The sequence below is a fragment of the Esox lucius genome, chromosome 14 (genome assembly GCF_011004845.1).
Source record: "Esox lucius isolate fEsoLuc1 chromosome 14, fEsoLuc1.pri, whole genome shotgun sequence".
NCBI classification, from domain to species: Eukaryota; Metazoa; Chordata; class Actinopteri; order Esociformes; family Esocidae; genus Esox; species Esox lucius.
The window spans coordinates 31,455,504-31,580,366 of record NC_047582.1 but is presented as its reverse complement, the minus strand read 5'-3'; the positions used below and the strand labels follow the sequence as shown (position 1 = coordinate 31,580,366).

The following is a 124,863-nucleotide window of genomic DNA, read 5'->3' as shown; positions in this document are numbered from 1 at the left end:
GAGTAGTGGGTTTGGTTGGGGGAGTGGTGGGGAAAGCTGGGGGAGTAGTGGGATTGGTTGGGGGAGTAGTGGGGAAAGCTGGGGGAGTAGTGGGGTTGGTTGGGGAAGTAGTGGGGAAGGTTGGGGGAGTAGTGGGTTTCCTGTGGTCGCAGGGGAACAAGGTAAGCAACAGACAACACTGACTGGGCGTTAACTGAGCGGATTCTAGCAGTAGACTGGGGCAAACGTAACACGTACGACGTCAGGGCTCCTCAGAAATACAGCCGGTGATGAGCCGAGCGGGAACAGGTGAGTGATCAGCAACTGGGGACAGCTGGAGCCGTCTCTACTCCAAGGAGTGACGCCCCGCACCCTAAGTCGTTGCCCCGACAACCGAGAGAAGGCACCTCAAGGGAGGGAGGACGTGACACGAGTGCTATGTGAATCCCTGTAGGCCATGAGTATAGACAGTGTAATATCTTGTCACGCAAGTTGAAGAGTTACACATTAGTGAATTAATCCTCGATGGGTTGTTGAACCCGTCCTCCTTCACAGGCCAAGAGCCAACCTGGATGTGACCTCACATTGAACATTTTACTAAAGGTCTATTTTATATTTTTTATATGTATTGTTTTACATTTCACACTACTTCATGAATGGCAGCACGAAGGACAGCCAATCTGTGGTGTGTAAAGGTCCATTCACGATCCCTACAATCCACAACACAGTCCCACCTGAACCCACCCCCTCCTCCCACGAGCCAATCGGGGCAGTCGACCATTACCACCAAAGCCCCCCAGTTCCCCTCCAGGGTGCACAGTAAATCCCCATCCGTTCCGTTGTGACACTTCAATCACCGAAGGCAGTGAAATGGCATCGGCTGAGCATTGTTGTTGAGGGAGACGGGTGGGACGCAGCCCAGCTTTAAACCGACTCTCTAAAAGTGCAGTCGAAACCCAGAGCATATTGTCTTGGTTTCGGTATCAAGTTTGGGTCGAGAGGGCAGTGTGATTAGAATGGGAAGGGCTTGGCGACATGAGCTCAGAGGAAACCCGCTTCCATCTTTGGGTCTCCCCTACCGTGGGTGGTGTTGTCTGACGGGGTGAGCTACTCGGTACTGCCCGCTGTAAACCCGACCTGACTATGGTTAAGTGACAAGAAAGTTCTTCTGGTGAGCAAACGGGTCTTCATCTGGTTGCCGGGCCATTTGTTAGTCAACACTTTCCACTGTTAACTGTAAAATAAATTAAAATGCCTGTGCTTCAGACCGCGCAGAGCTCCGATTGGGTCCTTTTGGGTCCACTTGGGGCCGGCAACTGTAGCTGGAGACCCACTGACAAAGAAAGGACACAACCCAGACCTGTAAGGCAGGTTAGGATGTTGTTTCTCAGGTAAACCTGGTTCAAACGCACCTGGAAAGACCTCTACTCCAGAAATGTCCAGTAATTATTTAAAATAATTGCAGGTGGCTATGAGAATGAATGGAATGTTAAAACACTTTCATTCCGCTGTGGGTGGATGTGGCGAGGCAGCATTCCTATAATATTTCCCCTATTTTTTTTGTCATAAGGTAACCATGAGGTGGTAGAAACAGTCCGTGTCAGACAGAATCTGTTCAACCGGTTTGGTGTCTGACCCTTGTGATTTCAGATAGAGATAGAGATGTGTGCATCCTCTTATTGTTTAGCAGTTGAATAAATGCCATTTTGTTTTTGTATGTACAGTACAGACTTAAAACATCAAAAGGAAGATTTTACGCTGGCTAAAATATTTCATAAAACAATTCATCTTCAGCACACATTTCCTTTCTCTTCATCAATGTTATTTTACTGACTGTAAAACCCAGTACTAACACAGCTGACTAGTAAAACTGTGTACTAACACAACTGACTAGTAAAACCATGTATATATACAGCTGTCTAGTAAAACCATGTACTAACACAGCTGACTAGTAAAACCCTGTTCATATACAGCTGACCAGTGAAACTGTGTACTAACACAGCTAAATAGTAAATCTGTGTACTAACACAGCTAACTAGTAAATCTGTGTACTAACACAGATAACTAGTAAATCTGTGTACTAACACAGCTGACTAATAAAACCCCGTACTAACACTGTATGCTGGCATGATGGCCATTGTGATGATTAGCAAAGATGTTTGCAATGAATAGGCTCTTCTTTTACAGTGTTGCTCTGGGTGACGAAGCAAAATAGTTGGTCTGATGGCAAATTAAAAAATCTATTACCGTTGGTAACTAGAGAAATCATGACGGTTGTGTAACCAGCACAATGTCATTTGTTTCTGTACAACATCTAAACTCTCTGCTGATAATTCCTTTTATCATAAGATCATTAAGTTAGCGGGCTTGGCTGTGTGGCTAGCTAATTTTAGCAAATAGTTTTAACCCAGTTGCAGTCATTGAAAACATATGCTTCTTGTCAATTCATTTCTAATATCAAAGTGAGGGCGATGGCCACAAACCTAATTCCGTCCTGGTCGCGGAACAACCGACCAGCTCTTTACTCTTGCAAGGATCCTGGAGGGGGCCTGGGAATATGCCCATCCAGTCTACATGTGTTTTGTGGATCTGGAGAAGGCATATGACCGGGTCCCCCGGGAGATACTGTGGGAGGTGCTGCGGGAGTATGGGGTGAGGAGGTCCCTTCTGAGGGCTATCCAATCCCTGTACGTCCAAAGTGAGAGCTGTGTTTGGGTTCTCGGTAGTAAGTCGGACTCCGCCAGGGCTGTGCTTTGTCACCAATCCTGTTTGTAACTTTTATGGACAGGATATCGAGGCGTAGTCGGGGTGGGGAGGGGTTGCAGTTCGGTGGGCTGGGGATCTCATCGCTGCTTTTTGCGGATGATGTGGTCCTGATGGCATCATCGGTCTGTGACCTTCAGCACTCACTGGACCGGTTCACAGCCGAGTGCGAAGCGGTTGGGATGAGGATTAGCACCTCTAAATCTGAGGCCATGGTTCTCAGCAGGAAACCGATGGAGTGCCTCCTCCGTGTAGGGAACGTTACCCCAAGTAAAGGAGTTCAAGTATCTCGGGGTCTTGTTCACGAGTGAGGGGACAATGGAGCGGCAGATTGGCCGGAGAATCGGAGCAGCGGGGGCGGTATTGCATTCGCTTTACCTCACCGTTGTGACGAAAAGAGAGCTGAGCCGGAAGGCAAAGCTCTCGATATACCGGTCAATTTTCGTTCCTACCCTCACCTATGGTCATTACACTCCTATGGTTATGAAGAACAAGATCGTGAGTACAAGCGGCTGAAATGGGTTTTCTCAGAAGGGTGGATGGCTTCTCCCTTAGGGATAGGGTGAGAAGCTCAGCCATCTGTGAGGAACTCGGAGTAGAGCCGCTGCTCCTTTGCATTGAAAGGAGCCAGTTGAGGTGGTACGGGCATCTGGTAAGGATGCCCCCAGGACGTCTCCCTAGGGAGGTGTTCCAGGCACGTCCAGCTGGGAGGAGACCTCGGGGTAGACCCAGGACTAGGTGGAGAGATTATATTTCGACACTGGCCTGGGAATGCCTCAGGATCCCCCAGTCAGAGCTGGCAAATGTGGCTCTGGAAAGTTTGGGGTCCCCTGCTGGAGCTGCTGCCCCCGCGACCCGATACCGGATGAGCGGATGAAGATGAGATGAGATGCAGTAAAAATTTACTCCATCCATTAAATCATAAATTGACAGTATTATGTAAAAACTTTTATAATAACTCAGTTACTGACCCTGATTTAAAATTCTTGACTGAGGAAAATTGAACAGAAATTGAACAAAATTGAGACAATAACAGTATTGCAACACTTGCAGAGGGTTTGAGGGAAGAGAGAGAGCCGGTCAAAGAGGATTTAGGGCAGACACCCAGTCTAAAACACTACATTTACAATCCCTTGTAGGCTACATACTCTTAACTATGAAAAACGTCACGGCACAGCGACCTGGGCATGTTAAAGGGGAACTACTGGACATCAAAGTTAGACATTCAACCAAGGCAATGTCACCAAAATGATCGGTTCCAAAGGGCGACGCAAACGGCAACCTTTCATTCCATGTCATTTCAGGACTTTGGGTTTTTTCACGAGTACACATGTTGAGTCAGAACTCTGCCCATGCTTTAATCACCCAATACTATCCCTCAAAACATGCCCCCCAAGTGTCCACCCGGCGTCGTCCTCTTGTCCCCCTTCCAGCGCCGGTGCAGCAGGCCGGCCGTGGGCTGCGTTGGCAGGCCTTAGCCATGATAAAACGAGCCCGGTTACGAGGCGTGCCTAATCACCATCAAAGGGGAGCTGTCGTAGAAACCTGAGTGCTCGCCGTGCCATCCGTTCCCATTCAGGAGGGGATCTTTAAACTCCGGCTGTGAGCCGTCCCTGCTCCTGGTTAGGGTTGGTACAGAGAGGTAATGGACCTTTGAAGATTGATTGGACATTCTCCCCATTGGCCTACATTTCCCTGGAATTTAGTGGATTGATGTCGGGCAGGTTCATTTTATTTATTAAAATAACATGATATATTGTGCGCAGAAAATGACTGGTATCTGTATGGTATGTGAACATTTATGCAGAAAACACAATGTCAGACACACGTTAAATTACTTAATAATTTAACCGGGGAAATGGATAACCTGATAAATATGAACACAAAAAGGTCTTGTATTGTCTTGTCACCGTAGACTTCATAGTCTTCTTTACCTCAAAGAAACACATCCACAATCCAGAGTCAAACGCCTAGTTGTGCAGAGGACGTGTAACATCTTTCATTTCAATTTCATGTAGTAAAACATATTTAACGGCTGCGACGGTAATGGGTTGTGTGGTCGTCTCGTCCACTGTTTGTAAGATTAATGGAGAATTCGCTCTGAGGTAACATCGTCTGCTCAATGGCACAAATATAAATGAAAAATCTGTAATGCGTGCAACAACAAAAAACATCACTGCATCTGTATTTAATGGAGAATCCAAGAAAGACTAATAAATAATCCAAGCCGTAAAGCCCAATAATTCACCCGCAAACACGCCCCTCCCAACGGGGTACCTTTCCTATCTGCCAAAACAAACACCCGTCGTTTAGGGAATGTTGCACAGTCAACCCGGACACACGGCACACCGCCGCCTGAACACTATTCACATCCATTATGACCTCTGTGTCCCCGTAAAAGATCAGCCGCTTAATTTCCAGATGCCAGCTTTAATGCTACGAGTGACACCGGAGGCTTCCGCGCTGCTAAATTACCCAGAGCCCCTTGGGGCATGATATGCTGGTGCCTGGTGGCATATTGGGGTGGTAACGGATGTATCTCTTTAAAGTGATGTATGCATTGTCTCTCCCAAGGTAAATAATGTTTAGTTAGCGAGAAGGCGGTATGTTGGTATGTGTGGGTGAATGAGCTCTTTGGTTTTGTAAAGTGATTTGAATGTTTGAATTGTGGATTGTGTTTTGATTTTCATCTGCAGCTTTGCAGCTTGAACTGGTTATTCAGGAGTGTTGGCTTTTGCATGCTACAGACACACACACACACACACACACAGACAGAGAGATAATCACATCGTCCATTGAATCACGTTTTTGAAATGTTTTCTTTTCTTTTTAGGGTTGAGGACGTGACCAGATACTAAAAGGTTGTTAGGTCAAATCCCTGACCCGACAAATGAAATAAATCTATCCTTCTGTCCTAGTTCAAAGGGTTTATTTTAGGATGTCAATCCCAATTGCTAACCGGGTCATTGCTGCAAACAACAACGCTCAATTCATTTATAGAGAAAATGTAAACTAGACATATTTTCCCAGCATCCAAGAAACCAGTTTGAGGTGATGACATCTGGTGGCTCTACGTGAGTCTCTCTTTCAGTTTGTTCGTTTATTTGTTTGCGAATGTTTATCGCTACATTAATTCAAAACAATATGCCATCTACAGCCAACTAGTTACTTGGCAATAGTATGTAATAGCTCAGCAAACTGATTAAAATCGCTCTCTGCTCCAGCGCGTTCCTCCTCCTGTGCCGTCTATTTATCAGAGCACCTGTCGGTCGAAGGCCTCCTTGTCTACTGACCGGGAAAGGCTCCTTTCAAGCAGATGAACTCCTACTGCTCCCGGCGGTCTGCCCCCGCCTGCCCTGACCTGTTGCTACTGTTTCTGGTGCAAGTGCTCGCGTCACACTCCCTCTCCGGACCACTTCACTGACTGGCTGCACGCACATACAAACCAACATACAAACTTCTGAACGCGGGACAGACAATGTTTGTTTCAACAATCGAGACTCTGACTCTTTCCTGGTCACTCAGGCTCTCTCACAAGGGTTATGTTCATGCTACATAATGACATTTCTTTCTAACCTAATCGTAGTGCCGTGGGATCACCATTCAAATGTCATTTTAAAAACTCTGTAAATTGCTCCATGTGATTTCCCCTGCACTGATTGTTTTACTGCTGATGTTATCTGGCAATGTCCGTATGCATCCGGGCCCGTTTACTGAGAATACTTCAAACTCTGACCTGTGATTTAGTTGAAAAATAAACAAAACAAAATGTTCTGATGTTACGAGCTTTGCTGATTTCTGTTCCTGTAAAAATGTTGACCAACTGAAAGTGTGTGTCCACAGTTCCATTCCTGATGTGTTGGTTATTACAGAGACCCGGTTGAGAAAAAGTGTCCTGAGTGCTGATTTTTGTATTTCTGGCTATAATCTTCATGACAGATCCTCTAAAAGGGGTGGAGTGGCAACCTACACAAAGGAACACCTTCAATGTCAGTTGTCTCCTCCATGTCTGTTGTCTCCTCCAAGTCAGTTGTCTCCTCCATGTCTGTTGTCTCCTCCAAGTTTGTTGTCTCATCCATGTCTGTCTCCTCCAAGTCTGTTGTCTCATCCATGTCTGTCTCCTCCAAATCTGTTGTCTCCTCCGTGTATGTTGTCCCCTCCAAGTCTGTTGTCTCCTCCAAGTCTGTTGTCTCCTCTATGTCTGTTGTCTCCTCCAAGTCTGTTGTCTCGTCCATGTCTGTTGTCTCCTCCATGTCTGTTGTCTCCTCCATGTCTGTTGTCTCCTCCAAGTCTGTTGTCTCGTCCATGTCTGTTGTCTCTTCCAAGTCTGTCCCCAAACAATTTGATTTGCTGGTTTTAAACATGAACATCTCCAATAACTCTTTGCTGACTGTTGCTGGGTGTTATTGTCCTCCTTCAGCACCAGCCTGCACTCTACCTGCCAGAAGCTCTCTATTGGCCCCTTGCACTAAAGCAGAATTTGTGCTGTTCGATTATCTAAACTGAGACGTGCTTAAACCATCTGCCCAGGTTCCAACGGAATGGGACTCCCCTAATCACTCAGATCATAACCAATCCAACACGGTATGATTGTAAACACCCTGAAGATGCAAAAATCCTTGATATAATCCTCACAAATGACCCAGATAAGTATAAGATTGGTGTTTTCTGTAATGACCTTAGTGATCACTGTTTTATTGCTTGTGTGCATAATGGCTGCTCAGTCAAACGACCTGTCCTGATCTGCTTTACGCTTAATGAAAAACTTCAGTGAACTTCCTTTATGACCTGTTCTCTGTAAACTGGGTCAGAATCAGCTTGATCCTCTCTGTGGAAGATGCCTGGCTCTTCTTTCATGACCCGTTCAATAGTATTGTCAATAAGCACGCCCCCATTAAGGAAATTAGAATTAAAAACAGATTTAGCCCGTGGTTTGATCGTGATTTGGCAGAGTTGCACCACCTTAAGAAGAGCATTTGGCGCAAAGCTCGGCACACCAATTATCAGGCTGATTGGTCAATCACTCCGGCGGATGAGAAAGAATGCACTCAAGTTGTCCGTTGAGTTAAAATGAATTACTTTAAGAAACACGTTATATTTGTGGGTCTAACACCAATAGGTTTTAGGAAATATTGAAAGGCATGGAAAGTAAAACCTCCTGCTCACAGCTGCTGACATTCCTTAACATTGATGATGTGGTGGTTACAGACAAGGACCTTATGGCAGGGCTCTTCAATCACCAATTCATTAAATCTGAAACCCTATTTCCCTCAGTAACACCTAGTCCATCCAACATGTCCACTTCTCCCAGCTGCTCAAGTCCCAAAACCCCTCCCTCTTTTAATCAAGACCCATTACATAGAATCGTTTTATTCATATTTAGAAAGCCCTTTCTGCCCTTAACCTTGTATTAAACATGTCCAAAACAAAATGTATGTGGTTTGGTAGGAGGAACAGCCCATTTTCCCCTGGTGTGATAACTACAGGCTGAGGGTAAGGAGCTTGAGAAAGTCACCAAGTATTTGGGGGTTTGGCTCGACAACACATTCTCCTTGTCCAATCACATCACTAAGCTACAGGCCACGGTTAAGAGTCGACTTGGCTTTCTCTACCGTAACCGTTCATCTCTCACCCAACCAGCTAAACTCACCCTGCCTCAGAAGGCTCGGCCATCCTAGATTTTGGAGATGTAGTTTGCAGGTCCGTGGGTAAGGGAGGACGTTACCACTCAGCCATCAGATTTACCCCGGTTGACCCTCACCGGACTCATCACCGTACAGCACCATAACCTGGACATCACTGCATACCCAACGCAAAATCCAGCCGCTTACTCTAATTTACAAAGCCCTCTTAGGCCTCTCTCCCTCCTATCTGGATGTCTTCTACGTTATAGTAGATTAGATTAGATTCAACATCATTGTCACTGAACAAGTACAAGTACAGTACAAAGAAGTGCATTCACCATCCAACCAGAGGTACAAATAGAAGAGGGCAGAAAATGATTAAGTATGAAGTACATGTATATTACATCCCTCCACATCTACGCCACTCGTTCTGCTAAACACATCCAGTTAAACATCCCGAAAGCCAGCACATCCTCGGGTCGGTCCCCCTTCCATTGTAGCACCCACTAATTGGAATCGACAACAAAAAAACAACGGAACTATCAACGTTTGTGTCCCGTTGCTACATCCAAAAACTAAATCTCCAACACATTTACCGAAACCCGTGACTGCTTCCTGGGATGACGGTTCATTGTGCTCCTGCCCTGAGATCTTTCTACCGGTATATCGTTTTTAAATTGTCTGCTGTTAGGACTATGTTTATCATATATGTTTAGGTCTGTTGTTAGTGCTGTTGTCATGCTCTGCATTTTTTCCTTGTAGTTTAGTGTTCTTTCTAATGCGCTACGTTTAATGTTTTTTGGTAGTTGCTTCATAGTTTAGTGTTGGTTTAAATGTGATGGTTTTAATGTTTCTTCATGGTTGCTTCATAGTTTAGTGTGGGTTTAAATGTGATGGTTTTAAAGTTGCTTGTTAGTTGCTTCATAGTTTATTGGTGTAATTATGTGTGCTTGGTTTGTCTCTTATTAGTGCTTTGTTAATCTTTTAAGTTTCTGCCTGTGTTGTCTATCCTTTTGATTTAATCCCTAAATGGAAAAAGGCTTCAGTGAAAACTACTGTGCCAAGCGAAACCAAAGTCTTCAAAGAATGTAGTACGACTTTATGAATGTTTTTTAATAATTGTCCTGGTAGCTGTATACATTTCTGCCACATGATATGCTTCTATGTCTAAATGAAATGATGCCACTCAAAATCTTCTCAAATGTAACTTCGCCCACCTATTTGAGACAGCACATTTGGCTCCATAAGGCTCTTTGTTCAAATTGCCAAAGAATCGATAAACAAGCAGTGGGTCATTCGGAATCATGAGATAATTTTTTATAATATTTACCAGCATTTCGGATTGTGACATGCAGTCTGTAAAAAATAAATTAAATGTAATATAAAGAGTGCACTGAATTCAACCGATGTGTAAAGAAAGACATCAAAGAAATTATGCTTTAGTGAATTCCTTGCTTTAAATCAAATTAGCCTCACACTCTTAAAGCCTAAAGAAATGTATACTACAAAGCCCTTTTTACATCAGCAGTCGCCCTAAAGTGCTCATACACATATCCAGCCTGAAACCCCAAAGAGCAAGCAGCAAATAGAAACTAATGCACTGAATGCATAGCATTCAAAGAGGGGACAATAAGCTTCACACAGCTGATGCTTTGACGCAGTGAATGCATGACAGGCTTATGCACAAATAAAAATAGAAAATCTTCTAGTCCACCTCATGTCACCGACAAATCTGAGCATGATATTCTTGTATTCAGTCTTCATGTGTATTATTGTTGCATAGTAGACATGTTTTCCCCTATCTGTCGTTCTCACTGTGACTTCTACCAAAGATGTAAGTCCAGTATTACCTGACTGTGAAGGTAAATAACCCCAAACCTACCTGTCAATAACTCACACCTATAACAAAGGGAATGCTGCCAGTACACTTCCAAGTAAACCGATCATTTGAGAAACATAAATGGAGGTACTAATTGGATGGATGAGAACAGGAAGTGCCCTGTGATTGGCTTAATCACCGGTATTGTGGTCACCACATCATGCTAGTGTAATGAAGGAATGTCTGGTATGTGCCGTGACAGGAATGTCCAACATCAAGACGTCCAATTAATCAAATGTGAACAACTATTCAAATAAAATTCAAATAAAACCACTCAAATAAAATTCTATAAATCTATTCAAATAAAATGCAGAACTGCAGTCCAATTGCAGTTGCTGATTTAGTTGTAACCTTTTCGTTCTGTTTACTTCAGGAAATAATATATGACAAGGCCCAGAGTATTGCCAAGAGGTTTGGAGGAAATCAACAACACCATGACAGTGGTAGCCAACACTCATTGTAGCCGACCAAATACTGTCCATCAAGACTTCCTCTTGTACCCAGCTGCAGGTTCAACTGGCCTGACAGGCATCACAGAAACTGACAGCGGGGCTTAGTAGTTGATTGGAAACCATTGAACAAAAAACACAATTTCCTGACACTTAAGAAAAATATCGTACAACTGACAACTGTAATTGTCAATGCTCCATTCATATTATGAATGGATCAAGTTCGTCGTTGCCCCCCTATTTCTTTCATCTTTAATGCTAAAAAATAATGTGTCCACCCATTTACACAGTAGAATCTCACGAAGTGTGAGTGGAGAGAGGCCCTACCTATAATGAATACAAACACATACACTTCCTTCTTTGGCACTAATAACAAGTGCAAGGTGTCACGGACGTGAAACATATCTTGTCATATTCAAAGCATACATACTAAGATACGTCTGATGGCGGACAACAGTTTGGGGCAAAAAAATACAATGAAATGAAAGAGGACTAATCTGACTGTTGTCAACTGAGCTTACCTTATTGAATAATTCCCAACATGTCATTTTTGGGAGGGTCCTTCTGTGCACACCGTGTTGTTTCAACATTGAAATTGAATAATCCTGGATTTTTACACAAAGGTTTTTACACTGGATTTTTACACCGGATTTTTACACTGGATTTTTACACAAAGGTTTCATGTCACGATACACTGATTAAATGACGCTGGAACATCTTTGATTCACCCTGTTTGTGCTTAGTGGAATATGGATGGGCATATCCTGTAAGAACTTCTAATAATGTTCACAGTCACCCTTGACGAGTCAGCGACCAATATACCCTGATAGTGATTGATTTCACAAGACAATAACACTAAAGCTACACACCAATTTAACTGAAGGTGTGTCTTCTCTCACTGGACCAGTTGGACTGGTATAGACAAGCCTGTCTTTGAAAGCCCCTGCTTACGTGAATGGACCTTGGCTTGACTGGTCGAACCGCTCATAGATTCATTCCTTGCCAGATCATAACCTGTTTGAGCAGCCGACGACCAACGTCTGGGTGTATATATAATGCAGTTGGTTACAGAGGCACTGTCAAGACCTGCGTCCTGAGAAACTCACTGTCTCCGGATGAAGACGAGAATGCCAAACTCTTATACAGGAAGCCAGCTTCAAGACATTACGGATCTTCGAGATATCTCTTTTTCGTGCACACCTTCTTTTGGCTGAAGACTGAATGATTATGCCTGTTTAGTCTAGTGGTTCTTGACAGTTCAACAGTCTTTACCGAAATTGTGAAATGTTTAGGACCACTAGATTAGCACAAGGAAATGTTCTACCTCAGCCACTGGACTTTCATCGCTCCAGAAGAAGGACATGTGCAAAGACAAGTGGAACGATGGAGGTACCCTGCTATGAATTTACTGTTTTTACCAAGTATATTGATTGAATGTACAGTTGTAAAACAAACAGACATGACAGGATTAGAAGTACCTTCAACAAAATAAATGCTGAAGTTGATTCAACATGAATTTTTAAGGCAATCAACTGCATAAGTATTGAGTGATGTAACTGTGAACATTTTGTGTAGAACTTAATTAATTTTCAACTTGAATTGTGTATTAACTCAAATTCAGAATATAGGTACTTTGATTTGAGAATTGATTCTACTTTATTTGTATATTTCCTAGAGTGCCTCTTCTTTAGAATGTAGTTTACATCCTTGTTTGTATTGGTTAGTGAATGAGACAGTGTTTTATTCAGTGGTTTTAAATGTTGTGTGTGTCTAAGTTAATGTTATATTTAAAATAATAATTTTGACATTACATTATATATGTCTTTGAGGGCCTTGTTACAATGTCAAAACAGCAGTCTGTATGCATGTTTTACAGGCCTAATCAAGCCTACAAGTCATTATGCTGGCTTGCAAACTGATTTTTAATTTCTATTGGAATCAAAACAGAATCAAAATATCTATATTGGTACAATTTGTTTGGAAACATGAATAGTTTAAAAGTTTGTGTATCATGACAAATCAACCATATGAAATTCAAAAACACGTATTGATAAAAATATATTCTGAAAAACAAATTTAGGTAAGGATGATGGTGAATATGTTAATTTTGTCTTTAAGTCGCCTTAAGCAGACATCAGTTCATTAGTTCACTTAACAAGACTGTTCAAATTCAGCTGACTTCCAGCAAATATTGAGGACATTCCCATCATTCCTTGGTTCAAATTCTTCAGCTTTTGTCCAAAGCATAATGCTAACTAAACAATTAACAGTTTTTTTGTTTGTTAATGTAGGCCATCTGTGATGTTTATTGACACTGTTTGATTATGATTTCAGTGGTCAAGATGTGCTGCTGCCATTATATGCAAATGCAACATTATAAGTTAGGAGTGTCTTTTCATTGGTCTATACAGGTTAACCTAGTTTGCTTAGTTTTTTGACGATTTCCCCAAGGCCACTCCTGAAAAATAAACAATGCTTGAGAATGTTTCCAATTTTTCACTTAACTTAATTGTAACTATTGTAAAGTGAATGTCTAGGTATTTTCTAAATAAATGTAACAAATCTGTCAATACAAAAATGCTTTAGTGCTTTGTCATCATTGCATGGTTGAAGCCAATCAAGATATTGTGTGTTTCTTTCAGTCATTCCATCACATCCAGATCAATCTGTTTCCAAGGAATTAGGAAATGCGAGTGCAAAGATTATGTATCTATGCAGCCCGAGACGACTCAGTTGCCCCCAACAAACCTAGTGACAACATTAGCCTTTTAGACCAAACAAAACGTCTCGTTTTGTGAATTGCCGTTTATTTACAGTATGCTATATGCAGTGGTGTCAGACCGGGGAAAAGAAGTACAAAGTACAAAGGACCCTAAAGTCTAGACAGGCCCTCGAAAAAGTTTGAATCTTGAATAAAGGGGCTCAGAGACCTCCTGTGTGGAGGACCCAGATATTTGTGCACAACCCTTGGTATATTTTTACCCCTTCATGTCAGTGGGTTTAACAGGCCTTAATAAATCGGTGATGTGAAGCTGGTGAGTGCCCACAATCATTCGGCTTTAAACCTGAGCGGAGCTGTCTGACAAAAGCTTGCTGGGGGACGCTCTGTTTTGACCCCGGGCGCAGGCACGAACAGATCTAAAGAAGGACCTAACATATTTTTTCACCCGATGACTCTTGACCTTTGGGAAACCTTGGGGTTATTCTAAGGACAACTTGGAAGGTACAATATTGCAGAACACTAAGATCTTAGTCGGCCTCCAAAGGATTAGGCTACAATAGGGACCACATTCCTCAAACATGTCACTCTAGTTTTTTTTTAAAGCCAGATGTCAAGCACTTATTTCAGATAGATGAACAGCTTTAATGTCAAAGTGGTTTTGGCCAAGCGCGGCATTCAGTCAACCGAAACAACAGGCGGTCAACCTGATAAACTCCAATGGAATGCAGCCCAGAGAGAAAAGGACTTCCCTCATCATGCCTTTGCAAACAGGAATTTAAAAAGCTAAAATTCGAGGAGTTGCTCCCTTAACACGGAACAACAAGCAAATAATTGCGCCCAATTGTTTTTTTTCATTTGTACCCGTCCGTCAACTGTCTCCGGTATTATAATGCGCTCCAAATTGCTTTTCTTTGATCGTCAGACTGTGAACATCAATGATTTTGTGGTTATTGCAAGGCAGCTAGTGTGAATAATCAATTGACGGTTTTGTCCATTTTAATGTTCACCTCCAGTCACCCTAACGTTAAAACGTGCATAAAGATTAGCTTCGCCTTTGAATTGCCTGATTACTCGGGCAACAAATGCCTAAAACCCATATAGACCTAGGCTACATTAACATCCATTGTATTTGGTAGACGTTCTTGTCGAAAAATGAACTAAACAGCCAAAATCGATCGACAGGAATAAAATTGGCATATGACCTATGTTTTTTTAGCCCATTGTGACTACTGTTTTATTGTATTTATTTATTTATTTCCTGGGGGAAAACTAAAGGTTGTGAAGATGGACAAATAATTCATTTCCAGAGCTTCAGTTAGTGTTCATTAAAGAAAAATCCTTGCAAGATCATACGAGCTGGTTCGGTTAACATCTGCATGGTCCCGCGGGACGCGCTTTTCGGGATTTTCATCAGCTTTCAGCGCAGGCCCAGTCTGCTCCGGCCGACGGGTGGACATTTTAAATCATTTTTACCTGCCACTGGACCCCGCTAATCCCTTAAAATGTAAATTTTGTTAACCCTCTTGACAGGTGTCATGTGTGCATCCGGTGGTCTGAGTGAGAGGGCTGCTATCAACAGGCACACGAAGACCGGCTACTCAGGTTGAGGCATTGCCAAATAATGACGTAACCGAAATAAAAAATAATGCAAGGATTAGGAACGACTTGCGTGTTTCTCCTGATTGTCTCATTGATTGTGGGATGAGGGCGGGGGCACCTAATATCAATGAATGTTAATACTCATGCGTGTCTGCCAGTTCATTGGACCTTGCGGACTGCTATCTGGGTCCAGCATTTCCCAAGGGAGGCGTGAGACTCCGCATCCATTCAGAGTGCTGTGTTAAGATTATATTCAACATCTCTGTTTCTCTTAACTATTCTGCCGGTTGAATCAATGCTAGGGCACTATTGTGAGCCCTCGAAACACGTCGAAATCCCAGACGGAATGCATCGTCCTCGACGTGAAAATGTAATCAAACTTAAAGCGAAACGTTTACAGAAGGCATAGGTCTAAGTCACAGCACTAGCCCTGTGTACTGTTTACTTCACTATTTCCAGATGATCGTTTCACTTTATTAACAGCCATTTTGTCAAGGTCTCAAAGAGTATAATTGACCCCAGCAAACAAACCAATCCTAAATTGCTGGGAGACGAAGCAATAGAGGACGTTAGACAGAAAGGACTTTATTTTCGCCCGTAATGGACTCCTGCTTATCTGAAACGAGCTTTCTGTGTTAGGGCGATAAGATTTTTATTGGGAGTCCGGATGTAATGTCTTACAGTTCGTTCGCCTGTAAACCTCCAAAGAAAAATATACTTTATCTTCTCAATTAAGCATTGTGATCGAATGACACGTGGATGTTCCTCCATCTCTGGCAACACAAAAAACACCGAAAACCCTGACTGATTTAAAATCACTTAACGTTTTATCTGTGGGGCAGCTGGCTTGGGCCTGCATCAATCAACAAGGCCCAGAAACAAAGGCTGTTAAAAACCCAACACAAAGAAAATGCTATTGAGCAAAACCTACATGAACCTCTTGATTAATTCCAAAGAGGCAATCTCCCAAAGGCTAGGTAAAGGTTACACTCCAAACAGTTACAGAATTATGGTCAAATAAAGAGGATGTGGGGACTGTATAGGCCAAAAAAACGAGATGGATGCTATATATATATATATATATATATATATATATATATATATATATATATATATATATATATATATATATATATATACACACACAGACACACACTTATTTAATAATCAATTGTAGGAAGTGGCACTGCCAACAATCCAATTTAATGCTATTCAAATATACAGGTCCATTCAAATGTAATCAAACTTACCATTTACCTAATTTTACTGAATTACAAACAGCACATTACATTTTATTTTTGAGACCAACAATCACTTTGAGGGAGCATCTCTTTAAAATGTAAGGAAGAATGGATGGAACAAAATACAAGGAAATACTGCAATACAATCCGCTACAGTCACTGAAGCTTGGGAGGACATTCAAGCATTGAACTGGACAACAAACCCAAACACAAGGCCAAAGCAATACTGTAAAATGGCCAATGTCCTACAGTGGCCCAGTCAATTACCTAATCTCAATCCCAATGGGAATTTGGCTTCACTTGAAAATGTTTTGTTAAACAAACCAGTTCCATTGTATAATTTTTGCCTCCAATTGTTTATTCTATGCTTTAATTTCAGAGTACATTAAGCCATTGAGCTGTGTGATTTGCAATATATATATACACTGATCAGCCATAAAATGTTGACCACCTGCTTAATATTGTGTAGGTCCCCCTTTTGCTGCCAAAACAGCCCTGCCCCATCAAGGCATGGATTCCACTAGACCTCTGAAGGTGTGCTGTGGTATCTGGCACCAAGATTCTTTAAGTCTTGTAAGTTGTGAGATGGGGCCTCCATGGATCGGACCTGTTTGTCCAGCACATCCCACATATGCTCAATTGAATTGAGATCTGGGGAATTTGGAGGCCAAGTCAACATCTTGAACTAATTGTTATGTACCTCAGACCATTCCTGAACCATTTTTGCTTTTTGGCAGGGTGAATTATCCTACTGAAAGAGGCCAATGCCTTCAGGGAATTCAGGGAATGGTCTGCAACGATCCTTAGGTGGGTGGTACATGTCAAAGTAACATCCACATGAATGGCAGGACACAAGGTTTCACAGCAGAACATTGCCTAAAACATCACACTGCCTCTGCCAGCTTGCCCCCTTCCCATAGTGCATCCTGGTGCCATGTGTTCTCCAGGTAAGCGACACACACACACACGGCCACCCACGTGATGTAAAAGAAAACGTGAATCATTAGACCAGGCCGCCTTGTTCCATTGCTCTGTGGTCCAGTTCTGATGCTCATGTGCCCATTGTAGGTGCTTTCGGCAGTGGACAGGGGTCAGCATGGTCACCCTGACTAGTCTGCGGCTACACAGTCCCGTACACAACAAACTGCGATGCACTGTGCATTCTGATACCTTTCTATCAGTACCAGTGTTAACTTTTTCAGCAATTTGAGCAACAGTAGCATGTCTGTTGGATTGAACCACACCTTCCCTCCCCACGTGCATCAATGAGCCTTGGCCACCCTTTGACCCTGTCGCCGATTTACCGCTTTTCCTTCCTTGAACCGCTTTTGATAGGTACTGACCACTGCAGACCGGGAACACCCCACAAGGGCTGCAGTTTTGGAGATGCTCTGACCCAGTCGTCTAGCCATCACAATTTGGCCCTTGTCTAAGTCACACAGATCCTTACACTTGCCCATTTTTCCTGCTTCTAACACGTCAAATTTGAGGACAGAATGTTCACTTGCTGCCTAATATATCCCACCCACTGACAGGTGCCACGATAACGAGATTATCAGTGTTATTCACTTCACCTGTCAGTGGTCATAATGTTATGGCTGATTGGTGTTGAAATATATATGTATACAGTATGTATGTATATGTATATGTGTGTGTATATGTATATATATATATATATATATATATATATATATTTAATGTAATCTCATATATATGAGAGACAGAGGACACAAAAGGAATTGTCAATGCATGATAAGTGAGCGCCTGGCCAATGCATGCGCCTGGAGCAGGCATTTAACAACAGTTGTTTGAAGACACTGAGTGGTGAGTGAGTGGGTGACGAGCAGGGGGCGGATACGTTGAGGTGGTCTACGCGCTGTGCGCTCATATGCTTTCATCTGGGACAGAACGAGGGCGGCCGCATTGGGTCAGAAACAAGACCCACCTCAACGTCGATGATACCGACTCTGGAAATACAAATGGATTTATGTAGTTCTGTTGCTAGTGGAACTTTCGAACTCGGCCAAAAGAAACATGCGGTCAGGAATAATTCTGTCATGAAAGATGACTTTATCAGCAAAAATATAGGATTAGAAATATGAAATAATACTTGGTTTGTCAGTGTGACAGGGTTTTAAGGGGGGACTTTCCATGGCTTTACAGAATTCTGATGTGACCTCTGAGGTGGAAAAGAAGGTACCCATTTACGAAGATCTAGGTGCGTTCTATATGGATGCCGATGGCTTCCCACATGGCTATATATTTGGATGTACCAGTCACCTGACGCGAAGAAAAGCTCAGGTAAGCGCAATACTTAAATATTAGTTAAAATGCCATAAATGGAAATAGTGCATATGCAATTATGGAAACTATTACATTAGGAAAGTTTACTTGCGAACTCGCTGTACAAGATTCAGCACCCCGAACAGTGCCCACTCATCCGTTGATGAGCGTGTTGCTTGGCTGTGTTCTTGGATTCACGTCAAGCAGACTCTTCGCAAACTGAGAAGGCTGAACAGTGAAGACAGCGTTGGCTGTTTGCAAAATAATACATAAGCAAACCTTTTAGGGCAATATCCATTATGTTAATTGACACAATATGAGATATGAGAGTAGACTTGCCATATTTGCTAAACTTTTCCTGGTAAAATAAGCTATGGCTGGTTATGAATGGGTTTATTTCCTGTGTGGTTATAATAAATAGGTTAATTGCCCAATGCAGAAACACTTATACACTTTCGAGGCAGAAACACTTCAACACTTTCGAGGCCAGCCGCTGACAGTTGCTTAACGATTACCTATTCAAGAGACACATGTTGGCCTTGGAGACTAGTTATGACTAGTTATGGCCATCTTGATACATCAGATGTTAACGTGGATACCAGTAGCTGAATATATAACGATTAATTGTCTGATAATGGTCAGATGAGGGCGCCAGAGCAATACGAACAACCGTCTTTGTCTGGTTAGCCTATAACAGACGGGATAATACCAGAGTAGATACAGTAGCCTTTTGATGGGCGGGCAGGCAGGTGGGCATAAGGTCATGACTTGATGAATTAATAAATGTATACATAAAACAATATTAGACCTAATAATTGTAATGAAAAGTATAGAGCCTGTATCAGACCCAGTTGGAAAAGTAATACGAGGTCAATTCTGTGGTAGTAGATAATGTTTTGTAAACCAGTTAGTATTAGAATAACCCCAGTATTGTTTCATAATTTCATGGATTTAGTGGTTTGTGTTTTCCGTAATTTGTAATTTACATTTTGTATTACGTTCTACAGTGGTATTAACAAGATCCATTCATTATGTTTTTATTTGACTGCCAAACATAAGTCGCTCGTTTTAGCTACCTAGGCACGTTTGTCCATTTTCAACTTAATTTTATAATCCCAAGAGTGCATTTAGCACACGCAATTTGATTAATATAAAGATACATCTTTTAGAAGTAAGTAAGTAATCGTTTATGTGGTCAATCAAATCAGCTCTTGTTTATTATGTTCTAAATTAGGTTTTTATATATGCGGTATATTATTGTAGAGCTGAACATGTTTGACAGAGCGCATCATAACCGTTAGTAGTCAACCGTCCCATCCAAAGTTAAACCAAGAGCTCCACCCATCCATTTAATGCTTTATTTCAACCGAACACCCACCAAATTGAATTAATAACTCCACTGCTGTCAAACTTGCTGTGACATGAATGCAACCGCCAAGGGACTACTGCAAGGACTATCTCTTTGCAATACATGTTCCTGAGGGATTTACCGAGATTTTGAAGTGCCAAATCGCCTCAAATGAACGTGGGAACGGCAGGCAATAGCATAAGATAGGTTATTGGAGGTTGGATCGAAGTGTTTGGGAGTTGGTAGGAAAACAGACGAGATGTACTCGCATTACTGGAATACCGCTCGAGAACGAAAACCAGACTACAGGCGATATACGGTGAGATCCCTTGAGAAAATCGATGGATGACTTTTTAGATGTATAAGTTGAGTTCATTATATTACTTCGCTATGCAGTGTATAGAGTATAACGTCAGATATCCGCTATGGGCTATGACTTTGTTTTTGTTAATTAGGGGAACTTTGAAAACCACCTATTGGTGAATCTGCAATCGATACATTTGTTGGAAACATTACACCCCTTATTTCATTACACCCCTTATACCTTATCAATGTCTGATGAGATTAGTTCAACTACCATATCATGAGAACTCAGAAAATAACCCTGTTTTAATATTATTTTCTCACAAATAATTATATAAATCTAAAATGTAGATATCATGAACAGCCTGCCCTTGCAACTCCAGCTCTGTTTACTATTTTAGGAGTGATTAAATTGTGTACTTTTATGTACACCAGTGCATTGATACTATGGAACTATTGAAACTATTTTCTCCAGGATGCTGATTAGCTGAAAGCCGTAGTGCATGAGACCGAAAACATATTACTTTCAACAGTTCTAATTGTTTTTGTAACTATGTTATAAAAACAGCATGACACCTGAGGGGTTGTGGTACGTGGCCAATATACCAGGGCTATAAGCTGTTGTTATGTACAACAAGACTGGGAGTGCCTGTATACAGCCCTTAGTCCCAGTGTACTGTCCATATATTAACAACCTCTGAGGTGCCTAATTGCTATCATAAGCCAGATACCAATATCATTTGACAAGTGAAAAGTAATGTGATGTCATAACTGTTCTGTGTGGTCTCATATACCGCAGCTTTCAGACAACCAGCATTCTCTGTTCTGACCACTCAGTTAATGAGGACAATTACAAACAGTTGATTCAAAATCCTGGATGCTGATTGGGGCGATATCGCAGGTCGGTTGGGCAATATATTGCACGTATGGTGCGAGATGACTTGTTTACAGTTCTACTGTGCTTGGTAACCGGGTTATACTAACGATAGGACACCTCAGGGGTTTTTGGGCTCATGAACAACATACCACTGCTCAGAGCTGTATCCAGGCTCTCCTCGTTGTGTCGCAGGTCTTGGCCATACGCCTGACTGAAATGTCTTTACCCCCCCCCTCCTCGGACAACTGTGCAAATGCCTTCGCGTTGGAAACTGCACCCAGACGCATCCCTTTACACAAAGTAAAGTTGTATTTTTTCTTTTTTTGTAAGGTCATTGAGGGGGACACCCCTATATCTTTGGGCGCCAATGCAAGAAAGAGGCTCCACTCGGCGCCGACAGAGGATGTGGAACCCAGTGGCCGGCCAAACCCAGAGGGAGCTGGGTCAGTGTCTGTCACGGAGCTGAGGAACTATGGGGAGGAGGGAGCAGGCAAGTGGACCCTGTGCCAACGATGTCACATCATTGCAACAGAGCTGGACAGGCAAGCTCTCGCCCTGGCTGACCCTGCATCACTAAAGGTTTGTGACTTTGAGTACACTACTGTTCACCATTATGAGGGGGGGCAGGGGTGGGACCAGAATGGCAGGGGCCAGGGTTGGCACCAGAGGGGCAGTGGGCAGGGGTGGGACCAAAGGGGAGAGGGGAAGGGGTGGGACCAGAGGGGCAGGGGGCAGGGTTGGGACCAGATGGGAGAGGGGCAGGGGTGGGACCAGAGGGGCAGGGGGCAGGGGGCAGGGGGCAGGGGTGGGACCAGATGGGAGAGGGGCAGGGGTGGGACCAGATGGGAGAGGGGCTGGGGTGGGACCAGAGGGGCAGGGGTGGGACCAGAGGGGCAGGGGGCAGGGGTGGGACCAGATGGGAGAGGGGCAGGGGTGAGACCAGAGGGGCAGGGGTGGGACCAGAGGGGCAGGGGTGGGACCAGAGGGGCAGGGGTGGGACCAGAGGGGCAGTGGGCAGGGGTGGGACCAGAGGGGAGAGGGGCAGGGGTGGGACCAGAGGGGCAGGGGGCAGGGTTGGGACCAGATGGAAGAGGGGCAGGGGTGGGACCAGAGGGGCAGGGGTGGGACCAGAGAGGCAGGGGGCAGGGGTGGGACCAGAGGGGCAGGGGGCAGGGTTGGGACCAGAGGGGATAGGGGCAGGGGTGGGACCAGAGGGGATAGGGGCAGGGGTGGGACCAGAGGGGCAGGGAGCAGGGGTGGGACCAGAGTTTTAGTTTATTGGATTTCTGTCAATAATTAGGCCACCCCAACATAATTACTGGACCCGTTCAGGCACCCCATTTCAAATGTCCAGGAACACCACCAGAGACTATGATTTCCAATGTAAGTCCTTGGGACTTTTGCATAATGGTTGTTTTAAAGCTACAAGCCGCAGTCATTGAGAATGTAGAAATGTGGCGGCATTTGACACTGAGGTCCTTTGTCAGGTTTTTAAAGCTGAGTGTAATCCACAAAGAGCACTCACATCCAAACTGTGATCGGGGACATTGCTCATGGACCCGTTGCACACTCTTACACTGCTCTCTCCTCCCGTCTCCTCAGAGCGAAGGCAAAGCTTGTCCGATCCGTTAGATGTACCTAGCTACCCAGCTAGCGAGTTTGTGTGAGTTTCACAGATTAAGTCAGACAGCGTGTGTGAGAGCGTGGGATGAGGAGAGAGCAAGAATGTATTTGCTCAGATTTCAGAACTTTTCCAGACAGTTATCTGCTAGTCAACATCTTTACAAAACAACGGGCTTCCTTAATTCTGACCTTCTCTCATATCCTCCTTCACTTCCTCCTCCTTCTTCCTTATATCTGACCTTCCTCCTCCTCCTCATGTTCATTCCCCTCTTCCTCAACCTCCTCTTCATCATCTACCGACCGCAATGTAGCCCGTCTTGGTTTACATTCCGTATAGCGTGTGATTTCTGCTCCTCTCAGCAGTCAAGACAAGCATCCCAAATACCCCCCTTCCTGCCTTCACAGTGCCCTACCTCAGACCGGTGCTCACAGGACTCCGGTCAAAGCAGTACACTATGGGGAAGGTGCCGTTTATGACGCAACGGCGTTATTTGCCCAGCACGCAAAGGTGACCTAGTCAGCAAGTGCTTTATGGGCTCATCATCGTGAGCAATGGCATTCATCGGGTCCCCATCAGCCAGGAAAGAAAGTGCTGAACGTTGGAAACGGAGTCCGTCATGCCCATTACCATCACTAAGGGTATCAAGATAACGCTGATGAAATGCCAGTCTTATGCTTGTTGTCCGTGGCGGTTTTATATTCACCTTCTAATGGTGTTGGATATTTGAAGAGGATCTGACAGATTGTGATGGACTTCACAAGTTTCACATTATTGCAGCCACTTTTATAAATAGCAATGGGGATCCCACAAAGTGTGTGGAATTTGGACACCTTCAAGCATGAAGTGGGATCAAAACAGTCATCAGTGTGAATCCATTAGTATTTGCCACACACTTCTTCTCAGTAGTCAGCTATGAAACCTACATCTACGCTACTTAGATTCCAGAAACATGATCTCTCTCCAAGTCACAGAGTCAGATGGGACCATTAGAACTGCTCCTGGCTATAAGTGTTTCTCATCATGGATCCTCTTCTGTATGCAGCTCTGCCTTGAAAGCAGGACGTTATGTGGCTAAGTGCCCAGCAGAGGGCAGCGTAGATTAGCTCACCGTTGCATGGGGTGGACGGGTGGATGACCGACAGGGCTGCCATGTGTCATTGCACATGGCAGGGGATGCGCTCTCCTCCGTCGCTCGTGTACTGACGAACACTTCCCGGCCCAGTGAGCACGTGCGGGAAACACAACTAGGCTAAGCAAGATGTCCTACTGAGGAAATATGTTTGGACCTTCGACTCTGCAGCAGGTCAGCAGGTTGTTTCGGGAGAGGAGGGGCACTTTCTGTTTTATTGGGCTAGAATCAGTCACCCTTATTTTGTCTCGATAAACCCCTCGATTTAGTATGCATATATGTACACAGACATATATATTATTATTATACTTTATATAACATACAGTGCTTCTTGAAAGTATCTATACCCCTTGACATAACAGGTATATAGTTAACAATTCCATATGTCAGTTTAGAGGAAAAATATACATTCAGTAAAAAACTAGATTTAAAAGGTATTAGTGCAGGTGCAAAATAAGTGAACCCCTTCATTTAATTGGATTAAGGTCACAACATTGACTTGGCCAATCTAAAACACAAATCTTCTTTCTCCTGAGGCATTCTTTGGTAGATTTGCTTGAATGCTTTGATTTGTTTCCCACTGAGCTTTAGCTCCTGGACTGATGGTCTTACATTCTGTTCAAGAATCTACTGGTTTACCTCAGAATTCTTGGTTCCCCTAATGATGTGCAGTTAACCAGATCCAAAGGAGGAAAAGCAGCCCCAGATCTTGACACTCCCTCCATTAAGGTGGTAGGCATTGTTGGGTTTTTCTGATTAATTTCGGATTAATCTGTCCAGAGAATTGTCTTCCAGAATGGTTCAGGTTTATCCAGGTGGTCTCTGCCAAAGTTAAGGGCAGGTTGGTTCTTTGTTGACAGAAGAGGCTTCTTTCTAGTGACATCTGATTTATTAACCTGTCGTAATTTTGAACCTATTAGCGCTTCCAAAAATGTACTGAACATTATTGTCCTCCTACAGTTGCATGGCTTTTGACAGGTCCAGGATTTCCTTGTCCTCAGTTGGATCTGGACAGGGATCTATGTGGCAAATGAAAATAAATTGACCTAGAGTCGTCCAAAACATATTGTTTCCGCCAGATAGTATTCACATCCCCATCCAGGGTTCTGTATAGACACCTCTGAGGATTAAGGCATTGTAATGACTGGTGTTTCTTAAATCCAGGATGGAAAACAACACTATAATGGTCACCAATTGAACTTTTTTGCAATGAAAGATTGCAGGAATGTGACGCTAATGTCTGTATCACTCAGTCAGCCCACCATGCTTCCTTTGCAAAAAATATAGTATTTCTTATTAGCTTAGTCACTGAAAACCCTTTCTGGTGAAAATGTGATATATATGGTAAGGTGCTCACCTATGTTTTGTAAACAAAGCTGGTTGCAGATTGATACAGTCCATCTGTTTCCTAAACATTCCCAGTTCAACAGAGGTCAGTTCCTTTCTCTTATAATATCAGCCGAAGGATTTTAAATGAACTCATTACTGGTACATATTTTGACACATTGTCTAAGTTCCTTTGGTGAAGTGGTACTAACATTTTAAAGACGGCGTTGGGAATTTTGCATTATGGATGCTAAATTGACCTTTTTAAATTCCTCTCAAAGTATTTTGTATTTGTGTTACTGTAGTGCTGTAGTTGCCAACCAGTGAGATCTTTTGGTGGAGTAGACAGTCAAGGCAGGTACTCAGGAAAGTTATGGTCATGGGATAAAGTGACACTATTGCATGAACACACACACTTCATTCAGCGTGACATAACACTTCCTTAACACCGTATTTTAGTACCCAGTCACATCACACATGGATTGTGATTATAATGGCTCTAATCACATTAGTTAAAGGTGTTGTTTTCCATGATCCCGCTGGTCTCCATGCTCATGCATCTGCCTCCTCTGTTGAATAACAGAAAGATTCAACTACTAGGGATGTTTATACTTTTATTGATTCACCATGTTATACCTAGAAGTTCCCCCAAAAATGGAATAACGAAAATACATTATGGACTTTGTTAATGTTTTTTTCAGGTTGAAATTTGTGTTCGTTGGAATTAAGATTTTCTCTGGACTGTAATAATTTATATTTACATATCCTTATTTTGAATGACTAGTAACATATGCAAATCTATTGCTCCGAGGTTATGTGAACAGTTGTACTTGTCAAGTGGTGTGACTGCTTGGTGTCCGACTCAAACGGTTGTGAACTTCCCTAAATGCGCCGAGAATGTTCCAAAGTCAAGAAGTTATCCCATAACACTCCCAGAATATGATTACAATGTTTTGTGCAAGCTGGGTTTGCAGGTTTGTTAATATCTTTTAAAATTGTGTTATTTAGCGTGCAGCAAATGTACAGAGCGTTTTCTCACGTGTTTGTCATGTGTAGTATATCAACAGACTTTTTCTGGGGCTCAGTGATCAATACCCTTGCTGCTTCCTCTCTGTCTTACGGGCATCTCAGTGGCATCTGCAATGAGGATCCATTTACCCAAAATCTGTAAATGGTAAATAAAAGCATTAACCAGGGCAGACCGACAGACCGAACGATAGGCAGGCAGGCAGGTAGACAGAGAGAGAACCGGACAGACAGGCAGACAGAGTGACAAGCAGACAGACAGGCAGACAGAGAGACAAGCAGACAGACAATACTCACATGGTCTGTAGTTTTCATCTCCAGTGGTCTCAATAGGTTTTCACAGTAGAGAGGAGATGCCAGTTCCCCTGACAGCAGGCTGAGGACGGAGATGACAAAAAGGACCAACATGTCTCACTTTGTCTGACAACCTGATGATGCATCTCTCGTTGTCTACCGGAAGCCTATCCTTGTATGTGGGCTCTTCGCTACACTCTCTGCTATACTCAACCACAGGTCCAGGGCAGCGAGGGAGAGGCAGTGTTATATTCATAAAGTTTCCCTCCTCGTCTGTGTGCTCTGTTTATCGTCCTCTTATATCACATCTGTTTGCATTGGTCTTTCCGCCGAAGCTAAATCAATACAGGGCATTGTTTTAGAGAGCGTAGCTCGGAGAATCTGTGTTGTGTTTGTGTTTAGGCGATAACACTTTGACCACCCGCAAATTAGTTTTTTTCTTCACCCCAGTCAAGTTTACTCAAACATAAACATCGAAGCAGATCTGCCCTTAAGGCAAAGATGAATGTGATTGGTAGACTCAATGGATAGGGTGAGAAAGAAGGCAAAACCTTTCTGTTTTTGTACTTACATTCTCACGTGCATTGTACATGTTCATGGGAGTCTAATCTGTCAGACATGGGTTATTATAGCTCATAGCTTAAACTGGATGAAGCTTAAGTTTGAGTGGACAAGTTTCTATAACGTGTGCGATGTATGTCTGTGTGGATGCCAAGGTGGTTGGGAAAGATTGTTGCTATCCAGGAACACTTTATATTTGTAAGCAGTGTCCATAGAGATTATACATTTCCTTTGTTGGCTGGAAACTTGTTTTATATGAAGTTGGCTATAGCAAGTTATGTCCATAAACCTCTCATATCTCAGTGGTCATGGGCTGCCCGGATGTGTAATGGTGCTATTTGATGCACATTACAACCTGCTGGAATCCTCCTTTTAATATATTTGGTTTGTAGATGTGTCTGTGGATGTGTCTGTGCAGATGTGTCTTTATGGATGTGTCTGTGTTGATATGTCTGTGTTGATATGTCTGTGCAGATGTGTCTGGGCAGATATGTCTGGGCGGATGTGTCTGTGTGGTTCTGACTGTGTGGATATGTCTGGGCGGATATGTCTGTGTGGTTCTGACTGTGCGGATGTGTCTGGGCGGATGTGTCTGTGTGGTTCTGACTGTGCGGATGTGTTTGTGTGGTTCTGACTGTGCGGATATGTCTGGGCGGATGTGTTTGTGTTGTTCTGACTGTGCGGATATGTCTGGGCGGATGTGTCTGTGTGGTTCTGACTGTGCGGATATGTCTGGGCGGATGTGTCTGTGTGGTTCTGACTGTGCGGATATGTCTGGGCGGATGTGTCTGTGTGGTTCTGACTGTGCGGATGTGTCTGTGTGGTTCTGACTGTGCGGATATGTCTGGGCGGATGTGTCTGTGTGGGGAAACACAAAAACTAAGATTATTGTTCAAGGAAGATCAGCAAGCTTAATGTTTTTTATAATTGCTCTGACACCCTCTGTATTTGAGTTCTGTTTTTATATTTGTCCTGGAAGTATTGGTTAATTTGTTCCAAGGTGGCCCCATTGGATCCACACTGTGATAACTGGCTCCAGTGTTGTAGTCGAGACCATGTGAAGCGAGATCGATTCAAGACCAAGGTCGGACCAAATCGAGTTCCCGTCAATACCAAGACTGTCGGAGGTCAAGACTGAGAATAGACCAAGACCATGGGGGTGGAGTCTGAGTCAAGACCAAGACCGGGGGGGTGGAGTCTGAGTCAAGACCAAGACCATGGGGGTGGAGTCTGAGTCAAGACCAAGACCGTGGGGGGTGGAGTCTGAGTCAAGACCAAGACCGTGGGGTAGTGGAGTCTGAGTCAAGACCAAGACCATAGGGGGTGGAGACTGAGTCAAGACTAAGACCATGGGGGGTGGAGACTGAGTCAAGACTAAGACCATGGGGGGTGGAGTCTGAGTCAAGACCAAGACCATGGGGGGTGGAGTCTGAGTCAAGACCAAGACCGGGGGGGTGGAGTCTGAGTCAAGACCAAGACCATGGGGGTGGAGTCTGAGTCAAGACCAAGACCGTGGGGGGTGGAGTCTGAGTCAAGACCAAGACCGTGGGGTAGTGGAGTCTGAGTCAAGACCAAGACCATAGGGGGTGGAGTCTGAGTCAAGACCAAGACTAGGTTAATTCAGGTCAGATTCAGTCAGTTTCCCCACTATACTGACACTATACTGTTACTATTTCACAAGAACATAATGGGTTCATTCGATATATTATGAATCCAAACGCAAGTAAATGATTGTGTACTGTCAGATTTCAAATCCAAAAGGTTTGATAAAACTTATTTGAACCAAATGTTTGGATGCACTGTCATAATTACAGAGGTGCTGTAACCAGTATATTATGTAAAGCTTTTAGCTATTTAGCTTATGTCAACTTACTTTTCCTTGTGTTTTCTTTCCAGGTGACCATAGAAATTGGATGTTGTCCCTGCTGTATTTGTTATGTTTATTTTGCAGAACATGCAAATGCCAGTGGGCTTTTTTTTATTTAGTTTTTCACAAAACATTCTGTGTTGCTGGAAGGTGAAACGTACAATTGCAGACTTCGCTGACATGACTGGATTTCTCATGCCACTAGATTCACATTTGAATCTATTGGTCTTTTGACAATTATTTAGGAAGGATCAGTTGCTCCTTTGCCCTCAATCATCTCACAGCTAAAGGTGACCAGAAAAAAACATATATGAGGTGGCCTTTATTGTGGAACAAAAAATATTTTCTTAATTTACTTTTCATATAGATTCCAAAGATTTTGAGTCTTCAATGACCAAGAGTAAAAAATATTTGAGTTTGAGACAAAACCAAGATCCTTGAAATGTGTTCTCAAGACCGGTCTTGAGTACTACAACTCTGACCGGCTCTTGAAACAGATGAAGATGGACTGACAAAAAGATTCACCTTGTGCATAATGCAAACTAATTGACATATTATTTGTTTTAGATTTTGTGTGAGCTTTCAGTAATGCAACAGATCTTGCAGCTGTTCTAGATAATTTGTGTATCATGTGTCAAGGTCTGAACTAAGTGTTTTGACCCTCTAACTGGCTGAGCCTTCTCAGAATGGGTAAACATCTTCACAAACATCGCCTAAAGCCATTTCATCTTCACTTCCTCAGTGTCATGACAGAATATGTGCTAAGTAGATCTTTGTGGTCCTAGGAGCCTATAGCTAATATAACAAGCAATCTTTAGCGCTCTATTAACCTTTGACTTCAGGCTATAGGACATCAGTTTGTCCCTGGGCACATCCATTAAAGATCTGATGGCCCGTGAGATTTCCATACTGAGGGAATGGGGCTGGTGGGAGATGGGATCTTCACTGGGGAGTATGAAGTGGGGGAGATGGCATCTACTCTGGGAAGAGGGGGTGAGGGATGGGATCTAATCTGGGGGAGGGGTGGGGGATGGGATCTACTCTAGAGAGAGGGCAGGGGGTGAGATCTACTCCAGGGAGAGGGGTGGGATCTTCTCAGGGGAGTGGGAAATGGAGGAGATAGGATCTACTCTATGGAGAGATGGTGGGGTGATGGTATCTACTCTGAAACACTACTTAGCCTATACATTTACACTTACCTAAAGGATTATTAAGAACACCTGTTCAATTTCTCATTAATGCAATTATCCAATCCAACAATCACATGGCAGTTGCTTCAATGCATTTAGGGGTGTGGTCCTGGTCAAGACAATCTCCTGAACTCCAAACTGAATGTCAGAATTGGAAAGAAAGGTGATTTAAGCAATTTTGAGCGTGGCATGGTTGTTGCTGCCAGACGGGCCGGTCTGAGTATTTCACAATCTGCTCAGTTACTGGGATTTTCATGCACAACCATTTCTAGGGTTTACAAAGAATGGTGGAAAAAGGGAAAAACATCCAGTATGCGGCAGTCCTGTAGGCGAAAATGCCTTGTTGATGCTAGAGGTCAGAGGAGAATGGACCGACTGATTCAAGCTGATAGAAGAGCAATTTTGACTGAAATAACCACTTGTTACTACCGAGGTATGCAGCAAAGCATTTGTGAAACCACAACACACACAACCTTGAGGCGGATGGGCTACAACATCAGAAGACCCCACCGGGTACCACTCATCTCCACTACAAATAGGAAAAAGAGGCTACAATTTGCACGAGCTCACCAAAATTGGACAGTTGAAGACTGGAAGAATGTTGCCTGGTCTGATGAGTCTCGATTTTTGTTGAGACATTCAGATGGTAGAGTCAGAATTTGGCGTAAACAGAATGAGAACATGGATCCATCATGCCTTGTTACCACTATGCAGGCTAGTGGTGGTGGTGTAATGGTGTGGGGGATGTTTTCTTGGCACTCTTTAGGACCCTTGGTGCCAATTGGGCATTGTTTAAATGCCACGGCCCACCTGAGCATTGTTTCTGACCATGTCCATCCCTTTATGACCACCATGTACCCATCCTCTGATGGCTACTTCCAGCAGGATAATGCACCATGTCACAAAGCTCGAATCATTTCAAATTGGTTTCTTGAACATGACAATGAGTTCACTGTACTGAAATGGCCCCCACAGTCACCAGATCTCAACCCAATAGAGCATCTTTGGGATGTAGTGGAACGGGAGCTTCGTGCCCTAGATGTGCATCCCACAAATCTCCATCAACTGCAAGATGCTATCCTATCAATATGGGCCAACATTTCTAAAGAATGCTTTCAGCACCTTGTTGAATCAATGCCACGTAGAATTAAGGCAGTTCTGAAGGCGAAAGTTGGTCAAACACAGTATTAGTATGGTGTTCCTAATAATCCTTTAGGTGAGTGTACATCACCACTACGTAGCCTATACATTTACATCACCACTATGTAGCCTATACATTTACATCACCACTACATAGCCTATACATTTACATCAACACTACTTAGCCTATACATTTGTCCGTCAACATAATATATTTTTGTTGTTAGTGTTTCATGTAGTTATTTCAAAGTTTAGTTAGGAGAGAGAAATATGTTTTGTTCCTCGCACTCTAAACTGCTCTTCCTGGATGAGAGAGCAGTGTGTTTCTAAAGACAAAAGACAACACTTTATGTTGTTAGACATGTTGGTTGTATTTCAACTATCGCAACATAACCATAAACGGTTTTACTTTGGGCCTTACTATATGGAGTTACTGAAGCTTGTAGCCAGTGAAGTTCTAGTTTATCCTCAACTAATCCTAATTTGATTTGTCCCTGGTTGGATTTGATACCTGGTCCCCGGTGTGCCAGACTGCATCGCTAACCACTACACTATTTAACAGTGGGTATTCAATCACTCACTCACTCAGTCAGAGACATTTGCTCGTCTTGGCTGGCTCCACTTACGCGGTCCGATAAAAATAATACATACTGAATATCTGGAAGGCTCTGAAGTATGTATGTATTGAGGTTTTGTATCTGACATGAAAGAGCTGCCTACCTGGTATTTGCCCCAGATATTATCCAGTTGCTACCTTCAGTCAGTATCAAAATAATCATGATCAAAAGTTCTTATTCTACTAATATTCCACTAACCTGATCCTACATCTGTTCTAATTACCATAGATGTAGACAAAATACAATGTATTTGTAACCAAGCTTCTAATCCACTGACTTTAATGAACAGATACTGTCAGATTTTCCGTGTCGTATCTACCTTCAGTTTAACAGCCGGGCCAGCAACTTTGTTGAGGTGGTCACACATTTTATTTTGTTAGAGACGTAACCCCAGTCTGGAACGTGTATTGCCAGCATTTGAACACCATTTGGACTCTGCGTGTTGTGTACATGTACAGTAGGTGACGCAGGTCATGTTATCCCATGTTATTTGCAGCAGCAGGGTTTGTCGCAGCACTCTTCCAATATGCTTCTCTTGTTCGTATTTGGTGAGGGGAAGAACATAAAACTTCTCTCTCCACAAACCAAGTAGAGGGCGTTTTTGCATGTGTGTTTCTACACGCGTGTCTCTGCATGTGTGTTTCGCCATGTGTATGGAATCTATGCTCCCTGAAAGGCTACTGGTCTGGGGGTTGTGTGCGCGTGTGTTTGCTACACATTGCAGTGAGTGGTATATATTTATGAAGACCCTGAATAGGTTGGTACTGTAGGAGACAGACAGTGATGTGAGGCTCCAGTACGTGGAGCAAGGTTAAGTGAAATGAACCCCTTTGAATCCACAGGACATGTGCTTTGCGCTGTATCACAAAACCCTGTACCTTGTGCTGCATCAAAGCATCAGTAACAGCGACGTAAACGTTTCTCTTAAGACCGGGTGATGTTTGGAGGATCGGCAGGATTTTGTGTGTATAGTCAGAGCTGTTTGCAATGGTGGAAGAAAGAAACATTGTTATATCTATCTTTCTTGTTTTTTTTTGCCTTGTACTGAGTTCTGGGTATGAAGCCTTGGACTTTGGATGCTTAACCGTCAATCTAGTCTGGGAATCTCAGTTAAATAGCACATTTATGAATCTAGTCTGGGAATCTCAGTTAAATAGCACATTTATGAATGTAGTCTGGGAATCTCAGTTAAATAGCACATTTATGAATGTAGTCTGGGAATCTCAGTTAAATAGCACATTTATGAATCTAGTCTGGGATTCTCAGTTAAATAGCACATTTATGAATCTAGTCTGGGAATCTCAGTTAAATAGCACGTGTCCAACAGAGAGCCAGATATAATAAATCCAGACAAAAAACAGACAATAGTAAAACTAAAGAACTAATCTTGAATGATTAGATGTATCCAAACATTTGACCAGTACTGGAAGTATTCAGACCCCTTGGTTCTGGCAGTATTCAGACCCTTCGCTACAGCACTTGAAATTGATTTCAGGTGTTTCCTGTTTGCATCCATCATCGTTTCCAAGGCTACTGTTTGCATTCATCACTGAGGCTACATTTGGGCTGCGTCTGTTTTACAATTTACAAAAGCAAAGTCCTCTGATAGTTGACACCCAACTTCTGTCTGTTGCGCTGGCGTTGACCTGTGACACCTTGGCAAAGAACCTCCTCAGCTTTCACAGTTGTCTCTCTGCAGTCGGACCTTTCTGGGATCACTGGCCGGCTGAAATTTGTCTGTGGTCTTTCTGATATCACTGGCCGGCTGAAATCTGTCAGTGGTCTTTCTGGTATAACTGGCCATCTGATATCTGTCAGTGGTCTTTCTGTTATCACTGGCCAGCTAAAATCTGTTAGTGGTGTTTCTGTTATCACTGGCCGGCTGAAATCTGTCAGTGGTCTTTCTGGTGTCAATGGCCGGGTGTAATCTGTCAGTGGTCTTTATGTTATCACTGGCCAGCTGAAATCTGTTGGTGGTCTTTCTGTTGTCACTGGCCAGATTAAATCTCTCAGGGGTCTTTCTGGTATCACTGGTCGGTTGAAATCTGTCAGGGGTCTTTCTGTTATTACTGGCCAGCTGAAATCTCTCAGTAGTCTTTCTGTGTTCTGTCCTACACGCCACACCCCAGACACCACAGGAGACTGAACTGGAGAACTGGATGCGATTCCGGGTCGGACCACTGGTAGGTCAATTGCCCCGCGCCTCCTAATAGGACTGAAATGGAATGAATTTTAGCTGCGTCAATGCAACAAAAAATCTGCAATGAGGTTGATCATTATAGGTGAGTTTGTGTGTGAGTCAGTGTGACATTTCTCTTAATTTGCACGGGTATAAATCGAATCTGGCTGAAATGTAATTTAGAGAGGATGTCACTTGTGTAACCCTGAGTGCTTGGGGCAGGGCAGGGCATCTGAAGCGTTCATTTTCTGTCCAGCTGGGCGGTCAGCTTCATCATTTTGACTGTGATGCTTGAGCGACGACCCCGCAAACCGCCTAATTGGTTGACCCGCTGCGTGCGACCGGTGACTCTCAGATTAGGAGCCAATGAAATTCCATTGGCCTTGGACCCGGAGTGCTTTGATTGGTCCTGATCAGTGAGTCATGCACTGCTGCTGGTACGCCTGTCAACTAAACGGACCGTGACGTCTCCCTCAGCTATTACCGCCGCTCATCAGCGCTCTTCTGAAAACCATGATGGGCCTTTTGATTGGCACTTCTGTTGAGTATCGTTAGTTAACAAGGAAGTCATGTGCATTCCCGCGCGTCTGGTTAAAGTTTGACAGGCTGCTGTTTCCAGATAACTGGGGACACCAGACAAATGTGGTTTGACTTGTGCCGTATAATCGATCCACATATTTAAACCTGCTTAGGAGCAATTGTAGAGGGTTTATGTTTCTTTGGTGGCTATGGCTGTAGTGTTGATGTGAGTTTTTTTTAGGACATCCCTGACATAGTTTCCAGAACACCTCCGACTACGATGACTACCCCAGATGGGGCGGGGTTACATCTAGCCCAGATGGGGTGGGGTTACATCCTTCAGAGACCAATCATGGCGGCTATGATTGCTGGCGCTGTTGTCTCCATTGCTGCTGCTATGATGGACAGGCGCTTGAATCCCTGCTCTGTCGCTCTCTCAGGCTTTATTACCGGAATTTCCCCAGAACGTTTGTGTTTGTGAAGGGGGTGGGTTGGTTGGAGGCAGATGGATGGGCCCACCTTGGTGAGGTTGTTCGGTTACCTGTGATTATGGCAGATGATTGGCGGCGCGCCGGCTGGGGTGCTTTCAAGGGGTGTGTTTGTGCCAGTGTGTTAACAGGAGGGGGTACTCGCAATCCCTAACAAAAATAATAAGAGGGCTCTCAATTCCCTATTGTAACTGACAATTATTTGGGGGTGGGTGAGGAATACGCATGTTTTGTTTGTACAGTGAGGTTTTGGCTTGATGGTTTCGGGTGTCAGAAAAGAGAGACAAAGGAAATTGACAGTTGAAGCTGTTTTGGAGTTTATTTTTCCTCAGCTTTGCTTGGAGTTTGTGAAATGTGAGCCGAACAGTTAACACTGAACTACGTTACCGGTCAGGTGGATTGTTACATGAGTGGGCACTGCTATTCGTGAACGTCCAGACGTTCACCAGACGTCTCACCTCCACCTTGTTTGTTTGGGTGTGTGCTAGTGGCTTGCTGCGTGGGTTTTCTTTTAATTCCTACTCCAATATCAGTTTGTTAAGTATATGTTAGACTGAACCAAAACCTAAACACAACATGCAGCAATTTTAAAGATTATACAGTTAAAAAGAAATCTTTCAGCTGAAATAAATTATTCATGCAATAGCATAAGGATTTAAAATGAGTCTGAAGTAAGATAAATACTTTCTGTTTCCTGGGTAATAAAACTTACACACACATGTACAAATCATACACACACACACACACGCACACGTAGAAATCAGGGAGACATTGTGGTTTCTGGGTTTGTAAGGACAAGGTAGGGACTGACACCATGAAAAGGGTTGTGAGCTGCAGTGAACACTTCGAAACAAGGGAAGATGGAGAGATGTCACACTCAAGTAATGTCGGTGGGGGTGGGGGGGGGGTTAATGCAGAGGTTAGTACGGGAGAGTGTGATGGATGATGGTGTATGAGTTGGGGGGGTTATTGCCCTGACAGTGTTTTCACGGATGAGGCATGAATGCGATTACAAGAAAGAAAGGGCAACGGGAGAGTAGATGGAAGGTAGAGAATGAAAGTAATTCAGAAGAACAGGCTGAGAAAGTGAACCGGGGCGGATGATGGCAGAGAGGCAGCGAGTCATCCCGCGATGAGGCAGCCAGAGAAAGAGAGAGAGAGAGGCAGGGCAGGATAGATAGATAGAGAGGTCTGTAATTGCTACCATCAGAGCTTGTCATTAACCTGAGGCTGAGGGAGGAGGAGGGGGGGGGGGCAGTCTGGCTGCGTCTGCCAGGACCTAGGGGGGAGTGTGGGGGGGCGTTGGGGGGCGGTGTGCCTGAAGACTGGAGACAGTGAATGAGCAGATAAGCCTGTTGGAAGCAGGGCCCAAGAGCGCCCGCGTGAGATTGACAAGCTAAGCGAGCCGTGAGGCAGATCAATGCCGCTCCGTTTTCATGGTCTTAATTCTGGACTGTCACAAAGTCCCAAAACTCCATCATCACATCACAAGCCCCCCACCTTTATTTTTCATTCATGGGGGACGTTGAGCATAGGGACATATGTACCGTGGCGGACAGAGCTTAGACAGAGGTGTTGAGGATGGTTTTAGTTCTGTTGCATCTAAAGCAGGTATGTCGGTATGCATTTGCCTTCATTAAGATTTGAACTTTGAACTTTAACGTGCGTATGACAAAGTTTACGGTCGGGGCTTGTGAAGTCGCGTTTGGTCGGTCAACACTTTGTTTTCATGTCAGTCTAAATCAGTACAGCGTATTGGTGTTGATCCTGTCTGGTCAGGGATGTGTTGAGCTATCAGATACAGACGTTCAGTGTGGTTGCCCTCTGTCCTCATAGCATTTATGTGCATTGCCAAATTGGAGTCTCCTGATTACAGATTTTTCTCGTCATTCATGCGTTGTTTTCTTTTGGCACAGCTGGAGTCCGTAACGGCTGCCCTGTGCCAGTACAGTGAAGGACCCAGCGGCTTCATCGCAACAACGCTGAACTTTCACTACATGCAGTTTTGTCTGACCGGTCACCCCTCTCAGGGTTTAGAAGCCGGGGCCACTCCTTCCTTACAGGGGGTTAAAATACGCCGTACAGTTTTGCCAGGATTGTGGGGGACTTATTCCGTTCTGGTCCAAGATGATCATTGCCCTTTTTCAGGAAGAGTTCAATCACCAGTGAAGTGGTGCAGTGTACAATAGCATGCCAGTCATCCCTTATACTGTAGGTGACTGGTGGCGATTTCACCATACGTGAGTACTCGACACAAGTACTCAAGTTACTTTTACTTTTCCAAGCGCTTCTCTCAAGTTGCGTCACTATCCCGCGTTCACACCAGGAACATAGTCACACCTCCTTTCACAACCCCCATCCACCCTTTTGCCTTCCTCAGCACCTCCACCGCCAAGGGAAGATCAATTGACAGTCTTAGTTGAACATGCTTTCCCTATGTCCGAGACGCAACAGTGCGCCTTCAAAAGGAACCACCGAAAGCAAAAGCGTGTTGGATCCCAACTTTGGTGAGCCTCAGTCTATCTGGCGTGTCAATTCTCAACCAGCTTTGAACTCTGTCTCCAAGCTCGTCTGTCAGGCCAACACTATAGTCAGCTTCATTGTCACTTATTGGTGACACTTGTTAGTGTTTTCAATTACTTTCAAATGAGCGACACTTGTTAGTGTTTTCTCTTACTTTCAAATAACCGACACTTGTTAGTGTTTTCTCTTACTTTCAAATAACCGACACTTGTTAGTGTTTTCAATTACTTTCAAATAAGCGACACTTGTTAGTGTTTTCTCTTACTTTCAAATAAGCAACACTTGTTAGTGTTTTCTCTTACTTTCATTTAAGTGACACTTGTTAGTGTTTTACTCTTACTTTCAAATAAGCGACACTTGTTAGTGTTTTCTCTTACTTTCAAATAACCGACACTTGTTAGTGTTTTCAATTACTTTCAAATAAGCGACACTTGTTAGTGTTTTCTCTTACTTTCAAATAAGTGACACTTGTTAGTGTTTTACTCTTACTTTCAAATAAGTGACACTTGTTAGTGTTTTACTCTTACTTTCAAATAAGTGACATTTGTTAGTGTTTTCTTTCACTTTCTCCCTTCTATCATCCCACCCACAGTCACACGCCTTCTGGCTGTTTGTCCCTCAGAGAGGATGCCATCAGTGATGTCTCAGAGATCAGACCATTGGCATTTTTGGGGGGTGGAGTGGGGTGTGGCGGTGTGGGGGGCGAAGGGGAAGCACAGCTGTGGCTGTTTTTATGAGATAACAGTATTTTTTCACCTACTTTTGATCTGTGAAATAAATGCTTAGATGTTGCTGTTCGGGAAGCTGGCAGAACTTCAGTGGACGATGCTCAAATGTTTCTGATCGCTTTGATGACCCCAGTGTCTCTGAAGTCTCCAGGATGGTGGCTTAGCAGAAAAGTTATGCCGCGGTACCTTGTACATGAAATAGGCTCTAACCATTTTGACTAATGGGTCGAGGCGGTCAGGAGTTGCTCTCATGCCTTCTGAGAGTGAGTGGGGTATATATCAGCACAGACGGAAATGTCCAGGGAGACAGACTAGCCCTTATAGCATCAGTTGTTGAAAGGTTTGCTGGATTGCATCCCTGAGCAGGCATGATGAAAAAATCTGTTTTCCTATCCTTGAGTTAACCCTAATTGCCCCTGTAAGTTGCTCTGGACGTGTGTCTGCAATATTCCAGAAATGGGGTTCTAGTCAGTGAAGGTCTCTCTGGACCTCGTGAGAGTTGGAATCAATTCATGTTTCATGTTGCCCCTTTCTCAACTCTTCTAAAAGGAAGAAACAAGTAAACAAAAGATTTTGAACGGACTCAAAAGAACTGGTTACCTTTGCACTGTACTTCCCCAAAATGTATTGTCTGTTCATGGTTTGTGCTAATTGTTTAAGGATGTGTTTGGGGTAGCATGCTGTTGGGACAGAGTGGCGTGTGCTCCAGACAGGATGTGCCTGGTCTTCACAAGACGTGAGGAATGATTCCGCTTAGTCGCCATCACAAGATGCGAAGCAATGAAACAATCCTCTTTTCTGTTCAAGTTCAAGATCAAATTGTTTAATTGAGATGTCGCCACTTATACACCTAAAACTGCACTTTTGTGTAAAATAGGAAGCTAGTAGTTCAGTAGTAGTCCATTATCAATATTAGATAAACTGTAAGTTTGATATTGAGGTGAGGGCTACACTATAAGAATGTTGAAATGAATTACACTGGCAACAACTGTAGTTGATCCGTGCTGTAATGGACCAGCTTCTTGTCAAAACAGGAAATCCAAAAGGGGGCTGAAAGGGAGGGCAGAAAGTATAAGCCTATTTGAAGTGTAGTTTGCTGGAGTTCCTTGTTGTTCTGCTTTGACCTTCCTGGCTGTAAAAACAAAGTCTGCAGATGCCGGGGCCAGCTGTTAGAGGACACAGAATGGAGATATTTTCATCCCTTCACCGCAGCACATCGGAAAAACTTTGCCCCTGCTTATCAAAGTTGTTTTCTTTTAGGGAGAGATTCTACCTCGCAAGCCTAACAGTGAGACGGGTGACTTGAAGCGAAAAACATACCGTTGGATGTTGACTTCACTGATATCTCTCTCTCAATAACCTTGATTAATGTTCTTTTTTCCATCCTGTTTTTACACCCCACTCTCTTTATTAGCTTTTCGGCTCCACAAGGGACAACAATTGCTTCGCCCCTTTCAAGTGGGGCTGTCATGCTGGCACAGGAGCTGCCCAGTGGGCGATATCGCAGAGTGCAGTGAATCGTGAGGCCGGTTAAACAGGTCACGGCGCGTGGGCTGTAACTCCGGCAGACCATTGTTTGCGTTACCAGAGCAAATGTTTTCAATTTGAAAGACAGAGGGAGAGTAATGCACTACGAGTTCATTACAAACGCTGCTAATTATCGGGCAAAACACAATGCTTTTGCTGCCGCGGCTTTTCGCCTGCGGACGAACCATCCCGGAATATTAATGAGGCGTTCGGTTTAGCTGGTGTCTGTCCGCGTGTGTTTGATGCCTCCGGTATTTGATGTTGTTTGCTCGGGCTGTCTGCTTGGATGAGACGTGGGTAAGCAGATAGGGGTGCCCCCGCGGGCCCTGTTCTCCGGGCTTGTTGCTGTGATTGATGTCACTCACAAACCCATAATCCACTGGCTCATGTGTTCCTGGTTGATATACGCTTGTTATGTGGGTCCTCGTGCAACAGCAGCCCTGTTGAGGGTTAGGTACCGCCATGCCCAAAGACACTGCGGTGGTTGGTGCTTACCTTATACAGTAAATAATATTCCATATATCAGCTCTCCAGTACGTGAGATAATAATTTGTGGGTTAGTATGGTCTCTCATGGTTGTCTTTTGGAGTGATGCGAGAATAAGCTCTGACTGTGAACGCTCCGTGTCATTTATGGTGAGAGAAGCTGTCAGAGACGACCAGGACTCGTCAGGCAATGACCTTGAAGAGCTTGCCGAGGGCCAGTGTCTGAGCGGGGCTGTCTGTCTATCTAGAGGCTGCGGGTGGAGTGCTCTTTCCTGAAGAAGAAAAATGATATGTTTAGGCTGCATGCAGGCTTTGCTGTCATCAGAATTCCCATTTGTACCTGGTTCCACTTTCTGACTGTGCTGACATTTTATGACAGATGTAGACATTTTAAAGAGGAATTGTGATTGGTTTGGGACTAAATAATTTTTCCAGATTGGAGGACCTAAAGAGAGATTTTGTTTAAACCTTAGATGTAAGTGGCAGCGTGTTGTTAATAGACACAGCACACTGTAATTCATTAATCAAATCCTTTCTCAATTCCTGTCCTTGGTTTAAGAGATAAATCCCAATATGTAACCGTTAGATTTTTTTCCTTACTCAATACAACCTTCTTATTGACTCTTCTGATGCCTCACAATTTCTTGAATCCCTCAATTTGTAGCATTTCTACAGAGATTCACTTAAAATGAAATATCATATCAGCAAATATCATATTGGCGGATATAATCTGCTTGCAGCTTCCTTGAATCATTGTTATCAAAGGTCTTAAGTGAAACTGATATATTTTACGATTTATACTAGTAATTTTCAGTAGTCGAAGGCAAGGCAGTGGTGGGATGGAGGGTGCTTTACTGAGCAGCAGAAACATGCCTGTAGAGCAGTGTTTCTCAATTCAGGTCCTTCGGGACCCAAAGGGGTGCACGTTTTTGTTTTTGCTGTTTCAAATGTTACCCTACCACCCACACACCTGATTGGCGTAATCAACCTGTCATCAAGTCTTTCATTTGGATCAGGTGTGTGAGTGCTTGAGCTAAAACAAAAACATGCACCCCTTTGGGTCCCGTGGACCAGGATTGGGAAACAGTGCTGTAGAGGATATTCCAGTAATTAACTAAACATCTGCATTTCTCAAAGGACACATGGCAGGCGTTAATGTTATTAACAAATGTTGTTTTTATTCAAAGACAAAAAAGGTTGTGTATTTAAAAGGTAAATACATATGTTTAAGATTTCACATGGCACATTTGAGATGGCCGTTATACAAGTAATTTTAGGGTGTTTGTCAGGGAAATGATCCAGAAGCTCATCTTTAGTATAATTTGTCATCCTGACAAGACTGTTGTAGCCTTTGGGTTAGTGTGAAATGACACTAGATTTCTCTACTTGTGAACTGAGTGATCATTTCAAATATGTGCTCGGCTCTTAACGCTGGCACAGAAATGACCTAAATGTCCACATCTAAATGCGTGGTGACAGTGATTGTGAGTTTGTTTTTACCTCTCACATCTGCTCGGGCATGGATTTTCTGTCCGGGTTATGCCACATCTGTGACTAAGAGACAAGCAAATCCCTTTAAACTCTGGCAACAGCTTGTTGGGATTGGATTGCTTTTACCACTCGAAAGAACATCTGTGCGTGCTAGACACTGACAGTTACAGCCTCCGAGCAGCTCTACTGACCAATAGACTTTTAACTAACTACAGAGAATGTGTTGACATTGTACTGTATGGACCTGGATGTCAATGTACACATTTCTATAAAAAAAAATATCTGACTTGTATCAATAATATTGTGTTATTTTATTTTTTGTTGGATCCGGGTCACTGCTCTAATTATACTTCATTTTGCCGGGAGACTCCGCCAGACCATTCCGGTCCTTGAGGGCCAAAACACTTGTTTTCATCCTCTACCTGTTTTTGGTCAATTCCAAAATTGTCATTTATATCACGTGCCGTAATGTTTTATTAATGGTGTAATGGTAATGTTTACTTTCCTTTTCTCTTCAGTCAGAAAACTACATTTGTGAACCCTCAACCAATGTGTGTACGCCGTGTATCACAATAGATTGGAGGTACCCCAATTTCTTATTTTGCTGTGACGGAACCTTTAGCTTTTCTGCGTTATTACATGAACTTCTGTCAAGTGCTTCAGTATTGGGCGGAACCTTATAACCATGTGATGTAGCTCTCCAGTCAGCCCTGCCCCTTTCAAGATAGCTCCACCTATTTCTCCCCGAGTGACAGAGCATGCAAATGACTCCCACAATGACTTAAAGGAAGTAATGATTCCAGGCCCATTTTCCATGTTTGCCGTTATTCCAGTTTAAATGCAGCTTTAACCTACAGTACATTATAACTGAGCTCAGGAGCCTTGCAGAGATAAATCACAAAGGCAAGAAAGACACAGGACATCTGTTTAAAAAGGAGATTACTTTCACGCACCTTGGTACATTGCATTTTTCAGTTGACTAATTTTGTAAGGTGCTTCTATTGATCAATGTACTAATTTGCCTCGCTGATAACCAGGTTTTTAATGGTAATGAGCCTTTTAAGTATTCATATTTTAAGATGAAAATGGCTTTATAGCTTTCTGAAGCTTTTATTATAACATTTACCATGACTCTATTCCTTTGACCATTCAGACATTGAAAATCAGTCAAATCTACCTTTGACATCACTTTTTCATCCCTAAAAATTAATTCTGACTCAATTAGCGACACCATTTCTCTCAGGTCATTGTTGCGCGAGTCACCTTTTTTTCTATAGAAGATGACACTACAGTCCCCCCCCCCCCCCACCCGGTTTCTGCTGAAAGCTGTTCCTGCGCCCTCTTTCTCATTTGAATGTGAAGCCGACCAGGGAAAGTGGCTCCTCACTCTTCAAGGCTAAAGGGCTATTGTGACGCTCCTCCCGGCAGACAGATTGTGGCTGAATGGCCATTGTCCCTGTGTCTGATAGGTTTAGCACTTGGCAACAATAAGATCTGCAATCACACACAAGGTTCATCCCCTCCTGAGCTTTTGCAGTATGAAGACGTTATGCGGATCAGAAATCTGTGTGTTGATTTCACGGTTCGGTCAAACGTGGCTCGTGTGCGAATGTGTTCGTATGCAGGAACCACGGACGTGTTTGCTTAGATGCCTCAACATTCGCACGCTTCTTTGACATCTGCGTCAGGCAATCTGAAGGGTTAAGTTTGCAAATCCCGGTGATTCAGCCGCAGCTGATACCAATAAGGTGTGCTGTCTGCCTCGTTTGTGATGGTGGTGTCCACATCCTTGTTTGGCCGTCTCCCCGTCTACCTATGCTGAATAAGAACGGGCCTGCTGTCAATCACCGGGGTTTCCACGGAAATGAGAAACAGAGACAGGAACTGGTATGGCGTTACGGGGGGTTTCAGCAGCTGAGGTTTCATCTTTCCCCATTTGAACGACCCAAAGCTTTTAGAAGAATTGACCTGATCACGTCACAGGGACAAATGGACACATACAGATCCTATGAAATGAATCCAAAAACTGCACGCCTCTCTGGATATGAGAATCTTCTTAATGAGCAACTCGCAACTCGATTCTGTATGTGTCTTCCGAAGTACATGCAATGTGTTTTTGGTTCTTATCGCGTGGCTTCATCAACCGGGCGGTCTGGACCAAAATCCTCACGCGCCCGAGGGAACACACCCTGCAGGTGCTGATTGAGCTCACACATACGCTGAAGCAAGACACGCCGAGGCAATTGCATTTCCCTCCGTGGGACATCTGGACCAATCACAGAGCTGGAACCCTGGTCTCTCGATGAGGCAGCTAACTGCGATTATTTTCGAAAGACCCAGCAGTACACGGCAATCCACCTATGACAGTTGCGAAACATTGGCTTGAGTGAGGACAGCCATTCTACATAATCTCTCTCTATGGCACGCGTCGCCTCTAAACCAACATCTATCAGTGCCAGTGAAAAACCCCCCAATCAGACGCCAGTGTTGTTGGAGGTCCACGAGTCCATGTCGCTAGTGGTGAGGTGTAGATGTGTCAGGAGACCATTTATCACGCTCCTGGTTAAGGAAGACATTCACACAAATGGGGCTGCAGGATTGTTATCATATAATTGCCCCTGATTATCGTTACCATTTGTCACATGGTTTGTTCCTTTTGAAGGGGGGTGGGGGGGGTGATTTAGGACGGGACTTTGGTGCAGTGTAACTGCTCTATTAGAATGTGATGTAGGACGTGATGTTGGTGCAGTGTAACTGCTCTATTAGAATGTGATGTAGGACATGATGTTGGTGCAGTGTAACTGCTCTATTAGAATGTGATGTAGGACATGATGTTGGTGCAGTGTAATTGCTCTATTAGAATGTGATGTAGGACGTGATGTTGGTGCAGTGTAATTGCTCTATTAGAATGTGATGTAGGACGTGATGTTGGTGCAGTGTAACTGCTCTATTAGAATGTGATGTAGCATGTGATGTTGGTGCAGTGTAATTGCTCTATTAGAATGTGATGTAGCATGTGATGTTGGTGCAGTGTAATTGCTCTATTAGAATGTGATGTAGCATGTGATGTTGGTGCAGTGTAATTGCTCTATTAGAATGTGATGTAGGATGTGATGTTGGTGCAGTGTAATTGCTCTATTAGAATGTGATGTAGGATGTGATGTTCATGAAGTATAATTGCTCTATTGGAATGTGGTGTTGTATGTGTCATTGGTGCTGTGTAATTGCTCTATAGGATGTGATGTAGGACATGATGTTGGTGTCATTTAATTGCTCTATTAGGATGTGATGTAGGACATGATATTGGTGTCATGTAATTGCTCTATTAGGATGTGATGTAGGACGTGACGTTAGTGCAGGGTAATTGCTCTATTAGGATGTGATGTAGGACGTGACATTGGTGCATTGTAATTGCTCTATTAGGATGTGCCATTAGCGTTCTCCCTCCTCGTCTGCATCATAATCGCCATTGTGCTTCTGTCTCCTTGTTTTCTTCCATTACCACAGAGTTGTGGAAAAATGTGGAGCGATGAATCTCAGGCTCCCTATCTGTCTCCCTGCATGTGTGTGTGCGTGTGTGTGTATTCGTGTGTGTGTGTGTGTGTATGCATGCATATTCATTTGTCTGCATGTGTGTGTGTGTGTTTGTGTATATGCATGCGTAATTCTGTCTTCTCTTGTGTATATTTGTGTGTGTGTGTGTATATATATGCCTGCGTATTCATGTGTTTGCACGTGTGTGTGAGTGTGTGTGTGTGTGTACATCCTCCGGCCTGACCTTCCGAAGTGTTGCCCACCTTGGCAACGGCTTCAGATGGTTTTTAAATGCTCTCGCCCCTCAGACAGCGAGAAGGAGCTCAGAACTCCACGGGCTCCTCGGCGCGTACGCCCACACGCGGAGCGTCAACCACATCTTCCCGCTCCGAGGCGGGAACAAAGTCTAAGCAGAGCCGGGACTCTGCGCGTTCCATGACAGGATTCCTAGTAAACAAAGTTGAGAGGTCTTCCAGGACTGATGGCTTAAGTCAGACTGAGTCAAAGGCTGAATGGTTTGACCAGGTGAAAGGGTGCAAGGTGTACAGAAAACACTTGCTATTAACGTTTGACACAACATTTGTTTTGGAAGATATACTATTTTAAGGACAGTAGTCTTTATACTGTCCTGTGTTAAAAGTAATTTCATCTCTTTTCGCATCGAGTCATCAAACCTCTGAAAATATATGTTTGGTTTTTTCAGTCCCCACTGTTCTATAGGGGGAAGTGAAGAGAAAGGTGTTCTCCATTGTAACGGATATACACCAATCAGCCATAACATTATGCCCACCAGCCATATACTGTGTAGGTCCCTCTTTTGCCACCAAAACAGCCCTGACCCGTCGGGGCATGGATTCCACTAGACCTCTGAAGGTGTGCTGTGGTATCTGGCACCAAGACTTTAGCTGCAGATCCTTTAAGTCCTGTAAGTTGTGAGGTGGGGCCTCCATGGATCGGACCTGTTTGTCCAGCACATCCCACAGATACTCGACTGGATTGAGATCTGGGGAACTCCTTGTTGTGTTCCTCAAACCATTCCTGAACCATTTTTGCTCTGTGGCAGGACGCATTATCCTACTGAAAGAGGCCAATGCCATCAGGGAATACCGTTGCCATGAAAGGGTACACATGGTCTGCAACAATGCTTTGGTAGGTGGTACGTGTCAAAGTAACATCCATGTGAATGGAAGGACCCAAGGTTTCCCAAAAGAACATTGCCCAAAGCATTATATTGCCTCCATCGGCTTGCCTCCTTCCCATAATGCATCCTGGTGCCATGTGTTCTCCAGGTAAGTGCCGCACACACACCTGGCCATCCATGTGATGTAAAAGGAAACGTTATTCATCAGACCAGGCCACCTTCTTCCATTACTTTGTGGTCCAGTTCTGATGCTCATGTGCATATTGTAGGCGCTTTCAGCAGTGGACAGGGGTCAGCATGGGTACCCTGACTGGTCGCAGCTACGCAGCCCTGTACGCAACAAACTGTGATGCACTGTGTGTTCTGATAGCTTTCTGTCAGTACCAGCATTAACTTTGTCAGCAATTTGAGCTACTGTTGCTTGTCTGTTGATCGGACCACACGGGCCAACCTTCACTACCCACGTGCATCAATAAGCATTGGCTGCTTTGACACTGTCGCCAGATCACCGCTTTTCCTTCCTTGGACCACTTTTGATAGGTACCACTGTAGACCAGGGACATCACAATTTGGCCCTTGTCAAAGTCACTCAGATCCTTACACTTACCTTACACCCAATGTTTCCAGCTTCTAACACTTCAACTTTGAAGACAGAATGAGGACTTGCTGCCTAATATATCCCACCCACTGACAGGTGCCATGATAACGAGATTATCAGTGTTATTCACTTCACCTGTCAGTGGTCATAATGTTATGGCTGATCGGTGTACTTCATTTCTGTGAAACAGTAAATACATAGAAAAATATCCTGTGGTTATAATTCTCTCTAATAGGATCAAGTGAGTGGCTTAAGCACGCAGTCTTCAATGACCTGGTAACTGAATCAGTGGGATTGGCTTGTTTCCTGTTTCTTTCACATTTTCCTAAAAGGAAGCAAGACAGCGATTCAATTATCTCAGACTTCTGTAAGGAGCCCTTAGAATCAACAACTGAGTTAACAGCCTCGCATGTCATGAAAGTGTAAAATAAGTTGTTTTTGCAAATGCAGTTTGGGGAAATTGAACCGACGAACATCCTGGTTCTCTGTCTATTCCGACGTGTTTAGACGGCTGACCCGTTCCGTGCATCCTGGGCACCAGTTGGTCTGTGGAGAGTGTTCCTGTGGAGTGTTCCTGTGTCCCATGGGCTGTTCAAGGAGTTGGGCCTCCGCTCGGCACAACTGGTATCGTGTCCTCCTCTGGGGGATGTGAGACAGCTGTTCTGCACTCTGCCATGGCGCTCGCAAGTGTTTGTTAGCATGCAAACTGCACATGGGCGACTTGGCTGTCACACATGCCGGGAACCGAACTAGCCGAGTGGTCCATTTTCCTCTTTTGAGAAGAGGAGAGGAGGAGTACCTTTCAAGGATGGGTCTTTTTAACTTCTTTTTTAATAGTATCCCCCGTTATTTCCGTTGACACCCCAAAAAATGATTCTCTTTGTCTTGACATCCTGATGCTCTGGTCGACAGTGCTGGACAACACAGACAAACCAGATAAAATTCTGTAAGAAAATGACATTTGAGGGCCCCCACCACCTAGTGCAGAGGTGCCAGGAGACCCTCCGTCACACTCCAAGTAGAGTTTGAGTGACACGTTTGAGGAAGGATCCTCTGGAACCCCCTCCCCCCACACCGCCCCCAGTGTGATGTCCACTAGTGTGACGGCGAGCTGCTTGTTCCGTTCTTTAGGCTTTTCCACTGAACCTGCCTGTGGGGATGAGCTGTGTTGGAGCTGTGATGCCGTTGAAGCCAGGCTGGCTGAGACCCCCCCCCCCCCCCTCCATTTGGAAGGCTTCCAGAGAGTTCTACACAGGGCTTTAAATTCGGTGCTGGCCGGTCTGATCAATATGCACAACGCGGCCTCTCCACTGCACGTCTTCACTGGGGTGCAGGGGAGGGTGTCGTGGTGGGCGGTGGGAAGAGGGGTGTGTGGGCGTCTGCTCCTACTGGTCACCACTGTGCCTTGGCTAGTGAGAGGTTCCTTAGTACAGATGGCTGTGTGGCACTGCTTTGAATACCCAGCTAGCGCCCAGACTTCCTCATCTCTGTGACTGGTTCCTGATGCTACAACCCTCAGCGGATCAGAATTTAGAAGGACAGGGGTCTGTAGCATCATACAGGGGTCTGTAGCATCATCCAGGAGTCTATAGCATCATACAGGGGTCTGTAGCACCGCACAGGGGTCTGTAGCATCAATACAGGGGTCTGTAGCATTATTCAGGGGTCTTTAGCATTATTCAGGGGTCTGTAGCATTATTCAGGGGTCTTTAGCATTATTCAGGGGTCTGTAGCATTATTCAGGGGTCTGTAGCATTATACAGGGGTCTGTAGCATCAATACAGGGGTCTGTAGCATTATTCGGGGGTCTTTAGCATTATTCAGGGGTCTGTAGCATTATACAGGGGTCTGTTGCATCATGCAGGGGTCTGTAGCATTATTCAGGGGTCTGTAGCATCATGCAGGGGTCTATAGCATTATTCAGGGGTCTGTAGCATCATGCAGGGGTCTGTAGCATTATACAGGGGTCTGTAGTATCATACAGGGGCAGCCGCTGGCGGGGGGCTTCATGTGAAGAGCCTGCGAAGTTACGCGTACACTTCTGGTCATATTAATTGATGTAGAATTAAAAGCAATTGTTTTTCCCCCTGTTCCCTGTTGACGAACTGCAGACTAGAAGTTCTAACCTTGGCCAAGAACTTTCTTATAACCACATTTTATTATTTTATGTGCCGAGCTGTCTTGCTTCCTTTTTAAATTTTTTAAATTTAATTTAGTGTATACGTAGTCAGCTCCCTTATCTTACAGTTGCCATATATCACTCTTCACCTAGAGTAAGCTGTGGATTGTGAGGGAAGAAGAGTTAATCATTGGTCACTGAGATGTCGGCTGTCTCCACAACAGCTTCTGCAACGCCCAATTGTCATTTGTGAATGAGACCCAGATGATTTACATCGTGGGAGAGTGGAGAGACCTCCACGCCAGCCTCGACCGTCTCAGTGTTGAAAAGTCGTGTAAGTTAGATGGTACGGTTTGAAATACTCAGTCCCCATCTTGGAAAAGGTCCTTTCTCACACTTTGGGATGTGTCCACAAGCCAGTGGTTTTGGAGAGGAGTAGGCTACTAATCACATAAATATACAGCCCGCCAGGACACCATGTCAGGTAAAATATCTTTTTAAATCAGGTTTGCTTGAAAACTATTTGTTTTACTACACATTTAAAAATGTGATCTAAATGACTTGGTACTTGTTACAATGTTCAGTACAGATTATAATAATAATAATAATAACTATATTTGTGTAGCACTTTTCTAGTACAATTAAACAAAGTTCTTTGCACACAATAAAATAGAAATACATTAAAATAAGAACATTTATATATATAAAAACATATATATATATATATATATATATGTGTATATATATGTACAACTTGGGTGTTTACCTAGGGACTCACTGTTGAGGCATGTAAACAAAGCATTACAGTAGTCTAGGTGAGATGAAATGAAAGCATGTATCATTTTCTCAGTGTCCTCAAAAGATAAAACCGATCTTTTTTTGGCAATGTAAAGTTGATGAAACCATGACTGCAATAGTTTCTTTTTTATAATATTCAAAAGTCTGGATAAAAGAAAACTCCCAGATTTCTGGCCATAGGCACAATATTTTTTGCCAGGAATCCTAGAGCCAACCGAACTTCACCGAAATTGAGGGGGCGGGGCAATAATCAAAACTCTGTTTTTATCAGTGGTTAACAAAAAAAAATATTGGATGTCCAGTTTGTAATGTCTTCAAGGCAATTATGCAGAACACTCAACTTGCTCAAATCATTTGGCTTTACTGACAAATACAACTGCGCATCATCTGCGTAACAATGGAAAGAGATATCATGCTTCCGAATGATACTACCTAATGGAAGCATAAACAGGATTAGCCCCAGGATGGAAACCTAAGGAACACCACATATGAATGAACCAATCTAGTGCAATCCCAAAGATCCCAACCCAATTTCTAAGTCTGTCAATTGAAATGATGTGGTCTGTTGGTGTCAAAAGCTGCACTAAGATCCATTAACAACATGATTGAAAATTTTCCAGAGTCAGCATTCAACAAGTCATTAGTAACCTTAACAAGAGCAGTTTCAGTACTGTGTTTCTGATGAAAGCCTGACTGGAATTTCTCAAAAATAAGATTGTGTTCCACCACTTGTAAAAGATGTTTTGCTACAACTTTCTCTAACATTTTGGATAAGAAGGGCAGCTTGGAAATTGACCTGTAGTTATTAAAACAGAGCTGTCAAGATTAGGCTTTTTTAGAAGAGGCACAACACATGCTGACTTAAAATAGTCAGGGTCACAACCTGTGCTGAGAGAACTGTTTATAATGGAGAGTAGTTCAGGGCCTACTGTTCCAATTATTTCCTTAAGCAGTCTGGGTGGAATAATGTCTATAGGGCGAAGGGAGGATTTTAAATGAGATGTGATACCTAAAAGGTCTTCTAAAACAAATGGAGTACAAAGGGTAAGGAACTTCAATACAGGGCAGAGTTGGTTTATCATAGATCTAATATTAGCAATTTTCTCATTAAAAAGGTTAAGAACTTTTCCCAGTCTGCAGCAGTTGAAGCCATGGCCCTGACTGGTGCTGGATGAACAACATAGTCAATAGTTCTAAATAGGAACTTTGGGTAATGACAGTTTCCTGCTATCAGTTCAGAACAATACCTAGCCTTCACATACTTAATTGCCATATTATAAGATAATAGCAGTTCCTTCATATAGATGTAATGGACATGTAGTTTAGTCATTTTCCATTTTCGTTCTGCTTTTCTACGTCTTCTTGAGGTTTCGTATGTTCTCATCTAACCAAAGGTAAAGTTTAGTTTCAGGCCTTGACCTAGATCTAAAAGGAGCAATTTCATCAAGAGTATAACAGGTTTGATATAGTTTGTTGAATCAGTTTAGTGACATGTGGCATACAGATTTTCACTATGACTAGGAAAAATATCTGAACATTTTGAAGCCATCTGTGGATTAATGATGCAAGAGGAAATGTTATGATTTTCCCTTTTGGGGAAAACATTAAGCAGGACATTAAAAACAATACTAAGATGATCAGACACTAAAAATATCTTCCTTTGTCAGATTATTCAGGGTAAGACCAAGAGTACAAACAAAATCCAATGTGAGGCCATGATTGTGGGTCTGACCAGAGACATGTTGTGTCATGTTAAAGGATTCAGTTAGATGTATAATGTTGGTGGCTGCAAAATCAGATCGATAGGTTAGATGGTTCATGCCAATAGTGTCCAGCTTTGTTGGTTCCATGACGGTTGAGGAATTTAGATGATCACGTCCAAAGGTATTAAGGTATGGGGTTGATAAACTTGTTTATTTTTAGATTAATTTCTTATATGTATATATATATGCATATATATACATTACCTCAAGCTCTCTAAGTGCTGGTAAAGTAAGTGCAAGAACAGGGTCAGAGGTCAGGCAGAATCCAATTGGCCACTGTAGGACCTCTTCATCCTCATAGAGCGTATGTCGGTTGCCATGGTCAAATTGGAAATACCGCCATGTCTGTGTCAACCGGTTCTCAAGGAGTAGTAGGGCTTTTTGTTTTTTAAACACCCTGGACACCGACTGTTTACATGTAGGCGTTAGGAGTTAAAGAAAACATGACCGTGTCATGAGGTGAGTTACCGGGCTTCATTCCTCTGGCTGGGGCGAGGAAGTCCATAAATTCCCCAGCAGATAGACTTGCGAGAAAGTATAGATTCAATTTACTGTTGTAGCGATGATGCTAGTTTACTGGGTAGGCCAACCACTTCCCTCGGGTCAGTTTAAAGCGAGGAGGAAGTGGAGCACATAAATAACAGGATTGGATGTATGATGAAAACAGGGCGGCACTTTTCTTCCTTCCCGAACATCGTAAAACCTCCCTATGCAGTCGTCAGAATTTTAGTTTTAAACATCACTTTATGTCTAGTCATAAATCACTCCGTGTGTTTGGTTTATCCGTGCATTCTTTTTTTTCTTCAAATGATAACTGAAACACATGTTTTAGGACAGTTTATTTTCCCAGAGATGGCTTTTGCTCAGTCTGATCACGTGGGCATGAAAAACTAATTTGAAGATTTCTATGTACACATCACATTGACATCACAAGACGGTTTAGAGTCCACTCCCATACCCAGCTAAGAAGTGGTCTATTATAATCACATCAGCCCTGTGACATCACGCTGTACTATCTTACCCAAACAAGCTGACATTTCAGCTCTGACACAAAAAAATATATTTTCACAGCTGTAGTGTGGAAAGAATATTAGTTTTCCTTCTCAGAAAAATATTGGATTTGACTTCACTGGGATTTTAAAGGGACATTGCCTACATATGGGAATCGTTCACTTGCTTTACTGTTTTACTTTCTCTGTTCCCCGTAGAGCTGTCTCATAGAGCTGTTTCTTAGAGCTGTTTCATAGAAATGTCCCGGAGAGCTGTCTCATAGCGCTGACCCATAGAGCTGTCCCTTAGAGCTGTCCCATAGGTTTGTAGCATAGAGCTGTTTTATAGAACTGTCCCACAGAGCTATCTCATAGAACTGTTTCATAGAGCTGTTCCATAGAACTGTCCAATCCCATAGAGCTGTTTTATAGAACTGTCCCATAGAGCTGTTTCATAGAGCTGTACCATAGAGCTGTCTCATAGAGATGTTTCATAGAGCTGTCCCACAGAGCTGTCTCATAAGAGCTGTTTCATAGATCTCTCTCATATCTGTCTCTCTCTCTTTCCCTCGATCTCTCTCTCCCCTGCCTAACCTCCCACTCCTTCCTTTCACCCCCTCCCTTTCTTTCTCCCTCTCTCTCTCTCTTTCTCTCTGAATAGCTACCTAACAAGACAGAAAATTGCAATGCAGTCCATTTTCTCTTCAGCGGGGCATAAACCAAGGCCCTGAATGGATAGTGCCATACCCCTCCCCATTAGGCTGGGCATGTGTTTTGAGTGGCTGGCTATCCCTCATGTAGCAACACATTCTAACACCAGACCAGCTTTCAGAGCACAAACACATGATTAGCTCAGAGCGGTTACGAATCTTGCTGTCACTTACATTTCAGTGTGATTTTAGAACAATAATATTCAAGTGTCATGTCTTGGACGTCATTTGAAAGCTACTGATTTTGTTTTGCATCGTCCTCCGTTTAAAAAAAAAACCTTCGGGTCCGCTGCTTCCCTTCAGACAAACGTACACCGTGCCCCCTAACACACCCTAACCTCTTCTATATAAATCCCCCCACATTCCCTCATCACGCTTTCAATGGGCCGTGAGCCCAAGGCAATGGCTAGCCAGATTGGGGTCGTAAAAACCGCTGTGGTGTCCCCTCAAAGGTTGTGAGTGACACCAACGTGTGGCCGGCTACGGGCGCCTGTGTCTGGATGTGTGGGTTCACCGGGCCAGGCTGCTGGCACACGTGGAGGGGAGACAGACCGGGACATTCCCCCATTCAGGGGCACTGACTCGTTAACGAGGCTGGGGGGTGGGGGTTACAACCTCCTCGCAATCTCTTTCATTCCCTCTCTCTCTTTCTTCTGGCGGAGGACTCCGGCATCCATTTTGACAATGGATACCTCAAAACCAACAGCATGCTGTTAATCTCTCCGGACAAAAGGGAGGCGACCATCCCGCGTTGTTGCATGTGGGCCCTTTGGAAAGAGAAAGAGGGAGAGTCAAGGGGGGGGGGGTGTTGGAGGGTTGAAGGGGCTCTATGTCTACCTGGGGTCTTAAATCGGTTTTGGCGGACATTTTGAAGACGGTTTGGGAAGATAGCTGGGATCCCTCCTGCCGCGGGACACTCTCCACACGCCCTCCAGGTAGTGCTGTGCGTGCGTGGGCACCGGGGTCACCGTAGCCAGGCCGGCGGCCTTGGACCCAGCCGCGTAGCTGCTCTGGGCCCCGCCCCAGCGATGAGGTCCCCCCTGGAACCGTTCGCCATGTGAAACAGTTTTGTTTGGTTGTTCAGGAAAATTCTTGGAATGCATCATTTTTCTGACAGACCAGAACTTAGGTTTTAACATCCAGAGTCCAAAGGCAATAAGTCAGTTGGGCGGCTTTTGTATCTGTCACGGCTACATCAGAAAGACACTTCTTGCCTCTACATTGTTAAAGGCACCACAAAAGGCTTTCTTACCAAACTTTTTTTTCCCCTACCAAAAATTTTACAAACAGGTCCGGTAATGAATAGGTTGTCGGAATGCAGAGTTCCCTAGAGTCCAGAACAGATTGCAGCCTTCCCTTCCATACTCCCCCGTCTTCTCCACCAGACCCGAACCCCCGTCCCCCCCCCCGTCCCGCCCTGTCCCGTCCGACCACTCCCGTGTCCCCCCGCTGCCACAGACAAAAGCACTGCAAATCACTGAGTCCTGTTGCTGAGGAAGGCTGTTCCCGGCCCTGACCTCTGGCTCACTCCAACATGCAACATAAACCTCAGTGACAGACAGGGACGGCCACAACTGAGACAGAACAGCCGGCAGAGCTGAGCACAGAATATTAGCCCACCTAAATCAACCCGTGTACAATGTCCGGCGCGAGGTGAGGCCAGAGGAGTGTTGTGTTTTCAGGCCGCGGGCAGCTGCGTGGGTTCGCTGTGTGTTCAAGTTACTTCATTTGTGCGGAGGTCCGTTCAGAATGAGGACCTCTTTCTGGGCGGGTGTTTAAACAATGAGTGGAAAGATCAATTCTGTGACCGTGTCTCAATGTTGGAGACGTTGGTGACAGATGCTGCGTTCAGCAGCTCGTATTTCCTGTTGTCATCTAAAAGGTGTCTAGCGTTGAGATCAAGAAATAATTATTCATCCTCACAATTGATATTACTCGCGCTCCAATAGCATATCTTGTTAATATTGTTTTTCTTTTTAACTAAATCTCTAAATAAATATTACTTATGAGGAATTGAATTGTGGTTTAAAGAGTAAACTACCGTCCTACCATGTCTACCATCCATCTACATTGTCTTAACTGTGGCAGTGGATAAGAGGTATTCCACAGTATCTGTTGCTTGGCACAAATTCATATTTAGCAGATAACAGATACCTCACACCGCCCATCAAGGGATGACAACTTGGATGAAAACATCTTCGTTGTGTTTATCCTTCCCTTTTTGCCTCATCCTAACCCTATCGTCTTCGGAGGGTAGTTCTTTCCAATCGGAACCCCTTGGGCAGTCTCTTTGCTTTGTTTTCCACAGTTTTCTCTTTGAGTAATAAATAACCTTTTTTCCTGGAGCGGCGCTGGGCTCGTTGAGACTCTTGGATGCCCATCTCTCTCTGAGGCTGTTGAGTTGACTACTGGAGGTGATAGTCATGACCACCCTGAGGTGGTTGGTGATGGTGTCCGCCTGGAGCCTGTGTGGGTGCTTGTGTTTGTTCAAGCTACATGTGGCTACTACTGTGTATTTTGGGGGGTAATAATTAGCACAGTGGAATATCACGAATGAAACGGTTCAGTCTAGGCCAGGTTTTGGGGCTAGGGGTTAGGCTTAGAGGTTATGGGTTGGGTTATGGGTTGTGTTCAAACGCTGACCTGTAGGGTGCCTTTCTCCACAGGACCCGGGCTTTGTCGCGTTCCTGTTCAACAAGCTCCAGCGTCTCCAGTGGCGCCACTTGGGCAGGCGTGCTAAAGGGGACAGCCTGTGTCAGGTCTGTGGAACCGCACTCCACCAGCTGAGACGCCTGGCCCTGCAGAAAGCCCTGGCCCTCACCGGAGACATGCCCGACCCACAGTCCGGACCCATCTCCTCGGCGCCGCCCCGGCGCTCTCCCACGTTCCAGGACTGGTCTGCGGATGACCCGCCGGCCAAGCAGCCGGCCCGGCTGTACGACGACCGGATTCCCGGGGAGAGGGGCGAACGGTCCCAGGGGGGACCTCCTCGCTGGGGCGGGGCCCAGAGCAGCTACGCGGCCGGGTCCAAGGCCGCCGGCCTGGCTACGGTGACCCCGGTGCCCACGCACGCACAGCACTACCTGGAGGGCGTGTGGAGAGTGTCCCGCGGCAGGAGGGATCACCGACCACATTCTACAACGGTGAGTTCCCGTGGTCTTGTTTTGTGAGATTTCATTCATATATCGTTGATTACAAATGCATTGTAATGTTCCTTAAATCTTCCTGAACGGCACTCTCAAGCCGCAGCGCTTGTGTTTTTTTATTTATTTAAAAGGCGTCTTGAATGCGTTCCCCCCCTTTGTCATTCAGGAATGAATGTTGTTTGTATTCACTTTAGTTAGGAAGGGAAGGCTGGGAAACGCAGTGACTAAACCATGCAGATCTAAAAAGAAGAAGTACCTTAACCTGAGTGCTACCGTGGCAACGCAGAACCGTTCCGGTGAATCTGGGCAGAGGTGAGAGTTGTGACCGGGGTCAGTGGGCCTGCGTTAGGTATTTGGTAGGCTGAGTGTGACATTGATGGTGTGTGTTTGACTGAAACGCCTGGTTTACAGTTTCGCCGTAACTCACGACAGATATTTATTGGGTTTCATTAAAAGGACTCGGTGTGTCAGTTTTATGGCTGGCCCTGTAATCATTTCATCATGACACTCACTCCTAGTTCAAGGCTGCCGTGTCTTGAATGCGACTCCATGTAAGCGGCCCGCCGGGGGCCGTCATCCCCAGGGACCTTCATCTGCCTGAATGAGATGTCATCCTCTGTCATCCCCGGGGACCTTCATCTGCCTGAATGAGATGTCATCCTCTGATTATGTCATTTGGGGTGTTAATCAGGACTCTGGCTGTCGTGATCGCTGTGGGTCAAGGCAAGTGTCTGCTGATCGCTCAGTAAACACACAGTGAGGGAGGAGGTCAAAGGCTCTGTCCAATCTGTTCTTTAGTTGGACTTTTCCACTACTCTGTCATCCTCATGCACGCTAATCAGATCACTTTTATTCGTTCACCTGTCCAGCCAGCCCCTAGTTGTTTTGCGGAATAAATTAATGCGCCTGTGTTAAACAAAATGGCGTCCATCCAACCTGTGATTCGGAGGCCACTCTGAGGATGACAGATGGTAAACAAAGCCGTGGCTCATTGCCGCTTCCAGGGAGAGACAAGCTAGCTGCACATTCATCTTTGTGTTTACACTCGCATTCTCCCGTGAAGGCTTTCGAAACGGATCCTGTAGCACCTCGGTCGCTAGTGCCAATTCAAGTGACGGACATCGTTAGGGCAAAGGTCACTCCTGAGTAAATACAGGTGAGTGGATGGATGACGGCCCTGACGATAATGTACACCCCGACAAGACGTGCGCACCGCAGAGCTCGTTAAACAAGCACAACACACCCTGAGCCGGGAACCGCAGCCGCCCTAACCATCGCGTGGCCTTCCCGGCCCGGGATTGAAGGCCCCTGAATGCGGGAGGATGGCTGCGAGGGGATAATTGTCCTCACGGCTGGCCACTGTTGACCTCAGCGCCACACGCGTGTGTACTCTCCATCGAAGTCAGCGGTGCTAACCGTCTCCCAACCCCCCCGCTGATGGGACGATTGACTTTTCGGGACGCCGCCATGACCTCCTGTACGCCCTGATGGCCCCCAAGCCCCCTCGCCTCCGCGACAAGTGGGTCCAGATTAAGGCTTTAATCCTTCCAGGCCCATCGCATGTGTAGTGTAAACCATGTTTAAACCCTTGATAGAGGCACTCCAGGAGATTAGGCATTCCAGTCCTGCGTGTAACAGGGTTGTAATGAGGGCTGGAAATCAATGGTTAGATGATTGGATATGTAAATGTTGGCTGAGGTCATTTTCCAAACCCGCAGAGGGGAATGGTCACTATTGATCGCCGGGCCAGATTTGTGAAGTGCTCGGCGGCGGTTTTAACGGTGTGTCGCGGCGACGCTGCGGGTCAAAATGGGATTAATACCAGTTTGCCTCGAATGAAGAGGAGGCACTAATGAGAAAAGCACGAACATCTCTGATGGGGACAGGTTTGATTGGATGGGAGGGACCACAGAGCCGGTCTCATTGGGTTATCTTCTGTTTTGGCATCGATTGACAGCTATAGTCGGTGAGGGCAGTTCCCGGAGGAGCTAACCCAAGGACCTCTTGCAGGCCTCAGGCCAGGGCTGGTATTACCGCGGACACACCAGTGATATGGCTCAACTAGTTTATTCTCTAATTGAACAGGAAATATGTTTCTAATGCTACGACGCGAGCCGAGGGAACGTTTCGACTTCCATGTCTTGTGTCACACCGGTTCTCGCCGTACGTTCTAATCCCTGAGCAAACATTTGACAGTTTCATTTGACAATGCAGTGAAGTATATTCAGACTGTAGTACATTATAATGATCCTCTGTATCTTGTGTGCAGATTTGCTATGCTGTCGGGACTTGCCAGCAATCTGCTCCCGATGTTTATTTTCTGTGTCCTTTGGCATTCTCTGCCTCCAACAGCAAGTGGCTCTGTGATGCAGAGCGTTGGGAGGCCAATGCTTTTGGCTGAGTGTGTGCTTCTCAGGGCGGTCAATCGGCCTTGAATCAAACAGAAAAGACAAACAAGTGTTTGAGTGTGTGTGTGTGTGTGTGTGTTCCTGTGTGTTTCTGTTTGGTTGTATGTGTGTGCCCCTGTGTACATAAGCAGCCGCAGGTGTGTCGGTTTCCATGTGTGTGGGTTTGGGCTTTTAAACTCTCAATACCCCTCCTCCTCCCATTTTAAACAAAACAACTCGGAACAAGGCACAAGCCGTAGGATTTTGGAGGCCAGGAATGACCTTGCCTGGGAATGTGAGCTGGGCCCTTGATTTCTTCAGGGAGGTGGTGGGCGAGGAGAGAAAGGAGATGTGTGGAGTGTTTGTCGGTAACGCTCTGAGGAGTCACCGCCTTATTCGCCAAGCCAGAGGCTTTGACGTCGTCAGGAGCATTCTAATGTCACTCACAAAGGAAAAACGTGACTCACAAAACTATGAGAGGAGAGGGAAAGGAATCATGCGAGGTTCACGTTTAGAATGTAAGAAACAAAGGGGAAATAAGGAGGCCAGCAGCATTCCTCCCTCCTCTCAGTGCTGACAGATGGGATCTTGGCCTGACCTGAGGGGAGTAGATGCAACCAACGTCCATCATGCTTCACTGCTGCGCCTCGTTTGGGACCAGTCCCTGATTATCAAAGACACTTAAATATCACGGAAGGATCTGATGTCTTTCCACCATGCTTAAATACACCGTTGTCCTGTTATACTAGGGTTATTAGATGAATGTAGCCGTCTTCAATCAAATATATGTTCCACTAAACATTGGAGGGGGAAATTGTTTGGTAAAAAAAAGCCAGAAGTTTTTCTAAGACCTGCAAGGGTCTTCTCTCTCAGTTAGCCTTATAGGCATCTCATTCTATGAATAAAAAAATGTGTTTGTTGTTGCCCAGAGTGTCCTTCCCACTGTCATCAAGCGCCCATCTGTGCCTTGTTTTACTGGGGAGCAGCTGTGTCACCACTGCAAAACTCCACCAGGAGGGAATTTATTTCTTTCTCGTTGCTCCGACTATTTGCTCCTCCCGGACCAACACCGGTGTTGTCAGAATTGGTAAAGATTGATTTCGCACTAAACACGGCGCTGCATTTAGAACACTGAAAGGTCCACCGTAGCGGCCCGGTCATAGTATCAACACACACCATCACACTATACTACCCCCTACTTCCACCAGGCACGACCCAGTTCCATTATTCATCAAGTCGAGAGCGACTTCACTTCTAAGTTCCTGGTGGCACAGAGGGGCAGTGCTGCATTAAGTTGTAACACCTCTGCCTATTAGCATTAATACCACCGGCTCCCTACTCTTCCTGACATTAAAATTAGGCCTCCAGTTGAGAGCCAGAGAGACTACGGGGTTGACCTGCATCTCCTGCTGGACATTGGCCGCTTGCCACTCTACCGGCCGGCCTCTAGACGTGTGGCATGGTCATTAGTTTGTAACGGGTTGTGTGAGATGAGTTGGGGACGAAATGTGCGGCCCTTTTCAACCGGATGAGGGTTTGAGTGATTCCGAATCTCTGTAACCAAGTTGTGCTGCGCTGGGTGTGGGGGGGGGGGGGGTTTGGGGGTTCGACTCGTTATGTGCCCATCAGGAACTTAGGTCTGGCTTAAAAAAATTTAAAAGCCAACGTTCCTCCTCCTGGATCGCGCATGAGTGGCACCCTGGAGATGATTAAAAAGTGTGTGAGTGTGTTGCGAGGGGCACCTTTTGAAGCCATACTGGAGGTGTCATTTCTCATGGTCCCGTTTGTCTGTCAGACTAGTGCTTTCCTTTCAGGGGTTACATGAAACAGCACTGCTGTCTTGTGTAGCCTGCAGAGGGTTCACCCTGAGGCAGATAAACTTGTGACAACACAACACAGACACAGGTACGTTTGCAATCTCTGTAGAGGTCTGATGATTATGTAACACCGCCAAGGTTGGCCGAGCTTTACGTCTTTCAAAAGGGGACGTGTGACGATAACGCCTTCATTTCACTGAGAGGTTTTTGTCAGGAAGATAGTTTCCGAGACGTTTCCATGGGTTTAGGGTTGTAACCTGGATGTCCGGTGGGGGCAGTCCTTGGCCAGGCGATGGGGTCCTTACCCACTGGCTCACATTTCACTCAGTTTCTCTGTTATCGCCACAAGCAATGCGGCAGATGGACTACTGACCATGGAGGGTTCTGCCGGAATTTCCTGCGATCTACCGGTTCTACAACCAGGTGCAGGCCGCCCGCCTGTGTACTCAGAGATGTGGAGTCACTTCAGCATGGCGCAGGGGCTTTTTGGCTCCATTTCTACCTTCCTGTCTCTGTGTGTCAGCAGTGCGGTGGTGGGGCGGATGTCGTGTGTTTCGCCGTAATCCTGTTAGCTGGCTCGCCAACGCCGCCGCCGCCACACAACTGAACAATGGACTCCCCGCCATCCGCCGGCACTCCGCCGCCGTTGCCGCGGTAATCCACCGTGAAGAGAGCCAAGTGGAGACTCGGTGCCTTTGTTTCCTCACGGACCAGAAGGATGAACAAGAGAGAGGGAGGCAAATGAAAAGAGAAAGAAAAACCGGAACAGAAAGAGAAGAAATGTCACTTCCCCGGCAACAGTCGCCAGTGGAAAACAGACTGTAGATCAAAGATCAAAGACCCCCCCCCCCCCCCCCAAAAAAAAAAAAGATATGTGCAAAGGTGTCAGATACTTCATTGTGTGAAGAGAATGTCAGATGATTGGTACAAATTCTGTCTTTTTTAATTTAAACAAGAAAAGACAAGGCATTGCATACCAGGCATTGCAGTGTGCTTATTGACCGACATTTTAGATTCCCAATTCGTTCCTGGACTGAGCTGAGTTGAAGCGATTCCTAAACTCGTCTCATCCTGGTGCCGTAGATAATTACAAGTGATGAGGGAGGAACACGTTTTTAGACACCATATCAAAGCCGCTAATCAGGCCCAAACTAATGACCAAAGCCGAAAAAGCTTCCGACTCGCCAGTCCGTAGAGGTCATCCAGCTGTGTGCGTGTATTTCCACGGTTACCAACCAGCAGCTGCCTCAACCAACAGCAGCCATATTGGTCAGGTCATTTCCTGCCGGGGACAGGCCTGTATGATGCCGCCCCCCACCCCGGGGCTTTTGCTGGTCAACACCGGGTGTCTTCTGGGATTGCCGACCGCCTCACAGCCGCTGGAGTCTTAGGAGCTAAGGTCGGAAGGTCTCTTCATTCAGTCAACTCATGAGTTTCCAAGGTGCTTTCTCTCAGTGTGACAGGGTTTTGCGCAGTACATTTAGTCTTTGTAGACATGGAATCAAAAAAAACTGCTGTATATCGATTGACCGAATGTATGCAAATGCCGTAGTAGTGGAATGCTTTTTTTCCAGTTTGTTCATCCATCTTGCCAATGTTGACATCTGTCTCTCTTTCGTTCGTCTCACTTTCGTCTGTCTCTCTTTCGTCTGTCTCTCTCGCTCTTTCTCTATCCTCTGTCCAGACTCCAGGCTTGGGCCCTGATGTGGATAGAGAATACATGTCCCCCGAGAGTACCATCTACGACTACGCTGCCATCCCTCCAACCGTCCCACAGCCCCAGCCCACCTCCACCCAGTCCAGCCACACACCCTCCACCGCGGCCGCCTTCTTCATCAGGTCAGTCAGAGGCGTACTTTACCCAAGAGCCTTAGTCAATTCTATGCATCCGTTGGCTACAGAGACTCAATGTCTCCCATGTTGCCGAGTTGGTAAAGCAAGACACTTGGTGGGTCAGTGTCAAGGTGGACCAGTTACAACGTGAACCAGTACCAAGTTGGGCCAGTACCAAGGTGAACCAGTTCCAAGATGGGCCAGTACCAAAGGTGAACCAGTACCAAGGTTATCCAGTACCAGGATGGGCCAGTGTAAAATGTATGCAGTTGCTTTCGAGTGTCATCTATACAATTACAATGTAAAAATAATGTTATGTGTCGCCCGATTCACGATCCAATCCGAGTTTACAAACGTGACTAAATCCACAATGGTTGTGTCCTGCTTTTGTTAATAGTTGTTAAAAATCAAATAATAGTTGTGCTGAGAACCTCTGATAGGCAACGTCACGCAACCAAGGAACTGAACAAATTCTCTCCCCCTTAACTGGTTGCTCTGGTTCATGCAGCTAATGTCAAAGCCATGTCAAACTCCCGTGAGAGTTTGGCCACATCCAGAAAATAGCACTTCAGCATTTCCCTGGACACGTTGTGGGACGGTACACGTGGCTCGTGGCAGAGGAATGGAAGGACGTCCTGTCCGGGTGTTGTCTGTTTCAACCTCTCCCTACTGAGTCGAGTCTTTTACAGTACCATCCAAATGGTTCCTTTACTACTAATTTGCTTTACTACTTGACATGAGAAAAGCGTTGGGAGAAACGCTGGGTAGGTTTGTCCAATTTCTGTGTTAAAATCCAGAATGTGATGTCCTCTTGACCTTTGCTACCGTACATCACTTCTAAAGGTCAGAATTGCACTGATATTTCTCTCCATTGTGCCCCTTTCAGGTTAACACAAACAGGAAAGCTGATGCTCTATACCCGGTAGACGCTGCATATGTTTCATGTTAATTGCGTTATCATTTGTTTCTTCCTTCCTGGCCATGGGTTCCTTGTCTACTTAGAAGGGGAAGTCAGGATGCAGTCACTGAGCCTTTTTCCAGGAAGCAGACGTGCTCTGTTGCTGTTGGCAATCCGTTCACGTATAGCTTGTACGTCAAAGATGTCACTGATTGGCGTCTGGGAAATTACTATCCCCATGTTCCCTAGCTAGTGATCACAGCAACAGAAACCAGGCGCAACATTCGAAAAAACAAAAGCCTCAGAGGGAATGATTCTGTGAAGAATGAAGTTAGAGAAACAGTTTGGTAACATAACGTAATAACTGACAAGGTACACATTCTAGTATTTTGGGGTTGTTTAGAGTGCTTCCACAAAAAGGGAAATGTGAATACAGAGAGTATAAGAACACTTTAAAGTCCCAGAGCGAACCAAGGAACTGTGCAGAGAAAGCTTTCACACCCTGACACTAAGAGGATATCTCTCCCATCACTGTAAAAAGAAAACCCCAGAATCTAGGTGGAAGAACATGCCTTGAATGTCAAGCATCTCATTCACTCAAATGCTAGAGTCTTTAATTGGGGGTGTCCTATTTTTGTCCCGGTAAAATAGATAGACTTTGTGATGTATCTTTGTCTCAGGGATTCATTTGGAGAGTTGCTGCAGTAGTGGGACAATGACATATCCCTAATGGCACCCTATTTTCCCACATTAGGTGCACTGTGTAAGAAATAGGGTGACTTGGGACGCAGCAGTATCTCTCCAGTGTCAGTGAGTGGAGCTGTGTGTGTCCTGTGTTGTAGGACCAACACCGTTTAGTCGACAGGTGAATTGTTTTGGTCGTTAGCCTCTTGGCCGACCAAGATTTATTTTTTACTACACATATCTTGGTCTGAATACTAATAGGCTTAGATGAATCCTAGATTCTTTTTTGTACTCGTTTTATCTATGGACAATAGCGATTCCTTAAATGTTAAGAGACAGAGATGAATGTCAGCATTCTGGGATGGATCTCACAACATTTGTGAAAAAGAAGGAACACCTGTCCATTTGGAGATGAGCACTTCCCTCAAATGGAATAGAGTGTGCAGAAATGCAATTTTTTTTCCACCTGATCCTAAGACATCAGCTGTACACAGAAGGTTGTGTGATTCTGCCAGTTGTCAGTGAAAAATGCCCTTCTGAAATATCTTTTGTTATGAAAACGCATTGCCTTACATAAATGCCTGAAAAAGATGCTCTGCCTGACTACTTCAGGAGCATAATGGAGGACGTGTGAAGGGTTGTGTCCTGCTATCTGGATTTCTGGCCAATATGATAACATGACTCCTCTATAATAGCGACTCCTCTGTGATATTTCATAATTTAGTATGCTATTATGTCAGCAGAGAATCTCGGTGCAGGTTGTTGACTAATATAACATGGAAAAATATTTAAAAGTGTCAACCAATTGATTGGTCAAAGGAACTGACTAAAATCTATCAACAAAAATAATAGAAACATAATATATTTCTAGGTCAACATCTTTTATTGTCATAGGCAAAATAAAAATAATGTGAAGCCTTAAAAAAACTCAAATACAAGGTGCAAAACTGAGTCAGGTGTACAAAGGGCTTAAAATAAAACACTGCAATATACATGTGCAAGTACCAGTGTGTAAGAGAGTGTATTGACTCTTTGTTTTACGGTGTACATTTATTTGGCTCTTCTCAGTCAAGTTCTCATAAAAGCTATACATATCCGTACAGCCGAATCTCTAACTCAGAGCAGCCACTTTGAAAAAGCACGAGCTGCCCACGCACAGACCAAATCAATCCACTTCAACGCCATTACAGTGGTTGGCTGGGTTATCGGACAGGATTCATTTCAACAAACAGGCTAGACATTCTCCACCGAAAGGTCAACAACAGCAACCATGGAATATTGGACCAAAAGAGAAGGCCAGCAGTGAGCTGACAGCCTTCACAATACTTCTACTCTGGACTGAGTGTGTGCGCGCTTGTGTGCGTGTGTGCCAAGAGTGTTTGAGAGGTGAGCCATCAAGCCAGTATCTTTGTGTGTGTGTGTGTGTGTGTGTGTGTGTGTGTTTCACACATGCTTACACTGCTTCTGAAAATACTCACAATATGAGGAGATGAAAAAGGAACTGCTGATGTGGTTTAACCAGGGTGAACTTAGCTGTACTATTGGCAGAGTAATACAATGAGGTGGACTACTGGTAGGGTAATAGTATGAGTTAGGCTATTGGTAGGGTAAAAGTATAAGGTGGACTATTGGTAAGGTAATACCAATAGTCCAGTGTGAGGTGGTTGAAACACAATGCATGATATCGTGATATGAACAGAGAAAATGCAACAGTGATGTGTTGAGTAATGGTATTTTCACAAGACTCTCAAAATGCTACAAAGAATACAGTTGAAAATTGTAAGGATAAAATAGTTTAGATCAATGACTGGTTGATGAAAAAGCGATACATATATATGAGTGAAGTAAACAACACTGAGAAACAATGCCACAAAGCCTACAAAAGCCCCTATGTAGAACATTTTTAGAAAGCGTGTTGCGTCGGTGGTGCTCTCTCAAAGCCCCTCCGCTCGCACAACGTTACAGCACATACCAAAGGAAAAGCCCTTCAGAAATCACCAGGCGAGAGACAGAGAGAGAGAGCCTTAAGTATAAGGCCTGCAATCACATCAAAGTCAATCCCATGCAACCCTATCTAAACACACAGAAAGAGAGATATAGAGAACCACTCTCCTTTTATCTGTGAATCTTTGAAGGCTAGATTACCATTACTCTGTCCTGAAAGAAAAAAAAAAACTTGCTCCCAGCGGATTGGCTTTTTGCACCGACAAGCAGATTGTGAGAGCTATGCCAGGGCAAAACCCCTGTGAGTGAACCCCTCAGTGAGAGACACACCTTTCAAAACAGATCACACACCTATCCGACACACCAGCTATCATGGATACAGCGGTTTAGATTGTGCATTCATAGACTGGGAGCATGGCACGCTTTGGATGGCTGAGGAAGAGTGGGAATTTGCACGGCAGGTTTAGGGAGTTGTTACATGGATATATGCTGACGTACAGACCTAAAAATATATTGGTACTGTGGATGTATGAAAGGTTAGGCTTGTTATGATTCATCTGACTGCAACCCATCGTGTGTTCATTTCTTCTCTGTGCAGTGATTCATGACAAGTGTCATTTGTTGTAGGCAACCGTAGCCAGGGAGCTAAAGACAATTGGCCGCTCAGCCCTGAAAACGCCAAGTCCCCCTTGTCCCAACACGGCATGTTTGAGCCCCGGGCATGTGGGAGAACGACTGTGGCCATGCGACGAGTCCTTTTCAGAGGGCGGCTGCTCCGGTTCCGGGGTTTGGATTCCGCCACGCGACGAGTCCGTTTCAGAGGGCGGCTGCTCCGGTTCCGGGGTTTGGATTCCGCCATGTGACTACTCCGTTTCAGAGGAAAGCCAGCGAGGTCAGGGGAGAATTAGTCTGAAATATTTTATGGAGCACTTGCCCTGAACAAGCTGGATAAGAAGTATACAGGAATGAAGCTGAAAGTGTGTTAAACTATTCCCACTGTAAAAGCACCTTGAAGCAGAGCTGAGAATATATTGTAAGGCGTTTTGAATAACATCAAACTAGCAACTGGCCACAGAATGAGAAAGTGAAGAGCCCCCCCCCCCCCACCCCGTTTCAACAACCTACCCCATAACCATCCACGCTTTCCCTTCTCCCTAATCCATCCTTCCACAGCCCTGTTGCCTGCTGCCATGGTAACTTGCTCCGCTGGTCCATTCCAAGGTGCAGAGGTCAGTTGCCGTCCAAGGCTACAGGGGTGACTTTGAGAGAGGTCCTGGCTGTTTCCATGTTGTGTTCACGCTGCATTGCCTTGAACGAGACGGACGATGCAGTAGTTTTGAATCCAGCGTAATTAGCCCAGTTGTAGCCAGGCGAACCAAATGAATAGCAGGGCCAACCTCCGGTTTATTTGTGTAATGAGGATTATGGTCTGAATGTTGGTGTTTCACCACAGCACCACGGTGTCAGCATTTAGTTTGACACAAACAGGAAATTCGAAATTAGACTTCAAGCTGTTATACTCTACTGGAAGCGAATTGTGAATCTTAATGTTCAGACACCTTGTCTATCTCCATTCCAGTGGTCGGGCGGAGTATGCCGCTGTTAGCTCATCATCGCTGATTCTGGGTAAACGATTGTAAGCCCTCTGTTTGCTCTCTGTGATGCCGTTGTATTAAAAGGACCAACCAGCACATTATGAAGACACATTATAAAAATCGGCCAATTTCCTCATGCAAGTTCCGGTGGAACTTACGGCTGAAAAGAAACTACTGCACATCGGTGAAAAAGCAGCCGGTGGTAGGTGTTTTCGGTGTTCAAATGGTTGCTACGGCGACTGCGTCCATTTTGCTGAGCGTCCAAAGTGCCACGACCGTCACTGCTCTGTGGGTGTGCCTGCCGCGAGATAACTAGATGATCCGTCTGAAATGGCCGTGTCAAAAGAACATCCCTGATTAGGTCTCGGTCCCGTGCCCCGTGGAGTGGGGACGTGTCTGATGGCAGGTCACCAGTGGGGTTCGCGTGGAGGGGGGAGGGGCACGGCTGACCGTCAATTGCACCGGCGCAGGCTGACAGCATCTGTTTGTTGATTCCATCACGGTCAGCCTGCTGCTCAGTATTTCCAATGTATGCAGAGACACGGAGTAATCAGAGACAGTGTAGATAACCGCCGCGACACGTCGCTCTGGTGTGTGGTTCACACGCTGACATACGGAAACACACACACACACTTGACCAAACGCGCACACACATCACCAAACAAACGTGCACACACAAACAGCCTAATCATATTTTTGTGTGCACACAGGGCACCTCCCAAAATCTTGGTCTTATTCAGGTCTTTCCTGTTCATTTGGTTGGAGCCCGTGGCGTGTTTGCTGGATCCAAGCCGAGTCGTCTCCTCCTTCACACATCAGCAGTCGTCCACTTGTTATGTCAGTCCCTGACAGTCACTCAATTAGCGTTCTGTTCAGCGATCTGCTCTAGATGGCCGTATGCTCCTACGCTTGTGTCTTCGAACGGTCAGGCAGAATCAGGAGAAGCCCATAGATCCACAATTTATTTGGAAGACACTCATGTAGAACATTTACCTTCTGGTCAGTTTTGAGGGAGAGATTGCTCCTGGCTTGTGGTAATGTGACTGTAGCAACGCGCGACTTGCTGGGTCCGGCCATTCACCGAGGACCTCGAATGGTCCAGCAACACAGGCCCTGTGCTGAAGAGGTGAACAATGGCCCCTCCAGGGAACGCCTGCCTCACTGGGCCTCTGGGATGCCTGGAAGTCCACCAGGGAGGTCAACCGCCGCTGGGCAGTCTGAGCCACTACCCTCAATTCAGGAGCCAGAGACCGTTCGGGAGCACGATCACCCGGACAGAGACTAAAGAGGACCCTCTAACTGCGGGGCCGTCAGACTGTTAAACGCGATGCCCATCTGCCCCGCCTTCGATACCACAGAGAACCCTAGAACCCACGTACACGCGGGCACTCACCTGGCATTCACACCCTCTCCCCTCAGTCAGAACACACACACCGATGAAATCTTTCTCAGGGCACTGACAAAAAAGCCAGAGGTCACACCAGATCTACTTCATGCAACAGTAGAGTTTCTGTAGGACAAGGTCATAGCTCGACGATTCACTTTTGAGTTCACACAATCTCTGAATTTGGGGTGAACTTTGAATTCAGTCCCCCCCCCCTCCCCGCACGCTTATAATAGTCAGGGGATTTAAATACAACTGCGTCTACGCACCGTTTGGTTTTACACGTTCGGGCGGCGTGGGGATGACAACTGAACCACTCTTGCTCTCTTTCTTTGTATTCCTCTCTCTCCAGTCCTGCGCACTCGCTGATTAATCAGTCACACTTTTCTTACCCAGCAGCCCTCAGGCTGCTTGTGTTGATAGCCCGGCGCTGAGACTACGGTAAATAAATAATTGCACGCCACCACGTCAACCCATCCCTGCTGAAGGAAAGATTAATGAGAGACTTGAAGATTTCTCCATCTCGCTTCTTCATTCTCTAACCTCTACCTTACTGATTGTATTTCTTCTCTGGAGTTCTCTCGTTCTTTCAGTTTTCCCAATAACCTCTTGTCTTCTCTGTCTATCAGAATCCAGCCTGCTGATTAGAATTGTAGCCCAATGTCAGTATATAGCATAGAGATTAGAGGGTTGGGCCACTGTCAGTATATAGCATAGAGATTAGAGGGTTGGGCCACTGTCAGTATATAGCATAGAGATTAGAGGGTTGGGCCACTGTCAGTATATAGCATAGAGATTAGAGGGTTGGGCCACTGTCAGTATATAGCATAGAGATTAGAGGGTTGGGCCACTGTCAGTATATAGCATAGAGATTAGAGGGTTGGGCCACTGTCAGTATATAGCATAGAGATTAGAGGGTTGGGCCACTGTCAGTATATAGCAGTATATAGTATATAGCAGTATATATTTCTGCTGTAAACAAGACTGGAAAAGACTGTTAGCTAAATGACTGTAATGTCAATGTAATGTAGCTGTTTGGCGTTTTGATGTGAGTATGTGACAGATGTTAACTTAAAGGGGCTTTGTAAAAACAAATGTGATTTATATGCATTTACATATTGGTACTTTAGCCAACACTCTTCTCCACAATGACTTACAGTAGTGAGAAGCACACATTCATACTTTCCTGTGACACATGATGGAACATTTGGAGAACATTGAGGGTTGTTTGTTCAGTAAATCTACTATTTGTCAATTTTTTTACATGTGGCATGTTTCAAATGTCTCACACACAGTCGACATGCATTTCTTTTCCATATGGGCCACAACAGTAATTATCCCATGTGAGAGACTTCATGTTTGCCCCCCCCCCCACCCCCCCACACTCATAAGACTTCAGGTGTCTCAACTGTTGAGTGAGTGCCCTTGAACAGATTGCCATACTCTCTCCACCTGCTTCCTGCCCTCTCTCTGTCTGTCCCTCTCTCTGTCTGTCCCTCTGTCTGTCTGTCCCTCTCACTGTCTGTCCCTCTGTCTGTCCCTCTCTCTGTCTGTCCCTCTCTCTGTCTGTCCCTCTCTCTGTCTGTCCCTCTGTCTGTCCCTCTCTCTGTCTGTCCCTCTGTCTGTCCCTCTATCTGTCTGTCCCTCTGTATGTCCCTCTGTCTGTCCCTCTCTTTGTCTGTCCCTCTGTCTGTCCCTCTCTCTGTCTGTCCCTCTCTCTGTCTGTCCCTCTGACTGTCTGTCCCTCTCTCTGTTTGTCCCTCTCTCTATTTCTCCCTCTTTTTCCCTTTCTATTCCTTTCTCTACCTGTCAGCATCTCTCTTCCCTTGTCTCTGTCTTCCTCTCTCTCAGTCCCTTTATCTCTCTCTCTCCCCCTTTATCTCTCTCTCCCTATTTCTCTCTCTCCCTGTTAGTCTCCCCCTCCCCTTGTCTCTCCCTCTCTCTCTCTCTCTCTCCCTTTATCTCTCTCTCCCAATTTCTCTCTCTCCCTGTCAGTCTCCTTCTCACCTTGTCTCTCACTCTCTCTCTCTCCCTCTGTCTCTTCTCTCCACACACCCACGTTGCCCCCTGCCTCCACTGGCATGGCTTGCTTTGATTCATGCCGGTCTTTGGCTGCTGCCGCGGCCGTGCTGAGCACCTGTCAGTAACGGCTTCATAATCCACGGTGAAGTGTGACGAGGCACGGGCGCCCGGCCCAGACCCACAGGGGATTTATGAGCGGGAGGCGCCTCAGTGTCGATTGAAAGGGAGAGGGCGTCGGTGCTTGTCTTGTGTTCTTTCCGTGTGCATGAGACAAGGAGTGTGTGTGTTGGAGGACGGGTGATGGGGGTGGCTGACGCGTGTGGTAGAAGAACCTTAATTGCACTACCAACTGTAAATGTGACGAAGACTTGATGACACTCATCTGGAGCACCCGAGTCGTCGGTGAGGCGCAGAGAAAGTGGGCACAAGCAGTTTGTCTTAGTCAGCGGGGGGGGGGGGGGGGGGGGGTGATGGTAGGGGAGAGAAGTGGCGAGAGGGAGTGAAAAGGCTAGTTGCAAGTAGCTGGAAGAAAGCAATGTCTTCATCTCTGTCTGGCTTGATGGGAAGAGATGCAATTACTTCTGACTGTTTCCACCCTCACCGGCAGTGAGTTGCACCAAAAGCTGCAGGATTCATCTAGTCTAGTGGACCAGAGTATTAATTGGGAGTGTAGGTTTTATGTCTTTGACGGGACGGACGATTGGATTGTTGTCTTACTGCCTAATTTTCTCCCAGAAAATCTGACAATATTTCAAACATGAATGTTCAATCAGCGAAAGACATTGGTTTCACTGGAGATTCCACTCTGAATGTCACATCGTCCTTAACTCAGCGGTGATTGAGTCGGCGGGGTCAAAGAGCGTCGGCCTGACTGCCCAGACTAAGGATGCAGACCAGAGTCCCCTTGACGCCGGCGGATGGTTCAGTGTGAACGTCCTAGCTGAAGGTCCTTCCTGGTCGTGTAGTGGATACTCTGGGCCATCGTGACTTAATTCATTGAATTAACAGACAGCAGACTCAAATATGTCAGCAATTTCCGCTTGGTGCCACCGTCATACTCTCACTGTCCCTAGTTCTGTGAGGCCGGACCCAGATCCAGTGCTCAGGGGAAATAAAGTGTTGATTTAATCAAAATATCTTTTCCACATGCATCGTTATAACAACAGGTGTGAAATTCATACCTACAAGCTCAAAGTGGGTGGGTGGTTTGTCAAGAAGTCTACGATCCAGTTGCACGGGGAGGTGTGCCTTTCCCGGGGTCCTGAGCTTAGTGATGAGCCTGGAGGGTATAATGGTGTTGATCGGTAGTTAATAAAAAAACATTCTCACAGGTAGTTATTCCTTGTCCAGGTGGGCGAGGGCAGTGTGATGTGCAATTAAGTCTTATCAAATGACCTGAGTGTGCTTTAAACTGGTCCCATATCGGTTTTACATCTGTGCATCTCAGATCTGTGCACCAGCCTCTAATCAAATTACCAGGATGACTTTAATCTGGTCCCAGATCAGTTCTGTAACCTAGACATCCACTGGCATGCATTAAAACATTTTTCATCAGAGCTTCATGGCAGAATTTAGATTGAGCTGGAAATAATTGGAAACATTCCCCATTGCTTGCTGGCATATTGTAATAACTGTATTCCTATGTTCGTTTTTATACTATTCAAATTAAAATGTCCCCCGTTTAGGCTCCAACTGCTTCATTTATTCTATACCGGCAAAGAGCTTTCACCCTGGGAGTTTAAAGCATTGAGCCAGCGAGGCCAGCGGTTTTGGCAATCATGTTAGTTTGAAAATAATTTGCCTTAATTCAGTGAGCTTTCGGTTGGCTGCAAGCCAGAAATTGTCTCCCTCCTGCCTCTATTCTTTCAATCTGGCCATTTTCTCCCTCTGTCTACCTGTTTTTCCCTGCTATCCCTTTCTTTCGCATACATTCAGATTTCCTTCTTCCCCTCTCTCAGCCTTTCTGTTGTCTCATTTTTTTTCTGGATTTTCAATTCCGTTTTTACCCTCTGTGTCTTTCTCTCACCCTTCCTCACTCTTTCACTCTCTTGCTCTTCCTCACTCTTGCTCTCTTTCTTTGTCTTCCTCTTCTTCACTCTATCTCCCTCTCATTTATGTGACATTCTTGGATGAGAGTTGAACTCTACCTTCAGGATACCATAGAGTACCCGTTCTGCTCTTCGTCCTCTTTCTCTTTATTCCACTCTCTATCACACACTCACACACGCACTCACACAAACACACACACACACAAACACGCCTACCCTCCCTCTCCTTAATTTCCCCCCCCCCATTTCTCCATGTTCCTCGCGTGATATCCAACTAATCCTTGCCTTTTCTCATTTCACACTTCACACTGTCACAGATGAATGCTAATAAGATCACCAGAGATTACCTGCTTTTCATTTTTAAAATGCCTCAGCATTTTAACCTCTATTCAAGGGGCGAGCAGCATAAAAAAAACAAACAAGGCTACAGTGACACTGATGCTCATGTCAGTGTCGTGGGAAGACGAGCAACAATGCAATGTCAAAGAAGGCTGACAGGCAGAAGACAGACACGCCCGTCACGTCAGATGGCTCCAAAGTGTCAGGATTATCACCCCCCCCCCCCCCCCCCCAATGAGTCTCGCAGCTAATGTAACCCGCACGCTGGTCGCACGGTATCTCGCTGCATTTTGAATGGATCACTTTACTGTGCAAGTCGTAGCAGTGAAAGGAGGGTTAGTCAATTGCTGGTTTGATCCCACCGCCTGCGCCGTTTTCCTGGCTCACACCGCAGCCACGGGAACGGCGGGGTGGTCTCGCTGATGAATAGGAGGCTGACGCCCAACATACGACAAGGATCACATTTCCTGACGCCGGACAGAGCGGAGGACAACGGGGCCCGCTTCATCACAGTCGTTGTCACGGCAGCCCTGGGAACGGTCCAACTGTTGACATCACGCTTCGCTCTCGGAGAATCACGTAATGTTGTCAACCCCCGCCAGCACCAACCCCCCCTAACCCCCCCCCCCCCCCTCACCCCGGCAAGCCCAGACATGAAACCACGCCGCGGGGGTGAGAGCTTTGACACAAGGCCGTTAATGGATGCATTGACCGGCGCAACCAAAGAACCCCCCACCCCTCCTGCTGTCCCCCTCCTGTCCCCCGGGCCCCGGGAACATTAGCTTTAATTTAAAATCCTGAGGAGGCCGAACGACACGCGACACGTGAAAGCAGCTGTCGCCAGGAATCAGGACAAAGGCCTGAGCAGGGGGCCAAGCAGCGGCGGCGTTTTGGGCTTGTCAGGTGCGCCGGACGCCCGGCGGGAGGCCCTAAGTGATATCACGGTGTTTTTTCGGTTAAGCCGCCGGGTCTTCTCTCGCAATTATCAGTGACGTGCCCCCTGGCGGCAAAGTCACAAGTCAACCAACCCCCATCTCCCCCCCCCCCCCCCCCGCCCCCGGCATCTGATATCGTATGCATTAGTTGCAGTGTGCCGTTCACGCTACACGGAACATAGAGGACGAAGGACAGAATGGAAGTGATCTTGAAGAGACGGAAAGAGGAGGCCGCGCCATTTTATTTCCTAGCCCACGTCTTTCGCATTAATTAATTCCCCTGATAAAGGAAATAGGGGAAGTACATATAATCCCAGATAAAGGAAATATTAATTTTCCATGGCTTTCTCCGTGAAAAGGGAATAGCTTGTGGAATGAGTTAATTTCATATTCAGTTTAAGTTGGAATCAAAAGTGGGGACATGAAGGAGCGATTCCATCAGACCCTGCATAATTCAGCTAAACCACTGCATCTGTCTCTTGTTGGAGACTTGCTATCTCAATGACTTTCTATCCTGTCAGCTGGGGGGAGACATGTGGAATCTGTCATTCAGACCACACACCTCTCACTGCTTTCAGACAGGTTTAGGCCAGCCGTCTGGATGTGTTTGACGGATCTCAGGAAACGGTGGGGGGGGGGGGGGGGTTCATTAAAGGCCAGAATGATTTTAGGGGGGGGAATGCGATGGGTGGAGGCAACCTGAGTGTCACAGTCACCAACCAAGTCCACACCAACGGTTCACCCCTGATTTATGACCTACTTCCTGTGGATGATGGCGTTACGGCTCAGAGGTCAATCTGCTAGTTCCACAGGAAGCACTGTTTTATAGGACCTACATCCTCATGGGGAGGGGGACGTTCTGGGATTTTATTTTTCGTATCGCGGAACCCTAATGCAGAAGACCAACCTCGACCTCATCAGAGGTGCGTGTTGATTTTTGGTAAGGTTTTAAAACCACCTGTATTCTTCAAATTCGCTTTAAAATGGCGTGCTGCTGGGGCCCAAAGGGGCCGAGAGCAGTGGGACAGGAAAATAAAATGTAGCTGGTTCTAATCCTCGACAAAGGTGAAAATCCCTGCATTTGTGTCCCTGAGCAAGAAGGTTTGGTTACTGTATGTTTTTCTCGCTATTTTCCTACAATGTGGAAAAATTATTTTACCACTGATATTCCTTCACGCAATATACTGACAAATTAGCATATTGGCGTATACATATGTGTCGATTTTGTTGTCGCCTGCCCCCGTGGTGTAGTCTGTTCCCTGTTCCCTACCACAAGCGGTGCCAGCACACCAAATATTTAGTGAATGACGGTGATTCTGACTAGATCATTCAGGCAGCTTCTATAGCACATCTGCCAGAAACCTAAGACTTGAGAAACCCGTGCCTTCAGAGTGTCATCTGGGTTATTTCAAGTCGCCCTCCCAGTCTCTGGCTAGCTGTTGGACATCTATCACAGTCTGTGTGTCACGCAACATACATCAGCCAGTCAGTCGGCGTGGGCTTGTGTGAGTCTGGAACGCAAGACACACTATATGAGTTTCAGGCAGGAAAAGTGAGCTGGCTGATCTGGATTTTGCAGATCCGAAACCCTCTCCTTGGGGAACTGCTCCCCTGCCAGTGAAAAGGAGAGCAAAGCTAGAGGTCAAAGATCTGCATAGCTTTTTTTCTAATATTAGCTATAAACTTTCAGCAATGGAAGAAATTGAAATTAATGAAGACATTGCTCCATATATTTAGAAGATGTAATTTAGTTGATGTAATTTGTGGATTTGCACATTTCTCATGCGATTCCATACAATGGTAAGACCAGAATGGTCTCCACTGATTTGACTGATGTCATAAGTGCTCTTTTCTCTCATCAGACTCACATCAGACTCACATCAGACTCGGTCATCAAAACATCCTCTCCGTTTCTTTTGGAAATGTATTTCAAATGATGCCATAGTGCATTATCTCTGACTTGAAACACCATTTCTCTTGAGGACATAAGCCACCCAAAATTACCACAAGGTAATCCTTCAGTGCTGTTTAGTCTTAGGGAATTTTCGATGGAGGCTGTATTTTCTGGAAATTCTATATAGGCCGCAGCTCCGAGCCAGAAAACCACTTCAGGGCAAACACCCCTTTATTTAAATATTGCATTTGGCTTTCAGGTGAAGTCAAGCGCTCTGTTCACATTGAATTTATATAGATAACTATAGTTCAGTTACATTGCAAGTACACATTGCCACCAAATCCTTAACGAGCAGCGTATCTGTTTAGATCGTCGTCTGTCATTGGAGGAGCTGTTAGAGGTGTGTGGTCTGAAACGGAAACAGTCAGTCTGAAGTTGACTAATCCAACTGGTGCTTGGTTGAGGTGACAACATGTGAGAGGGAGTGTCAGTAAAGCAGTGTCATTTGTTGTTTGCAAGAAGAATGTGGAAAGGTAATTAGCAACGTCTGATGGGGGATTGTGAAATCTGGTGATGAATTCCACAGCAATGGTTGTTTCAGCTTATTGCTGTGGTCAGGGCTGTTGCTCGGGATAAGAAGACCTGCTATACATCTTAAATGTAAACTACTTAAACTATGAAATACTAGTTGAAAATAAAGCGAAGGCTTGCTTTGGGAACTTCTGTAATTTTTTTCCAAGTAAAAATAGCATAAACAGTAATTCTATATTTTTGGCATTGTTTTTCTCAGTTTTGTGGCATCTCATCACAGCAGCTCCACAAGCCATGCTGTTTCACACCCCACCGCTCACTCACCCCAGAAGTTCCCGCCGGCACGCGCACTGAAGGGGAACGCAATTCCTGGCCAACAACCGAGACTGAGCTCACAGGCACTTGACCCGCCACAAGGAGTTAGTAGAGCACGACCAGGAAACAAAGCCCTTGCCCTTCTTGGGACAGTGTTGAGCCATTCTGTCCTGGGCCACTGAATGTTATTTAATTGGTCTTCTTTTTCCACGCATTTTTATGTGTTGTGGGACACGAAAGGGGTGATACACAGAGGGGAGAGCTTTTGCTGAAAGTGCAGAGGGTGGGATTTGAACCTGCACAGCAGCTGTACCTGTGCCCTGGCTTAGTCCACTGTGCTACCCTGGGCAACCACTTTGAGTTTCTGTTCCCTTTTTGGTGGGCGTATAACTGAATATATGACGTCCCTGTTTGTCTTGCACAGTGCCCTCTTCCTAGTTTGAGATACAGTTCAGGTCTTCCACTTCTCCTAAAGAACCAGGCTAAGGATCTAGAGACACATTGATTTATCAGCCTGTGTGGATATTAGTGTCCCGAAACACCCTGAAACACCCAGACTGTCTGTCTGGTGCTATTGTTAGGTCTTTCTAAGACCATTGATTTATCTTTATAAGCCGTCATCCAAACCAATTTATCCATCCCGTCTGGATTTAACCTCTGCCTCCGCTTATCGCCGTCTTTCCATCTCATTCGAAACCCTTGATTAACTGTTTCTGGCCTCTCGGCACCTAAGTTCATTTCTTAGCGTCCTCTTGTTGATCTGCTGTTTTATTTCAGTGAATGGTCTTTCCGCCTCTGGAAACGGTACAGTGTACAGTGAAAGATATAATGCACTCAGTCACTCGCCCATCAGCAAAAGTGTAATTCAAGTGAGCACTCATATTCAAATACGTATATGAACAATACACACACACACACGCGCGCGCGCGCGCGCTGGCGCACACACACACACACTTCACACAGTCAATAGCATACACGCACGCACAACCAAAACGCGCACTAACCAAATCTCTTTGAAGTCCGGCACTATCGGAAGAGGGGGCTCCTCTCATCTTATAAAGTATTCATGATTCAGTGTGTCTGTGGGTCTGTCGGTTTCCATGTGTCTGTCCCTCTGTCTCTGTGTGTCTGTGTGTGTGTGTGTGTGTGTGTGTGAGGAGCACGTAGCCGATCACCAGCAGTTTGCACAGCAGCTGTGTAGTGACACTACGAAGGGGAGGGGTGTAAAGGGGATGGACTGAAGAGGGGAAGCGAGGGAGAGAAAGAGGGTGGGAATAGGTGAGAGAGAGAGAGTCAGACTGAGGGAGGGAAAGACTGCTAAGAGAGACAGACAGAGGGAGGGACGCTTGGACTCCTGCCAGTGTTTCCCAGCAACAGGGAGAACAGGAATTTACTCTTTCCCCACCTCCTAGTGGTTTTTCTCTGGGTTTTTTTTTTCCCTCTCTTTTCCCTTCATCCCAGTCCTGGAGTTGCGCCGCCGTCTCCCAGTGCCTGGCTGTGGGGAGAGAGTGGAGAGAGGGGAGCGGAACGGCGCGGCGCGGCGGGAGAGCACTGCGGAGGTGAAGAGAGACTGAAGGTTCGCCAGAGAAAGGTAGAGAGAGGTGGCAGGAGAGAGAGTTTGGGGAGACGGGAGGATACGAGGAGGAGGGTGTCGGCAGTTAGTGTATGAGGGGTTGAAAGAAGGCAGGCAGGAGTGCCTGGATGGAACCAGAGGGGGAGGACAGTCGTGATTGTGAGATCGGGCTCTTAGAAGGCACATGCTGGGAGTTTACACGTGGCCGAAGGGATCAAAGTGAGGAGGAGAAAAAGAAGAGAGGAGAGGTGTTGGCACAGAAGGACAGAGGATTGAAGAGGAGATGAGGCAGATTGGAAACGGGAGAGGCAAGATGTTTGACCGCGGAGCTGTGGTGACAGAAACACAAACCCATACAGTTTGTAAGACAGGAGAGAACTAAAAGGAGGCACGTTTACTTCCTGGGCTGCGTTTCAGTGCCTGGGGGGGGTTCTGCCGGCCTGAGCTCTGCGTGTCAGTGCCTGGGGGGGGTTCTGCCGGCCTGAGCTCTGCGTGTCAGTGCCTGGGGGGGGTTCTGCCGGCCTGAGCTCTGCGTGTCGGTGCCTGGGGGGGGTTCTGCGTCCTTCGACTGCGGCGGCAAAGGAAAGTGGTGACAAAAAATGGTCCACCTGAACGTTGCACCGGTCCCCACTCCACACTCTCCCGTATCAGCGGAAACTTTGGCAAACTCCCTGTTCCCCTTCGCCGTTTACCGGGACCGCCGTACTCCCCGCCACCTTGGCCGCTGTTGACACATGTTGCGGTGCGCCTCCCCCCGTTCCAGCTCCCTCAACGTTCAGAGCGTAGTCGAGTGGAACCCTGAGCGTTAGTGTGTCTGGCCAATCGGACCAGCCCCTTCTTTGACCTCTGAGAGCGCAGAGGATCACGGACACCCTGACCGACCCCACCTCCCCCCTCGTTAAAAACTATCTCCACCTCTACGCGCTTTCCTGCCGGGACTATGGAATACGCCGGCTCAATACCGGTATGAGTATGGGCGAGCGCAGGTCTCATCACGTCTGCGATTTGTGGCTAGGAACTCAGAACAGATAATGGATTGGAGAGAGCTGTGAGTACAGTGTGTTTATTGTCTATGCTATTTCCGTCCTCATATTGCTGGCTTCATGACGGCGCGTTGTAGCGTTGTGGGAAATTCGAAATGTATTACTCAATTAATTGCACGTTTTTGCGTTCCATTACGTGTGATGTTGCCTCAGCCTACACAAAAAAAAAAAAAGAAAAACTCTGAGACGCGCTCCCTGGCCGATGCCTGTCCTGTCGTGCTTATCGCTGACGGGGTCACTTTTCTGACACCCTGACCCTCTATGGGTGATGGTAAAGGGGGGTCATACTCTTAACCTTTACCCCCTTCAAAGCATTCCATCCGCCTGTACTCCGCTGACTGCGCTGTTTACCACCAGCACGTGCTGATTTAGGTCAGCAGGAAAACGGGTAGAACAGGTGGGCGTGTCCTGCTGTAACCAGACCTGTGCTGCCCCTCCCTCGTGCCATACGCTGTGCCAATGCAGCTGGGGTGTAGATAATGCCTGTAACGGAGATGGGCACAAGTGGTTTTCATCCTCTAGCCAGTTTTGCATTTAAAATTGTGCAACGCGCCATTGTGACAGCAGACCTCCTCTCTGGACCCAAGCCCACATAGACAGAACCGGTAGCTGAGACTGATTAGCCCACATAGACAGAACCTGGAGCTGAGACTGATTAGCCCATGAGAACACCTCAGTTACCTCTGGTCGTTGGTCTTGGGTCAGCTTGGCATTTTCTCCACAGATGGTTTAGGTTTGGACTAGGGGTATGATTTCACACGAGTGGCGGCAGGTGGTGATTGCAGTGCCTGGAGGATGGTGTGATCTCGTGGGTGGGGGCAGGTGGTGATTGTAGTGGCTAGAGGATGGGGTGATTTCACAGGGGTGGGGGCAAGTGGTGGTCATAGCGGCTGGAGGATGGTGTGATCTCACAGGGGTGGGGGCAGGTGGTGATCGTAGCGGCTGGAGGATGGTGTGATCTCACAGGGGTGGGGGCAGGTGGTGATCGTAGCGGCTGGAGGATGGTGTGATCTCACAGGGGTGGGGGCAGGTGGTGATCGTAGCGGCTGGAGGATGGTGTGATCTCACAGGGGTGGGGGCAGGTGGTGGTCATAGCGGCTGGAGGATGGTGTGATCTCACAGGTGTGGGGGCAGGTGGTGATCGTAATGGCTGAGTCATTGTCCTCTAAGGAACTGGTTGGGCCTCTGATACAACCCACAGTCTGGCTCAAGCTCCGTAACAAGCAAAGCAGACATGATTCTCTATTCCACACAACAGAGAAACCGGCATATTCTGCATCGTGTGTATTTATCATTGAGGTGGTAACACTCAGCGAGGCATATAAAAAATAACTATGTGTAACACTTTTTTAATATCATGTCTAACACCTTACTGGGTACCATGGTAACAATCACAGCACCTCCAAAACAAATTGTAATGAAGATAATTACATTTTTTTTTCAAATAAAGTATGAACAAAGTGAGACAATTCTGGAAAACACAGTGTAATTCAATCTGAATGTAACGCTCTGTGGCCCACTCCTAAACAGATAGGCCTCCCATGTGGCACCGCAATCTAAGCCACTCTTGCACCAAGCAGACCGCCGTGGTCTAGGTTTGAGCCTCGATTGCGCCACTAGTTGAGAATTAACTGGCAAGTCCCTGGGGTGAGGCGTTGGCTAACATCGCCCAGGAAGCGATGAGGAATCGTCAGCAGGGACCTCGGGTTGTGTCTAAGGTTTGCCCGGCGAGTGAGCGTGCCCTCACTCGTGTTGATTTTCTGGTGTGAGGAGCAGTGTGGGGGAAGTCAGTAGAACAGCTTGGCACAGGTGCCTAGTAGGCAAGCTAGCCACGGTCTTCAACTCGGGTTCCGTTGGGAATTGTTTTGGATGAGAGAGGGCTGTGATACAGTTGCAAGTGGCGAAACTATGGAATGGAGAAAATGTGCTAAGAAGTATGTTTGAAATGTAAATGAAGTAAAAACAGGTAGTCTAGTGTGGGCGTGTCTTGTCTTCTGGAGTGTCATTGGCTGGAGGTGGGGGGCTTTGTTGTAGCGGGCTCCAGGGTGTGGGAGGGGGAGGGCACCTTTCATAGGCAGTCAAGGTGACTGAGACAGGGGCTTTGTCTTCAAAGGTGGATGTTGTGTGTGGATTTTCCTCCACCCCCCCCCCACACTATTCTGGCTCTTTCTACTGCCCCCCCCCCCCATATATCCCTGATTGCTCTCTCTCTCTCCCTCACTTGGTCTCATACCACCCTCTTCATATATCTGTATCCCTGCTTGCTCTCCCTCTCCATCTCCCTCCCTCCCCCTCCCTCCCTCCCTCCCTCCATCTTCCTCCCTCCCTCCCACCCCCTCCCTCCCTCCCTCCATCTTCCTCCCTCCCTCTCCCTCCCCCTCCCTCCCTCCCCTCTATGTCTGCCCTAAACAAACACTGCAAATATAATGAACTGCAAATGTAAATGTCACACTCTCGCTCCCCAAATACGACGACGCATCCAATTCAAAATCCTCGGCAGGCTTCAGAAAAGACCTGCTGTACAAAGAGACTGTCTTTATTTCCAGTGATATTGTGTCCGAAACGGAACCCTGATGTTCTCAACAGGCCCAAGTGTATAGTGCTCCACTGTGTAGGGTTAGGGTGCCCTTTGTGACACGTCCTGTGTCACCTGCAGCCAGGTCCCTCAGGATGTGTTTGGCGCCGGTGAGTTATGTCTCCACAACTGTACTGTCTCCATGGTCTCCGAGGGGGCGGAGCTTTCTGTCTGGAGCACACACGCGCGCGCGCACGCTCACCCACGCGGACGCGACCTCCCCTCCCTCAGTGGGTCCTGATCGTTCTGTTTCTCCCTCACACACACCAAAAATGCACCCATCAGCCCCAGTTGCGGGCACACACTCACACGCTCACACGCTCACACGCTCACGCACGCCCTCTTCCTGTCTCCACCGTCCGCGTCTGTAGGCTTTCAAGCACACCCTGACACACCTACACACCGCGCACAAACATGCATGTGCGCTGCACCTGAAAGCCACACACACACACCACACACCGCACAGAGAGGCAATTCCCGGAGGCCCCTCTGCCTGTGTCCTTCATGGAGGCTGTAATTACATTGTGTGTCCCTGACTGTGCTCTGGTGATGTGGTTGAAGCAGACAGACAGAATGGAAGAGAGGGAAGTGATTGGACAGAAAGTGATGGAGACGGGGATATGTGAGGGAAATGAGGAGGAAGAGTTGAGAAGCGCTGGGAGCACAGTGTCTTAATGAGCCCGGGCCTGTTTCACATCCACCCCCTGCCAGGACAGACCCAGACAGAACCATCTCTCTCTCTCTCTCTCTCTCTCTATTCCATTCACGGCGAATAACATTTTGTTAAAATTGCGCTGTTCCACAAAACATGTTTTACTGACGTCTCCCTCGCTTTCTGCATCTTTCCATCTTTTTCGTGTTCTCACTTCCTCTCTATGTATAATCCTCTCACACACTCTGTCCTACTCCTCTTTCAGGCAGATTCCTTACACCTTTGTGTTTTCACCCTAAGACTTTCTCACAGGATATTCTTTCCGTAACTACCTGGTATTTACTGGCATTTGCTTGCAATCATCAGTTGCAACAATTAAAGTAATGTCTGAAGTGACGGAGGTGTGTGGGCCGTAACCTGGGAACTTGTATATTTCATTCCTGACTCAGCGGTCAAGGGTGGAGCCTGGCAATTTGTCTTCTTGCACCTCTGCTATTTTCACGCACTAAACACACTGGTCAAGATGTGCTGCGATCTGTGAAGGCTTTTGATCTGGATCAAGGTTTACAACAATACAATTGCACAATAAACTCTGCATAGGTTAACTCACGTGATCTCAAGACTTTGACTTTTCTTTCTGGGAACTCTCCCTTAATCACTTACTCCTTTAATCACTTGCTCCCTTACTCCCTTAATCACTTGCTCCCTTACTCCCTTAATCCCTTAATCACTTACTCCCTTAATCACTTACTCCCTTAATCACTTGCTCCCTTACTCCCTTAATCCCTTAATCACTTACTCCCTTAATCACTTACTCCCTTAACCACTTTCTCCCTTACTCCCTTAATCACTTGCTCCCTAAATCACTTACTCCCTTAATCACTTACTCCCCTAATCCCTTAATCCCTTACTCCCTTAATCCCTAAATCCCTTACTCCCTTACCACCTCACTCCTTTACTACCTTAATAAATTATTACCTATATACTTTACCACCTTAATACTGTACCTTACAATCATTACTCCCTTACTATTTTAACACCCTAAAACCTTAATACCTTACTACCCAAATACCTTACTACTCTGCTACCTTAATACATGAATACCTTACTACTCTGCTACCTTAATACATTACTACTCTGCTACCTTAATACAAGAATACCTTACTACTCTGCTACCTTAATACATGAATACCTTACTAGTCTGCTACCTTAATACATGAATACCTTACTAGTCTGCTACCTTAATACATGAATACCTTACTAGTCTGCTACCTTAATACATGAATACCTTACTACTCTGCTACCTTAATACATGAATACCTTACTACTCTACTACCTTAATACATGAATACCTTACTACTCTGCTACCTTAATACATGAATACCTTACTACTCTGCTACCTTAATACATGAATACCTTACTAGCCTGCTTTACTACCGTAGCTTAATACCTCAATACATGAATACCATACAACTTTGCTACCTTAAAATATTTATACATTAATACCTTACTACTTTACTACTTTACTACCTTAATACCTTACTACTCTATTAAATGTATACCTTAATATCTTATTACTTTACTACCTTAATACATTAATATCTTATTACGTTACTACCTTAACACTTTGGTACTTTACTACCTTAATAGTACATTAATACCTTACTATTTTACTCCCTTAATATATTACTCCCTTAATACATTACTCCCTTCATTCCTTACTCCCTTGATACCTTACACCTTTACTAGGGTAATACTTTACTACTTTACTAGCTTAATTCCTTAATGCATTAATATTTTACTACCTTACTACTCAAGGAAGTGTAGTACCACTGATCCCTTCGCTCTCTGAATGCAGAGCAGTGGGTCACGTGTTCTCGTTGGTACCACTTAAGGGTTTTTGCTGTGCGGTGGGAATGAAACGTTTAGCCTTAGCGAGTTGAGATCCGCCTATTCATACAGACCCGAGGCAGGAGGGCACCTCAGCCCAGGGAGACCTGGGGGAGACATTTCAGCGGAGGAGATGGAGTAAAGGTGGAGGAGGCTTGAAGGTAGATTAGAGCTGGTTGAGAAAGAAAGACAGAATGAAACAAAAAGAGGAAAGGAGAGAGAAAAAAAACGAGAGAGACCAAGACAGGGGTGAGCTGGAGGAGACTCACAATGTAGATTTGTGCATGGTGGGAGAGAACAAAAACATGAGTGGGGGAGAGGGGGAGAGGGAGAGAGAGAGAGAGAGTGGTGACATGAGGCAGATGTCTTGCTGACGGCGGAAAAGTAGCCTGGCTGTTTGAAGGCAGGCCAGGGCAAAGTGTTCAGTGACAGCTGAAGGGAGGTTAGGACATTCCCCTATGACCCCTTTGGCATGTGTGTGTGTGTGTGTGTGTGTGTGTGTGTGTGTGTGTGTGAATGTTACTCACACCATCATTATGCGTGTATACGTGTGTACCCGTCCCTGTCTGCCAATAAGAGTGACTCTAATGGATTGTCTTTTCAGGTGCTTGAGCCATTACTTATGTGGACCAAGTTGTACTTAATTACAGATGAGATGACAAAATAACACCCTTGGATTCCAGACAGCCGGTCGATACCAGTCTGTTTGCTGGACCAAGCCTCAGAACTATTATGTCCCTGTCCAATAGAGCTCTAAAGCCTTCTGGTATCAAGGGTTAGCTTTTTCATGCGTTAAAGTAATTGCCTGGAGAAAATATACTTTTAGAAGTTAATATCTGTTAATTCTTACCCAAATAATGTTTTGCTGGGCAAAGCATTTTCCATGTTGCCTAAGCTTTAAACTTTTTTTATTTTTTTTAAATGCATGACTGAGAGTAAACTACACTGTGCAGTACTGTTTTTGAGGTAAGCCCACAGCCTAAAAAGCTAAACCTGCTCAACCTACCTGAAATTGCATAAATCCAGTCATCCTCATATAAAATGAGTCAGGGAGATTTCTGGTTACAGAGAACAACTGGACCCTCCTAACTCCCCTACAACTTGGTTAGTTAGTAGTTAGAGGTTAGTGGTTAGTAATTAGTGGTTAGTAGTTAGTGGTGCACAGCTCTGTTATCTCCATTATTCCAGGGGGCCAGGCAGAAATAAAAGCCAGCACAGCAGATGGGAGTAATATTTATAATCCAACAGACCCATAAAAACACAATAATGAAACACATACTGCATAATGTCGATAATGTATACACTGTATAACAACGTGTGACTGGCGGTTATCATGGTAATGTTCAGAAATGTGGATTTCATCTCCACAGGGCCGCCCAGAAGCTCAGCCTGTCGTCCAAGAGGAAGAAACCCCAGCAGCCCCCGTCCCCGCCGGAGCCCGCGGAGCCTCTGGTTTACACGGGCGGCTTCAGCGGCGCCCTGCAGCTGTCACCTCCGGCCGTGCCACCATGCCTCCTTCGGGCCAGGTCAAAGGTCAAGGACAGCCCGGGGATGGGAAAGGCGAGTGATTCTTTTGGCCGTGGGCTCTGCGTCCAGGGTCATGACATATTCACAGAGCATCGAGGGGAACTGGCACTTTCAGTACCCCTGGAAACTGGCCAATCAGCATGTGTGTGTGTGTGTGGTTACGTGGTTTTCATCCAGCAATCGAATCCGTTTTGTTTCATATGAAAACAGCCTTTTAAAAAAGCTGAGTATTTTGCGTCCATCCTCTCAACACTTGACTCCCTGTCTGCTATGGGTGAGAGCCCTTATGACACTGTTTCAAGGGACAAACAACAAACAAAAGAGAATGTGAAGAGATCATATGTGGGGCTTTTAGAACATGATTGAACACAGAATGAAAGCACAGGATTTATGATGAGAACGGTAGGGGGTATATTTAGCTTGTTAATCGTGGTTTATGCTAATACTACATATTCTAAAGCTTACACGACATATTCATGGTTAATGTAGTATGTACAGCTAATTTGATCATTTGGAGTAAATGTCACTGAATTCTCAGGGGGGCCATTTTAGGATGTTACATTATAGGGTGGGCGCGGTCAGACTAATGATTCTTAGCTGAAGCCTACATTCTCATATGTTATGCTGATGTCACACTGGTCTGTCCTAAAATGCTAATGATAACGTCTCAGCTGTGGGCTCATGTGCGGGAGTGGTCTCGCCGATTCCCAGGCCTTTGGCATTCCATGAATCTCACTTCCCTTTCTGCCATGGTGCATTCCTCTCACGCATCGATTGACAGACTGTTGGAGTGGGAGGCCATTTCAGTATGAAAGGGAGAAGGGTTAGAGTTGTGGAGTTCAGAACATTTGGAGGGATCATCTTGGTGGAGAACATTCCACTCACAGAATGAGGGTCTATGTATGAGAAGGAAAGTATTTTTGTTTCAATCTGCACAAATCAATGCCATGAGAGGCCCTGGGCCGAGGAGGGAACAATAAACATTTTGTTTGGGAGAGATTCTTTTGGGAAATGTGATCATCGTCAGTAGATTAATTAATTCCAATTTTCGTGAAGATATATTCACTTTTTGTCATTTGCCAAAAATGACATTGCTAAAAACAACGGTTTCTGAATCCAAGCAGCTAAATCCACAAATTAATCCATTAACACAAAATAAGTCTCAGAACACATGCACTGTTTTATAACGGCCAAACTTATGCACGGACGCATCTTCGTGTATGATTTTGATTTAACTAAATTCACTTCTGGATGACAACCAGTCCGGACGAGTCTGCAAACAACGACATCTTCATATGGCTTCCAGTGTCAAGTCTTTCTCACTGGAAGCCATAAATTTTCATCTCTGCTGACAGCGCAAGCTGCTGTTTTTCCACTCCCCATCTGTTGGTGTCTCACCTTCAAGTCGTTGACACACTACCACAGCGTCAGGAACACGATGGAGAGGCCTGTTGTCCCATCCTATGCATTTTCCTGTCTGCATCGTCTTAGTCAGCCCCTCCGCGTCAGGTCCTGCCAGCAGGAGGGTCGCCTGTCGATTCATTGCATATCGATTCTTCACCTCAAAGTACCGCTACTTGTGCTTTTCTGTTAAAAAAACTTCACAGGGATGTTTCGGAGACTAGCCACACGTTACGTAATGCCCCCCATCCCCATCGCCCACACACACACACACACACACATCTCGTCCTTCACAAATACTGGGTTCGGTCTTCGACTTGGCAGCGGATCAAATGAGTGTCCGTCAGAGATCATTGTCAGATTCAGCAGTGGGTCCGTGCTGCTCAGTGGAGATTACACAGCGTGAAGTGATTATCCTGAAGTGGATTAGACACTGGTCCTGATATACACCCTCCCTCCCTGGCCAGACAGTGGAGGACCACGTGGACAAAAGCATGTAGACTGACAACAGTTCCAGACTATATGGACAGTTTTCTAGGACAACAATATGGTTGTCTAGGAAAATACAGTCTTCTAGGACAGTACAGTCTTCTAGGACAACTTTAATTGTGCTGTATATTCCCATACTCTATCTGTAACATTTTACCTAAGTCAGTAGCTGGAATGAACAAAAGCACAACTTGGAGTGAAATACGGATCTGTGTATTTTTGTTCCGTCTATTCACAAGAATTCACAATTAAAACGTACATATCTAACAGGTTAATATCGATGTCTCTTTACTTAAAAGGCCTACATTTTATGTTCTCATTGTGAATGCTGTACATTTTGCTGAAAGGCTCGGTGGGTTTCTGTCCGTGGGCCCACTGGGCCAGTGGGCTGCTTGAGGTTCTGCTCCTGAAGGCCTGGTCACTCCCTGGGAGTCCATGGATGTACTCCCAAAAGCTGCTTGGGACTGGAATGGGTGACTGACTCGCACACACACACACACACACACGCACTCACACTCACCCACAGTGCCTCATTCCAGTCTCCTGTCCGTTCAGATTTGATTCAGCCACGCTGGTTAACCATTTCACTAATGTTTTGGAAGTATTAAATTAGCTGCCAATGATTGGATGCTTTTCTAAATCAGACTAGTGTCCGAGGACCTGACCACTTTCCGTAGCCCAGTGAAACTCTCACACGGTGAAACTGTAGTGGGTTACTGTACAGACTATCACCAGGTAATTGCCCTTTGGATTTACGTCTTCAAGTCTTGAAAGTAACTGGCAGACCCTGATTGGGACTGTAATAGTGATGGAGGAAAAATCTATACAGGTACACATTGGGATATTATTTCTACTCTATATGCAACACTTCGCACCATTATTTCAGAGAGATACTCTAGTTGGCTTTACTGGTAACAAGACTCATGAGCCAATTTGGTTTCAGTGCTTTTGTTTCTGTCACAGATAAAAACCAAAGCACTGCAAAGGATTCAAGGATTGTCTTCTTTCCCGAGTTCACCAGCATTTATCAGCTGTGGATTTTTATATGAATGTTCCCTTACATCACAATGGTTTTGTGCCACATCCGCCTGGCAAATCAAGACAAGTTCATGCGAGTGCACAGGCAGTTGAAGACAAAGAGGCCACATCAGCCGTCACTCCTCACTGCAATGGATGAAATTATGTCTCTTTAGTATCTCCTCATTTCTGCTCTGCTGTATGTCTGCATGAGGGCTAACTTGAGAATAGCTGAGCGTCTTGTACCATTGTGATCATCTCTGTGTTATCACATACCAACGTGTGTTTGGCGTCTTTTCTTTGAGAATGCTGTTGTCAGGAGTTCCACTTAAACTTTTGGAATTCGCTAATCGTACGTCTGGGGTGCTCGGCTGCAGAACTGTTAATGAGCTCTGCAACAGCGAAGCAGAGGAAATAAAACCGCTTTTTAATGAGGCCCAATGAGCTTGGAAAGTGTCGAGGCCATGGCGCTAACTTTAATACAGATGAAGTTTTGCTGCTTTGCAGTTTTTGGCCCATCGGCGAAAGATTGTTATTCCTTCCCGGGAAAGTGTGTCACAGACCATTGTCATTTTTATTGGTTTACATGGTTATTTCCCGGGCAGGTGTAAATAGTTAGGGCTTTGAGAATTTGTTTTGGACAGGGAGATGTTTAATTTAGGTGTTTAGTGATGGAGCGAGGTGTGTACGTAAGACAATCCAGCCATTTCATATCATATATACTATATTCCATAGTTAGTACCTCTGACTCAACTTGTCAATTTATCATCATCATCATCAAAGTCATAGAGGGCAAACAGATGAGCTAGTTCAGAGCTGCGAACATTATTGTGAACCAACTGGGAGTCCAATGAACGGTTTGAAAACAAACCACTGAGCCATGAGATGAGCGCATGTAAAGAAAGACAGGAATGAGTGAGGGTTGAGCAAGGGATGAGTAAGGGTTGAGCAAGGGATGAGTAAGGTTTGAGTAAGAGAAACAGGAAAAAGGAATAGATTGTGGTGCCCAGCAGATTCCAAATCAATGCTATGTGTTTCAGCTGATAACCAAAACAGCATCTATTGGGACGCTTTCAAATAATCTAATCTAAAGCTGCCATGCTATTGGATAAAACAATTGGTTCCCTATTCCAAGGCCAATGGATTAACAAAGACAGCATGCTCTTGGACTGCAGAGGTCGTCTCACGTAAACGTGGCTTTGCGGAGTACCAACCAGACTCGTTGCAGTGCACACACGAACATCCCCAGCGCAGGGGCCCGTTTGGCGAGCCGCCTAACCCTGACACCCGTGGGAAATAGGAAGCCACGACTTTGTGTTTAGATGCACTGGTAAGATTTCAGTGGGGAAATGCGGGCTACCTGCCCGCTCGATTCTGCATTATGTGTGAAAGAAGGCCATTGTAATTCAGTCCCCGACACAGGGACCCTGCGTTGTTTATTGGGGATTGAGTTGTTTATCTGCATGCTGTGGTTGTAAACGTTCAGGCTGTTTGTAGTTACACTGAAACAAGTGGACCCCAGTGGTTCTAAAAATGAATTAACTCTGTCTCTCTCTTTTTCTGTCTCTTTCTCACTTTCTCTATCATATCTTTCACTCTCTCTCTCTCTCTGTCTTTCTTTTTCATTGTGCAACGGCATTGTTGGGCGAACCTCATGTTGGGGTGACGTTGGACCGTATGGTGGAGACGTGGCATGCTCTCTTCATCTCTCTCTCTCTCTTTCTCTCCTCTTTCCCTCAAATTTTCCAAATCAAATAAACTCGGATACGGAACCTATCGGCGCTTTTTGAAATGCGTGGGGAAAACCACTAGTGTCTCCATGGTGGTTTTATGTTCAAATCAAATTTAGCTCCTCAATCTTTTCCCCCGTCTGCCTGCTGTCTGGAGCTTGCAGGGTATATGGGTGATGTGTTTGAAAGAGTAGCCATCTGACTGTGGACGGTAATGGGTCCACTTCATGGACAAAGGCAGAATGGAAAACTACCTACTTGAGTCAGCCAACCACAATGAACCTGCGCCCACACACGCCAAGCCAAAAATAATCTAAGAGGCTTAGTGTCATGGTGAAAGGCACTGATTTGAAAGTATTGACCTGTGTTAGCGTTTTCAAATGAATTGGGGTTTGTTAAAATAATGGTGCATAATTGAGTGACGGATAGCATTGTGTTGGTTGTTGTTGAGTGACATGTTAATTGATTAATTTGATTTCTTAATTGGGGAGATGGAAAATGCAGACAAACTACAGAGGGGCTTTAATGCAAACACTGTAAATGTGTGGTTAGCATTTGCTGCAATCCAAATAAATCAATGGGTTCATTAAGACACACTGGTTTTAGTGAGTTTAATGCTATTGCCCTAATGAAACAACTGCTGTTAAAGTATTAATGCAGTACAATCCACTGGCTGAGTTGGAAATCCTGGGCAGGATGTAAAAAAAGGAGAAATGCGAGTGGAGCGTGTGAAGTTCCACAGGATTGCCTTGTTTTACACTCTAGCGCCTACTTGTGGTGGGTCAGGCGACTACAGTGGCTAATTGGAAGTTGCTCTGGAGACGAGCCTCTACGTTGTGAGTGCATTTGTGGTTCTCCACTTCTGGGTGTGCTAATTCTGGCAAATACATTCTGGTTGAGTGAGCAGTGTGACAACAGAAAACAAATTTTCAGTGTTTTCGTGCCTGCTGAGAGTTTCTGCGATAAAACAAGTACCTGATGGTGAATTGATATTGTGAAAATGTGAGGGGAGCAAAATTTGAAACATTATATAAGGCGATGAAGTCCTCGACTACATGATAGCACTCTACCGCACACCTGCAGTCATGGCCCTGATGTATTGCCCTTTCTTCAAAAACTCACAATTGTCTCTAAAAGCTAATTGATACTGACCAAAAAAACTGTTAATATGACATGACTTTAGTTTTTGATTCAGAATCTTATAGACCTGCATAATTGCCTGCCTTTCCCAGATTTGAAAGGGTACCAACTACTGTTTTTAGATGTCTCTACAGGTTTTCACGACAGTTTAGATCTGTATTGATAGTAGTCATTCCAGAACAGTCCAGCATTTTCTCTTGAATCATTCCTGGTTCCGTTTTGAAGTGTATTTCTGGTCATCTTCCTGCAGGAAGACCCACAACTTTTTACGGAGACCCAGCTTTTGAAGACTTGGTTTGACATTGCTCTCCAAAATGGCTTGGTATTCTCCTGATGACATGATGCCATGCACACGTTCAATGTACCCAGCGCCAGAGGCATCAAAGCAACCACTGAACATCACTGAACCTCCATGTTTGACTGTGGAGAAGGTGTTCTTTATTGAACCTCCTTCGTGTTTGACTGTGGGCAAGATGTTTGTTACTGAACCTCCTCCATGTTTGACTGTGGGGATGATGTTTTAACTGAAGCTCTTCCATGTTTGACTGAAGGGGATGATGTTTTAACTAGAGCTCTTCCATGTTTGACTGAGGGGATGATGTTTTAACTGAAGCTCTTCCATGTCTGACTGAAGGGGATGATGTTTTAACTAGAGCTCTTCCATGTTTGACTGTGGGGATGATGTTTTAACTGAACCTCTTCCATGTTTGACTGAAGGGGATGATGTTTTAACTAGAGCTCTTCCATGTTTGACTGAGGGCGAGGTGTTTGTTACTGAACCTCCTCCATGTTTGAGTGTAAGGAAGGTGTTCTTCACTGAACCTTCATGTTTGACTATAGCCAAAGTGTTCTTTGATTTGAAGGTTTTATTTTGTTTTCTGTAAATATAGGTATGGTGTTCTTTACCAAAAGGCTCGGATAACTCTGTCCACAGGAGTTTGGTGGCATGTTCATGTGTGTTTTAGGAAATTGCAATCAGGCTTTCTTAGGTTTTTCTCTCTGAGCAGTGGGCTTATTTCTGTGTGAAATAAGCTAAGGATGTAATTCGTTCAACTGCAAACCAAAGAAATACATATGCAAATACCAAACGGTTTGTCATTTCACCAGTTTTCTATAAGAAATGGGGCATGGATACTGATATTTTTGGCCACTTCTTTTAACTGCCACCGGATGCAGAGAAATATGGGGTTGACTTTGTAGCATGTTAGCATGTGTGATGTACTTCACACACACAACTACTCAGGGAATCCCCCTTTATGGAGACGTTGCCCGTGTCCAAGTCACTAGACTGATTTGCTGATGAGCATTCGATAACCGTGGCAGAATGTCAACAAACTCAAAAGCTAGTGGAGCGCTGCCAAAATCAGCAACAGCTTAACGGCTGCCGACGGCATTTTTTTCCCCCTCATCACTTAATTTACATTGAATCGTTGCCATAGATTCTGTCAGGTATTGAATATCACCAGACCGTACAGCAAATTACATGATAGTGTATGCTAATGAAGGCTTGTTTTTCACACTATTATCATTGAACTGTCAGTTTTACTCGCATTTGGTAGCACAGGTAACGTTATGTTGTTGCCTACAAAACCATACTAAATTCTACTTTTTTTTAACAGATAAAAAAAATGCTGTGGTCTTCTATCTATAACTACTAGTAGAGTGAGTTAGAGGTTATGATACGGATGACTTGGTCATGCTCTTTCAACGCCACCTTCCCCCAGATTGTTATTGGCTTTGAACTTAAGCTGCCCTTCAGAAGGAACTGCACATTCAGCTGCTATTTGATGGGGTGTATTAAAAACGCATAGAAAGATGGGACCTGTCAGGCACCGCCTCACGCCAGGCTACATCACGCTAGCCTGGCAGCCTGGTCAGTGTTTTGCCAGACGCTGTGGGTTTTGACAGACTACATGGAAAACTCAGCCAAATATTTGCCGTACCCATAACACACAAAAAAGAAATCTATTTCTGAGGAAGTGTTGTATTTCAGGTTTGACACAGTGCCCTAATTGATGGCATGCTGAGTTCAGTGATAGCTTCTGCAGATTTTGGGATGTATGCCGGTTGGATCCATGTTGTGCTTCACACGTCACTGGCAGGATATTCCCGAGGCTGAAGACGAAATGTGGGGTTTCAGGAATCTGAGTCTTCTTCTTCTGTGGGTTTGGGTTTCTGTTTCATGGCGGTTGGCCTCCAGTGATGTCGGTGCGTTACCATCACCTGCTGTGCTGGAGTGTGGGCCAGATTCCGGGAGGAGCTGAATCCCAACTGCCAACCCTGTCTCCCTAAGGAGTACAAACAGGTGTTTTAACATTGTGTCTGAAGATACACACCCTCAACGTTCTATTCAAACTCCAATCCTGTATCCCTTCTGCTGTCATACATACTCTGTCTTTTTCTCTCCCTCTCAAAGCACCCACACTGGTATCAGCAGGTCGTCTACTTCCTGTTGGATGCCTCACTGTCAGATGTAATGTCTTGTTCAGATGGCTGTGATCCACTCCAAGTGTATTGTGCAGAGGTCCCTCCATTGTGCTTCTAGATGCCCATCATGCCAGTCCATTAAACATTTAGCCTCCGCTCTGCTCACGGAGGCTGCAATATCCACTTCCACACAGGGCCTGTTTGGCAATCCAATCAGCAGCCTCATTCTCATCCACCCCAACACGGGCAGGGACCTACGTACATCCTATCTGCACCCCAAACCTCCTCGCGTGTGTTTGTGTCGTGTGTTTTGTATCATCTCATAAAGGATGTCCTGTCGACTATTAGATCTGAACAACTGCAGACTTGTTAGCACAGCACACGAGTCAGAGCCAATAACCAACACTTCTGGTTTAGAGTCCTCGACCCAGTCCGGTACCAACATTACAGCTGTAGGTTCTGTTGCATTAACAGCCAGGTTATTCGTGGTGTTTTTAATCGGCACGGTGTATCAGGTTGACTTTCTTTTTTTTTTATGTTCAATTTCTTGGATTGTATGTTTTGGTCTCATGCAGCTATACAAAGTGGTGCATTATCAGAAATAATTCAGGCCCCTGCCTCAATAATTTAAGCTCATTCTCGTCAACCGAGCAAATTCCCAACAAACTGTTGTCCCTGCTTTTACGGGCTTTGCCAGACAAAATGTGTACACTGCCAAACACTGATCCCGTCCTAGCTGTCTTCTGTTTTTTTTTTTAAACATCCGTTTAAATGGTCACATGGTCAGGATACTCAGCATTTAGGTGCCTTTTAAGCAACTCACATGAGAAAAGACCCTCCCAATCCTCCCATACTCTTTTTATTACCTCTAAGTCAACTTGGAATCGGAGTATCCCCGTGTTGCCAATTTGTCTCACATCTAAGCCTGAGCTTGTGCAAAGGCTAATCCTTGGCAGCTGAACAACATTAGCATAGCATGCCACGCTTGGTTTTTTCCCCAAGCCTTGTCAGGTTAAGCCATCTGAGCACAAACAGTATTGTCACTAAGCTAACGTTAACATGGGGATGCTAGTTAGCAGTAGCTCTGCGGTTTTGCATCAGCATGACTAGATGAAGTAACTTCACCATAATTCAGTAAGCAGTTGTCTTGTCTAGTTTATAAGTACTTGCATGATTTAGTCACAACAAACACCTGGATTGGGAAGGTGCAGGATGACATGAACCTTTCTGCTCCAATGGGAGTAATAATAGAAAAAACAATAACAAACTCATAAACAACAACATGTTTTTCCCTAAAACACAGATCAACTGAATTTTCTTTCTTTAGCATTTTCCTCTTCGTCTGATAGGAATGTCCTACTCTCGCTGCAGGTCAAAGTGATGGTGCGCATCTGCGCTGCCCAGGGCTCCAGTGACACTTCAGAGTCCCGGTCGTTCCTAAAAGTGGACGCACGCAAGAAGCAGCTCACGCTTTGCGAAACGCCTGCGAACAGCCACTCCAGTGCAGCCCAGAGGCGTGCCGCAGCCGCTGCCCCAAAGATGTTCGCCTTCGATGCAGTCTTTTCCCAGGACGCCTCACAAGTAAGCCTCAGACACGCCCCTCACCGACACACCTGTCCTCACTGCTGTTATTCAGATCTGATAATAAAGTTTTACAGGGTTTTGTTTTTGCCCAACACAATTTTCTCAAATCCAGGGGGTGAACCATGGTTCTATGGGGCTCATTGTGTGTGGTGATGATGGGTGGGTGTGGTAATGGCAGAGGTTGTGATGATGATGGTGGTGGGTGTGGTGATGGTGGAGGTAAGTGTGGTGATGTTATGGTGGGTGTGGTGATAGTGGTGGTGGGTGGGATGATGATTGGTGTGTGTGTGGTCATGGTGGTGGTGATGGTGGTGTTGGTGGTGGTGTTGGTGATGATGATGGTGATGGGTGTGGTGATGACGGTGTGTCTGGTGATGGTGGTTGGAGGTGATGGTGGTGGTGGGTTTGGTGATGGTGGAGGTAGGTGTGGTGATGTTATGGTGGGTGTGGTGATGGTGATGGTGGTGGTGGGTGGGATGATGATGGGTGTGTGTGGTGATGGTGTTGGTGGTGGTGGTGGTGGTGGTGTTGGCGGTGGTGATGATGATGGTGATGGGTCTGGTGATGGTGGTTGGAGGTGATGGTGGTGGTGGGTTTGGTGATGATGGTGATGATGGAGGTGATGGTGGTGGTGGGTGTGGTGATGTGTGTGGTGAACCCACAGGAGTCCTTGCCCCAGAGGTCAGGAGGTAGAAAGCCAAACCTTTCTCCTTTCACCAGTTTAGGCTGAGACGCTCTAGGCTACAGGAGGTTAAGGGTCATTCTATCAGATATGGTCTGACTGGTGCCTCTACCCAGTGCTGTTCAAAAAGGGAGCAGGCTTCGAAGGGGAAGGTATCAGAGCTTCTGTAGGACTCGTAGGACAACGATCCCAGTTAACCTGCACACATGCACAGTGAAAAAACACACAGTAAACACTTGCACACAGTGAAATTGCAAGCAGTGAACACGCGCACACACACACACACACACACACACACACACAAGAAGTAATGTCAGAGTTTGAACACTGCATCTCTGGCTGTCTGCAGGGCAGGAAAGGCTGCTACTGCGATGATCAGAGAGGGAGAGCTGTTTTCTCTTGCTGGAGGGGAAGGTAGATATATGACTTAATGTCACTAGGCTGCAGACCCTCTGTACATCTTCTACATTGCCAGACGAGGCAGCATATCCTAGACTGTAGCTGTTTGTGTGTGTGTGTGTGTGTGTGTGTGCGTGTTTGCCGGGTGTGTGTGTGTGAGTGAGTGGGTGGTTTTACTGGGTGTGTTTGTGTGTGGGTTTGCTGGGTGTATGTGTGTGAGTGGGTGGGTTTGCTGGGTGTGTTTGTGTGTGGGTTTGCTGGGTGTGTGTGTGTGAGTGGCTGGGTTTGCTGTGTGTGTTTGTATGTGGGTTTGCTGGGTGTGTGTGTGTGAGTGGGTGGGTTTGCTGGGTGTGTTTGTGTGTGAGTTTGCTGGGTGTGTGTGTGTGTGCGTGGGTGGGTGTAGCCATATACATGCAAACTGCAGTGTTCTGCCATAGTGAACAACCAAGGAGGGGAGTCAGGAAGTCTCAGTCCTTTGGGATTTAGGTCTACACCACGACCCATGAACTCTGAGTCCTTTGGGTTTTAGGTCTACACCACGACCCATGAACTCTGAGTCCTTTGGGTTTTAGGTCTACACCACGACTCATGAATTTTCAGTCCTTTGGGTTTTAGGTCTACGCCATGACCCATGAACTCTGAGTCCTTTGCATTTTAGCACTTTGCATCTGAAAAAATTACAGCTAAAATTACACATCATGTACCTATGTCTGACATGGTCTGTGCTTTACTGCTTACTTGTTTTTGTGTGTCGGATTCATTTCCTCTTGCTGAGGTTTGACACGCTGTGTTGTAATTGGCTTTAAGCGGGGCTCTCTCCCAATAGGCTGAGGTGTGCTCGGGTACAGTAGCGGAAGTCATTCAGTCGGTGGTGAACGGTGCGGATGGCTGCATCTTCTGCTTCGGCCATGCAAACCTGGGTATGACAACGTTCTCCACACCCACACACACACACACACACTGACACACACAGACACACACACACACACGCGTGCGCGCACACTCGTGCACTCAAACAAACAAACCTCCCCAAAAAACCTAGAGCAATGGCAAACAATGACATAGTTCAGTGTCCTTTTTAATTTGGCTGTTTGGTCGTGCTTCCTTCTTTGAGAAGGGAAAATAGAAAGAGGGTGAGAGGGGGAGGGAGAAAGGGAGAAAGAGGGGGAGGAAGATAGAAAAGGGGGAGGGAGAGAGGGAGGTATATATAATGCAATGTGAAATTGTTTTCAGTCTGATTGTTAGACAGTCTCTACCTCTTGTCATCTCGTTTGGTTTGCCGATTCACATCTCCTCTGTGCTGTGACTTTACCATAGCTTTGCTACAGATGCCGTATCTTGATTTGAGTCAGTTTTTACTCAACAGTATAAATTTCCCACGGAAATATGACTTTTTTCAGGCCTTTATGCCTCGTTAATAGTGACTGTAGAGAAAGACAGGAGAGAAGACAGTGGATCAAACCAGACCAATCGTGGATGATAATTAATGGACACATTTTCGTAAAGGTTGAGAAAATAATGTTGTTAGGAGAAATTAAGTCTAACATTTTATAGAGGAAGTTAAAATCTGAAGCATTTTCACATCGTGAAAATGTTAGAAATTCCTACAGTGCAGCAAAAACAGGATTATCAGGTTTAGATGCTGCCTCAGTTAAAATATTTATGTATCAACCACATCCATGTACAAAATGCCTTAATTCAAGGCAGTATTGTCAATGCTATCTTTTATCTGCTTCAGCACCACACGCAAGCTCTTGTTCTTGTGAGCCAATTCATTCTGGAGAAGGCTATCTTCAATTGTAAATGAATAGATGAATGGATCTATAAGCAATCCTGGTCTGACTTATAACGTGCCCGGACACCCACACAAGTCTAGTATCAGGCCTTTTCGGAGGACAGTGTCACTAGTATGGACGTACTCCGTGTCCGGAATCCCCTGTCAACATGCATTTACAAATATTCCAGTAACCTCTGACCCCTCCCCCCGACAGGTAAAACGTACACCATGATTGGTCGAGACTGCTCCACACAGAGCCTGGGCGTGGCCCCGTGTGCCATCTCCTGGCTCTTCAAGCTCATCGAGGAGCGCAAGGAGAAGGCCGGGGCACGCTTCTCAGTCCATGTGTCCGCCGTGGAGATCTCCGGCCGGGATGAGGCCCTGACCGACCTGCTGTCCGACGCCTCCTTGGGCAGCCTGCAGGACGGCCAGTCCCCAGGCGTGTTCCTGCGCGAGGACCCTGTCTGCGGATCGCAGGTACGGAGCATGTTGGCTAGTGGGTTAGGTGGGTTAGGTCAGGTACGGAACATGTTGGCTAGTGGGTTAGGTCAGGTACGGAGCATGTTGGCTAGTGGGTTAGGTGGGTTAGGTCAGGTACGGAACATGTTGGCTAGTGGGTTAGGTCAGGTACGGAGCATGTTGGCTAGTGGGTTAGGTGGGTTAGGTCAGGTATGGAACATGTTGGCTAGTGGGTTAGGTCAGGTATGGAGCATGTTGGCTAGTGGGTTAGGTCAGGTATGGAACATGTTGGCTAGTGGGTTAGGTCAGGTATGGAACATGTTGGCTAGTGGGTTAGGTGGGTTAGGTCAGGTATGGAACATGTTGGCTAGTGGGTTAGGTGGGTTAGGTCAGGTATGGAACATGTTGGCTAGTGGGTTAGGTGGGTTAGGTCAGGTATGGAACATGTTGGCTAGTGGGTTAGGTGGGTTAGGTCAGGTATGGAACATGTTGGCTAGTGGGTTAGGTCAGGTATGGAGCATGTTGGCTAGTGGGTTAGGTCAGGTATGGAACATGTTGGCTAGTGGGTTAGGTGGGTTAGGTCAGGTATGGAACATGTTGGCTAGTGGGTTAGGTCAGGTATGGAACATGTTGGCTAGTGGGTTAGGTGGGTTAGGTCAGGTATGGAACATGTTGGCTAGTGGGTTAGGTGGGTTAGGTCAGGTATGGAACATGTTGGCTAGTGGGTTAGGTGGGTTAGGTCAGGTATGGAACATGTTGGCTAGTGGGTTAGGTGGGTTAGGTCAGGTATGGAACATGTTGGCTAGTGGGTTAGGTCAGGTATGGAACATGTTGGCTAGTGGGTTAGGTCAGGTATGGAACATGTTGGCTAGTGGGTTAGGTCAGGTATGGAACATGTTGGCTAGTGGGTTAGGTCAGGTATGGAACATGTTGGCTAGTGGGTTAGGTGGGTTAGGTCAGGTATGGAACATGTTGGCTAGTGGGTTAGGTGGGTTAGGTCAGGTATGGAACATGTTGGCTAGTGGGTTAGGTCAGGTATGGAACATGTTGGCTAGTGGGTTAGGTGGGTTAGGTCAGGTACGGAGCATGTGGGCTAGTGGGTGTGTGTACGTAATTGTGTGTGTTGGTGTTTTGGCAGGGAGTTCATGAGAAAGTAATAGCAAATGCTGTGTTCATATGTATTCTGACTTAATTAGTTGCACAATTTGTTGCACAATTATTTTCATCCAAAAAAAAAATATATATATATTATGTTTTATTTCTGGTGGAGGAGAGACAGTGGAAAAGACAGAGGAGACACAGTGGAAAAGACAGAGGAGAGACAGTGGAAAAGACAGAGGAGACACAGTGGAAAAGACAGGAGAAACAGTGGAAAAGACAGAGGAGACACAGTGGAAAAGACAGAGGAGACACAGTGGAAAAGACAGAGGAGAGACAGTGGAAAAGACAGAGGAGAGACAGTGGAAAAGACAGAGGAGACATAGTGGAAAAGACAGACCGACCAGCTAAAAAAAAATTTGCTACCAGGACTCTTATGATGCTCCTACCTTTATCTGAAATCCTCTTACAACCAATCTCCCTCTCTGGGTCCTCTGTCTCTCACCTCCCCCAATCTCCCTCTCTCTCAGTGCACATATCCGACTCCATGATCATTCAGGACGCTTGCTTGGCCTGGAGTGTGTGCAGTTTGGCCAGTTAGCTAAACCCATCTAATCCAGTCTCATTTCACTGTCTCTGTCCCTCTCTATGGGTCCTTTATGTCTGGATGCATTTCTGAGGGATCTTTCTGTCATTTTGACTCACTTGTTTGTGTGTCCTTTCTCTCTCTTCCTCTTTTCTTCATCTCCAATGGCAGTCAGGCAATAATAATATAATTTTTTTTACTATTAATTAGCGTTTACAGCAACGATATTAATGAGAATAGTAGTAAAATGCATACAACTAAAATAGTAAAATAGTACAAAGTGTGCAATGACTGAAAAACCTCAAGGCGTGACCTGAAAAAAACGTTTCACTCCATCTCCCTCCATCTGTCCCTCAACACCTCTCGGCTTATTTCAGAGGACTTCACCAGCATGAAAAGCTCCCACAGTAGCGGCCTGATTAGCAGGACTCTCATGTCTTTTATTCAGTCTGCCACACTTTCCGTCTTTTGCTCCCTCAGCTCCAGAACCAGAGTGAGTTGCGCGCGGCCACTGCAGAGCGGGCGGCCTACTTCCTGGACGCGGCGCTGGCGGCCCGGAGCACCAGTCGCCCTCAATGCGACGAGGAGGGGAGGAGGAACTCCCACGTGCTCTTCACCCTCCATGTGTACCAGTACTGCATGGAGAAGAGTGCCAAAGGAGGAAGTGAGTGGTGGACGCTGGCAACGTTGGCAATGTGCCGGGGGAGTTTCTGGGGGACTCTCTGGGTGACTTTCTAGGGGGGGAGTTTCTTGGGTCGACTCTGGAGGAGATTCTGGGGTGCTTTGTGCTCCGAACAGACCTGGGTCCAATAGGAAACAATAGCAATAGCAAACAAACTTTGCCCGGGTTCACTTGCTTGGCGCTATTCAACGAGCGCTCAGAGAGCACAAACCCACCAGGGCATGAAAGCAAAAACATTTAGGTAGAGATTCCATGCACAGTGTACCTGTGTGTGCATTTTATCAATCTTCAGAGGTCACACATTGAAAGCGGATGACAGTTTTCCTACTAAATATGATGGGTCTTGTTCAGCCAAAGTCTCACATCAACCGCCAATGATGCAGATAAACCTTTGAAAGAGCACAATGTCTTTAATGTGCTCGCTTCTCAAAGGAACCACTCTGATCAGCACAATGAAAAAGCCCCTGCCCTTTTATCTGGAGAACATATTTCACATGCATCATTAGTATGTTAAGGAGACTTGTGGAAAGTCTAGGCAATCCTGCAAGTATATTATCCCCATCCCTCACCCCTCTCCCCTCACCCCTCTCCCCTCACCCCTCATCCCTCACCCCTCACCCCTCTCCCCTCTCTTTCTGTCTCTCCTCACCATCCATCTCTTCTCTCTCTTTCTGTCTCTCCACACCATCCATATCCCCTCTCTCTTTCTGTCTCCCTCTCTTTCTCCGGCCCAACTTGTATTAATTAGCTTCATTTGGAGTTGCTGATGAGGCCTTAACATGAATACTAACAAGGAAGGCCTGCACATTTTCATTAGCCACTGTCGCAGGTTGGTTGCCTGTCATCTCAGCGCCCCCCCCCCATCCCACCCCCACCCCCCACCCCATCATTAGTATTTTACTCCCGTCGCAGCGAATGCGGGGGCAGACACGGCGCATGCTGTCCAGGGCCGGAATACATTTCAATAGGTAATGAGGCTTGAGTCCTCTTTCTGGAAATGTTTATGGAGTGGCACATAAAACAGGAGGCTAGTTTGCATTCCCGGGTTGAAGCGAGGGCTGCCAGTCTTCATCGCGGGGGTTTCTAAATCTTGCTGACGCCAGGCTAATCTTCAGCCCCGCCACCGTGTTCAGTCGGCATCATTTCCACACACCCCCCTCCCCCCGTGGTAATATGAGTACACATTTTCATACTACTGACCTAGATGAGCTCAAATTTAACAGATTACAGTGGGGAGAACAAGTATTTGATACTGCCGATTTTACAGGTTTACATACTTACAAAGCATGTAGAGGTCTGTCATTTTTATCATAGGTACACTTCAACTGTGAGAGACGGAATCTAAAACAAAAATCCAGAAAATCACATTGTATGATTTTTTTATAATTAATTTGCATTTTATTGCATGACATAAGTATATGATCACCTACAAACCAGTAAGAATTCCGGCTCTCACAGATCTGTTAGTTTTTCTTTAAGAAGCCCTCCTGTTCTCCACTCATTGCCTGTATTAACTGCACCTGTTTGAACTTGTTACCTGTATAAAAGACAACTGTCCACACACTCAATCAAACAGACTCCAAGCTCTCCACAATGGCCAAGACCAGAGAGCTGTGTAAGGACATCAGGGATAAAATTGTAGACCTGCACAAGGCTGGGAAGGGATAAAATTGTAGACCTGCACAAGGCTGGGATGGGCTACAGGACAATAGGCAAGCAGCTTGGTGAGAAGGCAACAACTGTTGGCGCAATTATTAGAAAATGGAAGAAGTTCAAGATGACGGTCAATCTCCCTCTGTCTGGGGCTCCATGCAAGATCTCACCTCGAGGGGCATCAATGATCATGAGGAAAGTGAGGGATCAGCCCAGAACTACACGGCAGGACCTGGCCAATGACCTGAAGACAGCTGGGACTACAGTCTCAAAGAAAACTATTAGTAACACACTACACCGTCATGGATTAAAATCCTGCAGCGCACGCAAGGTCCCCCTGCTCAAGCCCCAAGAACATCATCCCAACCGTGAAGCATGGAGGTGGAAACATCATTCTTTGGGGATGCTTTTCTGCAAAGGGGACAGGACTGCACCATATTGAGGGGAGGATGGATGGAGCCATGTATCGCGAGATCTTGGCCAACAACCTCCTTCCCTCAGTAAGAGCATTGAAGATGGGTTGTGGCTGGGTCTTCCAGCATGACAATGACCCGAAACACACAGCCAGGGCAACTAAGGAGTGTCTCCGTAAGAAGCATCTCAAGGTCCTGGAGTGGCCTAGCCAGTCTCCAGACCTGAACCCAATAGAACATCTTTGGAGGTAGCTGAAAATCTGTATTGCCCAGCAACAGCCCCGAAACCTGAAGGATCTGGAGAAGTATGTATGGAGGAGTGGGCCAAAATCCCTGCTGCAGTGTGTGCAAACCTAGTCAAGAACTACAGGAAACGTATGATCTCTGTAATTGCAAACAAAGGTTTCTCTACCAAATATTAAGTTCTGCTTTTCTGATGGATCAAATACTTATGTCATGCAATAAAATGCTAATTAATTACTTAAAAATCATAGTGTGATTTTTCTGGATTTTTGTTTTAGATTCCGTCACTCACAGTTGAAGAGTACCTATGATAAAAATGACAGACTTCTACATGCTTTGTAAGTGGGGAAACCTGCAAAATTGGCTGTGTATCAAATACTTGTTCTCCCCACTGTATGTCTTCTCAAGCGTAACTCTGTCTTTTATCTGTGAGCCGTAAGCCCCCGAAAGTGGTAGTATTTTGGGTGGTCACCTCTAAGCCAAAGGTCCCTAACTCACAGGGCCCCTTGAAGTCATACTGCCCCCTCCCCCCTCTTTCTTTTTGGTTGCGTGTCACTGTAACTTCTCTCTGGACGTGTGATTCGCTGCATTGGTCATTTGGCACAGCTAAAATGGTCCCTGTGAACTCCTGATCTCTGCTGTTTCAGCTTCATGGTCAACACGGTGTCACCGGCTTTCATGAGACACAGATTGCTTATTGAAATTTCTTCATGTACCGGACACAATTATCTCAGAACATGATTTTTTTTGTACAGATGTTCAAAGAAATGTGTGTTAATGACAATATTTGGAAGTGATGCCCTGGTGAGGAAAATGTATGTAATAAATGTTGGGTTAGGTAAGGGCTAGGTAAGGGTTAAGGTGAAAGCTGTGGTAAGAGGAAGGGGTAATGTTAGGATGTAAGAACAAGTTCTTGCTAGCCTGTTCTCAATGCAAGCTCCACCCTCTTTCTCTTAGAAATTAGAGTCAACCAATTGCCTGCTTTTTTTCAAAAATCTGAAGAAAATTGTGCCCTGCTTGTCGCACATTACTAATAAGCAATTTGTGCCTATTTTACCAAAACCTCTAATACCCTACCATCTCCTTTCTTTTTCTTTCTTTCTTTCTTTCTTTCTCCCACTCTTTCCATTTCCTATTTCATACTCTCTCTCCCTGTCTTTTTTCTCTCATAGTGTCTGGTGGTCGTAGTCGTCTACACCTGCTGGATCTGGGCAGCTGTGAGACAGACCTGAGCAGGACCAGGGAAGGTGGTGGTGGCCAGTGTCTGTCTCTGTCTGCTCTGGGAAACGTCATCCTCGCCCTGGCCAACGGGGCAAAGCATGTCCCCTACAGGTACTGAATGGAAGGAAAGAACATGATGACTGTGGTTTGTCTTCTGGGTGTTTTTATGTTATGAGTTTCTATTTTGTCTGGCTGGGGGTCTTCATGTTATGACTTTGTGTTTTGTCTGGCTGGGTGTCTTTATGTTATGAGTTTGGGCTTTGTTTGGCTAGGGGTCTTCATGTTATGAGTTTGTGTTTTGACTGGCTGTGTGTCTTTATGTTATGAGTTTGTGTTTTGACTGGCTGTGTGTCTTTATGTTATGACGTTGTATTTTGACTGGCTGTGTGTCTTTATGTTATGAGTTTGTGTTTTGACTGGCTGTGTGTCTTTATGTTATGACGTTGTGTTTTGACTGGCTGTGTGTCTTTATGTTATGAGTTTGTGTTTTGACTGGCTGTGTGTCTTTATGACGTTGTGTTTTGACTGGCTGTGTGTCTTTATGTTATGACGTTGTGTTTTGACTGGCTGTGTGTCTTTATGTTATGACGTTGTGTTTTGAATGGCTGTGTGGCCTTTTTTGGCTCTCTCCATTGTGCATCCCACCTCACTGGGGGGGGTGGGGGGGGAGAGGGGAGAATCAATGAAGCCCTATTAGCCTATTTGGATGAGGGATGATATGGGAAAAAGGGAGGCAATAATGTGGGAAGTTATTGACTATGCTGTGGTTTAGGGAAAGGTGGTTCTCCAGCTTCAACGAGTGGGAGTTGTTTCGATTGTAGTAGAATATTAGGCCTCTGAAAAGCAAAGTATTTATTTTACTCAGAAAAGTCAAAATATTTGTTTATGATTTGTTTAAGTTTAGTTTTTATCTGCACACTGTAGGCAGTAGGAGTGAGATTAAAGTTGAAATCCGCAGTTCAATGTGCCACAATGCGAACCTTCCCGCCCATGTTTCTGTAAAAAGCTGAGCGTTGTGGCTGGAGGAATGAAATCACTCTAGAATTCATGGTCAGAACTAAGGACTGACCAATATTTCAGTGTCATGTTTTATTTACATTTACATTACATTCACATTAAACATGAAACAAGCTGATGCACTGGGTTTCTGCCTTGGTACAGCAGTTGAACTAAGCTCATGAGGCATTCAAAACATTCCTCAAGAATCAATGGATATCACGGAATACACAGTGTCATTCACTAGGTCAGAATATTTCTGTGGCAACTCAACGTTGCCCCTGTAATATTTACTTCTGTTTTATTTTGAACTGGATTTTCATGGACCTTTCACACACTGGCCTACTTACAGACACGGGTAAGTAGTTGAAAGCGGTACAGTAGTTGAGGTTCTATTAATGGTAAATGAGATTTCTCCTTCATGCCGTCTTTGATAACGACTAATCCCTCGGTACCGCAAGGAATGTTTGCTGTGATCGTGGATGGGGGGTTTGTGGTTATGGCAGTATATGGTGCTGGCCCTTTTTTTTGGAAGGCTAACAGGGATTTTTTTTTATGATCTATTATTCAGGGATAGCAAGCTCACCATGTTGCTGAGGGAATCTCTGGGCAACATCAACTGCCGAACCACCATGATAGCACACATCTCCGACTCACCAACCAAATACATGGAGACTCTCACCACCGTGCAGCTAGCCTCTCGCATTCACCGCATGCGGAAGAAGAAATCCAAGGTATTTAATTGACGTGCATTTCAACAAGGCATTCTAAGGTATCTATATGACCTCAGGTGTTTGTGAGAAGGCTGCGTCGGAGTCAAGAATGTGCATTTGATTATAAAACGCTGGCTTAAGTGAACGGTTTTTAATGGATGAACAGGTTTGTATTAACATTCGTTGATTGCCCTTCCTGAATTCGGGCTCTGTTCCTCAAACATCCTTTGGTGTTGCTGTGTTTATGTTGATTGAATGATTTCCCCGGGGGGCACCAGTGGGTCTGCCATAGAAAAAAGACTAATATATGTGGTTAATTTCTGGAAGGAGTGACTGTTACATCAATGATTTAGATTTATTTTTTTCTTAAGCCTCATGCTACGTAATCAATGTGTGCGCTCCTAAGGGAGTGTCCAAAATATTGCCCTGAGATTTGGACAGCATACCGTCAACATCATTAGGCAGATTGACAGCATGTATTTACATTGTATAGATCGCTATATACGATATAGATGCATAACTGACGAGCCAATACTTTGCATTGACGTTTATTTTCATGCAGCCTTTGGTTGAACTTTTAACCGTCAATGATAATGACACATGGCTTTCAATTAATAAATAAGTGTAGGAATTGGTCACTGTTAGAAATCTGCCTGTTAAATGCCTGTTAAATACATCAGAATACATTTTAATGTGTCTTTTCTCTCTTGTCTTCAGTATGCGTCCAGCTCCTCCGGAGGGGACAGTTCCTGCGAGGAGGGACGAATCCGCAAACCACATTTAAGACCCTTTCACACGCGAACCATGGCCCTTGACCCGGATATGCCCACCTTGCTGTCCAGCGACCCGGACTACTCGTCCAGCAGTGAGCACTCCTGTGACACGGTCATCTACATCGGGCCTGGCGGTGCCACCATTTCGGACAGAGAGCTCAGTGACAACGAGGGCCCGCCGTCCTTTGTTCCCATCATTCCCTCGCTGAACCGGAAACGCGGCAAAGACACTCAACGGTCGGAGGGGGAATACTTCAAGTGCAACACCTTTGCGGAGCTCCAAGAGAGACTTGAGTGCATTGATGGCAGTGAGGGCCCAGCTGCCTTCACTGCAGAGGGCAAAGAAACAGCCCTGAAAAATGAAGGTGGACCCTCCAGAAGCCCGGAGGAGTCTGCGTCCCTGAAAACTGTTAAACCTCCTACCCAAAAGTCCAACATTGTCACAACAACCTCTAACACAGCTCAAGGTAAGTCTGAGAGGGAACATTTCAAACTGTCCTCGGATGTGGGCGTCTTGGAGAATCACAAACGGACTAGTGCGGACGGGGAGAAGGTTGTGGCCAGTGTGATTAAGCCGGGCAGGGTTTTGTCAAATGACTCCGACCCAGTGGTGCGTGAGAAGGTCTACCTCAACAAAGGACCAACTTTGCCCAAACCCTTTGACTCTCCCTCTTTGCCAAGATCTTCCAGAGCACCCTCCGAGAGCCTAGACGCCCTCTGCCGGGCACCCCCTGTGGGCATGAGTCAGCAGGCCCTAGGGCAGGGGCCACCTGGGGGATCCCTGGTCCTGGAGAGGGGCCAACATGGCAGGGGTCCCATGCAGGTGAGCCATCTGCGGGCAGCCCTCAGAGGGAGGTGCTTGGAGAGAGACGTGTTAAGGACCACAATCACCCTGCAACAGCCTGTGGAGCTGAATGGGGAAGATGAGCTGGTGTTCACCGTGGTGGAGGACCTGCACATAGGCCTTGTCCCGGACAACGGGCGTCCATCCAGCATCATCGGTTTCAACAGTGACTGCTCCCGCCAGGCCCTGGGCTCGGGCTCCCGTCCCGTGAGCATCATCAGCAGCATCAATGACGAGTACGACGCCTACACGGCTCAAGAGGGTGCATCTGGGTTAAGCTCTGAGCTGACCACTGCCTTGCAGGAGGACCTATTTGTCCACCACGGTAGTGGACAATCTTCCATTGGTTCTTGGCCGCGCAAGGCGAGCGTGTGCTCCCTGGAGAGCGAAGGCGGCGAAGTCACAGGTAAATTCCTACAGAGGGCTAAGGGCATGGCACCCGAAAGTGCATCTGTTTTGTCCTCTCCTGGTATATTCCGTAGGGAACCGTTCTTGCAGCATGGTGCTAAGAGCTCCCTAAATGACAGTGGCGTCTGCTTCTCTGACTTGGAGAGTGACCCTGTCACACCAAGCAAGCTCTCCCTGACAAAGTGCCCACCGTCTCCTGACTCTACCAAAGCATCTCTCAGAGGGTCCAAAGTGAGAGCGAACACTCTGAACACCTCGGCATCTTCTCAGATCCCGCACCGCGACGTCCACTCCAGTCTTCCCAGGAAAACCAAGCCTACCTCATCGGTCGCACCAAGTTGTAGCAGGCAGGAGGGTAAGCCAGATGACCTCTGGTTGCGAGGGTGTGGTCATTCGGATCCCAGAAGTAGCACTAGTGGCATCCCTTCCAGAAAACCGGGAGGAAACAGCAACAGTGTGCCTCGACCACCAAAGGCACAGGCATCCTTTTCAACTCAGAGGTTAGTTGACGGCTGTGAGAAGTCCAACTATAAGAAAGCAGAGAGCATGAGCAGGATGCCACAGCTCAGGCGAGGTGCCACCACTCTTGGTGCAGTCTCAGTCCCCCATAGTTCCCCTGAATCAAAATGGGGACGCGACAGCAATTCTGGAACTGGCAGTCTGAGATTCTCCTCTTTGGGGAAGAAGGCAAATGGACAGAAAAGCAGCATGCTTCCAAAATCTGGCTCCGGGAGCATCTCTCCTCCTGCACCACCTGTTCGCAAATCAAGCCTTGATCAAAAGACAAAAATAGTCTTATCTCCTAGTGCCTTAAAGGCAGCCAGCGATGCTGCGAGGTTCCAATTGCCTAAAACATCAGTCTCTGTGGAGGAAATCGATGTCCAGTATGGAAGGGATTTGTTTAGTTACAAAACTGCGAGCTTGAAAGCTGACCGTGGCTCGGCCAAGACAGCGTCAAGCCTGAAGTCACGAGGAGCCAAAGGGGATTCTGCAAGGTACTATGGTAGCCTGATGTCCTTAGAGAGATGCGATAGCCTAACCTCAGTGGGGTCTAAACCTGGCCTGTCTAGAGAGAATAGTGGCACTAACTTAGGGGGCAATGGGAAATCAAATAGATCACTGTCAAGACTTGGGGTCCCCACCTCTACTACTTCCCTGCCCACGGCTTCCTCTCCGCCTTTCTCCACCTCTGGGATGACAAATAAGTTAGGACAGCTTAAAACGAATACAAACGCCAGGACCGTGATTGCGAGTGGCTCAAAGACTCGAACGTTGGCTGCCAGCAGCTCCAAGACTGTCGGCTCCTCTAGCAAATCCCTCGACTCTCCAACTGCACGCAATGCCAACTTACCACCAACTGGAAAGAATCCGGCTGGTCCTGTGATGGGGTCCAATGGCAAGCCCGGCAGGGGCACAATCATGGGCACGAAGCAGGCAATCCGAGCTGCCAACAGCCGTGTTAGCGAGCTTGTGGCCGGAAGCCCGAGGAAACACCCCAACCGTGGTCCAGAGGCCCCGGGGGATGACGGCGACGACAGCGGGACCAGCTCGAGTGGGTCCCCCGCCGGCACGCCGATACCCTCACCCTATAGCAAGATCACGGCCCCGCGGAGGCCCCAGCGTTACAGCAGCGGACACGGCAGCGACAACAGCAGCGTGCTCAGCGGGGAGCTGCCGCCTGCCATGGGGCGCACCGCGCTCTTCTACCACAGCGGGGGCAGCAGCGGGTACGAGAGCATGATTCGGGACAGCGAGACAACGGGCAGTGCATCTTCAGCCCATGACTCCATGAGCGAGAGCGGGGTGTCCGCGTCCAACAGGAGCAGAGTGTCTAAGTCACCCAAGAAGAGAGGGAACGGTGAGTGCTGGTCGGAGCATGAGAGTCCCATGGCGATAGTGATAATGCGTTGCACATGATGCAGATTTGAAAATGTGGCTTTTTTACATTTCCCACTCTCAGGTACCCTCAGTGAGGGGGCTCATAGCCAGGCAATCGGTCAATTTTAAGTGACCATGGAGCAGTTATAGTTTATGCTCTTTCTCAGTGACAGAATTTGGGACAGAACACTCGTAGATTGGACCTAGCAACTTTTCAGGTTCGAAATCTAAGACCGCTGGACAACCAGAAGGCCTGCACCTATTACACATATAAAGTATAAACTTATTACACCTATAAAATATACACCTATTACACCTAGAAAGTCTCCACCTATTACACATATAAATAACACACCTATTACACCTATAAACTATACACCTTTACACCTATAAAGAACACAGCTATTACACCTATAAGGTATACACCTATTCCACCTATTAAGAACACAGCTATTACACCTATAAAGCCTACAACTATTACACCTATAAGGTATACACCTATTAAACCTATATAGAACACAGCTGTTACACCTATAAGGTATACACCTATTAAACCTATATAGAACACAGCTGTTACACCTATAAGGTGTACACCTATTAAACCTATATAGAACACAGCTGTTACACCTATAAGGTGTACACCTATTAAACCTATATAGAACACAGCTGTTACACCTATAAGGTGTACACCTATTAAACCTATATAGAACACAGCTGTTACACCTATAAGGTGTACACCTATTAAACCTATATAGAACACAGCTGTTACACCTATAAGGTGTACACCTATTAAACCTATATAGAACACAGCTGTTACACCTATAAGGTATACACCTATTAAACCTATTAGAACACAGCTGTTACACCTATAAGGTGTACACCTATTAAACCTATATAGAACACAGCTGTTACACCTATAAGGTGTACACCTATTAAACCTATATAGAACACAGCTGTTACACCTATAAGGTATACACCTATTAAACCTATATAGAACACAGCTGTTACACCTATAAGGTATACACCTATTAAACCTATATAGAACACAGCTGTTACACCTATAAGGTATACACCTATTAAACCTATATAGAACACAGCTGTTACACCTATAAGGTGTACACCTGTTACACATATTAAGAAACACATCTATGTACAATATGTCCTCCACCTATGCGTTATAATGAATCTCTATTCAAGTGTGGGGTCTGAGGTGACTGTGTACTGAAGCAGATAGTGTCTAGTGCCATTTGCATGTGTCCTATCAGTCTGTGTATCTTGGCATGGTTTCACCTCATGCATATTTCAAGGCAGCGCCACACGAGCTAGGGCATTCCTGCTCTGCATATCCAACTCCAATTAACAGCTGTGGGCCTACAGACTCTCTTCCTTCACACACACACACGGACACGCATGTACAAACGCGCATGGACACACACATGCACTGTAAGCTCTAGAATATATTGGATCGCGGCGGGAATGTCTTTTATTCTCTCCTTCCGAGCTTAGTTTTTGTGCATGCTGTGTTTAGTTGATCAGCTGCCACACTGTTAGCTGTTTATGCCTCATCAAAGGGACATTTTAAAAGAACTTCCCTCCAGTTATGTTATACTCTGTAAGTACAATTTCAAGACTGTCACACCTGTACGTGTATAATTTGTTTTCAGTCAGATGAAAGCTCTTTGTGTATTTTTCTTTTACTGTCTTGGAGTCAACTATTTTGGGGTCATCTCCAGTTGTGAAACACTCACTCAGTGGCTTTTCTCATGCTCCAGGGCTCCAGCGCCGCCGCCTCATCCCCACTCCCCTGCCGGACACCTCCTCCCTGGGCAGAAAGGCTGGCATCCCCGGCCAGTGGGTGGATATGCCCCCGTTGGGCGGGACCCTGAAGGAGTCCTTTGAGATCAAGGTTTATGAGATTGACGACGTGGAGCGGCTTCAGAGGGGACGAGAGGGCGCCTCGGGGTCAGAGGTTAGACGCCATCCGTCTGCTTTCGTCTCAGCATGTTGAAGTGGCGTGTGCACAAGGCGCTTGTGTGTGTGTGACGGCGTTATTGTTTCAGTAATTGTGTCTGCGTGGGGGGGGGGCTTGAAGTTTGTAAGCATCTAGAGTATGAAAACTTGAAAGACTATAAGCTCCTGAAGGTTTTCGTTGATTCAAAAAAGTGATGCAATTTTATTTCTCCCTCTTTACTTGCTTTTTTCCCTAAAATCCTTTGCCTAAGTAGTCAATTCCAGCATGGTTTTGAGTCACGGCACCTGCCTAGGAGAGATCTGCTGTGAATAGTCTCTCCGACTTTGTCACGTTCATTTTGTCAGCTGTGCCAGGTTATCCCTGGAACAATTAGAGCTGGTGTCTAACCGGGTAGATATGAGTGTCAGCTGGAGATGGGTAGCCCTGGCAACACAACGAATGCCCACGGACAAGGGCGGAGACTTTAGGCTGAAGGTTGGGTCTGAAACTGAATCTAGGTCCTCGCCTGATTGCTCTTTATGGGCCTCTCCACTCTCCTTGTACACGGGTCATTAACCAATCTCACGAGTGGGATCCAGTCACCCATAGAATAGTGTAGGGGGAGAAGGCATTCATTCTGCCTGATGGGGCTTTGATTTATTTTCAATTAGGAAAATATGATCTTCAATTCATCTTGTCCTGCCAAGCTTCCAGAAATGAAGGGTTTTCAGTGTATATGATAGAGAGAGAGACAATGAGTGAGAGAGACTAATTGCCCTATGAAAGTTCCCCCAATCATATTGTATATTATCTTTGCATTTGCAAATATTGATATTTTTTTGGTGTTCTGTGTCATCAAGCAGCCATTCCAGGATGTGGAAAAGGTATGTTCATTACATTTCAATGTGCCTTTAACATTAAATCACATGATAAAATTGAAGACGCATGAAGCATGGAATTCCTTCCACTGTGCCTGGTCGAAAAGACACTGAAACACCTTGTGTGCCAACGTCTCAGTCCAATATAATTTAACCTAAAAACTACTGGGAACGGTCTTCTGTGTTTTCCTAGCTTTGCATACCTTGTTACCTGTGGACAACGTCTGCATTGTCTCTCTCCCCATGTTTATCTTGGAGATTAAAGAAGTTTGAGATTAGCGTGGATGCCAATTTTATTTCCAGCTCGCTCCTATTCCAAATTAATCTGGTCAATGGACAGTGGGCTAAATCCCAACAGGTTAGCTGCCATGATTCAATTTAGAATAATCTCCTACAGTCTAAAGCCCCCCCCCCCCCCCCCCCCCCCCCCCCCCGAGAGCCTCCTCACAGCACACACAGCTCATCATCGAAGAGCTCCCTCTGATGATCTCCTTCCATCCATTTCTCAAAGGGGAGCACACTCGGCTCATTTTCTTTATTCTTCTGTTTTTTTTACTCATCCGTCGCTGACTCCTTCCATCCTTGCCACTTGTTCCCCCAGGGCCTGCTGTACTTCAACGCCCGGCTGAGGATGCTCGAGAAGAGGCAGCAGCACATCAGGGAGCTGAGGGCCAAGTACGAGAGGTTGAAGGGAGAGCTGGAGCATGCCAAGTGCAGGCTAATGCTGGACCCCACCAAATGGACTGGGGAGTGTAAGTAGTCAATCACAGAATTGTAGCCCGCCATGGTGCCATAGGTGTACCACTTTGTTTCGTAACTAGGTTAGGTCAAGGATGGACTTTTAACTTGTCGCAGCAGCGGTCAGATATTCTACCTGTTGTCAGCTTTACTTTAACCATTTGACGCGTACGGTCACACCAGTGTGATCAGGCTAGAGTGGTCCCTGAAGCGTACGATCACACTGGTGTGATTAGAACGTCTTGTTTAGAACGCACCATTAGCATGGCTAGCTACAAGTAACATAACAATGGCTGGTCAGTCCGCAATGTTATTTACTCACATTTAGCTCAAACAGTGTTTATAACTTTATTTCCTGATTGTAATTGTTTCAAGACCATACTATGATATTAACCAGGTAGAAAGCATTCAAGAAGTGTTACTTACGTACCAACAGACAGCCAACACTAATACACAAAAACAAATTATATTAGCGACTATTACCGATCAAAACCATTGCAAAAACTTTCTAGAAGTTAAGTTACCGGTTGTATGCATTTTATATAGTTTATTCATTTTCATTGCACTGAATTACTGGTCACGATTTGTTAGCTAGCAGGTAGCTGACGTTTGCTAGCGGTTAGCTGACGTTTTCTAGCTAGCTACAGTTATAAATCAACCAGCTTTTGCAGCTCTTAGAATTCGAGTCAACGAGAGAAGCTTGCAATGCAATGCGTGTAGTGTTCCTTACCTAGCAAGGTGACTGTTCAAATGCTGGCATGAGTTCAAATGCTGCAGAGTACTGAAGTTACGCGCAAAAAAACTCACGCTGGGGGGTCGGTAAGGAATATTTGAAACTCACGCGTGAAAAGGTTAAGACAGATGACTAATATCATTGTTGTTAGCTTTTTATTCTACTGGTGACAGGTACCGCTGAACGCCGCCGCTCACAATCACTGATTAATTTTAGCATCTCCGAAGCTATTGAAAGTGGTTAATTAAGTTGGATGACTAGCTAGCGATTCAACATCAACTGCAGCACCACTGTGCTCCCTGGGTATGACAGCCTTTAGTAAGTGTTAGCCACACGCGCAGACATGTGCGCAACACACGCACGTGACACTTCCCAAAAAAACAGAAGTAAACAAACTACTCCCACACTATGTGACATCTGCACCACTTATTGCAATTTTCCCCGGTTGCAAATGCCAATACTGTCCATGAAATATGGACAAATGTGTGTGCAGGTGTCAAGCAAACATGTGGGGTTGACCTCAAATTACCTTGTTGTTAATGCTTTGTTGCGGTTGTGATAGCTAAAACCACTCTCTCTTCCACCCGCTGTACATACTAAACACAAACACTGATAAAGGGTTCGCTGGCGGTTTGTAGCGTTGCATTTTATTTTTTTCTCTCTGGGTCATTTTTGTGGTGTCATAAACTGTTAGAGCGGTAAAGGCATTTTCAGCCCTTGTCAACAGGCTCTTCTCACTCACATGCACCAAAGGCAAACAAGTGGATTGGGTCTCTGAACCTCAAATAGAACAAAAAATACGAACAAGTAGGCTATTTCCAGTTGAGCTTGGCTAGTCCTCCGGGAGGTTCACCACAGTAGATTTTGTATCCGAGCTTCATCCATTATAATCTATTTCTGGAATATCCTTAACAAACCAAATGCCCCCAGGTCATTCAGTGAGGGAAAGGAAATACAGTACCTGGGGAATGTAGTATATTCGAGCACTAGCGTTGGTGATATATGCCGGAGAGGATTATAAGAGCGAATAGCCGGAGGTGATTGGGACTCACATATACGTCACTTTTCTTTTTCAATGCCTGTTTCAGAAGTTCCGTTTTCCATTGAGCAGAGGAAAATTATGGGACACTGACCAACACAGCAAAAAGTAGTAGCTGGCTTCGGGACGTAACTGGGTATACAGACAAAGAGAATAAAAGCCTTTAGAAAAGAAGCATTTTCAAGAGGCCTCATATGTGTGTTTGCATTTCCGTACGTGACTCTGTTTCCTGGTGTGAAGACAGGATGGGGGTAGTACGTGTACCGCTAGGTGTCTTGAAATCAATAAGGTATTATTTTCCTTCCGCCGCCTCTCCAATCCCTGTTTCCCTGAGATGTCCCACAATTGGTTAAGAGACGCCAGGCTTTTCTGAGCCCATGATGAGGGCAGTGAAGCTAGATAAATCATGTCTTCACGTATTCGTGTTGTTATTCTGAGGACTATGGGTCTTCAGCAGCTTCCGTCAGACACCCCAAGTTGTGCCAGTATGTAACCCCCAAATAACCCCCAAAATGATCAAACAAGAAGGCTACATATATGAACAAAATACGAACATTGCCAGCAACTACAGAAAGTATTGTCATGTTTTGCTCGATGCTGTACATTGACTGTTTGACAAAGGCTCCTCTTAGTCTTTTCTTCCTTGTTTCTCTCCATTTCTCCCCACCCCACCCATAGTCGAGGTGGACACGGATCTGGACAAGGAGTCCCAGGAGTACCTTGAGGCTTTGGAGCAGGCAACTGGCGAGTTGGAGTACTGTGTCAACCTATGCAAGTCACGCATCATGATGGAGACCTGCTTTGACATTGTGGTTCCGGGAACCAGCGCCACACAAGCGGGGCAACAGAGAGGAGGAGTGGAGGTGTAAGAAAGCCAGAGCATGTGAAAGACCGGTGGAAGCCGAAATGAAACGGCAGCAGAGCCAAACATTGGGTTTCTCCAAAAAGAAAAGTCTCTTGTGACAAAGCCTGAGAGAATGATGATCAAATCAAATGAGGGAAGAAGGCAGATGTGGCAGGATGTGGAGAAAATAAAGGCTTAGACGAGAATGTACTTGTACAGTAGAGAAACCTTTGCTTTCATCAGAGTTCAATTAAAAGGAACTTTGGACAAACTTTGTGTGTTCTGTTTGGGAGGAAGTATAGTTGGAAAAACCGAGGACAACCAAACACTTTTTGTCACTGTCACCAGGATGTGCCTTGATTTGACTGATTCCAAGGAAATATTTATTTGTATTTTTTTTGGGATCGGTGCTAGTCTTAAAAAACAGCATACCTGAGCAAACTCTTCACGTATTCCTTATGAGAAAAAATTTATTTTGTAATGTCATGCTGTACAGTGTATTTATATGATTACAAAGTATGTAAAAAGTATCTTTTTTGGTATGAGATTAAAAAAAACATGAATAAAATGAGAAAAAAAAGCAATAAGTTGATCGTTATTGCATACCTTTAACAAACCTATAACAAACCTTTGCCTTTTTTTGGTTTAGAAAAAACATGCCTTTCAACGCCAGCAGAGAGACGTTTTGTTGGCCTTTGAGTTTCCAGTGGGTTAGAACAAACGGTACAAAAACATTTATACCTCCTGCCAATGGCTGCAATACTAGAAGGCTGTGTCAGGATTGATCTGAGCTCAGAGTTGGCTGATTTATAAACTCAGTTGCTGTCAATTATGCAGAAACATTTACAATCTGTATGGAAAGGCCGCTCATGGTTACGGTGATCTGGTGGGATTACGATCTGCAAACAGACAGAGACAGGGAGAGAGGGACATTTCCCTGAGGTCTTTGCAGTGGTGTTTCACCTTTTAGAGCCTGAGTGATGTGACCGTTGGCAGTTCGTAAATCAGGGCTCGTGCCAGTTGCCAAGTGCCCGAGACCTGATCCACCGGGGCAGTTCTGCATGTGTTGTTAAAAGGAAGTGTAGAGAATCCATGCCAAGATTTGTGTAGACAATTTTGTTTATTTCCACCGGCCTGCTGTGTTGTGATCTACTGCAATGAGATTCCAGTCAATACAAATACTCTATTTGTTTTGAATCTGCAGCTTTTCGCAGATATGTGAATTCACCAATCGTCTCCCTCCTACCGAGTCCTTTTCAAAACTGTATTGGAAATGGAATTGACTCAAATCCACCCCAGACATTTATAATGGACGTGTGCACGTGAGAACCCCCAAAATGTGTCAGAGCCCTGAAATGTATGACTAAACAAGTATCAATCAAGTGGCTACGAAAAGGACACAGAACGATGTCAGTTCAAGAGTTAGAGGGAAGAAGCCAAAATGGTGATAAGCCAACTGCCAGAGGAAATACTGACTCTGACTATGCAGTCCGTCCCATCAGTGCCCATCAGTGTGCAGTGAACCGAATACCATAAGTACATAGTTTATTTGTTCCATTCCGGGTAGACGGTGCACTGTGTCCTGTTCTCCTGTAATATCTGTCCTGAAAGCTAAGTGCTTATCTTGAATGCTACCCTGGACCTCACGGAAGAGCTCCAGGATGTCTCTGAGAACTTCTCCTGAGAGTCAGTGGAATGTGTGATCCGTCAGTTGGCGTCGACGCATTTCACTTCCTGCTTCAATGTCAAGGAATCAACAAACATTTACCTCTGTTGATGTTTGCTGTTTTTTCTTCATGTTGCATACACATGTCCATGTCCAACAGTCTGATGAAATGTAAAAGTTTTTTGTCCTACTGTGAAGGAATTTTCTCAGGCCTGTTTTTGTTGCTGCATGACATCTTCTGTTATCCTTTCTGTAACATATTGTTATTTTATATGGTGGTCTTTCATTTTTCCGTACCAGTAAAAAAAAATGTTTTGCCAAACACATTTTATGTTTTAACCTAAGTAATGAAATAATTTTTATATACAACAACCACTTTTCCTATTGTCTTTGGTTTTATATTGTACAGTTTTCTAATTGTTTGTAAAAAAAAGTACAAGAAAGGCAATTTACAGAATAAAAGTTTGTATTGATGTCAATACAACGTCTGAATCATACAGTTTATACTACTCTGTCAAAATGTAATTTACTGCCTTATTTACTGGTGTGGTTTCCTTTATCTGCAATCAATTAAATGTGGGTATAAGATGGCCCTGCTTTCTTCTATCTACATTAAACAACATCACTAGTGGTCAAGAGATCGGACAATTCACAAAAGGTCACAGGTTCTAATCGCTAAGCCGACAAGGTGAGAAACCCTGTTGTCCTGTCCCTGAGCAATACTGTTAACCCTAATTGCTTCTGTGTCTTTCTGTTCTTAACAGACTTATCTGGCAAAACACACAATGCTTTTGGATGTGTTACCGACTTTATATAAAAAAATCTACACACAATACCCAATAATGGCAAAATTAAAACCAGTTTTTAGAAATTTCTGACATAAAGACACACCTGTTTCTATAATGTCCCACACTTCTTAGTGCATGTCAGGACAAAAACCAAGCCATCAAGTCCAAGGAAATCTCACTAGAATGAGATAATTGTTTGAGGCATAGATCTGGGGATGTTTGATAAAAAATAGCAATTGCTTTGAAAGTTTCCAGGAGCACAGTGGCTCCCCAACTATGAAATGGAAGACATTTGGGATGATTAAGAGTCTTTGATGGGCTACACCTGAATGCCAAGCACTATGTCTCGCTTACACAAAGTACCAATCGTCACCTGGCTAATATTATCCCTAGGGTGAAGCATAGTGGTGGGAGCATCATGCTGTGGGGATACTCCTCAGCGGAAGGGACTGAAAGACTGGTCAAGATTAAGGGAAGGATGAACATAGCACAATATGTAGAGGCCCTTGAAAAAACAGGAGACTGAGCAATGAGGACCTCAAGCTGATTCTTTGCACCAGTCTAACAACAACCCGAAACACTCAGCCAATACTACACTGGAGTGGCTTTGGGACCAGTCTGTGACCAGTCTGGGAATGTCTTTGAGTGGCCCAGGAAAAGCGTGAACCCCAGTGAACATATGCGGAGAGACCTAGAGATCGCAGTTCACAGACACCGCAGCCAGTCTTGAGGGGATCTACAAGGAAGAATGGGAGAAACCGCCTTAATTCAGGTGTGCAAATCAGATGTAGAGCCATACCGAAGAACACTCAAAGCTGTCATAAGTTGCTTCTACAAAGTACTTACTATGGCTCTAATAAAAAATCTTATATACAAAAGATTTTCCAAACAACATAAGATTTTTATTTTTTTGTGATTTTTCATTATAGGGTATTGGGTGTGTTTTTATATTATAGGGTATTGGGTGTGTCTTTACATTATAGGGTATTGGGTGTTTTTACATTATAGGGTATGGGGTGTGTTTTTACATTATAGGGTATTATGAGTGGTGGCAATTTTTTTTACGATTCTTGTTCAATGAATGAGAAATTAATTCTATAAGACCACAAAGTGTGGAGAAAATGAAGGGGTCTGTCTAATACTACCTAATACAATCTAATACTGTCTAAAAAGCACTGTAGATATATCCCTCTCCAGGATATAATTTCACTCATTTGAAATTATCTTTCCGATCAATTTGTCCAAAATACCTGGAAGCGTCTGCCCACCGACCCAGAGTAAAGAATGTTCATTGTGCGTAGATGAAGCCCTGCTGTTTGGATAATTAGTCCAACAGTAACCTGCCACAGTCCGTCTGCTAATTGCTTGTACGTACAGACTACGATCTAGTTTGATCCAGCTAAAATGAAGGGCTGTTTGAATACTGAAATGCATCCTTCCCTGGTTCCTTGAGGTAAGAGCAGATATATAATCAACTGTATGTGTAAGAAAGGTTACCACCCAATTAGTTACACCAATGAGAGGTGGGAATAATATTTTGGTATGGCTTTATATGATTTCCTTTGAAAAACCTAGTGTTATCAAAACACTTAATTTGTCCAATAAATGCTTTCCCAATAAATGATCATATTATAAATGCTACAAATGCAAATTATTTTTATTCTCACATAGATAGTTTTGTAATTCATCACATTCCGAAAAGAATGGTGTACTTCTTGGTCCAGCACGTCTAAAAAAGTTTGGGAATCAGTACCGAAACACGAGGCAGGTGAGTAGTCGAGAAGGCAGGCAAAAACACAAGGCAGGCAGAATGGTCTAAAAGTGTTGCCTAGCATCAATACACTGAGAGGACGAAAACAGGACAATCTAAAACAGCTTAGTATGCTGAGTGACAACAATACCTCACGATGAGGGAATAGAACTGACTCAACTAAGTAGGGAATGCTAAGCGGGAACAGGTGTGTGACACAGGTGGGGCTAATAACAAAGAACACAAGCTACGTTCAACATTATAGACAACAACAAACAGAAACCAAAATACAAGAACATAGAAAACACAGAAGAAGAAAAAACATAACAGGCAGACACGGAGCCTCACACATATCAAATGATGATACTGAGAAAGGAGATTTGGAAAAAACATGCCCACTTTGAATTTGACACCAGCAACATATTTCCAAAAATTGGGGACAAGAGGCAACAAAAGACTGTAATGCTAAAAAAATAAACCTGGTGGAATATCACACAGCTTATTAGGTCAATTGGCAACAGCTTAGTATTATGATTGGGTATTAAAAGATAATTCCAGAGAGGATGGGTGTGTCAGAAGTGAGGATGGGGAGGGGTTCACCTGTCTGAAAAACTGTGCGGGCAAATAGTGCCGCAATTCAAGAATCACGTATCACAATGTAAATTTGCAAAGAGTTTGGGGATCTCATAATCTACGGTACATAATATTAATAAAAGATTCAGAGAATTCAGATGAATCTCTGTATGTGAGACAAGGCCGAATATTGGATATTGGAACCAATATTGGATGGCAGTGATCTGAGGGCTCTCAGGCGGCACTGCACTAAAAACAAACATGATTCTGTAGTGGAAATCACTGCATGGGCTCAGGAAAACCAATGTCTGTGAACACAGTATTTCGCACCATCCACAAATGCAAGATAAAACTCCAACATGTGTATAAGAAACCATATATAAACAAGATCCAAAAACGCTGATGCCTTCTCTGGGCTGAAGCTCATTTTAGATGGACTGAGGCGAAGTGGAAAACTGTCCTGTGGTCTGACTAATCAACATTTTGGATTCTAAAGAGGAGAGGGACAATCAGGCTTATCAGCGCACAGTTCAAAAGCCATGAGTAACTTGCAGTTCTGTGAAGGCACTATAAATGCTGAACAATAAATACAGGTTTTGGAACAACATATGCTCCCATCCAGATGATGTCTTTTACAGGGAAGGCCGTGCTTATTTCAGCAGGACAATGCAAAACCACATTCTACATGTATCACAACAACATGGCTTTGTAGTAAAAGAGTCCAGGTGCTAAACTGGCCTGCCTGCAGTCCAGACCTGCTCCCCACGGAAAACATTTGGCGCGTTATAAAACAACAAATACAGCAAAGACCATGAATAGTTGAGCAACTGCAATCCTACATCAAGCTAGAATGGGACAAAATTCCACTTTCAAAACTACAGCAATTGAACTTCTCAGTTCCCCAGTGCTTACAGAGCATTGTTAAAGGAGAGGCGATGCAACAGAGTGGTCAACATGCCCCTGTCCCAGTTGTTTGACACATGTCAAACACATTTGGCATCAAATACCAAATGTGTCTATATTGTTTGACCACAACAAACGTTGTCTTGGTGCCCTTCTCCATTGCATATGGTTCTACAAGACTTGTGTGTCATTGCATTCTAATGTAATTTACATTTTACGAGTTTATATTTTATGGATTAATCTAGATCCTTTGAGTCAAGGTTTGCTTAAATAGATGTTTAGTCATCGATATGTATCCTTTAGTAGGGCAACTTCCTGTTTCACCATTCACTTAATACAGTCTATACAGATCAATATTGACTGAAACAGTCGAAGTATAATGATCGCCATAAAACCTAGCTGCAAAATGTAATATTGGTTATTTTCACTTTTCACCATTCAATTATCCCATAAGGTGTTTTAGATTCACCTGACATAAGGTCTGTGTTTGGTTTAGGCTTAGCCAGGCGCTGCCTTTTGACAACCGTGTAAATCTTGTCAGGACCCCATTTTTATTTTTCGAATCTGGACACTAGTTTTTATGGGGATTTTGACTGACACTATTTCAATCAGTATAAGCATTTACAAATAAATGGATTACAGTAATGCTAAGCAGCATATAGAGACACAGTGATTGGATCTCCTTGCTACAGAGAAAGGCCAGTGGATTTGTCTCCATGTGGTCAAATGCAGCTCAAGCACAGCTTGGAAGAATGTGACACAAAGATTGATTTCAAACCTCAACAGAGATGCCCCGTCTCTACAAACAGTCCCAATCGACACCTATCCGGCTTGGCCATCTGTCATGAGACAGACGGGGCTGGCAATCTGTTCAAAAAACGTCACCCTACCAGGATGGTGGGGCTACATAAACAGATGTGATCATACAGTAGATTTATATGAAAAAATGCATTCAGGTGAAAAGTTGTGTTTGGGCGGAGGGAATCGCTCTTATTTTTTATTTTCTGGATTAGCTCAAAAGTTTTTATGAGCTACAAGGATATACAGTGGGGAAAAAATGCAGTGGGGAAAACAAGTATTTGATACACTGCCGATTTTGCAGGTATTCCCACTTACAAAGCATGTAGAAGTCTGTCATTTTTATCATAGATACTCTTCAACTCTGAGTGACGGAATCTAAAACAAAAATCCAGAAAATCACATTGTATGATTTTTAAGTAATTAATTAGCATTTTAGTATTTGATACATCAGAAAAGCAGAACTTAATATTTGGTAGAGAAACCTTTGTTTGCAATTACAGAGATCATACGTTTCCTGTAGTTCTTGACCAGGTTTGGACACACTGCAGCAGGGATTTTGGCCCAATCCTCCATACAGACCTCCTCCAGATCCTTCAGGTTTCGGGGCTGTCGCTGGGCAATACAGACTTTCAGCTCCCTCCAAAGATTTTCTATTGGGTTCAGGTCTGGAGACTGGCTAGGCCACTCCAAGACCTTGAGATGCTTCTTGCAGAGCCACTCCTTAGTTGCCCTGGCTGTGTGTTTCGGGTCGTTGTCAGACCTGTACAGACCTCTACATGCTTTGTAAGTAGGAAAACCTGCAAAATCGACAGGGTATCAAATACTTGTTCTCCCCACTCTAGCTCTCCATGTGACTGGCTCTGCTGACAACAGTACAGTACCCCTTCACGTTCTCCACATTTTCATGAGTTATTGACTAAATGTATTATATGATTGATTTAATATATACACACATATAGCACATGGTACACAGCGTTGCCACATCTAATTTTTCTCTCATTGTTCCACATCTAATGATAATTTGACAGTGTTTATGTTGCCTGTTGAACAACAAGCTAGCACAGGGTCTTGGCGGCACCGTGTTAGCCTCAGGTCTTCGATTTCAAATTAGAGTGAGCGCA

General features: G+C 45.2%; 1 protein-coding gene across 3 annotated transcripts; it reads left to right on the top strand.

Annotated features, from left to right (window-relative positions):
• Positions 1-18,494: 18,494 nt before the first annotated feature.
• On the top strand, positions 18,495-119,244 carry kif26aa (kinesin family member 26Aa). Of its 3 annotated transcripts, XM_020053710.3 has the most exons (16): positions 18,495-18,557; positions 21,398-21,646; positions 56,100-56,576; positions 62,468-62,622; positions 86,309-86,498; positions 96,041-96,250; positions 98,161-98,254; positions 99,326-99,588; positions 101,735-101,918; positions 105,418-105,577; positions 107,034-107,196; positions 107,893-111,058; positions 112,851-113,047; positions 113,890-113,913; positions 114,509-114,659; positions 117,096-119,244. In XM_020053710.3, the coding sequence occupies exons 3-16, from the start codon at positions 56,262-56,264 to the stop codon at positions 117,284-117,286; spliced, it is 5,463 nt and encodes a 1,820-aa protein (XP_019909269.3). In that variant the 5' UTR covers positions 18,495-18,557; positions 21,398-21,646; positions 56,100-56,261; the 3' UTR covers positions 117,287-119,244. The 3 variants fall into 3 exon arrangements, with proteins under 3 accessions (XP_019909269.3, XP_019909268.3, XP_019909270.2); XM_020053709.3 differs by lacking the exons at positions 18,495-18,557; positions 21,398-21,646; positions 113,890-113,913 and adding an exon at positions 39,074-39,566; XM_020053711.3 differs by lacking the exons at positions 18,495-18,557; positions 21,398-21,646; positions 56,100-56,576; positions 62,468-62,622 and adding an exon at positions 79,302-79,826.
• The last annotated feature ends 5,619 nt before the right edge of the window (positions 119,245-124,863 follow it).

Bases quoted from the DNA above. Each gene is read 5' to 3' on its own strand.
- kif26aa (XM_020053709.3), top strand. From the start codon at position 39,432: ATGCCGGGGCCAGCTGTTAGAGGACACAGAATGGAGATATTTTCATCC. The intron at 56,577-62,467 runs GTGAGTTCCCGT...TCCTCTGTCCAG, and splicing joins ACCGACCACATTCTACAACG to ACTCCAGGCTTGGGCCCTGA. The intron at 98,255-99,325 runs GTATGACAACGT...TCCCCCCGACAG, and splicing joins CTTCGGCCATGCAAACCTGG to GTAAAACGTACACCATGATT.